Raw genomic sequence first — 144,179 nt, forward strand, 5'->3', positions numbered from 1 at the left:
TCCAGTGGCAAGTTTTATCTCACTCTAGTTCTCTTTAGAAGTTGAGAAGGAATAAAAAGTCTTGAATTTTACTTTCGATTTAAGGGATGTTTCCTAATTGTATTGCAGACTGGCCAATGAACTGCAGTGTTGAAATCCTGAGAATGTTCCTCTCTTGAAAACAATGTTTACATCTGTGCATCTGTAGGGAGGCTCATTAAGGGCTCACAGCTGGGTAGTTCCTTATGTTGAGTTCTACCCTGATAGGAATGTGAATTCAGGGGCCCAAACACTTACACGTAGATAGGCAAATGTATAAAATGTCATGATTGTCCCACATTTTAACAAATGGGCATAGAATGCAAGCTCATCCTTTACTTTTATTTTATGTGTATGAGTAATTTGCCTGCATGTATTTCTATGCGTGACACACATATGCAGTGCCCACTAAGGCCAAAAGAGGGTGTTGAGCCTCCTGGAACTGGAATTACATATGGTTGTGAGCTGCCTTGTGGAGGCTGGGAATCATTGAACTTGGGTCCTCTGGAAGAGCAGCTAGTGCTCTTAAGAATGAGACATCTCCCCAACCCTAAGAGTGTCATTTTCAGAACATAATACTGAGCAAACTCTTACAAACTTGAGTAATATAAACTTCTTTGATTTTAAATATAAAAGGAGATTCTGGTAATATCAACTATAAAGTTTCTTTTAAAGTTCATATGAGGTTACACAAACATAAAGGCATATTCCTACACATACAGAACTGCAAAGAACCATGCATATGTAAATACAATGTAGGCTTCAACCCAACAACATACATATGAACCTATTTAAAGTATACAGTGAGCTCTGCTTCAGCCAGATATGCCTTTTCTGATTACCCAAATGTTGTATTTTCATTCCTTAAAGAGAAGCATAGAGAAGGATAATCACCCAAAGGCTCACAACAAAAAATGAGCTCTCCAGACGTCTGCACAGTTTTGTCTTTTTTTTCTTTTTTTTTTCGGAGCTAGGGACCGAACCCAGGTCCTTGCACTTGCTAGGCAAGTGCTCTACCACTGAGCTAAATCCCCAACCCCTTTATTTGTCTTTTATTCAGTGATATAAAAAAGGGACGTAAAAGAACATCAATCCCACTGCAAAAAGGTTTTGAGGCACTAGAGATTTTTCTATGGCACTATAATATAAAAATCTTCATGATATTGATTATAAATAAGATTAAACTTTAAGGACCCTTGAATATTTCCTTGTACACATGTTACATGTAGCTCTGTTCATTGCTTTGATTCTTAGAATTAATTTCTAAAAATAGCAATACCTACTATTCTGCAGCTTGCAAAGCTCCTAACTGCTGGCCAGACTTTGTGTCGCCATACTTGGATCTGTCTGCCCTTTATTTTCATCTTTCCCTTGAACTGTCATAAGGGAAATGCAAATCAAAACAACCCTGAGATTTCACCTCACACCAGTGAGAATGACTAAGATAAAAAACTCAGGTGACAGCAAATGCTGGCGAGGATGTGGAGAAAGAGGAACACTCCTCCATTGTTGGTGGGATTGCAGACTGGTACAACCATTATGGAAATCAGCCTGGAGGTTCCTCAGAAAATTGGACATTGAACTGCCTGAGGATCCAGCTATACCTATCTTGGGCATATACCCAAAAGATGCCCCAACAAATAAAAAAGACACGTGCTCCACTATGTTCATAGCAGCCTTATTTATAATAGCCAGAAGCTGGAAAGAACCCAGATGCCCTTCAACAGAGGAATGGATACAGAAAATGTGGTACATCTACACAATGGAATATTACTCAGCTATCAAAAACAATGACTTTATGAAATTCGTAGGCAAATGGTTGGAACTGGAAAATATCATCCTGAGTGAGGTAACCCAATCACAGCAAAACACACATGGTATGCACTCATTGATAAGTGGCTATTAGCCCAAATGCTTGAATTACCCTAGATGCCTAGAACAAATGAAACTCAAGACGGATGATCAAAATGTGAATGCTTCTTCACTTCTTCTTTAAAAGGGGAACAAGAATACCCTTGCAGGGAATAGAGAGGCAAAGATTAAAACAGACACAGAAGGAACACCCATTCAGAGCCTGCCCCACATGTGACCCATACATATACAGCCATCCAATTAGACAAGATGGATGAAGCGAAGAAGTGCAGGCCGACAGGAACCGGATGTAAATCGCTCCTGAGAGACACAGCCAGAATACAGCAAATACAGAGGCGAATGCCAGCAGCAAACCACTGAACTGAGAATAGGACCCCCGTTGAAGGAATCAGAGAAAGAACTCAAAGAGCTTGAAGGAGCTCGAGACCCCTTATGAACAACAATGCCAAGCAACCAGAGCTTCCAGGGACTAAGCCACTACCTAAAGACTATACATGGACTAACCCTGGACTCTGGACTCTGACCTCATAGGTAGCAATGAATATTCTAGTAAGATCACCAGTGGAAGGGGAAGCTGTTTGTCCTGCTAAGACTGAACCCCCAGTGAACGTGATTGTTGGGGGGAGGGCAGCAATAGGGGGAGGGTGGGGAGGGGAACACCCAGAAAGAAGGGGATGGGGAGGGATTAGGGGGACTATTGCCCGGAAACCGGGAAAGGTAATAACACTCGAAATGTAAATAAGAAATACTCAAGTTAATAAAAAAAAAGAATTAAGAGCTATAAAAAAAAATTCCACGTTTCTGTTACTGGTCCAGATTATAGGTACCATGCTTTTAGCCTTTTCCACTTGTCATTAAAGTAGTGATGATGTACAATAATTTATCTCTTAGCAGAAAATACTAAAAACTTCCTGGAATGTCATAAGACTTATCAATTTCCTATTTTGCATGCCATTTTCAACTGTTTTAATATCAATGAACCTGAGAGAGCAGACAAGGTGGTTCGTGGGAGGGATTGGATGAAGGAAAGAGAGAGGAGAAATGATGTAAATATATTTTAATTTCCAATAGTAATAAGGATGCATCAAAAAAAGAAAAAAAGTAAGTCTGAGAAACATTTAGTTTTTAGAGACTTGTAGACTGGTTGGTTGAAGTCAGAAGACAAAGGTCTGGAGCAGGTTCCAGTGTTCATTCTTGAGGACTGCATGGATTTTATAGTTGATAATTTCCCGGGCAGTTGATTGATAAAAGTTGCAATCTGTCAGCCCACCAAGGACAGAAGGAGCGTCTCTTGGCATGACCCTGAGAAGCACATAATTAGGCACATATGTTTGAAGGTAAAGGGTTGACAACGTTCAGTGAGCAGATATTGCAGATACAGATGTTGACAACAACTCTTAGGGACTGTGCAGATGTTTAACTAAATAGCCGAATATTGGTCTATAAATTAAAGCTGTGGCAATAACAATGAAGAAATTGTTTACTAAATGCATCTGGAGGGGGGATGAGAAATGGCATGTGTAAAGATTTCCTGTCAGATATAATTTTCAAGAATCAACTAAACACAGACCTTAACTTATGACCATAGAATTAAGGAATTTTAAACAATATCCCAATTACAGAGAATTTTGACTCCATAAAGCTTGCAACATTTTCAGATATTTCATAATAATTTTTGGGTGGTTTGGGGTTGCTGTCTAAATACTGTCTAACTAGAAATAGATTCAGAATTTGTACATTCACAAAATTGACAATGATTCTCTAGTAAATTTAAAGAGTTTCACATATTTTTATTTTTTTTTCATTATAACCATGGCTATGGAGTGTAAGTTCAAAGATCATCATTCCCATTGTACATATTACTGAGTTTTACTCCTATTTTATGGACTGTTAAATATATGTCTCTTAAGTCAGTAAGGTGGAGAAAAGGGTGCTTGCAATCAAAATCAAAAGATAGCAAAGATTTGATGGTAGGCCATTTTCATAATGGCTTCTTCAATTTGTCTTTATGATGTAGCTCATGCCAAGACTATTTGAGAGTACAGGAGATAGTAGAGTGGCTAAGTTTAAGGTGGGAAGCGATGTCCTTTCTCTGAAGCAACTGCCCAGTAATTTATTTGCTCTTGAGTGATGTTAGGATAAAGACAGACTCATTGCCTTGTTTGATACATCAGGACATTGGAGTTACCCAGTGAATATTTCCAAGCTGAACTTAGCCAGCTTGGGAATCCATAAGGATTCAAGTTGTATGTGTGGTGATAGTAGTAAGCTACTCTACAGGCGTTATCTTAGCCGTTCCAATACTGCTGTAACAAGCATGAACATGCATGTGTATATTAAGAGTGTTGATCTCCTTTCCTTTTGGATGTACAGTCAGAAGTGGGACAGGTACAGTAGACCTAATTTTAGGTTTACTGGGAGCCTCAATAATTTTCTATCTCAGTGAAGAATGAGCATACTGTTGTTCATAAAGGCTTACTAAATCTCTAATAGCCAGCATAAAGTGCCCATTCCCACATTCTTTTTGTTATTTTAATAATAATGATTCTGAATGGTGTAGTATAATCTCAGTATACTAGTGTTGGTTTTCATTTCCCTGTGGCCAACTAAACTGGACATTGTTATTTATCTGTGAACCATTTGCCTGATTTCTTTTGAGAAGAATCTATTTGGATCATTTGTTCATTTTTAATAGGTTGAGGGTTTTGTTTGTTTGTTTGTTTAGTTTTGTTTTTATTTTTGGTTAAGTTTGAGCTCTCTGTATTAAGTTAATATCATGCCTTTGACAGGTAGGTAGAAAACAAGTGTTGCCATTGAAGTCATGTATTTAAAAAAGAAATTATTGCTTATTCCAGTGTCTTAAGCTTTTACCTATATTTCTTTTGAGTAGTTTAAGCGTTCTGGGTGTTACATTTAGGTCTTTTACCCATTAGAGTTTATTAGAATATAGGGTGACAGGTTGGGGTCCAGTGCTAATATTCTGACCCTGAATAACTAATTTTCCCAGTAGCATTCACTGCAGATGTCATCTTCCCTGTGCTTTAGTCTTATTTTACTTCTCAGGAGTCAGTTGGCTATGGATGTTTGGGTTTATTTTGGGGGTCTCTACGCTGTTCCAGTGATCTGAGTATTCTGAAACCTGTATCACAGTGCTTTGATGATATGGTTCTGTGACATGTTTTGAAATCACTTACGGTATTGTGGTCTCCAGTTTTATTTGTTCATTTACTTTGGCTTATTTGGGTCTCTTTGTGCTCCTATTATATTTTAGATTTTTTCCCTCTCTATTCATTGAAGAATGTCACTGCTTCTTTGATGGAAAGCACACTTAATTTGTAAATATTTTAGGTACTACAGACATTTAAATAAAATTTTACTATTGAACATACAAATGTGAGCCTTAGGGATGCTGTTAACATTTTTTGTTCCAATGCATTTCATTTTTTAAAAGATTAAGTTTTTATGTGTATTATGAATGTTTGACTGGAAGTAAGTGCATCATGTGAGTATAGTGCTCATGATGCCCAGAAAGGGGCAGGAGGTCTCCTGGAACTGGAGTTAAGCCTCGTTGTTGTTGGCCACTATGTGGGTACTGGGAATTGAAACCCAAAGAGCAGCAAGTGCTCCCAACTGCTGAATTATCTCTCCAGACCCATCATATGAAAATATACTCTCCATTTCTTCTCCTTTCCTAATTTCTCTGACAAAGATTTTTTTTCTACTATTTGACTAAGAGTGCTAAAAGTTGACATCTTTGTCTTATCCTGAACAATAGAAGAAATGGTGTTCCCCATACAGTATGATGGTGGTGGTGGGTGGGTCATGCATTTTTATTATATATATATATATATATATATATATATATATATATATATATATCATATATTTTAGTATATTGAGGAACAATCCTTTTATGTCTAATTCACTCAGAGTTTTAATCATAAAGGGAATTTCATCTTAAGCTTTTTCTATTCCTACTTAAATAGCACAGATTTTTACATTCATTTCTGCTTATATGGAATGCTACATTTATTTCATGAATGTGCATTTTTGCTATAAATTTCACTTGATCATAACGAATAATCCTTTACATGTGCTGTGAGGTTCAGCTTGTAAGTATTTGGGGATTTTGCATCGGTATCATTGGAGAAGTTTATCTGTAATTTGTTGTGTCATTTCTGGTTAGGCAAGAGTAGAGAAGTAGTTTAGGAGTTTTATGGAGTGGTTGCTCTCCCTTCCTCTCCTAATCCTTTGGCTGGATTGGTTGGACTTTTAGTGGGGTCTATATTTCTTTTTTTTTTTTTTCGGAGCTGGGGACCGAACCCAGGGCCTCGCGCTTCCTAGGTGAGCGCTCTACCACTGAGCTAAATCCCCAGCCCCGGGGTCTATATTTCTTAAATCACATGCTTTCTATGTCCAACACAGTACTGTAGTCATTAGTAACTTACCTTAGTTGCCAAGGTGACAGCCCTATTCAAATGTTCTATAAATGTAATGTTCATATTCTTCTGGACCAGTCTTTTAATTTGTTAGAGACAGTCATTAAATTGACTACAATTATTAGAAATTTAATGATTTTCCCTTCACTTGGTTATATTATATTTTGACCTTAATTACTAAACATATAATTTTGAGATTATGATGCATTCAAGATGAATTAATTTATAAGAAATATATGTATTTTAGCTGTACCGTGCTAAAACCACATATACTAATAGCTATGAAAACATCTCATATAGCATGTTTGCATAGTAAGACTTTTTATCTTGGGGTTTATACTAGTCATTTTCCAACTCTTTGCAAAATTTGTGTGCCATCAATTTAATCTGACCATTTACAGCTTGTTAAATTATTAATGTGGTAAAGAAATATGCTATTTGTGTGTGTGTGTGTGTGTGTGTGTGTGTGTGTGTGTGCACTTGATTCCTTTAGGGTATCTAAATATTAGTCAATATGACATTTTGATTCTTTTATTGGATATCTAGTCATTCCTCTTTGTAAACATTGTATAGATTTTTGTTGTTATTAGGTAGAATTCCATGTAAAAATCAATAGGTCTAGCATGATAGGTATATTGTTCAAATTACTTGAAAAATTTTGTCAAACTCATAATCATAAGGATGAATACATTTACCAAAATAAGAAAGAAAATACAAATTTATAATTTTTCTATAAACTTGTAGGAGAAATATATAAAACCTTTTATTCCTTTGTGAAAAGGAGAGTGCTCTTTGAAGTTGACATTGCACAATAACTTTCCTCTCTGTCCCTTGCCCTCCAGCTTTAATAGTATTTTCATCCACAGAGTAAGTCAATTTTATAATTGAATGCCTAAACTCTATTTTTTATTCTTAGGCTTGGTATAGATTATAGTTTATATATGTTATTTGTAAACAATACAGAAATATTTAGTTTTTCCCACCATCTCAATTTTGTCATTTACTTGTGTATTTAAATTTACTGTTAACATTACTGTCTAGGTTTGCTTATTTTAATTGTTTTGTCTTTTTAAAAAATATTTAGGTATTTATTCTCTCTCCCTTTGTGTGTGTGTGTGTGTGTGTTCTTACATGTGCGTGCATGCACCTGCCATAACACATGTATGGAAGTCAGAGAACAACTTGGACAAACTAAATTCTCTTCTTTTATCATGTGGGGTTGGGAATCACTCTCTGGTCATTATGCTTGACAGCAAGCCCATTACCCACTGAGCAATCTCAGTTGTTTCATACTTCTTAATATATGCATGTATGTATGTATGTATGTATATATATATATCGCATATAATACAAGATTTCACCCTTCATTCATACCTTTGTTCTCCCTGAAGTCCTTCCTTCTATTAATAAACTGTAAACGTGTACTGTCCTTAGTAGTCAACAGCCACATAGACCTATTAAGCAAAGGGCTTAAAATGAAACACAAATTAAACATTCCATTCAGCAGTTATAAAAGCCATAATTTAGTACTCAGTAGTCATTGGTGAGTGCAGCACAGTGGACATGGAGAATATGCAGGTCTCTGGCATCATGAGAACTCCTGATACATACAATGAACCAAGGCTTTTGAATCACTGTAATTAGAAATAGTTTCCTCTTTTATTTAGTCTTTGATCACAGAAATTCATTTTAGGTTATATAAAGTTTACCACAGCATTTGATTATCCTGCTTCTTCTGCCTTTTACAGCACAATAAGGGCTTATTATTCTTGTTAATTTATTTAGAATACTTCCTGTTGTTGTTTTATATAATTTTATTTAGAAGATCTAATGCAATGTGCATATTATGTAAATACAGCATTGAAGGAATATGGCAAAGACAATACATCTTCAGCATTGATGCAATCCACCTGCTGTTGTGCCCTCCACCTATTCCTCTTTCCCTGTTGTATCTTCCTCGGTGCTTCTGTTCAGTGTTTCCTCGGTCCTACTGCCTGCCCACACACTTACTTATCCTTTCTAAGTTTGCTGGGTTCTTCTTACATGTGCTTCCACTCAGATATTTTTAACTCTTTGGAGCAAGGATCTGTGTATGAGAAAGAAGATTCAGTATTTGTCTTTCTGAGACCAGACTCCTTCACTTAAGAAGGTTTAAGCTTTGATGAAGTTAAATTTCCACAGCCTTATATGCCCCCCAAAGTTTTTGCAAGGTAGCCTCATATTCTCAAGAGTTTGATTAGATACAAAATCCTAACCTTTACATTATTTTCTCCAAGGTTTAATAAACTTTCTGCTTTGTGGACTAATATTCACTTCTTCCTTAATATTGCGACTCCTACAAGCCATATATTTCCTTAAACATTCTTTTTAATATTTTTCTTTATTTTATTTCACTCTTATACTAATAGAATTTAAATTGACTTGGCAACAATATCTATATCTTTTAAAACTTATTAGTATTCTATGTTAAAACACTTAAATGTCTTTCTGACTAATTAGTAGTAGTTAAGGAGCCCTCATACCAAATACAAAATGCATTCAGCATTATGACAAGGATTCTTCTTTTGGAAAAACCTATGTCATGCTTCTGAGTATCTCCCTGACCCATCTCTGACTCTTTTAATTTATATAAAATACCTCCTTACAAGATCCCTCATTATTGATTCTTAGCAATCAAACATTCTATTATCAATAAGCATAGCCCTCTCGGTTCGGTAAGATCTCCCGACCCTGTAGCATAATCAGACATTCTTCCTGTCAATAAGCATACCCACCTTGGTTTGATAAGAGCTCTTGACATTGTAGCATTCTCTGAATGCTTGCAACAAGAATCCCATGAGGCTGATTCAGAGTGGAAACCTCCATAAAAAGATTGCTCAGAGGACCTTGCCCTTCAGCCATACAGACTTCATCCTTTCCACCCAGTTCATTGGCTAAATTTTCCAACTCACCCACACTATACTCAGATTAAAGGCTGATTTCTTTCTCAAACGATATAGTTACATTGTAATATTTCCTATATGAATCATAGTAGCTCTGAATAAGGTCTAGTAACCATATATTGAGTAAGTTCATCAAATAAATTTTATTTTAATAGTTTTGCATGTGTGCGTGTGTGTGTATGTATACGATGTATATGTATATGTATATATTACAAGTTTTACATATGTGTGTATGAATATGCAAAGACTAAATGTGGATGTATGGCTACAGAAATATTCTATGTCTGTTTTTCCCTCTTGAATTGTCAGCTTTTGAAGACTTTAAGGTCCTGGATTTTTCTCTGTGCAGTATGCTTCATCTCTTAGACTCCCAGAGAGATTTTTCCCTTCTACTTGATTTTTTCGTAAATTTGTCTTGATGTTTCTTAGAGAGGGAAATGTTTTGTTTCGTGTCTTATTTTCCCTGTGCTTTAGTTTTCCACGATATTTTCTCTTTTCCTTTATATTTATTTTTCTTAAGTGTACATAATCCATTTCTTGTGTTTCCTTATACTCACTTTTGAAACTTCTCTTTTTCTGGGGTTACTATTACTTTAATTTTAGCATTTTCATCCTCTATAGTCTTTGCTTTGCCAAATTTTCTTTGAATTTTCTGTATTTGCTAACTTTTTCCTTAATTTTGTCTACCATCCTGTGCATCTCGCACAGTTTATTGTGCATTTTTTATCATGCAAATGTCAAAACTTAACATTTCTCCCTTTGCAGTTTGTATTATTATTTCATACTTTGCACACACTCCCCTGTTACTGTGATGCTCTGTTGCTACTGCTATTGCTGCCATTTCTGGTGTGGACAGTAGAGACTCTCGTTCAGTGTCTTGTCTTTCCTTTCAGTATTTGTTTTTGTTATTTGATGCTGTCACAGCAATATATCTCACTTTCCTACGAAATTATTTTCATTCTCCTTAGCAGTGCATGTAGACAAGGTCAGGCCTTAGATCTCAGGTAGAAAATTCTAGTCAGCAGGAAAGGCATGGATAAATTCTCCCCATTGTCAATGGACACTGTAGATGTCAAGAACTCTATCACCACTTACCAACACAGAGCCCTCAAGTCAGCGCCTCAGTTCTTGGCCTCAGAGTATCACTTGTAATAGCTGGAAAGGGGCTGAGTGCCAAGATGTCTTGTATGGATCTGTTAGACATATTCCCCTAGCCCTCAAATTGTGGCTGTTTTTCTTTTACACTGAATTTACTCCTGAGTTCAGCAGGCAGAGTCCTTTCGCAGAGTTGAAATTCACAGTAGTGGGTGCATAAGGCAGAGTCAGAAAACTTCCAGAGAAACACCTGGGTGATATCCACTACTCCTGTGCCTCCCATCGAGGTGTCAAGCTGTTTGTGTTCTAAGTCAAAACCCAGAAAGGTCCCAAACAGCCCACTATACATTTTCCAAGGGTGTTTAGGCTTTAGGACAAGAAAAAACCTGAACTATGTCATACTAGCAATTGTGCTGGGCACCATCATGTGTTTTCACATGTTGCACATTCACAGATTCTCCAAATTTACCTTGATCTTTCTGTGGACTGGATCCTTAGAACAACTTTACGATAGAATCCTACTTAGACCATCCCAGCTAGAATTCTTTCTTTTTACTTCTCCATTTATGTTTTAAGAATAAAGTCTAGACAACATTTCTTCTGTGGCTTCTATGATGAAAACTTGTTGCATGCAATCACAAAGATTGTTGAGGTTGTGCCATTCTGAGATCATCTGAGTCAGTCCTCAGGGGAAGACGCATGGTCTGGAAAGAACCTGAAGAACTCAAATCTTCTATTTGTCTATTATCTCCAGTTGCAACAAAACAAAACAAGACAAAAATACCTGCATTAGTTCAAGAGGCCCTGTCTGTCAAATATACACATGAGAAATACTTTCCAGGCATATTCTTAGGGATTTCACATTGAAAGCACACAGCTTCTCAAAGTGGTGCAGACATTAATAGTGTGAAATTCTGGTATTGTACCATTACACAAAAAGTTAGTTTTGATGTCTACATTTGGTCAGAATTCATCATTACATCATGAATACTTTCAAAGTTGTTTTGTGTGCATGAAGAAGTTTTTATATTACTTCCTTATTTAATATCATTCCAAACAGAATTAATGATAAAGTCACTATAAAGATGGGATAAAGGTGTTCTTATATCCTCAGTAAGTATAAATTATCAAAAAGTATAGTCAGTCTAAGGATAAAGAAACAAAAAGTAATTAGTTGTAGGTCTTTCAAGTAACTCTTTATGCTTAGTTTTGATGGGGAGTTGGTACTGTCATGATTTTTTGTATTCATATTCTCTGAACTTCAGATTGCTACTTCTGCTGTTCATAATCTTTGGAGCCAAAATATCTATATGAATATTTAAGATGTTAAAAATAATAATTGTACAGTAATACAAAATGTAGCCACGATCACTAAAATTACTATAACTAAACTTTACATATGAGAGAAAGCATCTCTTTACATTTGCTGGGTGCTATGAATATCAAAGCTACTGTTTGGGTTCTCAATTCATGGAATTCAGTTCAACCGGATATATTTACTCATGTGTCTTTAATTCCAGCAATGAGGTTGAGGCAGTGTAAACATAAGATCTTGGACTATGTAACTCTGCAGTGAAACCCTAACTCAACAAAAAGAGAAGAGACAGGAAGGGGAAATGAACACAGGTGTCTTCATTTCCTCTCTTACTCTTAGTAATGCATTGTTAATGATGAAAGGGATGGATGGTGGATGCCCTAACGTATCTGTTAGGGTGCCTTTCCAAATGGGTGTGATCTGAGTGTGGATCATGAGAGGAGCCACTGACTGTACTTACAGAGTGTCGACAGACCACCAGGGTGAGAATCTACAAAAAAGATATAGATAGGTCTTCTAACTTTATAAAAGAATAAGGGTATCCTGGGAAGCTTCAGGTCTCAGAGCAGGAAGAGACAACTCCTTCCGATCCACTGCATGTTCCAGCTGCTGGTCATGCTTTGCATCTGTGGTTTTCCTGACTCTCATCATAGCTTCTTGCTATGGGCCCTGTGAATCTTTATTGGCTGTCTTGTCTTTCTGGTTTAATTAATATGTGTTTCTGGGTGGTGAGTGTTGCTCATAAACATGTAACACTGTGTGTCTTATACTTCAAGAATCTCATTTGACCTGGCTTTAAAATGTCTGAAGTTTCCCTAATTTTTAAAATGTTTACTTTTTCTTTGTGTTATAAAGGTTTTAAATACAATTTCATGTACATATAGTATGTGTGTGTATTTAAAGAAGAGGGCCAAATACAAATACAGAGGAGCTATTCTAAACAACACTCTTTGGTTCACTAATAGTCTTAATGATCTGTGTGCAGTGCCCTAAACATGCCATACTTTTGCTGGTAGTGTTACAGGATAACCCCACTGACAAGTTTTTCCTGAACTTTTCTGATAAACATTCCCCCATGCATCCTTGGAGCCATTTATTTCCATTTCAGCAATTATTTTACCCTTATATCTATTTACATAAAATGTTACAATCAGGCTGGACAGCATATAAAGAGGTTCATCATTTCCCTCCTAATATCAGCATGGTAAATGGAAGTTTTGCAAATATTTACCTTGGAGAAGGAAGGGACATAACCAACTAAACAAAACTGCACAACCCATTAAGTTTGAAGAAAGCTTTCTGTTAGTTGGCACAGTGAATATTAATTATCTCAATAATAAAGTAGAGGAATGAGAAGCAATTTTAGAAGTGGCTCTTAAATTGGAATGATGTTATTTCAGTAACACAAACTTCTTGAGTGGCTATAAACATTGTTGTTAGAGATAAAAATACTAGAATTTTCATAATTAACATCATAGTATTACATGTGTTTTCTGTGCAAAATGGCTTTGCAGCTGGTAACATAGCAGTGTAGATGGTAAATTTGGATTGAGGTGGGAAAGGTGTGTCTCAGTGGTAGACTTCTTGCCTAGCATGAGTGGCTTTCCAGGTTTGATTTGTGGTACTGAAAGAAAGAGTATGGATGTAGGTAGTTAAGTTCATGTGCTGTTCCAATGTTTATTAGCTGCATGATGTGGGTGAAAACCATCGATTTTTCATCTTTATCTCAACTTTCTCATTTGAAGTACATAACAATTTTTTCCATAAGATTCTTACAAAGTTGAGTGAACATAACACCCCCAAACCAAGGCATATGTGTATACTTGTGTTACTACATTATGTTATCCTGTTTAAATGAACAAATCAACTATTGGCTGCAATTTTTCCTCTAAAAGTTTCTCAAATTTATTGTTTGTTAGTTGACCATGATATAAATCCAAAGTCATTGCTCCACATAGCCTCAAAGCAAGGAGACAGTTCAATTTGATATAGAAATTCTAACTGAGATTTACACTTAATAAAAGAGAAGGAAATTAACTAGGGAGATGTAGAAAAATTCTATAAGCATACCAAAGTGGAAACAAAAGGACAATCAAAGAAGTGTTACCAATGTGAAATGTAAAAGTCTCTACATATTACAAGTCCACATCATTCTCAAATGTATGTTACATAATAACCTGTGCAGGGTAGCTTTGTGATTGACATTTAGCAGTAGTCCACCTCCTGATAATCCATTAATGTAAGTGTGTGCATGTGTATACAATATATATATATATATATGTATATATATGTGTGTGTGTATAATACATATATATAAAATCTTTCCAGATTATTAGAATTATTAGAATGTCTCTCCATATTTTGCTTTATATTTGCTTTGCATGCTTCTTAGAAACCATTCAGTGTTAATAAGAAGCAGCTTTAACAGACCACCATGATGATCAACTAACAAAGAAAAGTATCTGTATGTTTGTTGGAGGTTTCAGTCTGTGGTCAGTTGGACATATTGCTCTGAGCACATACTGACTCCATAATTTATGGTGGCAAAAACATAATCATTCACCTCATGGCTGAGATGCAAAGGAGAGAGCAAGTGGGGATCCAGGGTCTCCCAAGGCCATTTAACTTGATTTCACTGACCTTACTGCTTCCCCTTGGGCTCCACCTCTTAAAAGTTGCACCCCTTCCCAAAAGCATCAAAACCTTTACTCCATAGGCCTTTGAAGACACTCAACATTCAAATTATAGACCCCTCCTTGCCGGTGGAAAAGTTCTGAATCATATCTTATTTAATACATGAAGAAATCTGAGAATGTTTGCATGTTAGACATCAGGCTAAAAGTTGGCTGTTGGCAATAACAGGACTGCTGTCCCTTCCTGAGTGTGCTGGGCCCTCTGACATGAATGTTTTCTTTCTCTATGTCTCCCTAATTCTTCTCATTGTCTTTGTAGCATGTTTTCTTCTCATGTTCCATTTTGTGTCCATTTGACTCTTTAACTTTGTGGTGGATTGGTTCAGTCTTGCTAAAAGCATGAAAGATTAAGCACATCTTCCTGAAGGTCAATCCTGAAGGCTCCATGCCAATTATAGGCACAGAGAGCACAGGTATCCTAGCAAGTTAATATGACAGCCAAAGAGTTTAGAAGGTCAGTTTAGTGGCAGGCACCAAGTTACATGGGGTGGGGGTTCTTTGCTGAGTCCTCACTCTTGGGGTTGAATAGAAGCTTTCTCTGAGAGAAATGTTATGAAAACTTTTGCACTTCCTTTCTTAAAAGTAATTTGGACATCAAGGGGAGACTGATAACCAGTCATATTTTTTTTCTATTTCCTTTTTCACTAATTGAATTTGTGAACTTCCTTAAACCCTCTTTCCCATGACAGTTAGAGAACTAAGATGTCACCATTGATCTGAAGTCAGATGCTTGATCATTGCTCCTCAAACAACCTTGGAAATGGTGTTTGTTAAGAAACAAATGTCAAAAATTCACACTGAAAAAATTCTATCCCCAGTATTGGAAATATGAGGGCTAGATAGTAAAAAAGAATCAACTTAGGTTTGTCTCCAAAAAAGCACAAATCAAAAGGAAAAGTATAAAGCATTGTTTCAACTGGGAACTGAACAAGAAGGAAAGTGGTGTTGATGTGTGCTGGCTCCTGGAGGCATACACATAATCTGTAGTATTATGATGCAGGTGATAAATATGGCTGGAAGCATTAGGTTGATTAAGCTTTAAAATAGAATGTGATATAGATAATTGCTGCAACAATGAATGATGCTGAAAAGCATTGTACTAAAAAAATGATCAGGCACAGGTATACACACAATATACACACATATATATATATAGATATATATGCATACATATATATACACACTCTGGCAAGGACCAGGAACTGATAGAGGTCAAAGTTGCATGGTGCTTTCAATGTAAAGCTACCAAATTATATATCATATATTTTCTGTCATGTGTATTTTATAACATTAACAACCTAATTAACTTGGATTGCTGAAGCAAGGGTATAGAGAAGGAAGCTCATCAGTTATGTAATTCAAACTTCCAGTTCCCCCTATATAACATAGTCAGAAAAGCCCCGTCTCATCTCTGCTTCTGTCAGGAAGCTTTCACTGCAGTCACCATTTGCACTAGGCAAAGTTTGAGCTACCATCCAGTCCCACTGCTAGGGCTTCCTGAGGCATTCAAACTGAACATCTTGTTCTCCACCACCATAGATGGCTCTATTTGATGCTCTATCTCTGAAAGGGTGCATCTGGAGAGCAAATCCCTAGACACAAATATAATCAATACAGCAAGGCAGGGAAAGAACATGTGGAATGCATTTTAAGTGCTGTAATAGCAGAGATAAACTATCTCAACCAAGACACTCAATGTGGGTCTCTATCAAGCATGGAAAGGTATAAGAGATAGACATTAAGAAGGGAAGTACCTGATCCTATGATGTTGTTGTTTTGTTCTTTGTACTGTTCTGACTCTTGTGAATCCTGGTGATTATAGTGAACTATGCTTATGTAATTGTGCACTAACTCCATTTGGGGCTTGTTCTTGTGGCATAAGCCATGTTTGAACCAAGTGACTGCCTGATAGTCATCCCTGGGGATGTTCTGACAATGAAAAGTCTTAATTGAAGTGAAAATGAAATGATCTCCATGAAGTTGACTTGTACACCTGGCCGCTGGAGCTGAGATAGTGCATCTCTCAGGACTCAAAATCCCAAGCCCCTCAGTCTGGGCATTTGACACCAACATTTCTGTGATCCTACTTTTTACTAATCCTAAGTTTTAAATATCTCAGTTCTGGGAGCCCTATTCAAGTAAACAGTTCTTTGACTTATTGCTGACACCCCTGGTGGCATCCTGGATCAGGGTGAAAACCACCATGTTCCAAGCCATTCAAGGAATTTCTCTTACAGAGAACTGCTTCATCTGTCACTAGCATTTTGTAACTAACCAGTTTTCATTGACTTGTGTCTTCATATATTCCTTTTTCTGTCTTTACTTTTTCTTCTTCTGTGTGAGTTATGATAAACTGGACTGTTTGGGCACCATCTTTGTTTTATTAGTCATTATCTTCTAGGTGAGGCAGACATTTAGATGCAAACTTAGATATTAACTCACCTTATAAGTATCTTTGAATATTTCCCAGCTGAAACAGGAGATAAGAGTATACAGAAACATCCCTGCCTGTCATTTTTTATGAGATTAGCTGAGCATGCTTCGAGCCACTTTGTATGCCATCAGTATAATTTAAATTGAACATGTTCAAAGAGTTCATATCTGCCATTTGACCTTTTGGAATATATGTTCTATTACCTTGAGCTAAGCATGACCAAATATGTGTCTGTCATCTTGATTTAATGATGACATTAAGTTGAACACGCTTAGGGAGAAAGTCACCCACAACTTTCTATATCATTATGTATAGAAATTATAAATAAAATTCCCATATGTATTTTGTTGGAATGTAGAGTTATTGCTTTAGATACAATTTCAGGTTCTCCTCCCCGCTGTAGGAATAAATATTTATTGTTCTATTTCTTGGCTGTACTTGTCTTGGACTTTATTCTCCAAGATGCAAGCTCCTTGAATTAGATTATATTTTTTTAAAGAACAGAATGACTTATCCCTCATGGAGAAAGCACAATTCTTGAGGTTAAACTTTCCCTCACATAATAGTGGACCTTTTGATCTAGTGTGATACTTGTTCAGGGAGACTGTAATAACTATTCAATATATGCCAAAGCCTTCAGATTTCAAGAAAACTCTACAATAGGTAAGTAACACACAAAGAAAAAGTGTAAGAATAATAAACTAACCTAGGGTCTATGCCAAGATATCCACCTAGCATTAAAAAGAATCCCCATGTGGTTGCCTGCAAAGAGCCTTCAGTGTTTTTTCTTTGAAATTATGACCATTTAAAAAAGCAATCCTGCCCAAGGTCTCATCTCTCTTGGAAGAACCATATTTATGGTTGGTTGCCATTAGAGAATAAAGGCTTTTTCTTTTTTATTATGACTTTCCTCCATTTTAATACTCCTGCCATGGTCAAATCTGGAGTGTGGCTAGTTGAAGCCTTCACTGAGGCATACTAAGCCCCCCTCTCAAGGTGCCCAATCCTGATTCCTCACTTCCCATTACACCCATGGTAGCATGAACACACTTCAAAATCAGTTTGCTCACAGTCCTTCTCAGGATCTGCTCCTCCAGTAGCACAGAGCTCAACACAAGGAACTTCAGGAAGATGATGTCTGTATGATTGTTCATCACTGCATGAACTTTGTCCTTAACCTTAGCTAACAAGTTATACTGCATTAATTTTGGTACAAAAGAGGATTTGAAAAGGACTCTCGCTGCCAACCAAGCAAATGGGAGCAACACTGACAACACATACTAGAATTAAGGAAGAAGATTGACAACATAAAATCAGTAACTGTGAAAACAAACTGAAGTTCTCTAAACTGACCAAGGACTCAGACAAACACCAGGAGAGACAGAGTGTGTGAGATAAATGAGGGAATGGGATGTTGTCAAGCTCAAGTGGATTGTGCTACATTTTTTTAAAAAAGAGAAATAATAAAGAACACACAGAGACAGAAAGACAGACAGACACAGAGAGAGAGAGAGAGACAGAGACAGAGAGATGACGATGATGTGATTAGTGCCCATTAAATATATTAAGAACTTTTGAACTATTTGGTTAATTAAGAACAAAGTAACATCATTTATTAAATCACAGTATGTTCAAACACCATTCATATGTATGTATGTTATGTATGTATGTACGTATCTATGTATATAATATATAATATATATAATTAAATGACTAATTTTTCATGCTCTAGGCATGAAATAAATGGCTACTTGAGAGTTCTAGTCTCAAGATACTTTATTATTCAACATTAAAAAAGATAAAGTGAGGGCTGGTAAGGTGGTTTAGAAGAATGATGCTCCAACATATAACAAGGACACATGCTCCAGTATGTTCATAGCAACATTGTTTATAATAGCTAGAAGCTGGAAAAAACACAGATGCCAGAGTAATGGATACAGAAAATGTGGTTCATCTACACAATGGGGTATTACTCAGCTATCAAAAACAATGACATCAAGAAATTTATAGTCAAATGGATGGAACTAGAAAATATCCTGAGTGAGGTAACCAAATCACAAAAAAACCCTACATGGTATGTACTCACTTATTAGTAGATATTAGCCCCAAAGCTCAGATTACACAAGATGCAATCCACAGACCACATGAAGCTCAAGAAGAAGGATGACCAAAGTGGAGATGCTTCAGTCCTTCTTAAAAGGGGAACAAAATATTCATAGGACAGGATATGGAGACAAAGTTTGGAGCATTGATTGAAGGAATGGCCATTCAGAGACTGTCCCATCTGGGGATCCAGCCCATATAAATACAGACACCAAACTCAGACAATATTGCTGGTGCCAAGAAGTACATGCTGAGAGGAGCCAGATATAACTGTCTCCTGAAAGGTTCTGCCAGAGCCTGACAAATACAGTGGTGAATGCTAGCAGCAAACCATTGAACTGAGAACAGAGTCCCCATTGGAAGAGTTAGAGAAAGGGTTGAAAGGGCTGAAAGAGCTTGCAACCCTTAAGAACAACAATACCAACCAACCAGAGCTCCCTGGGATTAAATCACTATCCAAAGAGTATACATGGACAGACCCATAGGTCCAACTGCATATGTAGCAGAGGATGGCCTTGTTGGGCACCAATGGGAGAAGAACCCCTTGATCCTGCCAAGGCTGGGGCCCTCCCAATGTAGGGGAATGTCAGGTCAGGGAGTCTGCATGGATTGGGTGGGTGGGGAAACGCCCTCATTGAAGAAGGGGGTGGTGCCATGGGATCAGGGGTTTTTGGACAGGAAACAGGGAAAGAAGATAATATTTGAAATGTAAATAGAAAAATATCTAAGAAAAAAAAGATGGTTTGGAAGGTAAGGTGCTTTAAGAGCAAGCCTAGTGACTTGAGTTTAATCCTTGGAACCCACATAAAGATGGATGGAAAGAACGACACTACTAACATTTTTTCTGAGCTCCACATGCATGTATGCATGGGTGTGTGAACACAAACACACACACACACACACACACACACACACACACACACACACACACCTCATGCATACCGTATATGATGTGAGGGCCAGTGAAGTGTCTCAGTGTGTAAAGGACCCACATCCTGAATGGAGACAACTAACTCCTGCTGCTTGTCCTCTGACCAGCACACACATTCATAGCAAGTAAGTGTAGTTGTTTCAAAAGCAAAACAAAACAAAAAGACAATGTAAATTGTGTCTCAGAGAGTTATTAACACAAGGAAATAGACAAGCAAGCAAACAAAAATGGCAGAAACTTAAAGGTTACTCAAGAGCCAATTAAGTCTTCATGTGAAATTGGAATGTATTTCCAGGTCAGGAGAAAGTGTTCTAAGTTTATCATCTTAACCTCAAGATGCAATCATATATAAGTAGCTCTGTACTTAAGAAACCCAATCACAAAAGCTCCCACATGGAAAGCAAGCGTCTGACATTGAGAGTTGGTAGGTGAACTCTAGAATTACTGAGTCTGGAAGTCTGCCCTTGAGATACAGAATTAAAAGATTGTCAGAGGCAAGGGGTGTTGGCAATAGATGCAATGCCTAAACATAACAAAGGGGAATGCCACCAAGATAATAGGGGAGCATGCACCTTGGCAGTGCTAAAGCTATTTCACTCATTAGAGTAAACACAGCTTCATGTGAGAGAAAACCCAGCTCGACATGCTTTGGACAACAAGGAAAATTTATTGATTGTACAAGAAGTCCTAGCAAAAAGTGCACCCACTTCAACAATTGTTAATCTACCAGTTCAATAACATCTTAGGAAGTGCAGTTAATTTTGTTTATCTCCCGGCTCTATCTTGTTCACATCATCTTTTCCTTCAGATCACAGCACAGCTGCAGAAGTATCACATGTCAACAACCAGAAGAAAGGATGAATGGAGAAATATCCCTCAGAAATTTCCCAACATGTCTCCTCCCTCATCCACAGGAACAAAATGGGGAGTTACCCATCTATTTACAAATCTCTGGCAAAACCAATATTGTGATTGTTATGAGTGGGCTAGCATAACATGTATGGAGTTGTGCCCATCATTCTAAAACTGGACAGTGAGACTAAATTAGAGTTCCTAAAGCAAGGAAGGGGGTATTTGGTACCCAACCAACCATATTGGTTCTACCATCTGTCAATGAAGCCGAAGATGTTAAAGACAACATGGTTCTGTTGTTGACAGACCATCTGATTTTTTTCTTTTAATCCAGGAATTTAGATGTTTATGCAAGATCTCACAACTTAAAATTTATTTCTAAGAAACCAAAAACAGTTTAAAAAATAAACTTTGTGTGGTCAACATCTTTAATTTAGACTAAATAAAACACATCTGTAATCCAAACCCAGCCAGCAGGTCGCTAGTTTGTGACTTCTGGTTTATGTTCATTTCTTTAGCTAAAACATTATCTATCTATTTAGAAAGGGAGGTTTCCTCTAACCATGCCAGTAGTTGGCATACAAATATCTGTGACTAATTTTTTTTAATTAACACATTTTACTGGATTGTAGAATACTCCCAAATAACAAGGTTAATACAAACGTCAGGAGAAAGGGTAGCATGGACACATAAAACAGGGTGCTTACATACATTTTTTAAACTGGATGTTCTAATTTGACAAGTTAAAAGAATCAAGACGTTGCTACTTAGTTAGCAATGAATGCACCTCCCCAGTGTCTTATGATTTTGTTTTGTCCTTTCTGTCCTGTTTAATTTTCATTAGAGAGTACATCATTCCTATCCAAATGAGAAATTTAAGGCCTTCAAGATATTCGAGCTATCAGTCAATGTTATAGTAAAAATAAAGGGGGAGGGGGATCAACTAGAGTTTTACAGTTTATATATTCCTTTAGCCATCTCCCTAGGAGTATGGAAAGGAGATCATTTAAATTAGCATGGATATTTTCAAAAGTGTGTTTCTTAAATGTTTTAATCTCTTCAAAATATAGCACAAACCAGAACATGTTAACCTCTGAGGGTCAAGAGCACTAGTAAGAATGAAGTAAGCACATCTTCTTTCCATCCAAAACATCGACATTTCCACTCTTACCATCTGATCATCGACCCTGGTTTAGTTGTTGCTTCAGACTTTTGCATTCGGTCCCTTAAAGATAGAAAAACCTCTCAGATGATCAAAGCATGCTAAAAAATTACCTAAGTAAATATAAGGTGACACTAATAAAAATGTAAAAGAATTCCATGAAAACTTACTCTGTAGTGTATAAACTATGTAATGACTTAGCAATGAAGAATTAGAAACATCAGAACGTCAGAATGGAAGGTGAGAATCTCACTCTGCATTTCTACTGCTCTTGCAGGTAATTTGCGGAATAAGAGCAGAGGAGGGGAGGGGGAGTTATGAGCATAGAGAAATAGTCCAGGACAAGTAGCCTGACCAAAGAATGAGGTGCAAAGAGAGGTATGGATGTTGGGAGGTTGACAATGGGATGTTGCATTTATTTCCATCATCCTTGTGCACTATTATGAAAAATGAGGAACTGGGGTCACCATGATTTTGTAGCTGAGAATTTGTTTCAGTATCCCTTACTTAGGTTATGAAGAAAACTCAGAGTTAAGGCACTTATGCCAGTCCCTGCCTCACAGTAAACACCTTATGTGACATGGTTGAGACTTTTTTCCTTGGCCCTAGTGGTGAAAAAGAAAAGACAATAAAAATTTCATTGTAGATATCTTATGTGGGTGCAGAAGTGGGCTTGCTCTAAAAGTAGTAGAGGAGGTGCTTTTGTGTTGCTACGATAAAACAAAAGTAAGTCAGTCAGTATAAATGGCACATTTTGCCTACTTTAGCCAAGGTTACTTCCTTTGTTGGATTACTGCCCACCTTGTCACTTAAGTATAATCTACTTTCCAGGGGCTAGTTCGCACTCCAAATACCCTGTCAGTGGTTTTCAGCTTCACCAGCTTCACATGTTGACATCAAGTGTTTTCTCATTAGCTTCTCACACTTTGGCACTAATAGCATTTGAGGAGCTAGGTACACCAGGCATGTGTGACCAATTTGCTCACTAAATCTATGAGACATCTTGACAAAAGGAGCTTTGGCCCTTCCTCTTCTATATACAACAAAGAGCTAGGCATAAAGGAACTACACATGAGTAAATGGATTTTGACATTTACTTAAGATTAAAAAGGACTTGACTTTTATTCAAGCTTCCTTTCATATGTCAGCTTTTCACATTCTACTTCTTACAAATTAATAATAACTTCATAAATATCTAATTTTATATCCTCTGGAATGAGCATCCAGATAGAAGTCTTTGGAAGATATTTGCCTTATACAATAGATACATTAATTATTTTTAACATTTGTAAAAGAACTATTGTTTTTACAGTAAAGATTCATTAGCCATAGGAAGTCAGTATAGAAGAAGGCCTTGCCTTCCAATGTTGCCCAGAACAAATGTGCTATGATGGGGTTAAATTAGCCTAGGGAGAATTGACAAAAGCACTGTGAATTAGAGCCAGTTGACAGAAAATCCACCAGTGAGTATTGAATACTTACAAGGAAATAGGAATTGGTGGTGGTAGGAAATTTGGCTCTGTGATTAGCTAGTAAGAAGATAAAAAGGGAAAATCAGCTTGGAGTAATTTCTTCAAAAATGTTATATGCATGCTGAAAATGGTTAACAGTTTTCAGGGACAGAGACTTTATAAACTCACCCACAAGAATATTTCTATACCCATGAGTTTGACACTTTCAGTTAGTTCTGAGCCTCTAATCCAGATATAACCACAGTGTCAACACCTACGTGATGATAAGGGTTACTGTGGACTTATTTTGTGTATCCACAAAACATCCCATGTTAAAGACCTAAGCCCTGGTGTAATTATTAAGTTTGGGGCATTCACAGCTTGAGATGGAATTCGCAGAATTGGATCCATGTCTTTATATGGAAAGATACAAAAAGATGATTTTATCTCCTCTTTCTCTAATATTTCTCTCCTCTCCTATTTTTTTCTTCTCCTGTCCCCTCAATTTAAAGCCAGGAAGCAGCCCTCACCAGACACCAGGAACATCCAGCTTCTCAATTTTAGAATTTGCAGTCTCAAGAATGGGCAGAAATAAATGTTGTCTAATCTGTATAACCTATGCTAAACTTACTAATAATGGAAAATATAGAGGGTGAATTGTACTAGTTGCCAACTTAACACAAACCTAGTTGTATCTGAGAAGAGAAAATATCAATTAATAAGATGTCTTTACAGGATTGAAATGAAGGCAGGTCTCAGTAATATCATCTTGATCTATGATTGATGTGGTACAGACTAGCCCACTATGGGTGGGGCCAGCCTTGACAGGTAGTCCTGAGTTGTGTAAGAAATCAGGCTAAGCAAGCCAAGAAAAGCAATTCAATTAGCATTATTCCTCCTTGGTTTCTGCTCCAATGTTTACCCTGGCTTCCATCAATGATGGATTTATAAGATAGAAGCTGGAATAAAACTTTTCCTCTTCTAGTTGATGCTAGTCACAATGTTTTAATTCAACAATTGAAACACCAACTAAGACATGAACATTCTGTTATTATCAACTTCCAAATCTAGGTTCTTAATTTGGGAGATAAGTTCAGAGGTAAAATTGTAGAAGGATATTGTCACATTTAGCAATTTAAAAAAGATTAGTGGAAGAGATTGTGTTTTAAGTTAATATGAACATAAATCTCAATACTCTTCTGAATCAGTAATGTGGTCTCTGTCTTTTGGGAGCAGTTCATTGAGGTTGGACTGGATGGGAGAGAAGGGAAGTTGTTAACTCACAACATCAGGTGGAGGCTCCTGCTCTTCAGTGGGCAGATCAGACACATGGAGCTTTTTCATTTGACTCATCTAAAAGGAAAACGTTACAATGAAACCATCAAGTGCCTAAATAAAGCTTGCAGGTAAGTGACCCTTTCCCAGCTTAACATCCTGAAGTAAGACAGGTAAGATCTCAGTAGCAAAGCTCAACCATTTACAGCAGGATATCCCCAGGGATACCAGGAATAACTTCCATCACAAACATCACCATTGATGCTGTCCTATTAATTTACTTGAGCTGAACGCCCTAAACATGTAAGACATGGCAAGGGCTATGTCCTAATGTTACATATTACATGTGTAAACATACAAATATATGCATCACTTTATAGAGAGAAAAACTTACCAGAAGTAAGAATAAACTTAGAGTTAAAGTGTTCAGAATGAGAGTGGGTAGAGAGGGGAAAGAGAGGATGGGGTGCGGGGGGAGGAGGGAGAAGGAGAGAGAGAGAACCTGTAACATTTCCTCCTTTATTCTGTTTGTATTTTATGAGCTCTTTTTACAAGGGCTTTTTTATACGAGAATTCTCTTTTGTGTTAAAAAAAACACTAGGGAAGATTGACAATGTGGGGTGTGCAGAGTTCACAAATTTTACTATTTGTTGTTGTGTGGTTGATTTCTAGGTACTACTATACACAAATGACAGACTCAGGCCAAACTAGAATTAACCTCCTAGGGTTGAACATCCTTACCTTTTGGGGTCTACACTTCTGCCTGTGTAGCTTGGCATCCTTGATGGGTGGTAGCCTGTAACAGAGAACAAATCCTGTGAACAAAACACCACTTTTACCATGCCAGAGAGTTCCAACAGAGGATGAACAACTTCCTTTTTCCACCATGCCCTATTCTGCTACCAGGGTTCCTTCTGTTCCCTCACAGATGATCCCTCAGCTTTTAGTTGCAAGTTAGGCACCACTACTATCCTGTGAGTCATAACCACGACTAGACATTTTCTTTTATTTCTTGGCAGAACCCTGATCCCTAATAATAATGGTGTTGAGTCAACCTTTTTCTAAATCATGATATTTAATTATTCTTAGTTCATCAAGTATTTACCTAAGAGTTATTTTGTATGAATAAGTTCCACCAAAATAAGTCAGACTTGGAAAGAGATGAAAAAAAGATCTTGCTATGCTAAAACGGTGTTTGCAAGAGAAAGGATCTCCATACACCAAAGCTGCTGATTCTCACTTTGGAAGAAAACAGCAGGCTTTATGAACATTTCCCTTTCCCCATACTCATTGAAAGTGATTTCTATACCCTTAGGAGACAGAAATCATATTCATGCAGAAAGTGGGAATATTGCAGCTTACTTATAGAAAATCCTCTGCAAGATGTCTGTTAGACAATAAATGTGTTCTCTTCTTAATAAAATGCAAAAGTATTTAGTAATGAGAGCTAATGTCAACTCTTGTCATTAAAAAAAATAGCCACAGGGAGAAAAGGATGCAAATCTTGCTATAAAAGATTGCCTGGGGAAAGGAATGCCTAGTTTCTGCTCTGCAAACAAAACAAAACAACAACAATAAAACAAAAAAAAAAACCCAACCGAACAAACAAAAAACCCCAAACCAAACCAAACCAACCAACCAGCCAAACAAACAAACAAAAACCAAAAGAAGACAAAAATGAATACAAACCACCCAAAAGCATATGTATGGATTTATTAATATTTGAAATAAAATAAAATCTGAAGAATTAAGTCATAGACTCTAATGTCAAATGAAGCAGATGACAGAGGGTCCCCAAAGCACATAAAGGCATACCTCTGAACTCTCCTTTGTTTTCTTCTGGCACTTTGGTGATAGATCACTATAGCAATCACCACAAATATGACTGCCATGGGGAAGAACACACCAACCACGGTTGAGAAGTCTACAACAGAGAGCACAAGAATTCTGTTGAGGACCCAGAATCTTACCTCTCACTAGTCTGTCTCTTTTCTTCCATTCTTTCTTCCTCAATTCCTTCCCTCCCTTCCTCTATCCTTCCCAATCTGCTTTACTTTCTTCCCTATCTTCCATTCTCTTTCTTTCCTTCCCACCCTTTCTTCTTTCCTTTTTTCCCCCAGTAATCATACAGTCCATGTAACCCAGGCTAGCATTATACAGATTATGTAGCTAAGGCTATTCTCAAACTTGCTGTCATCCTTGTACCTCCAGCTCCCATGTAACAAAATGGAATGCTTTGAACCTGTCCTGACATTTCTATTTTTCACAAAATTTACATAGCTTTTGCCAAGTGAATCTGTCTCCATGGAAAGTTTCTCACAACTAATATAATGGTTAACCTTCACTGTCACAATATCTGTGAAATGGGAAGAGGGAAGACCTCTTGAACATGGGTTGGTTTTCCAGGCTGAGCTGAAGAGGGGATGAGCAGAGAAACCTATGGACACTGTATTTCTTCCTGCTTTCTGACTGTAAGTATCATGTGACCTGCTACCTCATTCTCCCACTACTATGTATTACCCACCATGATGGACATTATCTCAAAACTGGAAACTAAAGCAAGCCCTCCTTTCCTAAAGACACTTAACCAATTATTTTGTCAAAAAAACAAGAAACTAGCAGAATTGGAAGAATGAAATTAGTGTTGGTGATGATTACAGTTTATAAAGAACAAGTAAAACAGAAATCCACAGGACACCTTCCAGAAAAGTTGGGCTAAATGTCTTCTTACTGAGAAGTCTTAGCAGAGAAGAAGGGAGGCTGCAGTAGGAGGAGGGTGAAGCCTCGGAGTCTAAAAGAGAGTATAGACTAAGAGGATGGCAAAGCAGGAAGCAAACACATTTTAAATCCAGCCTTGGAATGAGAAGAGAAAGAAATTAAAGCCTTGAGATAGCATTGCTCTCACTGACAAATAAGGAGCTAAGCCATGAGCAAAAAGCTGATGGAGATGTAGTTCCTGTTTCATCTTTGTTCCTAACCTACCAGCCTAAGCAATTAATTCAACCTGGATGCACTGACATCTCATCTGTTCATTTGTTTTACACTTATCTGAAACCATCAGAGACCAGAAAGTTCACACATCTGAAGAACAGATTAGCCACTCCTCCTAGTACATAGATTAGCAATCTAGTCACAAGAGAAAAATGCAAAAAAAGTTACACATGTGAAGACATATTACACAGGTGGAGGTAGACACTACAGAAAGCAGAATTCAATAGAAGAGAATAGTGTGCATTTGAATATGTAATTCTCTTCAACTTCCATAAAATTATTATTCACTGAAGTCAAAGGAAAATAAAACTGGCATTTCTGCTAGGTACAACTTAGCTTCAGAATGGGGGTATAAATGGGTGCATTTGGACTAGCATTAGAACAATCAGTATTTTAAGAATACAAAGGACCTAAATGGAGTGTTTACAAACACTCCAAATCAGAGAGAACAAAGTTGTGGCTTGTGGAAAAAAGCCAGATAGTAAATGTGTATTTTAGGATAAAACTAATTAAAGAGAAATGCTAGCTTTTTCTATTGCTAATAATGGTGGTCTTGATCAGCATACAGCATGAAACATTTACAAAACAAAAAACACGCTCAATCCAGTAAATCACAAAACATAGGAAATTTTCTTTGTGGACATTAATGAGGGAGTAAGCATTTAGACAAACACAAAGGAAACAGAGTCAGTTTCCTTTAACGTGTGACACCTCAAAGGTCAGCACATTCCAGGGCAGGCCCTACCTACAGGCTCAAGATGGACTGGATGGGAGAAGAAGAGAAGACAGTGCCTGGAAATTGAGTTGGGAAGGAAGGAAGGGCAGGGAAGATGTAACTGCGAGAAGTTGGGAGAGTTGGATACAGATGATCAAAATACATTGTATGAGACTCTCACCACATTAATACAAACATTATTTAAAGAGCAGACAAAGAGGAAGATGATTGGGGATAGCAGGTTCAGTTGTATCTTGGTTGGAAAATGCTTGCCTAGCATGCACAAGGTCCCAGGTGCAATCTCCAAGACTGACAACAAAAAATGAGAAGGAAGAAAGGAGGGATAGTTTAGAATCACAGAAAAGCAGAGAGCACAAATGAACAAGGAAAACCTAAAGGAGCTATGCTTTGGATGAAAATGTGCTGTCAATAAAGGTTTATTGACTCTGAAATGTACTGCTTTACAGTAGGGATGCAGGGGCATAAGAGAACCCTTGGACGTTGGACTCAATGTTGCTGTGGATCCACAACTACTCTAAAAACAAAATCTAGTTAAGCAAATAAAGATAAGTGGAAAATTTTGGGACAACTAGTAAAGGAATTAAAAACTGCACATCCTCCAAATTAATAAAATAATGGTTACTAAAATGGCCAACTGGTTTATAATATAGCACAAAATGAAATAAAAAAGAGTAAAAAGAAGCTTAGGTGAGGCAAAACACATAGAAACTGCACAATATAAATGAGGATTTGCGTTCCAGAATATTAGTAATATGTTCTCCAGTTAAACTTTGAAAGTAAAGCTAAACCTAATGGTTTATGAGAGACCAAGGATTTTAATACTGCATGCTTTTCTTAAAATATGCAAGTTTCAAGATGACTCAGGAAGGATGGATGTAAATATGAAGATGTTATAGCAACACAAACACAAAAGATTATGGACCAGCCATCTTGGTCTCTTGGAACTGTAGACTTTGAAAGACAAAAAGCCATAAAGATGGACAGTAAGTTTACAGTGATGACCGTGTGAATTTACTGAGACTACATAGCCATTCTAAATGTGTATACGAACAAAATCTTGGTTTCTAATTAGATTGTCACTGACAGTACCATCTTATAATATAAAAAACAGTCAAAGGTTTATTTATTTTATATTATTTTATTATATTTTATTTATGTTTGAGAGTTTGAATGCATGTATGGGCATCATGGGAATATAGTGCTGAAGAGTCCGGGAGAGCTTGACAGATCCCCTAGAGATGGAATTACTGATGACTGTGAGCTGTCAGGTGAGTTCTGGGAATCCAGCCAGCATCCTTCACAAAAGCAGCATGTGCTCTTAACTGCTAACCCATATAACGAACCCCCAAATAGAGTGGTAATTTTTAAGAGTTCTACACAGCAACTGGTATAACAACAACAACAAAAAAAACCTATTAGTTGGGATTATACGCAGGCAATGGTACTGACCAACCTGAACATCGGTAGCCACAGGTCACAGTGCAAAGCTCATGTTAATACTTTTTCCTGCTCATACCCAGAACACCTGCACATGTGATTACATGCTAGGCCATAAGGTAATTGTCAATGAATTTTACCATATGTTTTAAATAATATGTTCTCTGATTACCATGTAATCATTCTTGGTATTAACTAAGTAACTAGAAAAATCCACATTTTCTTTCATGGTAGGAAGCAGGTGGTAGTAGGATGCTGGTGGGGAGAGTCAGGGAAATAATGGGATATGTTGTAGTCAGCTACAAATGTGCTCAGTTATATTACACACTAGGGCTAATATTGAAAGAATTTCACTGTCCATCTGAAAATCTAGCAAAGGGATTTATTGACCCCTGTTACCATAGAGAAATGATGAATGTTCTTCAAGGTACTTTTTGATAATGTATATATGCACCATGATGACTTTTTGCACATAAAATATGGCTCACTTGGCATGTATTAAAAGGTTTACTTTGGCTTTCAGAGTCTGTTATCAAGTCACTGGGTAGTGAAGTTGAAACATGGTAACCATTGTTTATAGAAACAAGTCTGTTCAGAGACTTCTACAAGATGAGAGTCAGATTAAAAGTGGTGATTTGCATATCATATATCGATTTAAAAGCTGTAAGTAACTGGAAAAATAATTATATATTTATGTTTTCAATTAGTGGACACAAAATAATTCATTAGAAAAAAATCATGCACCATGACTTTACAAACTTCACTGAATAAATTTCAAATATTTCAACAGAAACCAGGGAATATAACAGCAAAAGGAATGTTAAATGTTTGAAGAAGAAAATGTGTTTAAACTGACTCCAAAGTAATATAATGTAAAATATACCAAAATATCACATGGTATCTCATACCTACATAGAAATATTTAGTGACATAAATAAATGCTTTTAAATGCATTTTAGAGAGTTGGGTGAAGACAATCTTTCTAAAAGATTACTCATTACTTAGCAAAATTTACTGTCCTAAATTGTTTATTAGGTATGAATTTTACCACAAACATCATGTATGTTAAGGGTGGTATTTCTTCTTGAGACTTAAGAGTAACCACCACCCACTGAAGGGTAGAGCTTGGGGCTTTTTTTTCCAAGGTCATAAGTCTTGATGCCTATATATGCCAGCCCACCATTTCTCTGTGCTTGTGGCGTGTTTTTGGTGATCCACTGGGTGTCAATATTTCTTCTGAACTTTATGGAATGGATCAATGAGGATAGTATCAAATCAGTATGTGGAATCTTTACCACCTCAGTAAGGATAAAGAACTCCTATAGATTAATAAATACACATAAATAAATGTTTCAGGGAGATCAAAGTCAAGATGCAAGGTTATTTTAGTAAAAGACAGAATCATCTAAGAGTTTTCTAATTAAATTGTTGAGTCTGTTCTGAATGCACCCTGCAGCCCCACCCCAATCATGATAAACTGAAGATAATAATATATTGTATAATATATTATATAACTTTAAAAACTAATGAAGTTTAGAATCTCCATGAGGATAGTAAAGGAATTTGGATAAAAAGAAAGAGTAAATTGAAGTGTAAACATTAAAATTAAATGTTATTCTTTTGTTTGAAAATCCTACAAAAACAATTGAACTTGGGACAAACAGTTCATTTGGGTCTATTTCTATGACCTTCATTTCTATCCCCTGTGAACACAGAACAATATTTGTTCATAAACCACAGGGACAATCTTCCAGGAGTCTCTCCCTATACACACTGGGGCTTGATACACAAGTAACCAAAGCTGGTCTTATCTGGCTCCAGACTATCACCTGGAACCATGCAGAGAGAGGAGTTAAGGGAGGACACTCGGTTAAAGGAGGAAGAGGAGGAGGATGAGGAGGAGGAGGAGGAAAGAGAAAGAAGAGGAAGGGGAAGAGGAGAAGGAGGAAGAGGATGAAGAGGAGGAAGAGGAGGAGGAGCAAGATTCATAGAACTCTCTCCTCTATGTGGAATATTATTCATGATGGCAAGTGGGAGCCAAAGTTCCCAGTCTGGCAAATCCCCTCATTTATGACCTAGAGGGAAGCCTGCCTTCTACCCAAAGATGTGTCAGTAGGAGCATCAGGCATTTCAAAATGCAAGGAAAAACCATGTTAGCCAGTTTGAATCAGCTTATCTCTTGTCCCAAAGAAAGTGAGTCCAATGAAATGCAGGCAGCATGTGAATGAACAGAACAGCCAACCTGTAGGAACCATGTGAGTGAACAGGACAACTAACCTGTAGGCAGCTTCTGAATGAGCAGAACAGCATAATACAAAATACAAGAAAATAACTCAGAGAACAGAACCCAGGGTGACCATCATAATCAAAGTCATGTTCTCAAGGAGTCCCATGAGTTAATATTGGCTAGTATATTGTCTACCGTGGAAGTGGAAAAAAGCCAAAAGCATAAATATGTGGTATATTAAAGTCATATTACACATGAAGAGTTGAAGATAGCTTTCTGTATGAAGATTGACAATGCAAGAATCTTTAAAATATGATTATAATGCTGCAAAAAGAGATCTTGGGGATGGGTATCAAATGTTCTGTAGCCATAGTGGATGACTCCAGGGAGACACCATGATCCAGACACAAATGAACTCAACAAGAGGGTGACAGCATGCACAACACCTGAATAAATTCATAAGAGACAAAAATCCCAGCAGGAAGAAAAGAAAGTAGATACAATATCCCATTCCTGCACAAGAAGCTGTTTGTAATTGACATCTACTTGGAAAGGGAAGTCAGTTTTCATAAATGCAGTCTCACTGGGTATGCTAATTACACTCCAGGACTGACTCCACTTGTCCATCTTGGTGAACACATGATGAAGTCCATGTGTTTCTGTGAAGTTTTGTATTCTTTAGTTTTGTTCTATTCTTTAGTTTTTTGACACACACACACACACACACACACACACACACACTGAGAGAGAGAGAGAGAGAGAGAGAGAGAGAGAGAGAGAGAGAATATGAAATGGTCAGTAAGGAGGTAAAAAGAACTTGGAAGGAGTTTTGGAAGGTTAAAGAGTATAATCAAAATACATTCTATGCAAGGAATTGTAATAAAATAATATTTATAACAACAGCAAAGAAGTGAGCACTAGAATGCATCTGTTTTCTGATTGTGGAGTCAATATGACCAGCAGTCTCATGTTTCCCCTGCCACCGTGACTTTACCCCATAATAGATGCTACCCATACTGTGACCCAAAATAAGCCTGTCATGTCTTGAGTTACTTTTGTTGGGTATTTTTAATCACAACAACAGGAAAATAACTAATATAAACAGATAGGAAGAGCATGGCAGAGACAGTTTTCTCAGACAGGATATGCAGTGTTAACTACAGAAGACTGTGGCAGAATCCTCACAGTCAGGAGGGGCCCATCCTTCCTTGCACTGACACTGAAGCTCATGGTCACACACCTAGTGGAAGATAAATACTGTGAGGTCACCATGAGACTTAGTGCACCCTTCAAGGCCCCATTCTCCCACATGAAGTTGATTTTGACATGAAAGAGACCCCTGCTCTGCTGGCTTTCGTCTGCCAAGGTGAAGTATGAATGACACACAAGGATGCCAATAATAAGTGCTCAGAGGTAGTCTCCCATGCTCTGGAGTGTCAGATAAGCATAACAACTGTGATCACTAAGTGCTGAGGGTATTGTTTCTGCTTCATCACAACAGATCTAAGACTACATAAGGCTCAGCAAACTGGAGATGCTGGCTTTCCAAACTTACTGCGTGGCCTTTGCACTTGGAGGAGCAGTTGGCTGACTTGTATGTCTTCTCCATGTCCACACACTCTGCATTAATGCACACCTGAAATGATGTGGAAATGTGAGCTTTATGAAACATTCCCAAAGCTTCTAAATCAGACTAAATGGAATTGAGTCTTAATTTTTCATCAACTCTGTCTTCAAACACTTTTTTTAAAAGGACTTTTTATTAGTTCCTTGTTCCTTGAGAATTTTCTACAATATGTTTTGATCATGTTTATTCCCCTAACTCTTCCTGTGTTCAGTCTTTTTTCCTATCCACTCAACTTTGTCTCTTTAAAACAAAACAAAACAAAACAAAAATTAGGACCAATTTGTGTTGTCTGTATATTCTTGGATGTGTAGCTTTCCATTGGAATATGGTCTACTTTCTGGTGGTTGGGGTATGCTTTTAGAGAAAACTGATACTCTTTCATCCAGCAGCAACTAAATTCCAATGGGACCTCAACTAGGCATTGGGCATTGTTCCTACCTTCTCTCCATCTTTTGGGATTTTCAATGGTTTGAGCTTACTTGTGCTGTCACAATATCTTTGAGTACCCATGTGCAGATGTCTTGATGTGTTTGTTTAAGATTTGTTATTATTTATCCAGGTGTCTTTGAGTGAATGTCATGTATATGTTGGTGCCTGTAAAGGCCAGAAGGAAGTGTGAGGTCCCATGGGAATGGAGTTACATGATGTTGTGAGCTATATGTGCACTGGGACCCAAATGTTAGTTCTATGAAAGAGCAGCATGTGGTCTTAATCATTGAGTCATCTCTCGGTGACTAAACTCAAACATTTTATTAGGAAAACACTATCATGTTTTGAAAGAGACAAATCAAACTCTAATTTCTACTATATAATAAAATATTTAAAAATCCCTCCTTAAAATAGCTTTGCTTCTTTCCTGATAGGTACCTCATTTACTCTAACAGCTTCTTACATATAGAGCTAAATGCTGAACATAGAACCAAGCATAGCTGTAACTGACATCTGGAAGTAAGTGCTGGAATTACACCACACGTGATGCTACAGTAACTACCATGAGAGGATGTAAATGGCATTCTCCTTTGCTCTTTACTATTATCAGAGGAGCTGTCATCCATTGAGCACCCACCAGGTTTGAAGCACTGAAATCAACACACTTTGCCTTTCTGAGCCTGAATCACCTCCCTCAGGATAATTTGTTTTAGTTCTTTCCTGTGACCTATAAATGTTGTGCTTCCATTTTTCTTTACAGCTAATAATCCATTTTGTATACATACTGTATTTTTTAGCCATCCATCTCTTGATGGATATCTAGGTTAGTTCCATTTCCTAGCTGTTGTGCATAGAGTGACCATTAACACTGGTGTCTCTATAATAACATATAAATTTCTTTTGTTTATGTCTAGAAGTAGGATGGTAGGTTCAAGTGCCTGAACAAGACCTTCAGAAGATCAAGCCAGCCACAGATTCTGCACACAGGCAATAGATGATCTCCAGGCCCTGCCCTTTATTAAGGAGCTATTTTGACAATGTATATCTGCTGGAGATGAGAGCATTGATCTTCTTTGAGTGTGTGACAACTGGTAGGTTTCATGTTCCTGTGAATGTTCCTATATCCTGGCAATTATGAGCAGGAGGAGGATGATGGTGAAGGTTGGAGGGAATAATAACGAAATATATAAGGAAAAAGAGGTGGAGAGGATGCTGGGAGAGTTGAAGGGAGAAATAAGATATATCTGAGCATATTTCACTACATACACATGTTGAAATCGCAAAGAATAATAAAAAGAAAAGATGCCCTACCCAGATATTTATGAAATTTTATAGCATGATCCTAAAGACACGATGGGGCCTTACTAAATGTTATTGAAGGGATGGGTGCAGGCTTGCATAAAACAAACCAAAAAAATATTATGAGCGTGGTGTTCTGAGGGAGACAGGAGATGGTCACAGGTATGGAGTGTGGCACTACTCTCATTCTTTTTTTTACATTTGAGCTTCCTTTGCATGATTGCATTAGAATAAAATGCTCTGTTAAAAACACGTGGGAAATATTCAACAGTAAAGATCTAATGTATTGAAGTAGAGTTCAATGGTGGTTGTTAATTTGAATTGTTTGACAGGCATGGAAGATGACACCTGGCTTTATTAGTAGGGTAAGAATCTATGTGCTTTCTGGCCTTCTTTAGTCCTATGAATGAGTTTAAACAAACATAGGTCAACTTTGGTACTTCCCTGTCCTTTGTCAGGGCAGCTGACTACTGTACTACAAGTTGATGCTACAAGCAATTGGGTGATAAAACTCTGACAATGAAAACTCATGTCACATTGGTGGCCATATTATGCTTCAAGGAAAAACACCCTCTTGTTAAGAAAAGATACACCGGCTGGAGAGATGGCTCAACAGTTAAGAGCACTGACTGCTCTTACAGAGGTCCTACTTTCAATTTCCAGCATCCACATGGGGGTTTATAACCATCTGTAATGGGATCCAATTACAAATTCCCTCTTCTGGTGTGTCTGAAGACAGTGAGAGTGTACTCACATACATAAAATAAATAAATCTGAAAAAAAACAAGAAAAAAGGTGCACAGGGGACGGACTTTTGTTTCCTGCTTCTGCATTGCTGGGTAGTGAGCATGGGGGGGTATGAATGGATACAAAAGCTTGCTAGAAATAGCAGGAAGCAAGGAGAGACAGCATTGGTCCTTGGTGGTAGCACTGTGTCGGCGACTTTAGCATGAAGGTTCTTACATCTCTGAACTTACTGCTGTGTGAGTTAACAATTGTCTGTATTGTTTCAGTCTCATTTAGTTCCTCTTTTGTTCATCTGCATGTGGACTGAGATCCCAGGTTCGTAATAAGCAGCATTGAGTTAAAAATCAAGGTACAAATGTGGAATAATGTACTGTCAAGGCACAATTTTGACTTGCGTTGTTATTTCCACATTTGGTTCCATTGGCCACCATGTCTACTCCTTGACTGATGTCTTCAGGATCAAATAATTTGCAGTCAGGAAAGCTATTGTAAGTCCTTTCCAGGGCAGATCACCTGACCCACCCTCACAGAACAACTTCCCACACATGGCATCTCTATAAACAACAACAACAACACATTACAAACTTTATCCCAGGATTCAAATTTTAGTTTTATAGAAATGTAAACCAAACTTTACTATTTAATGAATAATATTTCCCTTATAGTTTCTAGTTGTACCCATGCACAGTGTATTAATAGGACCCTTAGATGTTAGGAAAATATGTTGTTTCTCAAATATAGATCCCTTTACAAGTAATTTTTGCCAGTTGGCTAAGTTATTGCTAATGGGGGAAGGGCAGGATTGTAAACCTAAATTCTAGAAGGTGGCTTTGAATAAGGGAGCATGCCCCATTTCTGAGCATTTTTCCTACCAGATTTGATGATGAAATGTATGCTGGTTTATTTTTATCAACTTGACTCACACTGGAGTCACCTAGGAAGAGAAAACCTTAGTTGAGGATCTATCTTCATCAGATTGGTTTGTGGACATATCTGTTTGGCAGTTTCTGTCTTAATTATTGATGTAGGAGGGCCTAGCTTCACTATGGACAGTACCATCCCGAGGCAGACAGTACTGGGTGGGCTGTGTAAGAAACAAGCTGAGTAAACCATGGGGACTGAGGCAGTAATCAAAACCCCCCCAGAGCCTTGGCATCAGTTCCTGCCTTCAGTTCCTGCTCTGCCTTCCCTCAATGACGGACTGTAATTTGGAAGTTAAAATCATTCAAATTCTTTCCTCCAAAAGTTGCTTTTGGTGAGAGTGCTTCATCACAGATACAGAAAGCAAATTAGGACTGAATGCCATGGGTGAAGCTGGAGAAGCCATCACTGACAGAGAAGTGCCTGGGGATGGAGCTAGAAGATGCTCCAAGGAAAGATCCTTGACCTTACAAAGGTGCCTAGACAGTCATGTATTTTTTCATTATTTTATTTCCTTTAGATAAGCTCTAAAAGTTGAGTGCCTCAATTTTCCACAAGAAAGCAGTCTGCATAAAGCCAAAGGTCTCTTGACATTTCAAAGAATTAAGCATGGCACTCAGAGTTCTCCCTCCAAACATGCAGATTCAACTGCTCAACACATAGAGAAGCCTTCAGACAACCAACACAAAATGTAAGAAAAGTCAAGCCAATCAAACCATAGTCAACTGCTTCATGTGAAATTAGAGAAAGACTGTGAACAAGTATTATAAAAGGGAGAGAATGAGACTGTGCTATTTCTTATGGTTAGAGACGATATGAGTGCTGAATCAGGAAGACACAGCTCTTCCACACTCTCCTGGGTGCTTTTCAGGACACAGACAATGATTCATAGCAAAACTGCAAGGATGGTGCTGGGCAAAGAAAATGTGGAATAAATGCCCACCACAGACAATGACTACTAGATGACCAGGTGATGTCTGAAGGGGGACAAAATATCTGGGCATCATGTTACACTCATTATCTGCTGTTAACACAGTTAGAAAGGCTAATCCAATACTCACAGGCTACAGAGGAGGGATGGACCAGCCCTACTACCTTCCCACATATACCCCATGTATTGCTTTGCTAAAGCCTGTGTATTTCCTTTTCCATAACTGTTTCACTCATCACCCTAATATATGTAAATAAAATGAAAAAATAATGTAACGTATTTAAGTTGAATTTTAAAGATTGTCTTAGAGTTGCAGAATAAAAAAATTCATAACAAAAATCTCAAGTATATCTGATGTGGGTTTTATCCTTATTTTCAAGATATCAATACTGAAATTAAAGTGAGTTCTTTGGGTGAATTGTACTTCACTTTCTTGCTATAATCTTTCTCATGCAAATGTCATGATAAATTTAAATGCAATTATATATGTCATGTAGTGGTTATTTTCTGTGTCAATAAATATTTCTACCCAGAAATTCATAATGAAAAGCACTAGCTTGTAAAAGTGCCAAAAGAACACTAATTTCTTTTCAGTGTTTCCCTAAATGTATTTATTGTGTGTGTATGACTGTTTTGTCTGCATGTATGTATATGTACCACCTGCATGCCAGGTGCCTAAGAAAAGTCAGAAAAGGGCTTCAGTACCCCTGGAACTTTAGCGACAGGTGGTTAGAAGCCTCCATGTTGGTGCTGGGGTTGAACTCAGGTCCTCTGTGATAGTAGCCAGTGCTCTTACCTCTGAACTATCTATCTAGCCTATCACCTTCTCTTGAACTAGAATAAAACAACATATGTGGGAGAAAATGTGTCATTGTCCCAGTGAGGACTGTGGAGAGAAGATTTAAACAATACATCTGCTTACTTGGCTTTGCAGGGCATGTGGGTACCATTCTCCACGTGACAGTATCCGTACTTTGACCCACCTTCATTCTGCTTGTAACATGACTTATTTGCAACCTTGGTTTCTTGGATCAGAAACAGATGAAAGTGACATATTGGAAGAGAAAATAGGTAAGAAATATAACAGTATAAAGTATTAACACATAAACTTAGAATTAAAAGTACAGATTGAATATCCCTGTCCAAAATCATTGATAATAGAAAGGTTTTCGGTTGCAAATAATTTATGCTTTGAGGTATTTTCATATAAACCTTGTGATAGCTGCAGACATAACCACTGGTCATTACGGACAGTCATATATATATATATATATATATATATATATATATATATATATATATATATATATATATATATATGACTGAGAACCAGGCTTATTCAGTAGTAATTAAATATTAGCCATTCCTACTGCTGTCTCAGATTATCATAAGGAAGTAGAGATTCACTCCAAGTCACACAGAAAGATAGAGAGGTCAATTTCACCTACCTCTCCCCAACTTGAACCCTCAAACCCTGACTCTAAGCTGCCCCACTCAATGATGAATAACTCTTATACAATGGCAATTGTTAGACAAATCTGTAGTGGATAATTAACGAAAGTAAAACAAGAAAAATTTATAAAGAGCTTGTTTTGTTTTCAAGAAAAATATATCGATTTATAAACTTGCAACATTTTAATGAATTTCATATTTTGATATTCAAGATGATAAAATACTTGTAACTATATTTCCTGGATTATTTGGATCTTAGGAACATATTAATTCCTTATTATAACTAAAAATATATACACTGAAAGCAAATAACTTCATATAAAAGCAAAGGAAGCATTATAATCAAAATCGCTAACTTCTGGGTTACTGATTCTAATATATTTGAAAGTATCATTCGTATGCCCACTGTCTAGCACCTTCATTGTGATCTTTCCTCAACATCCCTGTCAATTGTCTGATACATCTTTATTCTTGGAATTTTAAAATTCCTCTTCAATTATTTATTGCCATAAAAACCAGCATTGGAAGAAAAATTCTCATTGATAAATATTTCTGAACTCAATGGCTAGGGTAAAGAAGGGCAAAGCTATGTCTTTGGCTGTGTGTCTAGTTTTCCAAATCTTTGTCTCTGTAAACATTTCCATATTTTGCAATCAACGTACAGTGTTAAGTGAACATCTTGTCCCATCTTTCTTGTTTATTAGTAAGTACTTTTTATTTATATCTCAAATGTTGTCTCTCTTTTCTCATCTCTCCTTGCATAGTTCTATCCTAATGCCTGCTACAACTCTTTACTGGGTCATGAATGTAGAAGGTTAAAGGTTAATTAATACTTCTTGTAGAGTTTTGTAAAGACAGTTTTAGTCTTTATTAATTGAGCACTTACATTTCTTTACTATTATGAAATATCTTCTTATATCATAATAACAATTTTGGTACCATGACTTTTGATCTGCAGGATTATCTTGGGGGATAAAACTGTGACTCTCATTATGAAATCATGTTATGAACTTTTTCAGATTATTTAAAATAAATACAATCATTTATGAATCACAAAATTTGGAATTTGAAGACAAATCTGCTTTTCACATATTTTATGGTGGCTACTTTTGAATGAACAATTTAATGGTCTTCTTTATCCAATACCTGTCAAATACATTCAACATTAATTCAATAAATAATTTTGATATCAACTAAAGTCAGGCACTGAAAAAGAACTATGTATAAAATGCACTAGGTCCCTGGATAAGGAGGTGGCAAGACTTGAAATAGAGTCAGAAAGAAGAAATTAATACCAAACACAACCATCCTTGTGTGTTACTAGGTAATACAAAGGGTATATTGGACTTCTCTTGTGCATGTAGGATTTCCTTGCCTTGGATTGCTGTCATCTAAGGAAGCTAAGTTGGGATGATCTCATGTGGACTGGGTAAAGGTTGACTTTGTATGAAGCATCACCAGTCTCAATGTTTTGTAAATTTCTTCTCCATCACCTCCTTATTAGTTTAATAAAAATATGACTGGTGCATAGAAAAGCAAAAGACAGGCAGAACCTCCGGACAGAGATAGGAGTTCAGGGAAAGAGTCAGAGGGGAGAGGTTAGTCAGATAGCCATAGAGAAAGGAACAGGTGACTGGACTTAGATCTGCCTTTCTATGCTACTTGACCTTTTTCCCTTACCGCTATTAATACTTTCTTTGTTTTGTGCATTTGGTGTTTTGAGTGTTATGTGATGGGAGGAATTTCTTTTCTGATCCAATCTACTTGGGAGTTCTGTAGGCTTCTTGTATGTTTATGGGCATCTCTTGCTTTAGGTCAGGGAAGTTTTCTTTTATAATTTTTTTGAAGATATTCACTGGTTCTTTTAGTTGGGAGTCTTCACTCTCTTCTGTACCTATTATCCTTGTTTGATCTTCTCGTTGTGTCTTGAATTTCCTGGATGTTTTGGGTCAGGAGCTTTTTTGCATTTTATAACTATCTTTGATGGTTATGTCAATGTTTTCTATGGTATCTTCTGTCCCTTAGATTCTCTCTTCTTTCTCTAGTATTCTGTTGGTGATGCTTGTGTCCATGACTCTTGATCTCTTTTCTAGGTTTTTATCTCTAGGTTTGTTTCCATTTGTGTTTTCTTTATTGTTTCTATTTCCATTTTTAGATCCTGGATGGTTTTGTTCAATTCCTTCACCTGTTTAGTTGTGTTTTCCTGTAATTCTTTAAGGGATTTTTGTGCTTCCTCTTTAAGGGCTTCTACTTGTTTACCTGTGTTGTCCTGTATTTATTTAAGGGAGTTATTTATGTCCTTCTTAAAATCCTCTACCATCATCATGAAATGTGACTTAAAATCCAAATCTTGCTTTTCCAGTGTGTTGGGATATCCAGTATTTGCTTTGGTGAGAGAGAGAACTGGGCTCTGATGATGCCAAGTAGTCTTGGTTTCCATTGCTTAGGTTCCTGCATTTGCCTCTAGCCATCAGACTGTCTCTGGTGTTAGCTTGTCTTGGAGTCTCTGACAGTGGTTTGACCCTTCTGTAAGCCTGTGTGTCAACACTCTTGTAGGCCTGTTTTCTTTCAGCAGGACCTGGGTAAAGAGAGCTGTTGGACCAGTTCAGCTCTGGGCATAGGCAGAAAGCAGAAGTGTCCTGTCCCAGACTGCTCCAGTGTTTGTGTGTCCTGAGGCTGCCAGGTGGGTTGCTTATAGCAGAGGAGTTGATCATACCTCTGCTATCAGGTGTGTCAGTGCTCCTGGTAACTGGCTTTCAGCTCCGGGAGCAGGCAGAAACTGGGAAGTTCCTGCCCCTGACTGCTCCTAGGTTCTTGTGCCCAGAGGGCACAGAGGGCACTAGGCAGGTTCCTCTTGGGCCAGGAATGTGAGCAGAAGTAGTTGTCTCCTCTGAGCTCTCAGGATTGTCTATACTTCTGAATGCCCAGCTCTCCCCCAAAGGATTTGGATACAGAGATCTGTGGGACCAGTTCAGCTTGGGGCACAAACAGAAACCAGAAGCTGTTTTCTTTTTAAATGTTGTGTTTTTTTTCATTGTGTAGAATTCTGTAACCTTGGACCAATGGCTCCCTATTTCCTATCTATACCTTGATAAGCAGTTTGCTACTATGTCCTTCCAGGAGTTCAAGATCTTTACAGATTTCACCTAGAAGTGAGCACACTTGTACATCTAAAGTTAGTTTTCTGAGGAAGCTTTTGAGTTCAGTTTAGATTTGGGTTTAATCATTTCAGCTATCTTTATAAAATACTTTATTCTAAAGCCTGCATTACCATTCCCTTAGTGTGGCCACTAAACTTCCAGTGACCAGAAGTGATCATTGAAATGTCTCCAGTTTCCTCACTGCTATTCTGCATTCTACAGCATCTTTTCATTTGTCTTCCATCTGGGATTATGGCCCATCCAGCAACACCACTGTCCCTTCTGGGTGCACAGAAGAATTTGAATTTGAGGTTAAATAATGATTTTTGAAAAGTATGTCTCAAACATTGAGTGCATGGCAGACAGATATTAAAATAAAAAAGTTATCAGTCTTAAAGTAAAATTTTGTCTTTATCTGCTACATTCAATATTTTTTAGTCTTAAAAAGATGCCCTCATCCAGCTAGATTCCTCCAATTCCTGTGTCTGAAGTGTATGGCATTGTAAGCAAATAGGTCTTACCTTCAAGGTCTCAGAGGCAATAGCTTGTAATAATGAAGGGATTCTATGGGATATATCCTGAGCTACAACTCCAAGAGAATTTCTGTTGCTGCTCACTAGGGTATTTCATAAATAATTTATGGCTCCTGGGGGTAAATGTTATCACTTAATGTTACACAATTTCTTACACACACACACACACACACACACACACACACACACACACATTCTGTTTTTCACATCTTTATTAACTTGAGTATTTCTTATTTACATTTCAATTGTTATTCCCCTTCCCAGTTTTTGGGCCAACATCCCTCTAACCCCTCCCTCTCCCCTTCTGTATGGGTGTTCCCCTCCCCATCCTCCCCCCATTACCACCCTCCCCGCAACAATCACATTCACTGGGGGTTCAGTCTTAGCAGGATCAAGGGCTTCCCCTTCCACTGGTGATCTTACTAGGATATTCATTGCTACCTATGAGGTCAGAGTCCAGGGTCAGTCCATGTATAGTCTTGGGGTAGTGGCTTAGTCCCTGGAAGCTCTGGTTGGTTGGCATTGTTGTTCGTATTAGGTCTCAAGCCCCTTCAACTTGAGTTCTTTCAGTCCTTTCTAAGATTCCTTCAACAGGGGTCCCTTTCTCAGATCAGTGGTTTGCTGCTGGCATTTGCCTATGTATTTGCTGTATTCTGGCTATGTCTCTCAGGAGAGCTCTACATCTGGTTCCTGTCGGCCTGCACTTCTTTGCTTCATCCATCTTATCTAATTGGGTGGCTGTATATGTATGGGCCACATGTGGGGCATGCTCTGAATGGGTGTTCCTTCTGCCTCTGTTCTAAACTTTGCCTCCCTAGTCTCTCCCAAGGGTATTCTTGTTCCCCATTTAAAGGAGGAGTGAAGCATTCGCATTATGGTCATCCTTCTTGAGTTTCATATGTTCTGTGCATCTAGGGTAATTCAAGCATTTGGGCTAATAGCCACTTATCAATGAGTGCATACCAACACACATTCTTAAGCAATGCTATACATTATGTGTCCCTGTGATCTAGAATCCTTCCCTCAGAAGTATCAGAAGATGCTTTAAAAGCTACAAATGGAGCTGTTGTTCCTTTGACCACAACAATGATCAGCCCAATTGGATTTTTCCAATGGTGCAGTAATGGCATTTATATTTTGGAGATAATCAGCAATATCTAATTAGACTTAATAGCTAGTTCAATACAAGGGAATTTATGCCTGGTACTATCAATAATTTGTATCTAGAAAGGTTATACACACTAGAGGAGACATTACTATTATCATTCATTCTAAATCAATACAGCATCTAACTTTATTCTAAACACTTATTCTTATACTCATTAATAACTGTAGCTCTCATCAAAGAAGCTTTAAACAATTTTTTGCAGTGGACAGAGGCTACTACAGAGATCCAAATATGGTCAAAATGCAGGGAATGCATGACTTACTGGGATCAACTTGACACAGCTGGAGTTATAACAGAAAAAGGAGTCTCCCTTGAGGAAATGCCTCCATAAGATCCAGCTGTAAGGCATTTTCTCAATTAGTGATCAAGTGGGGAGGGCCTAGCCCATGGTGTGTGGTGCCATCCCTGTGTTGGTAGTCCTGGGTTCTATAAGAAAGCAAACTGAGCAAGCCAGGGGTAACAAGCTAGTAAGCAGCAACCTCCATGGCCTCTGCATCAGCTCCTGCCTCCAAGTTCCTTCCCTGCATGAGTTTCTGTCCTGACTTCCTTTGGCGATGAACAGCAATGTGGAAGTGTAAGCTGAATAAACCCTTTCCTCCCCAACTTGTTTCTTGGTCATGATGTTTTGTTCAAGAATACAAACCCTGACTAAGACAATGGCCATGGGCTCTCTATCCTTAGCACACTTACAACATAATCCCTACACTTTAGGTTCTAGGAACATTGTTAAAAAGAGGGCAGAAAAATACAAGAGCCAGAGGACTGAGATGTCTGCTGCAAGATAGTGTCTTCTAGATAAGACCCCATAAAATCTCAACAATGTCATTGCCTTCAAAAGGCCTGCATAATGACCACACCATGCAACACACAATGGAAATAAGACTATTTACAATACACCATTCCTAGATGAAAGAATTATAGGCTGTGGAGGGAGGGAGAATCAGTTTTCATTACTGATAAGTTATGCAATATCAAGTGTATGCATGAGCAGCACTAAATGGACTCAGTAAATTGTGGGAGGGGGAATGGGAATAATACAAGTTGAGAGTGAGAGATGAGCTAGATAAAAGAAGAGGTGGAATTGAGGTAAATACAGTGTACTTGTATATAAAAACCTCTAATTAAATATTTTAAAGGTATTTATTTGTAATTTTGAGAAGTGACACAGTTTCTAGGAGGAATGGGATAATTCCTTGGCCAAAGTCAAACCCGGTTACTAGACTGATAGAGAAGAATTTGTCCCTGTGACACTCATCCTTATTAACCTGATGAGTGTTGGGATTGCCATGGAAACTCACTTCTGGGTATATGGATGAGGATGATTCCAGAAATATTTGACTAAAGAGGGAAAGCCCACCTTGAGTCTGGATAGCATCATCCATGAGCTGTAGCCCCAGACTGCATAAAAAGGAAAAAGCTGGACTCATCCTGGGTTTCATCTTCTTCTGCTTCCTGATTTGGGATACAATATAACCAACTGCCTCCTTGACTTCCCCTTCCTGAAGGACTTCCCCTGGAACAAAGAGTCAAAATTAACCCTCATTTTGTTAAGTTTCTTTCTTTAAGCTTTTTATCACTGTAGTAAAAGATGTAACAAATATAGATCCTTATCTGGGCCCCACATGGCGATGCGATGCTGCTGCAGGGTGGAACAGCTGCCCTTCAAGCAGTAGCCATGCCCATTTTGGCAAAGGAAGCCATTGACTCTGAATCTGTCAACTGGGCAGTGGCTGGATTTACCATCACACATTTCAGGCAGATCACACTCATCTTTTTCTGCTCTGCACACAACCCCAGGCTTTTTAGGCTGCAAGGAAACAGAAGTAGAGAGTATGTGTCATCCAGCCTTTTGTCCTAACACCTTAGATTAATACAAGCAAATATTTAGTCTTCAGGGCCATGGCATAATTTTACTGTGATTCATTTTGCACTACATTCATGTTATGTCCCTTGTGCTGGTGTTGGCCATACTCTGAGTCTTCAAACAATTAATTTTTGAATTAGTTTTTGCAGTCTTATTCCGATATGGACACTAGGCAAACTTACAGTAATATAAGAGGTACACTGGACAATGTTTTAGATGGCATGCGGGGAGTTGTATATCTCCCTTGTTGAATGCTTCTTTGTCATGATTTACAAGATTTAAGTCTGAAACTTCAGGATTCCTAGTGAAGTGAAAGGGAGACAGATCTGCCAACAGCAGATCCACATACCTCAAAACTTTCCAAAGGCATCGAGTTTCCTCCAGTCTTTTCATCCCAGAGTAGGGCATTTCGTGTCAGCTCTTGTTATGGAGTGTTGTATTGTAAAAAAAAAAAAGCCAAGTACCCTTTAACTATATGAATTCTGTTGCAACATTACCATCAATTCTGCTCTTACTTCCGTAGAAAAACTTGATAAAACAAAGTCCTCTTCCATGTCAGTAAATCAAAGGAGGACAATTCTTTGCTAGCTGTGTGAGTAGGCTCGGATCACATACTCCAAACACCTTCCACTGTTTTAATATTGGATATAGAATCAGACCAAAACTGCAGACAAGGTTTACCAACCCTCCAAATATAGTTCCCATAGCTCCAGCCAGCTTGGTTCTCTTACAACAAACCACACAGCCTTTCCCACACTCTCTTATTATTTAGACATGCTTTCTTTTGGTGTTGAAAACTAAATCTAGACACCGCCCAGACCTGAAGGGACCCGGTCAACAATTCTCTGCACCCAAATCCCGTGGGAGGGAGAGCTAAACCTTCATAGGGGCAGACACCCCTGGGAAGCCAGAAGAGACTACACTCTGCCCACATTTCTGACTCTAGAGGAAAACACCTAATGCCATCTGGGACCCCAGTGCATGGGGGCCCTGGGAAAAGGCGACACAGGCCCTCATGGATGCCGCCCTCACAGAGAGCTCAAAAGCAGGCCCCCATGAGCAACTTGAGCCGTGGGACCACAGGTAAGACCAACTTTTCTGCTCCAAGCCACCTGTCTGTGGACTCAGGACACACAGAGGCAAAATTCCTCTGGGACCAGACACTCTCGGTTTTTAGCTGGAGCCCTAACCTCTCTGATCCTGGCCCACAGATCACTGCTCCCAAACACCTTGGGAGAGAGAGCTCACCACCCAGACAGGTGGGCACTCCTGAGACTGCAGAGCTGGAGAGACCACCAATACTGCCCACCCCTGACCACATCTCTGGCCTAAGAGGAAACTGTATAGAGCCTCTGGGAACTTGAAGGTAGTGGCAGGTCCTCTGAGCTCCAGATACCACCCAGAACTGAAGGGGCCTGGTCAACAGTTCTCTGCACCCAAATCCTGTGGGAGGGAGAGCTAACCTTCAGAGGGGCAGACATGCCTGGGAAGCCAGAAGAGATTACACTCTGCCCACATTTCTGACTCCAGAGGAAAACACCTAAAACCATCTGGGACAAAGGTGCATGGGGGCCCTGGGAAAAGGTGGCCCAGGCCATCCTGATTGTCTCCCTCACAGAGAGCTCAAAAGCAGCACCCCCCCCCGAGCAACTTCATCAGCGGGAACACAGGTAAGACCAACTTTTCTGCTCCATGCGACCTGCCTGGTGGCAGGACACAGGCCCACAGAAAGAGCTGAAGACCAGTGGACAAGAAAGACTACACGCCCAAAAGCAGAACACTCTGTTCCCATAACTGGCTGAAAGAAAACAGGAAAACAGGTCTACAGCACTCCTGACACACAGGCCTATAGGACTATATAGCCACTGTCAGAAATAGCAGAACAAGGTAACACCAGAGATAACCTGATGGCGAGAGGCAAGCACAGGGACCTAAGCAACAGAAAGCAAGACTACAGGGCATCATTGGATCCCAATTCTCCCACCAAAACAAACACTGAATATCCAAACACACCAGAAAGGCAAGATCTAGATTTAAAATCACATTTGATCATGATGATGGAGGACTTCAAGAAAGACATAAAGAACTCCCTTAGAGAAATGGAGGAAAACATAAATAAACAAGTAGAAGCCTATAGAGAGGAATCACAAAAATCCCTGAAAGAATTACAGGAAAACACAATCAAACAAGTGAAATAATTAAAAATGGAAATAGAAGAAATAAAGAAAGCACAAAGGGAAACAACCCTGGATATAGAAAACCAAGGGAAGAGACAAGGAGCCGTAGATACAAGCATCACCAACAGAATACAAGAGATAGAAGAGAGAATCTCAGGAGTAGAAGATTCCATAGAAATCATCGACACAATGGTCAAAGTTAATGTAAAACAGAAAAAGCTACTGGGCCAAAACATACAGGAAATCCGGACTCAATGAAAAGATCAAACCTAAGGATAATAGGTATAGAAGAGAGTGAAGACTCCCAGCTCAAAGGACCAGTAAATATCTTCTGCAAAATCATAGAAGAAAACTTCCCTAACCTAAAGAAGGAGCTGCCCATAAATATACAAGAAGCCTACAGAACTCCAAATAGATTGGACGAGAAAAGAAACTTCTCCTGTCACATAAGAGTCAAAACAGCAAAAGCACAAAACAAGGAAGAATATTGAAAGCAGTAAGGGAAAAAGATCAAGTAACATATAAAGGCAGACCTATCAGAATCACACCAGACCTCTCACCAGAGACTATGAAAGCCAGAAGAACCGGGACTGATGTCATACAGACCCTAAGCGAACAGAAATGCTAGCCCAGGTTACTGTATCCAGCAAAATTCTCAATTAAAATAGATGGAGATACCAAGATATTCCATGACAAAACCATATTTACACAATATCTTTCTACAAATGCATCGCTGCGAAGGATAATAAATGGTAAAGCCCAACATAAGGAGGCAAGCTACACCCTAGAAAAAGCAAGAAACTAATCGTCTTGCAACAAAACAAAGAGAAGAAAAGCACACAAACATAATCTCACATCCAAATATGAATAAAACAGGAAGCAATAATCACTATACATTATATCTGTCAACATCAATGGTCTCAACTCCCCAATAAAAAGACATAGATTAACAAACTGGATACACAGTGAGGACCCTTCATTCTGCTGCCTACAGGAAACACACCTCAGAGACAAAGACAGACACTACCTCAGAGTGAAAGGGTGGAAAACAACTTTCTAAGCAAATGGTCTGAGGAAGCAAGCTGGAGTAGCCATTATAATATCAAATAAAATCCATTTTCAACTAAAAGCCATCAAAAAAGATAAGGAAGGACACTTCATATTCATCAAAGGAAAAATCCCCCAAGATGAACTCTCAATCCTAAATATCTATGCTCCAAATACAAGAGCACCTACATACATAAAAGAAACCTTACTAAAGCTCAAAGCACACATTGCACCTCACACAATAATAGTAGGAGATTTCAACACCCCACTCTCATCAATGGACAGATCATGGAAACAGAAATTAAACAGAGACGTAGACAGACTAAGAGAAGTCATGAACCAAATGGACTTAACAGAAATCTTAGAACATTATATCCTAAAACAAAAGGATATACCTTCTCACCAGATCATGGTACTTTCTCGAAAATTGACATATAATTGGTCATAAAACAAGACTCAGCAGATACAGAAAGATAGAAATAATCCCATGCAGAACATCAGACCACCACGGCCTAAAGCTGGTCTTCAATAACAATAAGGGAAGAACACCCACATATACATGGAAGTTGAACAATGCTCTACTCAATGATAACCTGGTCAAGGAAGAAATAAAGAAAGAAATTAAAGACTTCTTAGAATTTAATGAAAATGAAGGTACAACATACCAAAACTTATGGGACACCAGGAAAGTTGTGATAAGAGGAAAACTCATAGCTCTGAGTGCCTGCAGACAGAAACAGGAGAGAGCATATATCAACAGCTTGACAGCACACCTAAAAGCTCTAGAACAAAAAGCAGTAAATACACCCAGGAGGAGTAGATGGCAGGAAATAATCAAACTCAAAGCTGAAATCAACCAAGTAGGAACAAAAAGGACCATAGAAAGAATCAACAGAACCAAAAATTGGTCCTTTGAGAAAATCAACACGATAGATAAACCCTTAGCCAGACTAACGAGAGGACACAGAGAGTGTGTCCCAATTAACAAAATCAGAAATGAAAAGGGAGACATAACTACAGATTCAGAGGAAATTAAAAAAATCATCAGATCATACTATAAAAGCCTATATTGAACAAAACTAGAAAATCTGCAGGAAATGGACAACTTCTAGACAGATACCAGGTACCGAAGTTAAATCAGGAACAGATAAGCGATTTAAACAACCCCATGACTCCTAAAGAAATAGAAGCAGTCATTAAAGGTCTCCCAACAAAAAGAGCCCAGGTCCAGATGGGTTCAGTGCAGAATTCTATCAGACCTTCATAGAAGACCTCATACCAATACTATCCAAACTATTCCACAAAATTGAAACGGATGGAGCGCTACCGAATTCATTCTATGAAGCCACAATTACTCTTATATCTAAACCACACAAAGACTCAACAAAGAAAGAGAACTTCAGACCAATTTCCCTTATGAATATCGACGCAAAGATACTCAATAAAATTCTTGCAAACCGAATCCAAGAGCACATCAAAACATTCATCCACCATGATCAAGTAGGCTTCATCCCAGGCTTGCAGGGATGGTTTAATATATGGAAAACCAACAATGTAATCCATTATATAAACAAACTGAAAGAACAAAACCACGTGATCATTTCATTAGATGCTGAGAAACATTTGACAATATTCAACACCCCTTCATGATAAAAGTCCTGGAAAGAATAGGAAATCAAGGCCCATACTTAAACATATTAGAAGCCATATACAGCAAACCAGTTGCTAACATTAGACTAAATGGAGAGAAACTTGAAGCAATCCCACTAAAATCAGGGACTAGACAAGGCTGCCCACTCTCTCCCTACTTATTCAATATAGTTCTTCAAGTTCTAGCCAGAGCAATCAGACAACAAAAGGAGATCAAGGTGATACAGATTGGAAAAGAAGAAGTCAAAATATCACTATTTGCAGATGATATGATAGTATATTTAAGTGATCCCAAAAGTTCCACCAGAGAACTACTAAACCTGATAAACATTTTCAGCAAAATGGCTGGGTATAAAATTAACTCAAATAAATAAGTAGCCTTCCTCTACACAAAAGAAAAACAAGCCAAGAAAGAAATTAGGGAAACGACACCCTTCATAATAGTCCAAAATAATATAAAATACCTCGGTGTGACTTTAACCAAGCAAGTAAAAGATGTGTATGATATGAACTTCAAGCCTCTAAAGAAAGAAATTGAAGAAGACCTCAGAAGACGGAAAGATCTCCCATCCTCATGGATTGGCAGGATTAATATAGTAAAAATGGCCATTTTACCAAAAGGGATCTACAGATTCAATGCAATCCCCATCAAAATACCAATCGAATTCTTCAGAGAATTAGACAGAATAATTTGCAAATTAATCTGGTATAAAAAAAAAACCAGGATAGCTAAAACTATCCTCAACAATAAAAGGATATCCGGGAAAATCACTATCCCTGAACTCAAGCAGTATTACAGAACAATAGTGATAAAAACTGCATGGTATTGGTACAGAGACAGACAGATAGACCAGTGCTATAGAATTGAAGATCCAGAAATGAACCCACATACCTATGGGCACTTTATTTTTGACAAAGGAGCCAAAATCATCCAATGGAAAAAAAGATTGCATTTTCAGCAAATGGTGCTGGTTCCACTGGAGGTCAGCATGTAGAAGAATGCAGATTGATCCATGCTTATCACCCGTTACAAAGCTTAAGTCCAAGTGGATGAAGGACCTCCACATGAAACCAGATACACTCAAACTAATAGAAGAAAAAGTGGGGCAGCACTTCGAACACATGGACACTGGAGAAAATTTCGTGAACAACACCAATGGCTGATGCTCTAAGATCAAGAATCAACACATGGGATCTCATAAAACTGCAAAGCTTCTGTAAGGTAAAGACACTGTTGTTAGGACAAAACGGCAACCAACAGATTGGGAAAAGATCTTTACCAATCCTACAACTGATAGAGGGCTTGTATTCAAAATATATAAAGAACTCAAGAAGTTAGACTGCAGGGAGACAAATAACCCTATTAAAAATGGGGTTCAGAGCTAAACAAAGAATTCACAGCTGAGGAATGCCTAATGTCTGAGAAACACCTAAAAAATGTTCAAAATCTTTAGTCATAAGGGAAATGCAAATCAAAACAACCCTGAGATTTCACCTCACACCAGTGAGAATGGCTAAGATCAAAAACAGGTGACAGCAAATGCTGGCGAGGATGTGGAGAAAGAGGAACACTCCTCCATTGTTGGTGGGATTGCAGACTGGTACAACCATTGTGGAAATCAGTCTGGAGGTTCCTCAGAAAATAGGATGTTGAACTACCTGAGGACCCAGCTATACCTCTCTTGATCATATACCCAAAAGATGGCCCAACATATAGCAAAGACACGTGTTCCACTATGTTCAGAGTAGTCTTCTTTATAATAGCTAGACACTGGAAAGAACCCAGATGCCCTTCAACAGAGGAATGGATTCAGAAAATGTGGTACATCTACACAATGGAATATTACTCAGCTATCAAAAACAATGGCTCTATGAAATTCATAGGCAAATGTATGGAACTGGAAAATATCATCCTGAGTGAGGTAACCCAATCACAGAAAAACACACATGGTATGCACTCATTGATAAGTGGCTATTAGCCCAAATTCTTGCATTACCCTAGATGCACAGAACATATAAACTCAAGAAAGTTGACCAAAATACGAATGCTTCACTCCTTCTTTAAAAGGGAACAAGAATACCCTTGGGAGGGAATAGGGAGGCAAATTTAGAACATAGGCAGAATAAACACCCATTCAGATTCTGCCCCACATGTGGCCCATACATATACAGCCACCCAATTAGATAAGATGGATGAAGCAAAGAAGTGCAGGGCACCAGGAACCGGATGTAGATCTCTCCTGAGAGACACAGCCAGAATACAGCAAACACTTAGGCAAGCCACTGAACTGAGAACAGGACCCCTGATGAAGGAATCAGAGAAAGAACTGGAAGAGCTTGTAGGGGCTCGAGACCCCATATGAACAACAATGCCAACCAACCAGAGCTTCCAGGGACTAAGCCATGATCCTGGGCTCCAACCTCATAGATAGCAATGTATAGTCTAGCAAGAGCACCAGTGGAAGGGGAAGCCCTTGGTCCTTTAAGGCTGTACCCCCAGTAAATGTGAGTGTTGGGGGGAGGGCGGCAATTGGGGGGAGAATGGGGAGATGAATGCCCATATTGAAGGGGAGGGGGAGAGGTTAGTGGAATGTTGGCCGGGAAACTGGGAAGGGGAATAACAATCGAAATGTAAATAAGAAGTACTCAGGTTAATAAAGATAAAAAAATTAAAAAAAGAAAAAGCATTTTTAAAGCCTTGGTCTATATATTATACCCATAAAATTGTGAAAACAATTGGAATATAATCCATAAAAGAAAAGAACCAAAACACCAAGATCTTGGTTAATTGACAGTGACATGTTTAAAAAAAAACAGGGGAAGTTTTTTGTCAGAATAAATGGAATGTAAAGTTTGTAGGCCAGGGGACATACAATGTAGTGGATGCTTGGCAGAATTAAACAGACATTTGTTAATTCTTAATGATGCTTTGGCTATTTTGTCACATGTGATGATTGGAAAGACATCCATAGGTTTTTAACATGATGCATTTTATAATGAAATATCACTTAATGTAGAACAAGGAGAGTAGATTATGTTAAGGTGAGAACAGATATAAAAAGGACAGATACAAGTTGTCATGATGATCTTGGAATACCACTTGAGAGCTCAGCGAAGAACTGAAATATGTGAAGAGATCGATACCATGTGAGGAAAGAAAACAATAATTCCCGTGCATGGGAAGAATTACAAAGCAAAAAGCAGAAAACAGTTTATCAAGTGACTGACCAGAAGAGGGTGACCAGAAAAATGCTTCAGAAAGCCAACACAAAAGCTTGTTGGGACAGTATGGTCATTTCTACATGGCTCCCAAAGACTCAAGATGGAAACAGAGGCTGGTGCCAACCATAACCAGAGTGATATTGAGAGAAACATGTAGCCAGAACAATTTCATATGGGTTCCTAGATAAGGCTGGTGAAATTTAATTCCATGGCAAAGAGAAACAACCTTTTTGTTTTGTTTTGTTTTGTCTTGGCTTTTCGTTTTTTTTAAAACTTAGATGGTTAGATGTTTTTACTTAGAATCAGTCTGCCTGGTGCTTACAGATTCTGAGAACACTTGGAAGAAATAATCACGCAATGAAAGTGAAATGACAGAAACATTTTAGTGCACACCACACAGCTGAAAACAGCTGGGTTTATTTTTCCTTCTGTGGTCATAACAGGATTCCATGTAAGAAAGAATATTCTATGTTCCAACAGATAGATCCTATGTTTATAAATGCTGCTTGATACTGCATTCCCAGTAAACTGAACATCTCTGAGGACAAATTTCTCCTATTTCTACATCAAAAAAGTCCCTACAAGTGTGCCTTTTTGTGAGATTTAGAGGGTACTGTTGTCTACTCCCTGCAGTCCAATATTACATTTCAGTATTCTTCTTAGCCCTTATACTTTGTTGATAATAGCTCATGCAGATTCTTAATGAGAAAGTACTTAATGTAAGATTTCATCATGAGTATAAACTAAAGCTATTAGTTTTAGTAGTGACTATAAAATGTGATTCAAGCTTACTAGTGGTATTAGAATCAAGGGCTTCAAAGGTGGCTGAGCAAAAATTTGAGCTCTGAAATTCAAATGCTCAAACCCAATGTGAAAGGTGGATGAGTGTAGTGGTCTACCTCCAATCCAAGTACAGAAAGGACAGAGACTGGGATTCCTAGAAAAAGATGGCTAGTCAGATTATCCAAAATTTAGGCCCATTGAGAGCCAATATTTTAATTGTGCCTCAATATATCAGGATCATTTAAGAAAAGCACTTGACAGCAACCTGCAGTCTCCACAGACACAGACACAGAGACACGGTCATATATACACATATGCATGAAATATATATATATATATATATATATATATATATATATATATATGAAAAAAGGTAAATGATTAGAACCCAGGTTAGGACACAAAACAAGCCCTACGCACAATCAACCTGGTGGCAGGAAGGACCACATCCTGATGCAGTCCTTGGAGCCATAGCGCATCATCCACTCCACAGTTACTGTTCTCCTGGTCTTCTTTGGGATCATCCTTGAAGAGTGCATGTGCCTGCTCATCCAAGATCTCCGAGCTCAAAGGTTCAATAAAATACCTTTCATCAGTTTGACTGAAGTAACCCCTGAGGAACATGAGCATTCACATTTCTTAGCACAATCGTCTTGCTTCCGAGTTGTACAGCCAGAGTTCTCAAAGTCCTCATGATCAAAAGATAACCCAGCTTACCTGTTGCTGGCACTAGAAACGTTTCCTCACTCAGTCCCGGATTTTATACTGTCCCTGCACTACAGTGGCCTTGGAAGTGAAGGATGTTTCGGAGTCTTAAAATTCTAAGCCTATTTCCGAATAGCTGTGAATCTAAAGTAAGGCTGTTTAACTAAGTAGCTTCACCTTTTAATCTGTAAGATGGAAGAACATAATGAGTGATAGGAGGGTGTTATGGGGTGGAGAGCAGGGGAAGCATGTAGTCAGCAAAGATTACCAACTTCTTCACAAACCCTGGTACTAACGTCTAAGCTGACTTGTTGACCACTCTATGCTGTTATTCCCTGTAAATGGCTGATTGCACATTAGATTGCTTTTAAGATTTACTAGCTTTGGTAAAAATGATGAGTAATTTCAGTTGCGTTTTCATTCCTTAATTAATCTAGAGTTCTAATGAGTTAAAATTAGTCTGAATCATATTTAATGAGACTCACTCTAAAGTAAGCACTGCACTAAAAGCAGAGGGTAAAGAGATCTGCAATCTCTTCCTTCATAAACCTTTTTATTCAAAAATGAGGAAAACGTGCATGTAGAAATACTTTTTAAAATGTATATGTAATTATTTACCAAATGAACATATATCCAATTATATCTAATTAGTATGAAGTAGAAATGCATGAGCATACAGTTTCTAGTACTGGAAGACAGTGAGTGTGGGTCATTGTTTCAGTTGATTTAGTTAAAGTACATGGTGGTTGAAGTAAGATGTCTCAATAGAGGCAGATGTAGTGACAAGCAGGAAATAATAAAAGATAAATAATACAATCCCTGGGGCTTGGTAAGGAAATGGAGGCTGGAGGAATGAGACAGGGACTCTTCAAAGACTTCCTGATGCCTGACTGAGGAAATTACTACTTGATTATTCTGTCACTAAGGTCAAAGATACAGGAAAAATAATGGATTGATAAGACAGTTTGCTTGGCTTAGAACACATAGAGATTTGAATTCTTTAAGGTATCCACCTAGAAGTATAGAAAAGGAAATTAATCAATTCTTGGTATTGATGAAATATCAGACTGTAGAAAGACACATACAGAAAGTCAAAAACAGGCAGAAGGATATAATATTCTTAAGAATAAAAACTAAAAAGAATTAAAAGTGAGGAGAGAAAGAAGAGGAGCTGCACTCCCTCACAGAGTCTGACTATAAAATTGTGTCTCAAAAATCTTCATTTAAATGAACAAAAAATGAAAATAAAACTGAAGGCAGTTAGTTCAGTTGTCTAAATTTCATGCTTCAAAAAGAAATGGCATTTTGATGCAAAATTTCAAAATTTTGAAGACTTATCAAACATGAACTGTGCACCACTGGGTACTCCTCAAGTCTCACCCACCATAGCCCTTGACACGTGCTGATGCTGGCTGCTGAAACTTTATCGTTTATGATGTGTCCTTGGTTGTAACAGCTATCCTAAGGGAAACAAAAAGGTATTTTGTAAAGGGAATTCTTGTGAGTTCTAAGACTCTACAAACAATTAGAATTTGGAATCTTGGAACAGGAACAATTTTCTGTTGCTCAATAGTTAAGTTAGAGACTTTAAGAAATTAACTATATTTTGTCTTAAATTTTAAAGGTAGTTAATAACCCCAAATGCTTATATTATTCAATCTGTATGTTATATATTACCTAAATATAGTTCAGTATATAATGTCATACACTATAAAATGTATTTTATATTTTATTATAATGTATTATTTTTGCCAACACAGTATACAGTAGCTGAGCATTATTTAGAAAAAAACATTTATTTAGTTATCTATGTTTAAAATTGAATTCTCTGAACATCTGACTTATATTTTTTAAAAATTATACTTTTCCAATTAGAACTAATCACCTTTGTCCCCTCCTTTAAACTTATGGGTTATTCAGGTGGTTTGTCCTAAGATTGAAACTTGATTTAAGTGAACTTGCACAGTGCACTAGAGTTATTTCTCCATGTGGCCCTTCTACTTTGGAAGAGATGTGGCATTAGCCTGTGTAACCCCTGAAAGTCTGAAGGCTTGCAACAAGAAGGGATCCCTGAGGAGGATGCCCGGGCACACAGTTATGGTCTCCATGGGAACAAGGGGGAATCTGAAGGACATTTCAAGAGTAAAGTTACTTAGGGCAATATGGAGTACTTCATTTGATGAAGAAATAGTCTTGAGTGTAACAGACCCCATAATTGGAAGGTGGAAAGTAAAGAGCTAAAAATAGCAGACATGCTCAGCTCTTCTCGTTAGAGTCCCTCTGCAGAAAACAATCCTAAAGGGATGGATGCTCCTTCTGCCTGCTTCTTGTGAAAGCTGGAAATGGTGACTAGGGCCATCCTTCATCAATCTTCGTAGAATGCAATGATGGGAAAAATTCGCTAAGTGATTACTGTCATTTGTGAAAATAAAATAAAATAAACAAACAATCAGCACCAAGTCTGTAAAAGCAGTTTAATTTTTTATTTGCCAGGAAAGGACATTGTATTTAGGTATGTAGGGTATACTGCATTACCAAGAGACCTAGCAGATGTTATACCATGATTTGTGGGTTCGTGGTGACCTTGTTTCCACTGGAATTATAGTATGTTTCTGAGAAGCCAGGGACTAGGAGCTTGCTGGAGAAAGAAAAGGGAAGAGCATGGTTACACACATCAAGTGAAATGCAAAGTCCAGCAAACGAAGAAGACTTCCCAGGCTGTCCAGACAAGTTTCAACTCCTAAGCTTCTCTTGTTCCCCTGACAAGTCCACACAGGAAAACTTTGGGCAGAGAGATGCTGTGTGTCTGTGTTTGTGTGTGTGTGTGTGTGTGTGTGTTTGTGTGTGTGTGTGTGTGTCTATGTGTGTCTGTATGTATCTGTGTGTGTCTTTCTATGTGTGGGTGAGTTTTTGTGTCTCTGTTTTTCTGTGCATCTGTCTGTCTGTGTTTCTGTATGTCTGTGCATCTACTGGGCATGTGTGTCTGTGTGTTTATGTTTGTGTGTTTGTGTTTATATGTGTGTGAATGTGTGTGTGTGTGTGTGTGTGAGAGAGAGAGAGAGAGAGAGAGAGAGAGAGAGAGAGAGAGAGAGAAGAGAGATTTTCCAGAGGATTGTGAAGCAAGCCCTGTTCACATGAGACCTGGTTGCTATTTCCAGAAGAAACTTAAGAAGAAGCATAGCTGATGTCAAAGGTGACAAGTAAGAACTTGCAACCAGACTCCTGAGGCTGCAGAGCGGAAGAGACCACCAACTCTGCTCACCCCTGCCCACATCCCTGGCCCAAGAGGAAACTGTATAAGGCCTCTGGGCTCCCGTGGGGGAGGGCCCAGGAGCGGCAGGACCCCTGTCCCTGAGACACCGCCGGAACCTGAAAGAAACAGACCGGATAAACAGTTCTCTGCATCCAAATCCCGTGGGAGGGAGAGCTAAACCTTCAGAGAGGCAGACAAGCCTGGAAAACCAGAAGTGACTGCTCCCTGCACACATATCTCGGACGCCAGAGGAAAAAGCCAAAGACCATCTGGAACCCTGGTGCACTGAAGCTCCCGGAAGGGGCAGCACAGGTCTTCCTGGTTGCTGCCGCTGCAGAGAGCCCGTGGGGAGCACCCCACGAGCGAACCTGAGCCTCGGGACCACAGGTAAGACCAAATTTTCTGCTGCAAGAAAGCTGCCTGGTGAGCTTGGGACACAGGAAAGCAGAATTTCTCTAGGACCGGGCACGTTCTGTGTTTACCGGAAGTCCCACACCCGCGGATCCCGGCCCGCAGCAGCTCTCTGCTCCCAGACCCGGTGAGAGAGAGACCCAACCGCCTGGTCAGGTGGGCACTCCTGAGGCTGCAGAGCGGAAGAGACCACCAACTCTGCTCACCCCTGCCCACATCCCTGGCCCAAGAGGAAACTGTATAAGGCCTCTGGGCTCCCGTGGGGGAGCGGCAGGACCCCTGCCAGAGACACCGCCGGACCCTGAAGGAAACAGACCGGATAAACAGTTCTCTGCACCCAAATCCCGTGGGAGGGAGAGCTAAACCTTCAGAGAGGCAGACAAGCCTGGGAAACCAGAAGTGACTGCTCCCTGCACACACATCTCGGACGCCAGAGGAAAAAGCCAAAGACCATCTGGAACCCTGGTGCACTGAAGTTCCCGGAAGGGGCGGCACAGGTCTTCCTGGTTGCTGCCGCTGCAGAGAGCCCGTGGGCAGCACCCCACGAGCGAACCTGAGCCTCGGGACCACAGGTAAGACCAAATTTTCTGCTGCAAGAAAGCTGCCTGGTGAACTCAAGACACAGGCCCACAGGAACAGCTGAAGACCTGTAGAGAGGAAAAACTACACGCCAGAAAGCAGAACACTCTGTCCCCATAACTGACTGAAAGAGAGGAAAACAGGTCTACAGCACTCCTGTCACACAGGCTTATAGGACAGTCTAGCCACTGTCAGAAATAGCAGAACAAAGTAACACTAGAGATAATCTGATGGCGAGAGGCAAGCGCAGGAACCCAAGCAACAGAAACCAAGACTACATGCCATCATCGGAGCCCAATTCTCCCACCAACACAAACATGGAATATCCAAACACACCAGAAAAGCAAGATCTAGTTACAAAATCATATTTGATCATGATGCTGGAGGACTTCAAGAAAGACATGAACACACTTAGGGAAGCACAGGAAAACATTAATAAACAAGTAAAAGCCTACAGAGAGGAATCGCAAAAATCCCTGAAAGAATTCCAGGAAAACACAATCAAACAGTTGAAGGAATTAAAAATGGAAATAGAAGCAATCAAGAAAGAACACATGGAAACAACCCTGGATATAGAAAACCAAAAGAAGAGACAAGGAGCTGTAGATACAAGCCTCACCAACAGAATTCAAGAGATGGAAGAGAGAATCTCAGGAGCAGAAGATTCCATAGAAATCATTGACTCAACTGTCAAAGATAATGTAAAGCGGAAAAAGCTACTGGTCCAAAACATACAGGAAATCCAGGACTCAATGAGAAGATCAAACCTAAGGATAATAGGTATAGAAGAGAGTGAAGACTCCCAGCTGAAAGGACCAGTAAATATCTTCAACAAAATCATAGAAGAAAACTTCCCTAACCTAAAAAAAGAGATACCCATAGACATACAAGAAGCCTACAGAACTCCAAATAGATTGGACCAGAAAAGAAACACCTCCCGTCACATAATTGTCAAAACACCAAACGCACAAAATAAAGAAAGAATATTAAAAGCAGTAAGGGAAAAAGGTCAAGTAACATATAAAGGGAGACCTATCAGAATCACACCAGACTTCTCGCCAGAAACTATGAAGGCCAGAAGATCCTGGACTGATGTCATACAGACCCTAAGAGAACACAAATGCCAGCCCAGGTTACTGTATCCAGCAAAACACTCAATTAACATTGATGGAGAAACCAAGATATTCCATGACAAAACCAAATTTACACAATATCTTTCTACAAATCCAGCACTACAAAGGATAATAAATGGTAAAGCCCAACATAAGGAGGCAAGCTATACCCTAGAAGAAGCAAGAAACTAATCGTCTTGGCAACAAAACAAAGAGAATGAAAGCACACAAACATAAACTCACATCCAAATATGAATATAAAGGGAAGCAATAATCACTATTCCTTAATATCTCTCAATATCAATGGCCTCAACTCTCCAATAAAAAGACATAGATTAACAAACTGGATACGCAATGAGGACCCTGCATTCTGCTGCCTACAGGAAACACACCTCAGAGACAAAGACAGACACTACCTCAGAGTGAAAGGCTGGAAAACAACTTTCCAAGCAAATGGTCAGAAGAAGCAAGCTGGAGTAGCCATTCTAATATCAAATAAAATCAATTTCCAACTAAAAGTCATCAAAAAAGATAAGGAAGGACACTTCATATTCATCAAAGGAAAAATCCACCAAGATGAACTCTCAATCCTAAATATCTATGCCCCAAATACAAGGGCACCTACATACGTAAAAGAAACCTTACTAAAGCTCAAAACACACATTGCACCTCACACAATAATAGTGGGAGACTTCAACACCCCACTCTCATCAATGGACAGATCATGGAAACAGAAATTAAACAGTGATGTCGACAGACTAAGAGAAGTCATGAGCCAAATGGACTTAACGGATATTTATAGAACATTCTATCCTAAAGCAAAAGGATATACCTTCTTCTCAGCTCTTCATGGTACTTTCTCCAAAATTGACCATATAATTGGTCAAAAAACGGGCCTCAACAGGTACAGAAAGATAGAGATAATCCCATGCATGCTATCGGACCACCACGGCCTAAAACTGGTCTTCAATAACAATAAGGGAAGAATGCCCACATATACGTGGAAATTGAACAATGCTCTACTCAATGGTAACCTGGTCAAGGAAGAAATAAAGAAAGAAATTAAAAACTTTTTAGAATTTAATGAAAATGAAGATACAACATACCCAAACTTATGGGACACAATGAAAGCTGTGCTAAGAGGAAAACTCATAGCGCTGAGTGCCTGCAGAAAGAAACAGGAAAGAGCATATGTCAGCAGCTTGACAGCACACCTAAAAGCTCTAGAACAAAAAGAAGCAAATACACCCAGGAGGAGTAGAAGGCAGGAAATAATCAAACTCAGAGCTGAAATCAACCAAGTAGAAACAAAAAGGACCATAGAAAGAATCAACAGAACCAAAAGTTGGTTCTTTGAGAAAATCAAAAAGATAGATAAACCCTTAGCCAGACTAACGAGAGGACACAGAGAGTGCGTCCAAATTAACAAAATTAGAAATGAAAAGGGAGACATAACTACAGATTCAGAGGAAATTCAAAAAATCATCAGATCTTACTATAAAAACCTATATTCAACAAAATTTGAAAATCTTCAGGAAATGGACTATTTCCTAGACAGATACCAGGTCTCGAAGTTAAATCAGGAACAGATAAACCAGTTAAACAACCCCATAACTCCTAAGGAAATAGAAGCAGTCATTAAAGGTCTTCCAACCAAAAAGAGCCCAGGTCCAGACGGGTTTAGTGCAGAATTCTATCAAACCTTCATAGAAGACCTCATACCAATATTATCCAAACTATTCCACAAAATTGAAACAGATGGAGCACTACCGAATTCCTTCTACGAAGCCACAATTACTCTTATACCTAAACCACACAAAGACACAACAAAGAAAGAGAACTTCAGACCAATTTCCCTTATGAATATCGACGCAAAAATACTCAATAAAATTCTGGCAAACCGAATTCAAGAGCACATCAAAACAATCATCCACCATGATCAAGTAGGCTTCATCCCAGGCATGCAGGGATGGTTTAATATACGGAAAACCATCAACGTGATCCATCATATAAACAAACTGAAAGAACAAAACCACATGATCATTTCATTAGATGCTGAGAAAGCATTTGACAAAATTCAACACCCCTTCATGATAAAAGTCCTGGAAAGAATAGGAATTCAAGGCCCATACCTAAACATAGTAAAAGCCATATACAGCAAACCAGTTGCTAACATTAAACTAAATGGAGAGAAACTCGAAGCAATCCCACTAAAATCAGGGACTAGACAAGGCTGCCCACTCTCTCCCTACTTATTCAATATAGTTCTTGAAGTTCTAGCCAGAGCAATCAGACAACAAAAGGAGATCAAGGGGATAGAGATCGGAAAAGAAGAAGTCAAAATATCACTATTTGCAGATGACATGATAGTATATTTAAGTGATCCCAAAAGTTCCACCAGAGAACTACTAAAGCTGATAAACAACTTCAGCAAAGTGGCTGGGTATAAAATTAACTCAAATAAATCAGTTGCCTTCCTCTATACAAAAGAGAAACAAGCCGAGAAAGAAATTAGGGAAACGACACCCTTCATAATAGACCCAAATAATATAAAGTACCTCGGTGTGACTTTAACCAAGCAAGTAAAAGATCTGTACAATAAGAACTTCAAGACACTGAGGAAAGAAATTGAAGAAGACCTCAGAAGATGGAAAGATCTCCCATGCTCATGGATTGGCAGGATTAATATAGTAAAAATGGCCATTTTACCAAAAGCAATCTACAGATTCAATGCAATCCCCATCAAAATACCAATCCAATTCTTCAAAGAGTTAGACAGAACAATTTGCAAATTCATCTGGAATAACAAAAAACCCAGGATAGCTAAAGCTATCCTCAACAATAAAAGGACTTCAGGGGGAATCACTATCCCTGAACTCAAGCAGTATTACAGAGCAATAGTGATAAAAACTGCATGGTATTGGTACAGAGACAGACAGATAGACCAATGGAATAGAATTGAAGACCCAGAAATGAACCCACACACCTATGGTCACTTGATTTTTGACAAAGGAGCCAAAACCATCCAATGGAAAAAAGATAGCATTTTCAGCAAATGGTGCTGGTTCAACTGGAGGGCAACATGTAGAAGAATGCAGATCGATCCATGCTTATCACCCTGTACAAAGCTTAAGTCCAAGTGGATCAAGGACCTCCACATCAAACCAGACACACTCAAACTAATAGAAGAAAAACTAGGGAAGCATCTGGAACACATGGGCACTGGAAAAAATTTCCTGAACAAAACACCAATGGCTTATGCTCTAAGATCAAGAATCGACAAATGGGATCTCATAAAACTGCAAAGCTTCTGTAAGGCAAAGGACACTGTGGTTAGGACAAAACGGCAACCAACAGATTGGGAAAAGATCTTTACCAATCCTACAACAGATAGAGGCCTTATATCCAAAATATACAAGGAACTCAAGAAGTTAGACCGCAGGGAAACAAATAACCCTATTAAAAATGGGGTTCAGAGCTAAACAAAGAATTCACAGCTGAAGAATGCCGAATGGCTGAGAAACACCTAAAGAAATGTTCAACATCTTTAGTCATAAGGAAAATGCAAATAAAAACAACCCTGAGATTTCACCTCACACCAGTGAGAATGGCTAAGATCAAAAACTCAGGTGACAGCAGATGCTGGCGAGGATGTGGTGAAAGAGGAACACTCCTCCATTGTTGGTGGGATTGCAGACTGGTAAAACCATTCTGGAAATCAGTCTGGAGGTTCCTCAGAAAATTGGACATTGAACTGCCTGAGGATCCAGCTATACCTCTCTTGGGCATATACCCAAAAGATGCCTCAACATATAAAAGAGACACGTGCTCCACTATGTTCATCGCAGCCTTATTTATAATAGCCAGAAAATGGAAAGAACCGAGATGCCCTTCAACAGAGGAATGGATACAGAAAATGTGGTACATCTACACAATGGAATATTACTCAGCTATCAAAAACAACGAGTCTATGAAATTCGTAGGCAAATGGTTGGAACTGGAAAATATCATCCTGAGTGAGCTAACCCAATCACAGAAAGACATACATGGTATGCACTCATTGATAAGTGGCTATTAGCCCAAATGCTTGAATTACCCTAGATCCCTAGAACAAACGAAACTCAAGACGTATGATCAAAATGTGAATGCTTCACTCCTTCTTTAAATGAGGAAAAAGAATACCCTTGGCTGGGAAGGGAGAGGCAAAGATTAAAACAGAGACTGAAGGAACACCCATTCAGAGCCTGCCCCACAGGTGGCCCATACATATACAGCCACCCAATTGGACAAGATGGATGAAGCAAAGAAGTGCAGACCGACAGGAGCCGGATGTAGATCGCTCCTGAGAGACACAGCCAGAATACAGCAAATACAGAGGCGAATGCCAGCAGCAAACCACTGAGCTGAGAATAGGTCCCCCGTTGAAGGAATCAGAGAAAGAACTGGAAGAGCTTGAAGGGGCTCGAGACCCCAAAAGTACAACAATGTCAAGCAACCAGAGCTTCCAGGGACTAAGCCACTACCTAAAGACTATATATGGACTGACCCTGGACTCTGACCCCATAGGTAGCAATGAATATCCTAGTAAGAGCACCAGTGGAAGGGGAAGCCCTGGGTCCTGCTAAGACTGAACCCCCAGTGAACTAGACTATGGGGGGAGGGCGGCAATGGGGGGAGGGTTGGGAGGGCAACACCCATAAGGAAGGGGAGGGGGGAGGGGGATTTTGCCCGGAAACCGGGAAAGGGAATAACACTTGAAATGTATATAAGAAATACTCAAGTTAATAAAAATAAATAAAAAAAAAAAAGAACTTGCAACCAGAACCCAATCTCAGAAAAACACACATGGTATGAACTCATTGGTAAGTGGCTATTAGCCCAAATTCTTGAATTACCCTAGATGCACAGAACACATGAAACTCAAGACGGATGATCAAAATGTGAATGCTTCACTCCTTTAAAAGGGGAACAATACCCTTGGCAGGGAATAGGGAGGCAAAGATTAAAACAGACACAGAAGGAACACCCATTCAGAGCCTGCCCCACATGTGGCCCATACATATACAGCCACCCAATTAGACAAGATGGATGAAGCAAAGAAGTGCAGGCCGAAAGGAACTGGATGTAGATCTCTCCTGAGAGACACAGCCAGAATACAGCAAATAAGTAGGCGAATGCCAGCAGCAAACCACTGAACTGAGAACGGGACCCCCGTTGAAGGAATCAGAAAAAGGACTGGAAGAGCTTGAAGGGGCTCGAGACCCCATATGAACAACAATGCCAACCAACCAGAGCTTCCAGGGACTAAGCCACTACCCAAAGACTATATACATGGACTGACCCTGGGCTCCAACCTCATAGGTAGCAATGAATAGCCTAGTAAGAGCACCAGTGGAAGGGGAAGCCCTTGGTCCTACTAAGACTGAACCCCCAGTGAACCTGATTATTGGGGGGAGGGTGGCAATGTGGGGAGGATGGGGAGGGGAACACCCATACAGAAGGGGAGGGGGAGGGGTTAGGGGATGTTGGCCTGGAAACTTAGAAAGGGAATAACACTCGAAATGTAAATAAGAAATACTAAAGTTAATAAAGAAAAAAAAAAGAAAAAAAAAGAACTTGCAACCAGTTTGGTGAGAAGGCACAACATTAGCCCCATCTAAGGCTTTTCCAGGGAGCAGTCCCAGGAGGCCCTCTATCAAGCCCCAAACAAACAAAACTTAAAGCAGATTTCATCAGACCCACTCCACTCAGTCATTTGGTAAAGTAATAAAATCTGCCTACTAGCACTTCATCATTTTTTATTTATAAAGTGTCAAAAGCCTAGTAAACTGTTATTTTGCCTAATATGTTTCTCTCATTTTAAGAGAAAAAAATTCACCGACTCCTTGGTTCCATTAGGAGTGAAGACTGTTGTGTCAGTTTTGGGAGCATTAATGCTGACAGCAGCCTTGCCAGCCACTTTCTACACTTTGACTTGTAGCAGAGGAAGACAATAGAGATGGACAAACACTCACTTGTTCTTCTTCAGGTATAGCACTGCAACCTTTCCATTTATTGTCATTTTGTATCTGAGCTCAGTTTCAAATGTTTCCTGCAAAAATACACAAAGACTTATAATCAAAGATGGCTATGTCTACTGACTTAATCCTTAGCAAGTAATGCCTGCTTTTCTCTAGCAGTGGACTGTGATACCAGCCATCTGTCTAGACCATAGGCAACAGATTGTTCTGTCAACTATATAGACAAAGTAGCTCTGTGTTTGTGTGTATGCATGTGCATGTGTGTGCATATATTTGCATGCCGATGTGCATACATATGTGCATGTGTATATGTGTGTCTATGTCTATGTGTTTGTGTGTGTGCATGTACATGTGTATCTGTATGTATATGAATATGTGTACATGTGTGTATATGAGTATGTGTATTTCTTTGAATATGTGTGTGTGAAATGTATGCGTGTGTCTGTATGTGTGTGAGTGTGTGTGTTGGTGCTGGGAATTGATCCCAGGATCTTGAAAATGCTGGCTAAGGATTCTACCACTAAGCCTCATTCTAGGCTCCATATCTGATTGCTGTTTATGAAAATAAATATTTATATTTCCAAATGTAGGTTAGGAGATGGAGTGTGGGCATGGATGGGAAAAAAGATATGTCAAAGACATAGAACCCTTAGGTGGGGCCAGCTGAGTGGGTAGCTTAGTGGGTGAAGGCACTTGCCTGGCAATTGAGTTCCATCCTTAGGATTTATGTGGTTGAAGTGAGAAGCAACCTTTGCTCATCCACATTCACTCTTTACATTAGGTCACCATATATCAGGCTAGTGTAAGTCTCCTGTAGTTGTTGAGAGGTAACCTAGGCAAGCAAGGTGACTCCAGTAAAACCAAACTCGTTTTTGTAATTATAAATTGGATATATTTTTATTCTTGTACATTTGAAATGTTATCCCCTTTCCCAGTTTCCCACCCAAAATCCATGCCCTCCCCCTTCTTCTATGAGGGTGTTTCCCCACCCACCCCTTTCAGTCTTCCCGCTGTGATATTCCCCTACACTGGGGTTGGGGGTTCACCCTTGGGCTTCTTCTCCCACTGGTGCCCAACAAGGCCATCCTCTGCTACATATGCAGCTGGAGCCATGGGCCAGTCCATGTGCACTCTTTGGATGGTGGTTTAGTCCCTGGGAGCTCTGGTTGTAGGTGTTGTTGTTCTTATGGGGTTGCAAGCCCCTTCAGTTCCTTCAATCCTTCAATCTCTAACTCCTCCAGTGGAGAACCTGTTTTCAGTTCAATGGTTGGCTGTAAGCATCCACCTCTATATTTGTTATGCTCTGGCAGAGCCTCTCCAGAGACAGCTATATCAGGTTCCTGTCAGCATGCACTTCTTGGCATCAGCAATATTATCTAGGTTTGGTGACTGTATGTATATTGACTGGATCCCCAGGTGGGGCAGTCCCTAAATGGCCTTTTCTTCAGTTTCTGCTCCAAACTTTGTCTCCATATCTTCTCCTATAAATTTTTTGTTTCCCCTTCTAAGAAGGACTGAAGCATCTGAACTTTGGTCATCCTTCTTGAGCTTCATGTGGTCTGTGGATTGTATCTTGGGTAATCTGAGCTTTTGGGCTAATATCCACTTATCAGTGAGTGCATACCATGTAAGATCAAGATTCAAATACAATAAAAAACAAAAACAAAAAAAAAAACCCAAACAACGAAAAAAAAACCCAAACTCTTAACGACAAACACAAGGCTCTGCAACTTACTCAAAAATCAGCATCGTGAAGCTGGAGAAATGGCTCATTCATTAAGAGCACATGCTCTTTTACAGAACCCTAGTTGGATCCCTAATACCCAAGAAAATGTGACTCACAAGCACCTGTCACTCAATCTCCAAGAGATATGATGACCTCCTTTAGCCTTTACAGGTATTTAACTGTACATGAACATACATACATACATATGTACCTATGTACATACACATGGCAATACACAGAAATAGTTTTTGCAGCTATCTACCTGCACATGCACATGTATATTGAGACACATGGCACATGCAATTAACTTTAGTCTAGTGACTAACTAAAAATTTAAGCTAGCATTGGCTAGCAATGTGTTGTTTCATTACAATAAAGAATTGTACAAATTTTAATGCTGTCTATATAGAAAAATATACAAATTTCAGATAAAAATGCCAATTTGCATTCATTTCCATTGTTTATTTTCTGGTTCTAATTTAAGGCAACAATTATGTGTGTGTGGATAGATGGTAGATAGGCAAATAATAGATAAGGTAAGTTATATGTAATTATTTGGAAGCATAGAGCATAAATTATTATAAAATACTACAGTCTGAAATCACTGGCCAGGCTAGTTGTGAATGAGTGTGTTCCAGTCCATTGTGAGACTCAGTCTGCACAATCAGAGTGGATATCATGGCATTGTAAGAATAACCTATGACCTCACATGTATACACATGTAAACAGGCATACACATAAAATTCATGTACATGAAATAAGACAATCATAGACATACTAACCTTTGGCTCTGGCACTTTGGTCTCTCTTTTACGCAATGGATGAAGTCTTATGGGATAAAACACTTCATAATTCTTGGCTTTAGGGAGTTCTTTTATTGCACTTGCTAGGGAAGAAAGAAGGAAGAGAAGACATAGCTTTTTATTAATGCCGGCCATGCTCATTCTGATGGTTGATGGTCCCCAGAGACCTTCAGTGATTTATGTCAGTAGTTTCAGACACGAGAAGTGGATAACAACAAGAAACCCACCTACTCGCCCCCAATCTTTAATCTCTGACTTTCGGTATTTTTCAGGGAGATATTTACAAGACCTTTCTGATGACAGTATTTGTTGTCAATTTTTCCATTTCTCTTTAACCTTTTGGATCCGCATAGTGACTGCCTAGTGGGAGAATGAAACAAGGTAAAAGCTAGGCACAATCAAGTTCTACTGGAAGCTGATCACTCCAGACCGCACTGCTATGAAACTAGAAGCAGACACCCACTATTTCTGGTTGAGGACATGTTTCTTGGAGTTTTCAATAGTAATATTTGAAACATAGTCCCAGTAAGAAAAGGCTCTAAAATTAGGTTCATAGAGAGGACTGGCATGAGCAATACTAACAAACCTTCATTTTGGGCAGAAAAATTATGAAAATGAGAATAGAAGGTTTGTACAGAGTCACTACCAAGGAAGGGATGTGTAGGGGCTGGAGTCATACCAGGAGGAAAGTGTAAATTCATCTTAAACAACCAATTCCCAAGTCTTTCCTGGGAATTAGACTAAAGAGAAATCCTGGGCTTTCCAATGTTTTATTTTTATTGGATTTTAAGTTTTATTTCTGTTATCCACAGAGACACAGCTTCCTGTGGGAAGCTCTGGAGGGAACTCTGGCTGCTACAGGATTAAAGATCCACTTGGGATGAAGACAGGGAAACTTAGAGAACTGAGGCAGGAGGCTGGCAGCAGGGTTTAGGAAAGCTTCTTCTCTATGTTGTGATTTGCAAATTCTCTGAATGAAATCCTAGCTCACCAAAATACTATACAATTTTGGTTCATTTAACAGCAGACATAACCAAGGGGGCTCACCAAGCATGGAAGTTGAGTACAGACATACATACAGGCAAAATATTCATATATATATATATATATGTGTGTATATATATATATATACATACACACATACATAGTGCAGATGCTATAATATCTTAATTTTAGATTTGAAATTTTAACTGCTTGAAAACTGATGGCCAATTAGGCTGGGTCTATGATGTGTTGTGTAGTCTGTAACATACAAATAAACACAAACTACTATTGTGTCTTCAAAAGGGCCACAGTCATTCAGATACATTCTTGTCAGCTGTGACAAATAAATCACTGTCATACTCTGTAGCAATTGTACAAAGGTTTTCTTTCTCTTTTCTTTGATCTTTCTTGTCTTTTCGTTTGTTTATTGTTTTGTCACGGGCTCTGTAGTCTAGCCTCAAATTCAAGAGCCTTCTGCTTCCCAACCCCAATCACTGAGCTTTAAGGTATGCATGGAAGCCCAGTACACCAAATTCTTAAGTTGCTTGTTTTTTGTAGTCCTGAGGTAATCCTTGTGCTCTCTGTGTTTATGGAAATTAATGTAATTTTTTAAAACATTTATGCAATCAATTGTAATGTTGATGAAGAAAAGTAATCGAATTATTTACAAAAAAAGTTCAAAGTTCTAAAATGTGAGATGATTGTCATTTCTCTCCTATTGAAATTTTATGATTACTTCATAGCAGTGAGATGCCAAAGCTCTTGCCAGAAATGTGCAAATGACATGGGCACAATTCCCTGCCACCTCCTTTTTCACTACCACAGGGCAAACACACCATAAGGTTCCAGCACCCTTCCTGGTGTACTATGGTGACTATTCAGCACAGTTAGCCTCATAGACATTGAGCCATGAAGCCATTTCTCACTGATGTTGCAGCCTCAACTAATATCTTCTTTACATGCTATTCTAAGGAGGAGAGGAGCTGCAGATATGCCTCAGTCATTAAAAGTACTTCCTGCTCTTCCAGAGGACCCAAAGTTCACTTTCTAGAGCACATCTTAGGTGGTTCACAACTGCCTAAATCTGCATTTCTGGGGCACCTGACACCCTCTTCTGGTCTGCACAGGCACCTGCTCTGTATTAGAACACACACCTAGTCTCATAGCAGTATTTTTAATGCCTTATTGGAGGGATGGAGAAAGGGCTTAGTGTTTAAGTTACTCTTCCAAAGGACCCAGGTTGGATTTCCAGCACCCACCTGGAGACTGTCTCTTTAAGATCTAAAACTTTCTCTTGGCCTCAGAAAGCAGATATCAGATACCCATACACATAAACTTTTTTTTTTAGTTTTACTAAAATTCCAAAGAAATCCTCATCTGTGGGTTTCATCCACACGTGTGACCCTAACAGGAAGTCAACTGACTTTTCACAGCCCACTCCTTATTGACAAGAAAAGTGAACAGAGAACTAGGTTGCCCTATCAAATAGTAAGCAGTTTTCTGTGTTGTACCCACATTTTCATTAGTCTAAAGCCTAATATTTCATGAAACTACAGGTTACCAACTGAGTTTTAAGTATTGAGTCGAAACATAAACGAAAAATTTATTCCCAGCTTACTCTTTGGTGGGGTAACACTTTCAAATAGAAACCAAAACAAACAAAAAAATATGTCTTCTTAAAGTCTTTAGCAAATTCACTGAACTAAATGAAATAAGTTTCCAGGTCATGCTGAACACTTACAACACAGTGAATTATGTAAAGAAACAGAATTTCTCTTAGAAAACTCTGGTTCTCCCAAAAGCTGTAAGGCCCTTGAATTAAGACATTTGAGATGTAGGGATTTCCACAGCACAGAAAGGAATGAAGTAGACAGATATTGTTTGCTTCACATGCACTCCCATTTGATGGAGATGGGGCAGCCTCCTCCCAGGTGAATAAAATCAAGTTAATTATTTAGAAGCCAGTAGCATAAACAGAGCTAACTGGCATCAAGGGATTACACAAATCCAAGATGTAACACAATATGTTTCTATTAATTTATTTTAATGCTTGTTTCCTCTATCCCACAGAACTCATGTGCTGGGTAAGTTTTGGCTGGCAAAACTGGATCAAGAGAAAAACAGTTATTTTGGTTTGAGTTAGAGGTGTGTGTGTGTGTGTGTGTGTGTGTGTGTGTGTGTGTGTGTGCATGAGTGTGTAACTGTGGATTAGATTCTTTTAACCACATATTAGTTTAAAATAAAGCAAAGTTCACTAATGAGATTGATATAGCTGACCTCAATCTAGAACTAGTACTAGTACTTCTAAATGTTATTCAATGTAAATGAGAATGGGGAAGACTAGAACCCATATTCTAATGAAGTTATTACTTGGCTATAACAGTTAAATTGTGCTTACTGGCTTACTTTTTCCAGTCACTAACAGTAACTGCTCTTTTTTTTTTCCTTTTTAAGCCAAAGTGCCTACCTAGACATACATCTGAAACAGGATGGAGACTTGCCTTTGTCAATGTGTCAATTTATTTTGTCTTCTCCCGAACACTTGCTATGTCCTTTTAAGTATTTGTTTTTACTTTCCCTATGATGAAATCCCATGTCATTTTTCTCAGGGGATGGTGAGGCTCATTACAAGCACCAGGCCCTATTTTTACATATCCATCATTTATTTAGAAATAAAGGTTGAAGCAGGTCCAAGTTATAGCCAGAGTGCACGGGCAAAGAGTTCTGATGATGGGGAGGGAGAACTACAGAGGAAGAGATAAGCAAAAAAACCTGTTACTTGCATTCTGGCTGTAAAACCAGTCCCCATGGGGAATCTAGCAAAGGTACTTCAGTAGGCAGGGGGATGACTTGGAAAGTGCCACATGGAAGATAAAAAGAAGTAGTGTGGCATCCTACTGAATGAATGCCCCCTTGCTGGAGAGAAATCAGAATGCCTATTATCACATCCTTGGAATGAATGATGTCACACTTTTAGCCGGGACTCTAAGGCTTGCATCTCTTGCTGCCATGTTGCTGATACAGAATTGTGGGGATCAGAAATAGTTTGGTGCCTGATTTCTTTGAAAAGACAGTAGGATACATAGGCCCCACTGTTACCCATAGGATTCTGTTAATGGAGCTGCCTGATCAGTTACTTCTCCTACTTGAACAGAACTGGACACCAAGTAGTTCTTCAGCCTCTAATGAAAGTGTAGTCCTCAAGCGTCCTGGATCAAAAGACTTCCTATTAAAAAAATTCTTGGGGCTGGAGATAATGGGTCAGTGTTTAAGAGCAGTGACTGTTCTTCCAGAGGTCCTGAGTTCAATTCCCAGCAACCACATGGTGGTTGACAGCCATCTGTAATGAGGTCAGATGCCCTATTATGGTGTATCTGAAGAAAGCTACAGTGTACTCAAATACATAAAATGAATAAATAACTTTTTTAAAAATTCCTAATAAAAAAGAATTCCTACCCTTTGATTTCTGTGAATCTAGAAATTTGAAGTCAAGGGGTAATGAATTTAAGGATATATTAGAATCCTAAATATTTAAGGATATTAACACAAGTTTTACAATCTGGAAAACAATGGAGAACCCGTGTTTGGTAAGAAAGTGCCAAGGGGATTAGGAAGGAGGAAGACCCTTCTGTGCTTGATGGCTTCACATTTGTTCACAATTTGTTTGTTCCTGGGTCCCAGCAAACATTCTATGGCCTAAGAAAATATTTGCCAGCTAGTGTGCAGATGGAAGCTCTGAACACAGAACAAGCCAGAGAAATATGACATCAGATCCCAGGCATGTGAAACCAAGCTGAGTATTTACAAAATGGAGAGAGCTGCATGCTATAACATGTTGTTAGGGAGTAGTAGTCACCCCATCTAAATTCTTAGATGATTGCTCTAACTAGTGAAACGGAACTGCGTTATCAAGCCACATGGAACTGAAACTTCTCCTCACCAATAACCTCATGAGACTTTGTGCTTATGGCCCCCTACCAGTTAACGATATCTATTCTCTCTAAACATGACAATGCACATTCCTAAGTTTGCAAGTTGCTGAACTGGCCCAAATTACGAGATACTTTCTGCAAGTTTTGGCGATCACAAACAGTCAAATCTGTTTTATTGAAATAAATATTGACACAATTAGTTCTGATTAGTTGCTTTTGGACTCAAAGATCATATCCATTGTTTAAATGTACGAGAGCTTCTCTTTTTTTTACAGATATCAGAGCTGATATGTAAATGTTTCAGAAAAACCTTTAATTGTTCTCCTTCACATCCATCACAGTTCCCGGACAGCATATTAAAACCATGCCAAATGGTTAGAAAAATTGGTTAAAGGGAAAAAACAAAACAACTAGCCAACATATTATAGACCATAAGACCAGAAGCAGATGACGTGCAGCCCTGTGACATGCTGAACAAATCTGAAAGGGCTAACGCCTACCTGGAACTGGAGAAAGAAGGAACGAGACTACCAGAAGTCGCCATTGCTGCATTCTGTGATCCTGGGAGCAGTGGGTGCCTCCGTTCACACCTGTGAGGTTGCTTCTGCCCCAGCCTCCTCTTAAGGGAGCCAGAATGAAACTCCCTGCTTCATTGTGTATGCTTGAGCAAGTGTTTACTGAAGGTGTTGCACAACTTGGGAGCTGTGGTTTTGCAACTATGGCATAGGAGGCGGAAGTCCTGTCTGCCTCTTGGCTGGCTCTAAAATTTCCACTATTAGGAGCTGTTGTTTCTTTCTCTCTCTTTTCTGTGTTACCCATTCAAAATTAAAAGAGTAAGGTTTCAATGTTCTATTGTAGCTCAGTAGGTCACAAGGAGGTAACTGCTGCGATGTTTCTTGATATATGCCAGGCAGTATATCATATACATAATAATATGGCATAAAATTCTTAGAATATGTATGTGTTATATAATATACACACATGCATTATTATGTGTACATGTGATATATATGTATATATGTATATGTTTAATCATATGGATTTATCATTTTCAGCTAAATCAATAAAAGCTGTGGATAATATTCTCTACATATGTAGATTTGTTTTATAAAGTGATTTCTAATCACATCTAATACGTGAAATTCTTATTTTCAATTACCTTACACTGTATTTTCACACAATGATGTTCACAAGAAGCTTATACTATCCTGAATTAAGATGTTTCTGAAGAATTTCACAAATTCTAGGCTAGCCTCCAATGTACTGTGCAGCTCACAATGAACTTGAACTCTTGATTCAGCTGCCTCTAACCTCTGCATGCTGGGATTTGTTGGGTTTACCTTCACACTTCAAGACTTTTATGCATTGTTGCAGATCAAATACAGAGTTGAATGTATGCCTGGCAAGGATTTTGTCAGCTGAGCTACACCCCTCTCCATGAAATACTAATTTTCAATAGCACAAGTACTAGGCTTTCCAGATCACCAAGGTGTTCGTACCCTAACTGAAGGCTTGAATAAGATGAGAGAAGATGAGTTAGGAATGAAGGAGGGGCAGTCTCTGAGTCTGTTGCTGCTATTACGAGGCTAAATTGGGTATGTGCACAAATCATATTCTGTAACCAAAAGATTGTATTTAGTTGCTTATTAAATTTTAGGTGCACTCCTAAACTAGTATTCTTGCTATATTAGTTCTACTGACATGTCTGTCTTTAAAATACCATTTCCATTTCTGTATGTGAAAAATGGAGTTTAAAAAACACTTAGACTCAAGATTAAGACTCCTCGTCTCCATTGTTAGGCTGGTTACTCACATTACTCATGCAGAAAATAGAAGGGTTGGAATTTGAACACCATGCTGTCTGAGGTCTTGGTCACACACCTTCACATTTCTTGCTTGATTACCTGATTCACATGCAGCCTTATTGCTAATGGTAAGATGCCTGTGGAGTAGAAATAGTCCGAGAACAAATTGTTACTACAAATCCCTAAGTAGCTAGGACTCGTGAGTTACACATCATTTTAATATGAGGTGCATTTTTGGCCTGGAGAGATGTCAGTATAAAGGAGGTCTGAACAATGACAGAAGCAAAGAGGATGGAAGGAACAGACACATTTAAGGAGCAAAAGCAGCAAGAGTGAGGAACTATGAGCCACAGAGCTGTAATTTAAAGATGCAGTTTTGTCACTGAATATTTATTTAGTGTCTCCTGTGAGTCAGCTGCTGCAGTCAGCCTTGGTGATCACATTTTGAACATTAGAGACAAAACCTCAGAAATCGTCAAAGTTTAGAATCTGGCTGTAACAAGAGAGCAGGTGAAAGAAACTCTCCAAAGAAGGCAAGATAAGGTGATGAACTCTGGAGGAGTACATAGGGACCACTTTGAATGTTCTTTTCACAGGCAGGATAGTCCCTATACATCATTCATTCTGGGCTTCTTCTGCCTCCAGTAGCAGGAACGTAAGTGGAGGCCAGGTTTTTCCACCCTGCTCTGTCTGTCATCTTTTTTTTTTTTTTTTTTTTAGTGTAGAAAGTACTGTATTGGTTGATATAAAAATAACGTAAAGGCCCCTTCACTTCCTCAGGCACTTTTGACTGTCCCTTCTCTCTTTCACGTTCCTTGGCCCTTCTCCTTGTTCCTCTCTTCCACCGAGTCCAGTCCAGTTATTGTTGTCTACTGGAATGTTGGTTGGTCTTTTTTGGCTCAACCTTGTTCAGATCTCATATAGCTGCAAGGAGCTCATGAGTGCAATGTCCAGAAAACAACATTTTCCCTGCAGCAACATTTTCTGTCATTCAACTTTTTTTTTATTAACTTGAGTATTTCTTATATACATTTCGAGTGTTATTCCCTTTCCCGTTTCCGGGCAAACATCTCCCTCCCCCCTCCCCTCCTTTATGGGTGTTCCCCTCCCCATCCTCCCCCCACTGCCGCCCTCCCCCCAACAATCTAGTTCACTGGGGGTTCAGTCTTAGCAGGACCCAGGGCTTCCCCTTCCACTGGTGATCTTACTAGGATATTCATTGCTACCGATGAGGTCAGAGTCCAGGGTCAGTCCATGTATAGTCTTTAGGTAGTGGCTTAGGCCCTGGAAGCTCTGGATGCTTGGCATTGTTGTACATATGGGGTCTCGAGCCCCTTCAAGCTCTTCCAGTTCTTTCTCTGATTCCTTCAACGGGGGTCCTATTCTCAGTTCAATGGTTTGCTGCTGGCATTCGCCTCTGTGTTTGCTCTATTCTGGCTGTGTCTCTCAGGAGCGATCTACATCTGGCTCCTGTCGGCCTGCACTTCTTTGCTTCATCCATCTTGTCTAATTGGATGGCTGTATATGTATGGGCCACATGTGGGGCAGGCTCTGAATGGGTGTTCCTTCTGTGACTGTTTTAATCTTTGCCTCCCTATTCCCTGCCAAGGGTATTCTTGTTCCCCTTTTAAAGAAGGAGTGAAGCATTCACATTTTGATCAGCCGTCTTGAGTTTCATTTGTCCTAGGCATCTACAGACACTTTTCCTTTTACATTCAGGTTTTATTTAATGGGTTGTCTTGAGCTATTATTTTATACATAAATAAGTGTTACTTTAGTAGATTACAAAATCACTAGTTGGGATCAATACCCATAATCTGTTGTGAACTGGGTAATGTCTTATTTTCTAAATGTTTCAAGATTTTCAATCTACCTATGACACCAGTACTTGGGAGCCTAAAGTACAAGATTGCTGTAAGTGTGAAGCCAATTTGGGTTCCATAATGAGTTCTTGACCAGCCTGAGCTATAGAATGCTCTTCCTCCTCCTCTTCCTCCTCCTCCTCCTCCTCTTTCTCCTCCTCCTCTTTCCCGTCATCCTGCTGCTGCTGCTGCGGATGATGATGATAATGATGATGATAAGGAAAAGAAGGAAGAAGAAAGGGGAGGAGAAAGAGAAACAAAAATATTAAGCATATTTTTATGAAATTTTCTAATATACAACTACTCTAGGGACCATGACTCTTACCTAGCATGTGACTTGGGAACCTGGTCACCAACTGTTTTGAATGGAATATGTAGGATGGAGTATTGGGTACCATTGCTTTCTTAGCTCAGTACACAGGCCTCTGATGTGAGATCGCAACCATGTTCTGAATGGTGCCATCATCCACAGAGATAACATTCCCTAGCATTTCTCTGACATAAGGCACACTAGTTTTACTTAGAACAATGATTAAGTGTTCCACAGTTGCAGTGGAAGATGTCTGAATTACAGAACAAGCTGAATTTAGAGTTTAATTAAAAACCCAGTGAAGAATAGAAGTGAGGGAAAAGAATAAAGACAGAAACTGTCAACGTGGATATTTGGGGAAGCTAAGAATTGCCAGAACCCTGCATAATGCTGCAAATGCCTGGTCTTCCTCATGCCTCTCCAGAAGCCAGAATATTACAGAAATAGAAGCTGTAGCAAGAGAAGGAGCACAGGGCTCTTGAATGGGAATGCACACACAGCTGCAATTCCTCCAGTTCCCCCTTGCTGTACCACTTCCCATGTCTCACTGAACGATTTCGTCTCAGATCTCATATGGATAATAGTGAGCTCTAATGTTGTACAACAAGCAAAAGCCAACAGTTGACTCAAAGATGGCTTCATGGGGAACAATGACAGTGTACATTGTACATGTGTTTGTAGAGTGCCTACATTGTTCCCTATAAACTCCAGCTTCTCTGAGCTAAAGGTCATCGGAAGAAAGATCCCTGTGAGATGATCACTTTTTAAGAATCACATTACCAACAGTGGGAATGAAACTGGACCTTGACGCAAAGTTCATCAACTTTTTTAACCTCAAATACAACTGTGCGGCTTTTGTGTGCTGTGATTTCTGGAAGGGATGCTGGGAAAACCACCTCCTCCAATATGTGTCTAATATCATTTTAAGTGCATTTTTGTAATTCCACTAATTATTTTTTTTAATTTTAACTTTATTTATATACGTGTGTATATACAAGGTGTGTACAATACCAACAGAGGCCAAAGGAGGGCATTAGATGCCCCAGGATTTGAGTTAAAGGAGGTTGTGAGTTCCCAGGTGAAGGTGTTGAGAACTAAACTCAGGTCCTCTTGCAAGAGCAATGATCAGCACTCTTACATGCTGAGCTAGCTCTCCATTCCCATGTTAGTGCTTATGAAAGCTTAATGATATTGCAAACCTCAGTGACACATGAAGAAACCAAGGCCCACTGGCATTGTTCGGGTTTGGGACACTTACAAGTAGGTCTGTCCAGCTCTTGATCCCTCACTGAGGAGACGCAATTCACTGGGAGTTCCATGTAAAGTTGTCATTCCAAAGTGTTAGCTGGGGTATTTTTCCTAGAGAGAACACTCTCTAACACCAAAGCAGAAGAGAAAAATTCTGCCACCTGCCTAACCTAAAAATCTGCATTTTAGGCATGGGGAAAATATCTGCAGCAGGATACAATGTCCCTTTCCCCAACCCGTTTCCATTTCTGGTGGCCATCTCAAGAAATTGACTGCTGGAGAAAGACCCAGAGAAGTGGGCAAAGGGATATACCAGGACTGTATTGCTGACTTTTCCTGTTGCAGTGATAAAACCCTCAACAGAAACAACCTAAGAGCGGGGCATTTGCTGTTCATAGTTTCGTGTCCAGTTCATACTAGTGGGAAAGGGGTAGTAACTGCAGTTGCCATGGTAACGAGAGATGGTGGTGAGGATTGTTCACATGTGGTAGAGTGATCCCAGGCTAGAAGTGAAACAGGGCTATACCCCTCTAATGTTTGTTTGGAGCCTTAACTTCTAGATATTCCCTAAACTTCTAAGGCAAAGGCAAAAGCTTGTGATCAAACACATGAGCCTGTAGGGAGAACCTCATATCAGACCAAACAAGAGTTAGATGTTTACCAGTATGTCTGTCCAGCTCTTGATCCCTCACTGAGGAGACGCAATTCACTGGGAGTTCCATGTAAAGCTGTATTTGTGATAGTGCCAAAAATCCAGACTGGGAAGACTGACCCAGTTTGGGTTGACTTCTTTAGATTTATAGATTAGCTGTGGTTAAATACACATAATGCTGTACTGTGTTTTCTGTGTTTACCTTATTCAAGAGCTTAAACAGACTTTTCAAAATTCATTACTTAAGATTTCAGATGAATGAAAGACCTTACTTGTCCTCTGACCAATTGTTTTATGTTCTGAACCAGACAAGCTGACAGAAGAAGGGTTGCACAGTGCAGGAAAACACCTCACATCTTATGTGTCCCATGTGTCCTGTTGGTGAGGAGGAGAATAAGGAGACAGTTGAGCACATGCCCTCCTACAGATGGGCAGATGAGAATGACACAGTACATGTCCCATATTCTTACCTTCTAGGGAAGATGACACCATATGCTATGTAGGGCCACCCAGCCTACATGGAAATGCTGAGCAACCAGGGCTGTAGGAAGAAGACTTTTGGCATCAGAAAGGGAAATGGAGCCTAGTTCCTGTGAATGACTCACCTGAGTGGTTCTGTTGATGACATGGAAATGAATCACAGCATTCCTAAATGCACAGGAACTGAGAAGGAGGGCTCTTTGACCAGAGAGCCACATCTGTGGGAACAGAATAGGGAGAGAATGCCACCACCATGCCTCCGGAACCAAAAGCACCCAGAAACTAAAAAAATTCACTTAATTGTGTCTTTCCACCACCCCGGAGTGAAGAGAGAAGGCACAAATGTATCACAGCTCTGTGGATGGGTATCACCTGCCCTCCCTCTAGGTAGGAGCATTTTGCTAGGCTGTAAGTGGAATGGCAGCTTGATCACAAACCAGACCATCTTTGCTGATCAACTATCACAGTTTAACCAACATAATACATAATGAAAGGTGTCATGTCTTCTTACAGGGAGCCCAACAGGACATGGCATAGTTAAGTACTTAGCCTTCCAAATCCAGGGTTGGAGGGCTTGTTGGCAGGTCATAAGCAAAAAAGTATCACCTTGTGAAAATGCAGGTAATTCAGCTGCTAACAAACAATCATGGCTTTTTAAAAAATGTATTTACCAAGCTAAAAATCAAATAGTTTCAGCTTACCACAGGTGGAACCTGTATTTGAACAAGAATTTAAGACTCTGAATTGTTTTTGTTAATGAAAGGCTCACAGCCCTTTCCTTGCATTTCTTTTGATACTCAGGAGCTTGGGATATGTGGCTTTATATTCTTTTCAGTTATCCTTCTTCCAATCATAAAGTCAGCACATAGCATTTGCCCCACAAGCACTGCATCCTATTCTTAGCTGTTTATGTGTCTCAGTAGGTACAGGGCTGTTAGTAAAGCTAAGAGTATTCAAATAGAAAAGAGTGTTAACCCTTCTACCCCTGGTACCTAGAGTTGTTGACATGCACTCCTGTCAGTGTGTAACTAACATTTATGCAAATATTGTGTATGAATGACAGACATTCACATATTCATAAATTCTATTCATTTTGAACTGAGCAATAGGAAAGTCATATTTGAAAGTGGTTCAGTAGCAGAGAAAATGAGTGCAACTGAATATTTAAAAATGAGAGAAGAGTTTGAAAAGACTTAAAGATTAGAATTTGACATGTGGTGTTTAGTTTCTTATGTCAACTCAATTAAGTCTTCATGTTCAGACATATGTTCAAATATTCTTCTGCATATTTCTATGAAGGTGTCTAAACACAAAGATAAGACTTAACTTAGTGGACCTTGAACAAACAGATTACTCTCCTTTTGTAAGTTAGCCTCATCTAATTACCTGAAGGGTTTAGCCAAACAAGACTGACTTGCCTGAGTCAGGACATCCAATGGACTGCCTTTCAACCTTTCTTGAGTCTTCCAAGTCTTCTGCTAACTGTATAAGATTTTTGCACCTAACCATCTGTAATTATTATGTATGGGGGATCCATGCCACCTCCTCCTGCCCCCGCCACACTTTTGATTGTGTTTCTTTGCTGTATTTATTGATATAGAGTATATCTTGAGTATAACACTCTCCTTACACATTGACGGGCTCCTTTTTCCACTTTTTTCACTTTAGGTGAAAAGTAGAACAGTTGTTCATAATAGTTTAACCAAGATTCTCCCACCAGCCACATTCAGCAATCTGTAGGGTATGAGAGTAAGAATACTACAACAACACTCATGAGAGCATCAGACAACTGCATTCACCCAAAGAATACAAGGAGGGGAAACCCAGCCTTGAAGAAACACTTAAGAATAAGTAAGTCAATGGGATGACTACTAGGGAGCATTTACAGAAGAGAATTTCTACATGAGTAGGTGTTCAACAACACCAAATAACCCCTCCGTCCCACCCCCCCAAACAAATTAACTATAGAACCAGGAACAAAGCATGAGACAGTAACAGATGTCTTTCTCATAGTTTCTATGGAGAGATAAAGACACCATTGAGCAGAAATTATTCATAAATATGTATTGTTTGTAAAGCTATGCTCTAAAGGTAGGGAAATAACAGGCTAATAGTCCCCTCTAATTAAAAATAATGTTGATAGGCTGGAAAAATCCTGGAAGAAAGAGAGCTAAGAACGTGGAAACATGGAGTGGAGAGGGCCAGAGGGAGAGAGGTAGAGGAAGGCAAATAGGGAGGGAGAAAGATAGGGAAAGAGGTAGGGAGGGTCTAGAATGTACAGCTTATATTACTGGGCTTAAGATGAATTCAGTAAAATTGTGTCATACATGGTGTATGTTTCTCTAGCCCTCTGAAGATCAAAATTCTTGTTTAATAGAAGGATTTTTAAATAATGTATACATGTGGTTTAAAACATGATATTTTGACTAGAGTCATCTCTGTTGGGTTCTGGGAGCCTCTCTTTTCCCTGGTGTCTGGGACCCTCCAGTGGCTATTCTCAGTTCCTCATGTCTCCCTGATACATATTTTTATTTGGTTTTCTGACCCTTTCTACCTCTCTTCCATCCCCTCCAGTACTTGATAATACCCCCTTAGGTCCTCCCCCTCCTGTATCCATCCCAGGTCCCCTTCTCCCTCTACCTCCCTCAATGATCATTTCCCCCCTCACAGCAGGACTGAAGCAACTACACCGTGGTCTTCCTTCCTCCTAAGCTCCATATGGTCTGTGGATTGAATCCTGGGCATTGTGAGCTTTTGGGCTAATATCCACTTATCAGTGATTGCATGCCAAGTGTGTTATTTTGTGACTGGGTTACCTCACTCAGGATATTTTCCAGTTCCATCCATTTGCCTACGAATTTCATGAAGTCGTTGTTCTGAATTGCTGAGTAGTACTCCATTGTGTAAATGTACCACATTTTCTGTATTCATTTTTTTCTGTTGAGAGACATCTGGGTTGTTTCCAGCTTCTGGCTATTATAAATAAGGCTGCTGTGAACAGTGGAGCATGTGTCCTTATTATGTGTTGGAACATTTTGGGGTATATGCCGAGGAATGGTATAGCTGGGTCTTTAGATAGAATTATTTACCAATTTTCTCAGAAGCAAGCAGACTGATTTTCAAAGTTGTTTTACCAGCTTGCAGTCCCACCAGCAATGGAGGAGTCTTCCTCTTTCTCCACATCCTCAACAACATCTGCTGTTACCTGCATATTTTATCTTAGCCATTCTTACTGGTGTGAGGTGGAATCTTAGATTTGCATTTCCCTGATAACTAAGGATGTTGAACATTTCTTTAAGTGCTTCTCGGCCGTTCGATATTCCTCAGTTGACAAATCTCTATTTAGCTCCACTTTTTTAATAGGGTTATTTGACTCTCTGGCGTCTAACTTCTTGAATTCTTCACATATTTTGGATATTAGCCTTCTATCGATGAGTAAAAATCTCTTCCCATTCTGTGGGTTGCTGTTTTGTCCTAGCCAAAATGTGCAGAGAAGGAGGAGACAGAACCTGCAGAGACCACCTCTAGCAGATAGGTACAGTCCTCAGTGGAGAGATTGGGACACCCACCCATCTCAAAGTTTTTAACCCAGAAATGTTCCTGTCCAAAGAAAGAAAAGGGGGGTGGTGGAGTAGAGACTGAAGGAAGGGCCATCCAGGGATTGCCCTACTTGGGGATTCATCCTGTTTACAGACACCAAACCTTACACTCTTGCTGTGGTCAAGAGGTGATTGCTGACAGGAACCTGGGGTAGCTGCTCCTTGGGAGGTACAGCCAGCAACTGATCAGTGCAGATGAAGATGCTTGGAGCCAACCATCAGACTGAACTCAGGGACCCAACAGGGAGCTGGTGGAAGGACTGGAGGAGCTGAGGGAGATGTCAGCCCCTCAGAAGAACAACATCAACTGGCTAGACCACCCAGCGCTCCCAGGGACTAGACCACCAACCAAAGAGTGTATAGGGAGGGATTCATGACTCCAGATACATCTGTAGCAGAGGATGGCTTTGCCTGACAGCAGCAGGAGGGCAGGCCCTTGGTCCTGTGGAGATTTGATTCCCCAGAGTAGGGGGATGCTGGAGCAGTGGGGGCGGGAGAGGGTGCGTGGGTGGGGGAGCACCCCCGTGGAGCAAAGGGAAGGGGTGAGAGGGTGGATGTAGGATGGGAAGTTTGTGGAGGGGTAACTGGGAAGTTCGATATCATTTGAGATGGAAACAAATGGAGTGATTAATAAAAGAATTAAACACGATATTTAAAAAGCACATCTCCCTCTGACCCTTGCCTGCTTGCTCAGTTACCCACTGAGAATGATTGTGTCCTACCTCCTTAAAGAACATTTCAGAGTCAAGTCATACAAACTAAGACAATTAAAATATATTTTGACTGAATTCTTTTTAAACAGTGGCACTCTTGCATTTCAAGACACTATTTAATGCATATTAAATTTATTATGTTCTTTTTTCTCTTACCATATTGTTTTTAACATCATAACTTAAATCCACCAAGATATTTGTTCAACTTTTCCAGCAGACTTTCAGTTGTGCAAATGGCTAGGCTAGAAGAATTTTACCTGCCTACTTCAAAGATTTGACTCTGAACAATTTCTCTTCAGATACCTGACAGATTGCACATAGCCCAAACTTTCCATCATTATAGCGATACTAAGGCCAAATTTACTTCCCTAATAGATCAAATTTCTCCAATCAAGTTTATATTATGCATAGTTTAGTGTATTATAAAGTTGCTGATAAAAGTTTTGCTAGGATAGACTTTCTGAACAATTTGGAAGAAATTGTTCTCCCATAGAGAAGAAACGTGAAAAGTTGCTGTTGACTTCAGAGAGGAGCTGACAGCTGGAGAATGGTGAGGTCTGCTGGTGTTACCCCAGTGAGTTTTGCCCACTGGGAGAACCCTGAATCACTGTTGCTTCTGTGTGACCGTTGGATTCTCTCTTCTCTATCACTGTGCCTACCTTTTTCTTGTCTGTAAACTTTCTCTGAGACTGTGGTCTACTCTCTGTGTTCTACTCCCACCTTCTGGGCTGAGATCCTGGTTCTGCTTGCTTTGAACCTGTTAATACTATATTTGCTAGCTCCTTCATTGTGTTTTTCTGCTCTTGAAGCCCCTGGTGACTCATTTCCAGTAACAGATTATTTCTATAATCAAAATGCCCCGGGACTGTAGATCTTGTTTGTTCCAATCCTCCGAATAACCTGCTCCAGTCTGCCTGTATTTTCTAAGCTGACCAGTGATGGGCTTTGTTCCTGGCTTGTATAGGGTTTACCAAGGGGACACAATTAGATGATAGGAAGATGTAAGAGTGTATGAGTATAGCCAGGGCATTTTCCATTGCACATTCCATTCAAGATCTCTATGAGCTGGCTGTCTTCCCTTCTGAAGACAATGCCTATATGAGTGTCTTTCCCAGACAACATCCTTTTCTGTGGATTCTTGCAGTGAACCCGTCCCATTTTATGCTGAACTTACTGCAGATAAAACTTCTCTACTTTCATCAAACTCGTGTGCAGACTTTTGTTCCCCTAAGCTCTGTGCACACTTTTGCCAACACTTCCCTTGTTTAACTCTTCAAATTACCAAGCATCATCCTTTGCTCTTTCCCTAGAAATGTAACAGACATACATGTTTTCTCTGGATTTTCTTTATTTGCATGTCTATTTTCATGTATGTAAAACAAATATCAGACTTCTTCTGTCTCCCAGTTAAATGCCTGAGCCCCAATGACAACCACTGCATCCTCCATCAGGTTACGCATGCATGCAGCACTCAAGAAAAGGGCAAACTTTTCTCTGTGCCTCAGTTTCTCGCATTATATATAGGGTTAATGCACACATACAAGAAGAGACCCCAATTACAATAGTTAAAGTTGTCCTCAAGATGAAGAGGCAAAGAGACAAGGCACACTGAGGACAGTTTATTACCAGCATGGAGAGCAGTTGCTCTGCCTTTGACCTTCAGCTTAACTCTGCAGGAACGAGTGGGCAGGCTGCTGCCCCAACATGCATCTGTATCTCTGCTGTCAATGAAGAGATTGTTTTGTCTTCCTGAGATAACTTTTGAAGGTAGGGGATAAGGACTATGACTAAACACTGGGAATCTGAAATTGAACAGGGTTAAGGAAGAAGTATTATTCACAAAGATAATATAGGGACACCAGGAAATCAAAATATGAAAGTATAAACTTCAGTTTTATCACACAACTCAGTTTCTCTCAATGTCAAATTAAATAAGTAACAGTGAAGTCTCCCTTGGTTTATAAAACACTTAAAAATTGAGAGGAATGCTGTGGACTTTAATGCAAAGCTAAAAAGAGAACAGGAGGCTTTGTAGACTTTCATGTGGTGAGTGCTGTGTCTCTGAAGTTCATCTGTGGACCCATCTCAAAATCAATGTTCTGGAACGCATATTGACTCTAAGTATCAAAGGCAAGCTGTAACAGGAAGACGCTTCAACTGGGTTGCTATTAAAACCCTCACCCCTGCAAACTAGTCAGGCAGGACAGAGTGAAGGCTGGCTTCTAGCAAGACTCCCATTTTCCCACTCTGCTTCCTCTGTCAGAAAGACCTGCTAGGCCAGGGAAGAGGTCTTGGATCATTTCACTCATTTCCTAGAACATCTTCTTCCTCAACTGCAGTTATTCAGCAATATTCAAAAACTGGGTGGCTGTCCATAGATAGAGAAAGTCAAGAATTCAGGGTAAATTTTGACTTGAAGATGTAGAGATTCAGGACAGTGACCATATAAATTTTTATATTTTACTTTACCTGTTCATCTTGAAAATCTCTCTGGACGTCAATACAGTCAGATAAAATTATTTTAAATCAGCATATTTTTTAGATGTATTTATTTTATGTGTATGATTGTCTTGTCTATGTGTAGGTCTGTGCCATATGTGTGCCTGGCAGCTACTAAAGTCAAATGAGATATAAGATCCTCTGAAACTGGAGTTACATGTGGGTGTTGGAATCGAACCTTGGTCTTCTGCAAGAACAAGTGGTCTTAAACGCTGAGCTGTCTCTAGCCTCAAGATGGGTTTACATTTTCATTTTTAAATTGTAAATGAGTCCCAAAGAGGGAAGTTCAAAGTCTGGAGTGACTGACAGGATTAACAAACAGAAGAGTTGGCTAACTGTCCATTTTTTGTTAGATTTTGGTTTGTTTTAAAAAAATGAGTTAGAAATCAGTAAAAACTAATTTCCAAAATAGAAATAGCAATAAACATACTTACCTGTCACTGTAAGGTGATAAACTTAATGGTAATCCTTCTTCTTGTAAGATATACACACATACATATTATATGTACATATACATGTATGTACCTAGCATATGTGTACACATATACATACATGCATAGACAAATACACACTTAAAATATGTCAACCCCACGTCTTAAAGCCAGTGACCCAAGGATATTACCTCATAAAGATGAATAGAAACATACCTCCTAGTGCTAAGAAGGGGCTAGTAGTCTGTATTAGAATTCACATATGCCCTGAGCAGGCCTATATCACCCAATACTTCTATAAATCATATATATTATTAGAACCCCCATATTTACATGGCCATACATAATATTACAAAGCATATTGCCAGCAATTCTTCATTTAATTGGACTTAAATTCGTAGAATACACTCTTTCTGTTCTCCCAGTGTAAGCTAAAAGATCATTAAAATTGAGAGAAGTCCTCATTCATGATCATTCCATTTTTTGATTGTTCCTTTCTTTTTACTTTTATTTCTTACCTGGTAGAGTATTTCATGTGTCACGTATAATTCTATGAAATAAAAATTCAAAGTATCAATTCAAAACCTCTATGAGATTTACATTAAAAGGATTACATTTAACATTTATTGAAATGTAGTGTGTGTGTGTTTGTGTGTGTGTGTGTGTGTGTGTGTGTGTGTGTGTGTGAGAGAGAGAGAGAGAGAGAGAGAGAGAGAGAGAGAGAGAGAGAGAGTCAGAGGACAACCTGTGGGAACTGGCTCTCTCTTCTCACATTGTGGGTCTCAGAAATCAAACTCGGGTGGTCAGTCTTGGTAATTAACCTTTACCTATTGAGACACTTCATCAACCACCAAAATTAAGATGAAAAACACTTCTTAAAAATCTGCAACTGATGTGTGCAACTGATGGGGGCATCTCCAGGAAAAACACCTGGGATAAAGGAGGTACCCAAGAATCAATGGGGGTGTCCTTAGCTGTAACTTACAGCATTGAGGATATGAAACATGGAGAGGCCACCTCCTGCAGTCATGCAGGAATTAATAGGGACACCAACCCACCCACAAAACTTTCAACCCAAAGTTTAAGCTGTCTACAAGAAATGCAGAAACAGGGCATGGAGCAGAGACTGGGGAAACAGTCAACCAATAACCAGCCCAACTTGAGACCTTTCCCATGTGCAAGCATCAATCCCTGACACTATTAATGATACTGTTATCCTTACAGACCAGGGTCTAGTATGACCATCCTCTGAGAGGCTCCACCCAGCAGCTGACTCAGACAGATGCAGAAACCCATAGTCAAACATTGGAAGGAGATCAGAAGAATAGGAGGATAAATTGCAACCTCTAAGGGGATAGAAACTTCACAGGAAGACCAACAGAGTTAACTAACCTAGACCCATGGGTCTCTTAGTGACTGAACCACCAACCAAAGAGCATACACAGGTTGAACCTAGGCCTCTCCAAACATGTTAAGCAGATGTGCAGCTTGGTCTTCATTTGGGTCTATAACAACTTGAACAGGGGCTATTACAAAAGCTGTTACCTGTATGCAGGATATGTTCTTCTAGATAGGCTGCCTTGTCTGGCCTCACTGGGAAAGGATGTGCGTAGTCTCACAGAGACTTGATGTGCCAGGGTAGGGGAACACCCACTAAGAAGAGAAGGGGGTGCAGATGGGAGGAAAGATTGTGGAAGGGGTGACTGGGAGTGAGGCAGTAAGCAGGATATAAAGTGAATAAGTAAGACGATGATGATGATGATGACGACGATGATGATGAAGATGACAACGATGATGATGATGTCTTCCTAAAAATTCTTACACTATGCTTAGAGTTTTGTCAGCAAATTTAAGCAATAACCACACCTGTACACTTGTGTTCAGAAAGTTGTAAAAGTCCATGTGAGCCTCATTCCCATAGTGAAAGTAAGAGGGAGGGAGATGGAGATCATATGCTTAAAATATTACTGACATTAAAGCAAGAGACTGAACTTTCTGGACACTTTCAAGCATGTACTAGAGTCAACATCAAGCAAACACATGAAAAGTTGTGGAAAGCCAGCCACAAACCCCACACATTCCACAGGAACCCATTTCCAATGTAAAACTGTAAGTGCCATATTTTCTCCTTAAAAAAGTCTTAATAGTTAATTATGGAATCTTAAGGAAATTTACAGTTCCAGATATTAGACTCCCTAGGCTTATCTTACTCTTGGCCTAAATAACTTTAAAGTGTCTAAGTCAGAGGTTTTTCAACCTGTAGGTTGCCCTTTTAGAGGGGTCACATGTCAGATATCCTACATATCAGATATTTACATTAGGGTTCATAACAAGAGCAAAATTACAGTTGTAAAGTAGCAGTGAAAATAATTTTATGGTTGGGGTCACCACCTGAGGAACTGTATTGAAGGATCACAGCAGTAGGAAAGTTGAGAAGAACCATTGCTTTAAACATTATACACAAGCTCTTTCAGTACCACCACCCATCTCATTCCCAACAACAAAAATGCTGTGAAGTGATTTGACATGTTTTGATGCTTCTCATTGTTATTGAGTTACTCTCAGAATTACTGATAGTTGTGAAGTAAGATTATTCAAAGTCCAAAGGAAATGTGTGATATTTCTGAAAGAAGCAATAATTAAATTAAAAGCATGATTTGCCAATAGTGAGGAAAATTAATAGACTATGAGACATGCGTGGTAGAAACTGATAGTAGAGCTTTGTGTCTTGCATTAAGTCATTCTCCTCTTGCTAAAGACATTGTGTTGTGGCAGATCCTGGGAATAGTGCATAAGGAAGCAAAATCATTTACTCTGTTTATAGTATTGCTTCTGGCCACTCAATTGACAGGAAGTTATTATTCTCATTCGTCCTCAGTCCATAAATGTCTCTGTAACATTAGTGGCTGCTTATTATATTATCTATGGGCCATGCAGTAGAGACTTTAGATAAACTAGAAATAGATGGTCCATAGTTTTCTATTGAGCCTTCACATTTTACTTCTCATGTTTTCACCTTCAAGAGGCAGTGAGTAACAGGACACTGACAGCCTATAAAGTAGTTGCCAGTTTTTACCTATAGCTAGCTCCCCAGTCAAGAATTTGAGCTACTGATTTTGGAAGAACATCCTTGCAGTTCTATACTTATCAAAGACCAGTGGTTACTGAAATAACTGTTCCCATGTGGAGAATTTGAGCAATAGTCATTAGAGACTGTATTAAGGACCAAATCTTCTGCATTTGTCTAGAGCCCAAAATCATCCTGGAGTTTTACTATGTTTGTATATTTAATTACATTGTTTACTGGAAATGAAGGAAGTCAAGGAGCAGTTAATCTGAACTTCCAGTAAAAATTCAAATGAAGGGTAGTGAGAGTACATCACATGCTTATTTCCCATGAACAACTGAGACATTGATCAAAGCCAGTAATCCTCACTCCTGACTGAACACTCTCTCTGGAGAGCCCTTAAAAATACCAATGCCCAGACATCATCATGTCAACTGAATTGGAATCCCCAAAAGTGAAGATCACATTTTCCTATGTATTTAAGATTCCCCTAATAAGTTCAACACTATGGGGGCTTAATCTCAGCCTGTTGGCCCATCAGGCTACTTGGCCAAAGTATTCAATTTAGGAAATGATAGGATGATGGCTTTGTTTCTCTACTTCTTCACCTCATTTTGGAAACACTCACTTCTTGTGGAATCCATTGCTCGTGCTTCCTTATTTCATACTGTCACTCTTTCCTGAAGTGCCTGGTCCCATTGTACAGCTATGTGACTCAACAGGGGTGAGATAGAATGAAAGGCTGTTCTTCAAACTTGCCTGGGAAAGTCACCCATGTGGAAACAGAAAACAGACTTGCAAGGACATCTACCCTCAACCAGACAAGGTCTGGGGTGTTTTCCAGGAAGCCATTATTTAACATTTTGAAGATTTAGAAAGCCTTAAGTGTTGTCCTCTGTCACTGATGACTGTCTAGGTCACCAGGCTTGAGGCTACAGCACCAAGAAAGAATAGCACAAACAAGCTAGCAAGATAAGAGTTTCCTGGTACCTGCAATGCAGAGCCCACCGTGGACTTTGTCACTTCAAGGAATGTCAAGCCTTCTTAAAGAACTGGAAACTGTTAGAGATGTGTACTTAATCTTACTGAAAGTGAAAGAAGCAAAACTGATTTGATTCTTAAACAGCATTCTCCCATGTATATACTACTACTACCTACTCAACCCTGTTTCCTGTTTAATGCTTTCTTTTCCTTTAAATCCACAAAACAGGTGGTTTTTCTAAGCATTATTTATTTATTTTGCATGTATACAGCATATTTTGACGATATCCATGGCTCACACTCCGGAATTCCCCCTGGACCCCTATAACATGTTTTCCTCCCAAATTCACAGTCTTTTTTTCTTTTGTAACCCAGAGACCAATTAATGCTTCCACTATGCATGTGAAGATTGGGTCATCTATTGGAGCATTGACAACCTGGAGCTATATCACCAAAGCAAAACAATTCTCTGTGCCTTCACAACATTGATCTATGACCAATAGGTTCTCAGCTCATGTTGAGACTGTATGAGCCCTTCCCCAGTAATGGAATTTTGACTGTATTGATCTTGAACAGATCATTTTCAGCTGACCACAAATACTGTGACTTCATAAATACAATGGCCATGCCATATTCAGAAGAGTGTTTTGTATCTCTCTTCCCTATCCTCTGTCTCTATTTTCATCCTTTCTTTTTCTATGTTCTAGGAGGCATTGAATAAAATAGATGTCCCATTTAGGGCTGAGCATGCAACAGTCACTTATTCTAAAAATTTTGAGCAGTTACAAGTCTCCACATTAATTAAAGTTCCTGCCCACAAAAGAGCTTTTCTGATCACAGTTGGGAGTAGCAAAGATTTATAGTATAAACGTAAGTACCAAGGTGCTAATCTGACAATGCAACCATTTAATAAAACAATAGTAAGTTTCCCCGTAAGACCAATAGTTTCCCAGCCAGCATCTTTTGACCAAGTTTATAGTAATAAGTATGAATTCTCTCCTAGGAAGAATGCCTCAAGTCTGCCAAAATGTGTTTCATTATCCCATAACATTGCACATTTTGCCCAAATCAGTATTATAATATGCAAAGTCCAGAGCGTGTAAGAACACTGATGAATTTTTGCTTATATAACACCCTCTGGCACTAAGAAAAATAGCCAGAAGGGAAGAAGATTTCAGGTAAGTTTCTACTTTGATTTCTTTCTGACCTATAACAGGAGTTTGTGGGCTTTTCTGCAGTAGTCGGAGTCATCCAGTATGGTTGGAAACTAAGAGCAATGTAGATAGTCTCAATAGTTTGGGAGAGTTCTAGGGGGTCTTCCTACAGAATAGATGAGAAGTACAGGTTCAGGTCAGAAGACACCTGGCTTTCTTTCTACCAAGACCCCCCCTCTATTCTGTGATAGTTGAAATCATTCTGCAGATAACTGGTTAGGAAAGGCTGCAGAGGCTCACATTGTTTCATTCAACTATGCTTCAGTAAGTTTATGTCAGGCTTGAAAACTATTATTCTGTCTTCCAAGACCCAGGACACGTTGTCTTACTATAAAGGCCCAGCCTGGTTCTTCAGTTTTGAGGGAGTCTGTGGTAGTCATAACCTCCTTAGTAACAGTTTGGCAGAAGCTTTTTACATGAGTGCTCTTTACATGGATGCATCTCCTTGCTGCTCTCACTGTAGACTGGCCAGAATGTGCAACTCCTCTCTGCCTCAGAGGCAACATGCTTCTTGTCTCTTTAGTTTCGTGAAAGGCTTCACTAAGTTAATTCAACCAGTGTATATATTTAGTGAATCATTTAAAAAACAAAAATTTGTATGCCACATTTGTGAAGTAATTGGTAAAACTGTGTTTTTCCGGTGAGTTCTAATGAAATTTTTTGTTGTTGCTGGAAAACCACAGGCTATCATGAGTGTCCAGTGCCTCAGCACAATAAGACTCTTTAGGAGCATCCATCCTGCCTCCTCCAGAGGGTTACCCACCAATGGCACCCCCTGATGCATTGCTCTTCACAAGTGTAGTCACAGAATTTCTTCACCTCACTTTAAACACCACAATTGTTCAAGATGTGAGGATAAAGGATATCTATCATTTATTTCTCTCATTTCTCTTGACACCTTCCCCTGTTTTATCCCTACCAATGTCTTCCAGAAGTATGAGAGAATACATACTCATGCAAGCCCATCCTAGCCTTTTCTCCCCCCAAAAACAAAAAGGGGTCAATGAAAGAGCCCTCTAGAAATTTGCATTCACAATTACTCATTAGCATGACTTAAGAATTTACATACAATTATGAGTTTTTCTATGGATGTCTTGGTGATAATCAAAATAAGATCTAACCTGTGGGTTGAGACTTGCCTAGCAGATATTTACATTATGATTCATAGAAGTATCACAATTACAGTTATGAAGAAACAAGATAATTTTATGATTGGGGGTCACCAAAACATGAGAAACTCTATCAAAGAGTCAAAGTGTTGGGAATGTTGGGAACTGCTACACTAACTAAAACTGAATAGGAAAAGCTTCTACCAGTGTGGAGTCAAATCCTTCTTTTCTCCTCTAAGAAGCTTCTATCAAAAGTGCGTACATAAGTATGCACATGTTTGTGACGGTTAGAAGACAGCCTTGGCTGTCAGGACCTCTCATTGGAACCTAAAGCCTGACAGTTCAGTTAAGATGGCTGGCCAGTCAGAGATCTTTCTGATTCTGCCTCCTAGTGCTGGAAGTATAAGCATATGTCCACATCTGGATTTTAATGTACATGCTGAAGACCTCCTGTCTGCACAGCAGGTGTTTAAATGGCTGAACCCATTGGCCCAGTATTCATAAAAATATGTTTAAATAGAGATTTGTGAACAGTGAACTCAGGACTTCACATCAGTCAGACAAGTGTCCCCTACACTAAGCAAGACCTCAGCTCAAGCCCTTACTTCAGAGTTTATTCTTCCTCTTCTTTCAAATGATTGTTTATGACTCTGTGTATTTTTCAGTAAAATATTTATCTTCTTCCTTTCTGTATTGAAGAATAGAGTTCTGGGTTGGTAAACATTTTAAATAAATGCCCAGCTGCTCACTGATAAGTTTGGGCAGAAAAGTCACCTTCATGATATTTAGAAAAATGACAAGGAGTTGGAAAGTTCCACTTCTGGAATTGTCCTGATATGGAGAGGAGTAAGTAATGATTAATGGATATTAACTCAGGAAGCAGAATGTCTAAAGTTATAGGCTTTGACACCTTATATTGTAATGATTCTGCAATTATATGCCAGATTTCTTACCAACTTGGAAATGCAATGTTACAGAATAGATATCTGTATATGATTAGGGTGAGAAACAAGAACACAGTTATGAGTATAAAGAAATGTGGGAGAAGCCACCACAGTGACAGACTCTAATCTCTCTTCCCTGACCCCTTTGGAATACTCAGCACATGTCCCCATAGCCACCTCAACCTCTCATCTGACTTGACAAGCATGTTTCTTTGACTTTCTGTGGCTGCTGGGAAAACAAGCATAACTATGCCATGCCTCATCACAATTCTGAAAGTGCTCACTAATCTTTAGTCAAGAAACTCCAGGAAATATGCTGATTTTTTCTTTGAAAACTTGAGTTCATAAATTGGCACAGACATTGAGAGCTATTTTTAGCCTGGATTACCACCATGTAATACCTTGAAGAAAGTAACTGAATAAAACCCCTTTGTGTATTTTTTTACTACATTTTTCCTTTTATTTTTGATATTATAATAACATCATTTCCCTCTTCTCATCATTCAGCCCAAAGCCTACCATGTGCTCCTCTTTGCTTTCTTTCCAATTCATCAATAGTTTTTTCATTACTTGTTATGACATGTGCTCTTCTCTGGACAAGACTGTTTCTCCTATTCTCCATATTTCTTAATTGCCTGAGTAGGGCTCAGGTCTTGTGGGTTTTCCCAGTCCACTTTGGCACGTCTATTGTTGTTGTCTTTTTTCATCTCATCTTTAAGTAACTATGTTGGTAAGACTTTATGGGCATAACTTCTGATATCACTAGGAGACACAATCACACAGCAAACTCCTTGATCTTCTGAGTTTTCAATCTTTCTTCCCCATCCTCTGCTATATTCCTTGAGTACAGGAAATGTTTTGTATTCATTGGGATGAAGTCCCACGAGTCTCCATTTTGATTGGTTGTGAATTTCTGTAATCATTTCATATGACAAAGATTCATTTCCTCGATGAGGAGTTCACATTTTCTTTAACAATACATCTGTTGGTGGACATTGTGGCTGATTCCATGTCTTGGATATTATGAATAGGCAGGAGTAAAGGGAGATGTGCAACTATCTTTGTAGTCCTTCAGGTATGTACCCTGGAGTAGGATCGCTATACTGCTCGAAAGTTCAAATTTTAGATTTGCTGAGGAACCTCCATACTGACTCCACAGTAGTTAGACTAAATTGTGGTCCCACTAGAAGTGTATGAGGGTTCCTTTTCCCAACCTCTCCACCATCATGCTCTAATACAGGTTTGCTTTGTGAAACCCATTCGGACTATTACTGGAATAGCAATGCAGGTTTAGTTTTATATAGATATATAAAAGCTCTCTCTCTCTCTCTCTCTCTCTCTCTCACACACACACACACACACACACACACACACACACAGAGAGAGAGAGAGAGAGAGAGAGAGAGAGAGAGAGAGAAACTGTCTTTTAAAAAGCAATCATAGCAGCCATATTTATAATAGCCAGAAGCTGGAAAGAACCCAGATACCCTTCAACAGAAGGAATGGAAACAGAAAATGTGGTACATCTACAGAATGGAATATTACTCAGCTAACAAAAGCAATGACTTTATGAAATTCATAGGCAAATGAATGGAACTGGAAAATATCATCTTGAGTAAGGTAACCTAATCACAGAAAAACACACATGGTATGCACTCATTGATAAATGGATATTAGCCCAAATGCTTGAATTACCCTAGATGCACAGAACACAGGAAACTCAAGAAGGATGACCAAAATGTGAATGCTTCACTCCTTCTTTAAAAGGGGGAACAAGAATACTCTTGTGAGGGAATAGGGAGGCAAAGATTAAAACAGAGGCAGAAGGAACACCCATTCAGGACCTGTCCCACATGTGGCCCATACATATACAGCCACCCAATTAGACAAGATGGATGAAACAAAGAAGTGCAGGCCAACAGGAACCAGATGTAGATCTCTCCTGACAGACACAGCAAGAATACAGCAAATACATAGGCAAATGCCAGCAGCAAATCACTGAACTGAGAAAGGGACCCCTGTTGAAGGAACCAGAGAAAGGACTGAAAGAGCTTGAAGGGGTTCAAGACCCCATATGAACAACAATGCCAACCAACCAGAGCTTCCAGGGACTGAGCCACTACCCAAAGACTATACATGGACTCACCCTGGGCTCTAACCTCATAGGAAGCAATGAATGGCCTAGTAAGAGCACCAGTGGAAGGGGAAGCCCTTGGTCCTGCCAAGACTGCACCCTGAGTGAACGTAATTGTTGGGGGGAGGGCAGTAATGGGGGGAGGATGGGGAGGGGAACACCCATATAGAGGGGGGAGGGGTAAGGAGGATGTTTGCCCGGAAACCAGGAAAGGGAATAACATTTGAAATGTAAAGAAGAAATGCTCAAGTTAATAAAAAAAATGAAAAAACAAAACAAAACAAAACAAGTAACCTTACTAAAGCTCAAAGCACACATTGCACCTCACATAATAATAGCAGGAGATTTCAACACCCCACTCTCATCAATGTACAGATCATGGAAACAGAAATTAAACAGAGACATAGACAGACTAAGAGAAGTCATGAACCAAATGGATTTAACAGAAATCTTAGAACATTCTATCCTAAAACAAAAGGATATGCCTTCTTCTCACCACCTCATGGTACTTTCTCCAAAATGGACCATATAATTGGTCAGAAAACAGGCCTCAACAGATAGAGAAAGATAGAAATAATCCCATGCATCCTATCAGACCACCATGGTTGAAAGCTGGTCTTCAATAAAAATAAGGGAAGAATGCCCACATATACATGGAAGGTGAACAATGCTCTACTCAATGATAACCTGGTCAAGGAAGAAATAAAAGAAAGAAATTAAAGTCTTCTTAGAATTTAATGAAAATGAAGGTACAACATACCCAAACTTATGGGACACCATGAAAGATGTGCTAAGAGGAAAACTCATATCTCTGAGTGGCTGCAGAAAGAAACATGAGAGAGCATATCAGCAGCTTGACAGCACACATAAAAGCTCTAGAACAAAAAGAAACAAATACACCCAGGAGGAGTAGAAGTCAGGAAATAAACTCAGAGCTGAAATCAACCAAGTAGAAACAAAAAGGACTATACAAAGAATCAACAGAACCAAAAATTGGTTCTTTGAGAAAATAAAAAAGATAGATAAACCCTTAGCCAGACTAATGAGAGAACACAGAGAGTGTGTCCAAATTAACAAAATCAGAAATGAAAAGGGAGACATAACTACAAAACCAGAGGAAATTCAAAGAATCATCAGATCCTTCTACAAAAGCCTATATTCAACAAAACATAAAAATCTGCAGGAAATGGACAATTTCCTAGACAGATACCAGGTACCGAAGTTAAATCAGGAACAAATAAACCATTTAAACAACCCCAAACTCCTAAAGAAGTAGAAGCAGTTATTAAAGGTTTCCCGTTGGGGATTTAGCTCAGTGGTAGAGCGCTTGCCTAGGAAGTGCAAGGCCCTGCGTTCGGTCCCCAGCTCCAAAAAAAAAAAAAAAAAAAAAAAAAAAAAAAAAAAAAAAAAAAAAAAACCCAAAAAAAAAAGTTTCCCAAACAAAAAGAGCCCAGGTCCAGATGGGTTCAGTGCAGAATTCTATCAGATCTTCTAGAAGACCTCATACCAATACTATCCAAACTATTCCACAAAATTGAAACAGATGGAGTGCTACCGAATTACTTCTATGAAGCCACAATTACTCTTATACCTAAACCACACAAAGGCCCAACAAAGAAAGAAAACTTCAGATCAATTTCCCTTATGAATATTGATTCCAAAATACTCAATAAAATTCTTGCAAACCGAATCCAAAAGCACATCAAAACTATCCTCCTTCATGATCAAGTAGGCTTCATCCCAGGCATGCAGGGATGGTTTAATATACGGAAAACCATCAATGTAATCTACTGTATAAACAAACTGAATGTTGTTGTAAAAATATAAAAATGTAAAAATAAAAAAATAAAAAAGTAAGGTTGTCTTTTTCCTTGCTATGTCCTGCACCGTGGTGTCCCAAGATATCTGCTAGATATCTTGGTGGAAACACATCCAAAATCTGCAGTGGACCAGACCAGTTGCCCCACACTCCATTACATTACTTAAATCTATACATTAAAGAACACACAACACAATAACCTTTGATCAAATTGGTAAGATATAATTGCCCACTTAAACATACAAAGCCTAGTACCGTGCATCCTTTAGGAACATTAATAACAACCTGTAAATACACAGAGTGAGATCTTAACATCGCCTGCCATATTTTCCTGCCATGGCTTCTCTCCCTCTCCTCTTCCTGTCTCCTTTCTGTTCTAGTCTCCTTCTCTTCCTTCAAACTTCTCTCCCGCCCATACTTCCTTCTCATCCAGTGACAGACCTCCTCCTATCTTGTACCTGCCTCACCTATAACATCATCCCACATTTCACCCTTTTTGTCTAATTTAAAAAAACTTTTCTCTCAAGTATAAGCTGAGCACAACTATTATCATTTTGTAGTTAAGAGCATAAAATATATCTAACACCCAGTCCAACACTATATCAGTTAAACAGAACATTTAGTTATCCATTCCAGCTTAAGAAAGGCTTAAAATCTGTATTATATCTTGGCTAGCTTGTATACTATCTCATAACTATCCAATAAAATATGTATATTTAGAGTTAAACAGCCTGATCAGCTATGAGACTGTAATGTCTTCAACCACATCAGAAATCTGGGAATGACCAAATATCTATACACAAAGGAAGCCTAACATGACTTCCAGAAATGAGTGGTTGTCGAGACAAATCTACACTAGCACAGTCCCCTGTTAGCCACATGTGAGCCCAAGTCTTCAGCCTTAGGCCCTAAATAACTGACAGACTCTTGAAATTCAGATTTTGAAGGGCTGATCACCCTGTCTTGGCAGGGTTTATCAGTCAACTATTCTGCATAATTTGTCCTTTTCTGGACAGTATTAGTCTGCAGATGAAACAGGCAGTTTTGTACAGTGGCTGCCTAGCCACAAAGTATTGCCTCACCTGGAGGTAGAGGTGTTCAAATTCTTCGTTAAATCCGCCAAAGGGGAACTGTTAGGAGCAGATATGTCTCAACAAAAAATAAATAACTTTAAATTTCAAATTTTGTGGATTTCTGACATTTTTGAAAACCATCTACCTATATAAGACAATCTGTATTGTTGTCTTTATATCTCAATAATATCTTGAAAGTTCTCTCACTAAGTCAGTAATGTTTGTTATTTGGCCCTTAACTCACATGTGTAATCAACTCAGAAGTTTGTAATGACATCAATAGAAGGACTGTCTCTAAACCTTGTACTTTTAAACCTTTAACAAATTAATTCTATATCAAAACAAAGATATAATTTTAGCTTAGTTAACAAATGAGACTACGACTGTATAACTCAATCTAGCTAATTCCTCCCTGTTAAATTACAAACATTTCTAAATTCATAAAAAAACAACGTTAGAATAACCCCTTTCAGCCCCCCAAAGTCCAGGGAATTGGGGTGACGACTCCTCTATAACTTATTCAAGCTCTACATGAGCTTTGAAATTGCTTGGTGATAAGTGGTAGGAAGAATGAAGCAAATTCTGTAGCCAATGTGTCCTGACTGGACCCAGCTGAAAGTCCTTGAGACCAGGAATCCAAGTAGGCACACTCTGTAAAATACAACTCTCAAGACAAAAGTTTAGAATTGAAATCTCTTTTTTTTTTATTAACTTGAGTATTTCTTATATACATTTCGAGTGTTATTCCCTTTCCCGGTTTCTGAGCAAACATCCCCCTAATCCCCCCCTCTCCACTTCTTTATGGGTGTTCCCCTCCCCATCCTCCCCCATCGCCGCCTTCCCCGCAACAATCTAGTTCACTGGGGGTTCAGTCTTAGCAGGACCCAGGGCTTCCCCTTCCACTGGTGATCTTACTAGGATATTCATTGCTACCTATGAGGTCAGAGTCCAGGGTCAGTCCATGTATAGTCTTTTAGGTAGTGGCTTAGTCCCTGGAAGTTCTGGTTGCCCTTCAAGCTCTTCCAGTTCTTTCTCTGATTCCTTCAACGGGGGTCCTATTCTCAGTTCAGTGGTTTGCTGCTGGCATTCGCCTCTGTATTTGCTGTATTCTGGCTGTGTCTCTCAGGAGAGATCTACATCCAGTTCCTGTCAGCCTGCACTTCTTTGCTTCATCCATCTTGTCTAATTGGATATATATATATGGGCCACATGTGGGGCAGGCTCTGAATGGGTGAAATCTCTTTTTCTTTGATTCTCCTGCATTAATTTTTTCAGGCGGTCTACCTCTATCAAATCTGATCATTATGACTCTGTGAGGTTTCCAGAGCCTAATCATCCTTTTTGAAAACAAAAAGTCAAATTCTTTCTCCCAAAATACTGTGCTCCTTAGTCTGTAACCAGAAAAGCTTGTATCTTGCAATCTTTTCCAGAGTAATAATATAACCATAAAACTCAAAGTCACACCCATTAGGTAGATTAAACAATTTTTTAAAAAGGAAGTAAGCTAAACAATGAGCCTGATAGGCTTTTGCTATGACATCAGGAAATGAACTCAAAGTTCCCGTGGAGCCCACATTAGGAGAATTTAAGCTTCCTATTGTGGAATATCAAAAGTAATTACAAACCCTCGCTAGCCAGCATCAATGAGCCCTATGTCTTTAGTGGGGTAATTCATAAAACAAACCAAATACCTTCTATCAATTCCAATATCAATAAGCAACATATCAAACCAGAACTTTTGCCCAAAATATCTCAATCTGTTAAGCTCTCTACCCAGAGCCACAGATTTTTATTTAACCTTAATAACTTATATAATATATGTCTGCATTCACTCTCCCTGGTGTTACAGACATTCATCACAACTCTCTACTTGGAGTTAGTGACTAATTTTTCCCTATCTAAGTTCTGAACCATGGATGAAAATCCCCACCTGTTTCAGGTAATCTCTTTACTCTCTTCTTTCTAAAATCAAACTTAATCACTTTTTAATAATACCTGTAATTAAGAAGTAGCTTGTCTAACTAGGATTTCAACCCAAAATTCCCGTGGAATCCACGTTAAAAAGAATATGAGTATCCTGAAAGACTTTCTAAACAACTTTCTTTAAAAAGCAACTTTTAATCTCTAACTCTATGAGCTACCATTACTTATCACACAATAGGGGACCTACAGCCTGCCAGCCCAGGCTGCTTCCCCTTTTCTTTGTTTGAATTCCCGCCCTTGAGATATCACGTGACTTAAGATGGCTCCCACCCCCTCTTACTTGGAAAATAAAATTTTCTCTCAACTCTTAAGATTACTAGTGAATTCTTGCCCATCATCTTGGTCTGCCATCTGATGTTGTAAAAATATAAAGATAAAAAAAAGTAAGGTTGTCTTTTTCCCTGCTAGGTCCTGCACCATGGTGCCCCAAGGTATCTGCTAGATATCTTGGTGGAAACACATCCCAACTCTGCCGTGGCCCAGACGATTTGCCCATACTCCATTATATTACTTAAATCTATACATTAAAGAACATACAACACAATAACCTTTGACCCACTTGGTAAGATATAATTGCCCATTTAAACATACAAAGCCTGGTACCATCCATCCCTTAGGAACATTAATAACAACCTGTAAATACACAGAGCGAGATCTTAACATCACCTGACATATTATCCTGCCCCAGCTTCTCTCCCTCTCATCCTACTGTCTCCTTTCTGTTCTAGTCTCCTCCTCTTCCTTCAAACTTCTCTCCCACCCATCCTTCCTTCTCATCCAATGACAGGCCTTCTCCTATCTTGTAACTGCGTCACCTATGACATCATCCTACAACTGAAAGATAAAGACCACATGATCATTTCATTAGATGCTGAGAAAGCATTTGACAAAATACAACACTCCTTCATGATAAAAGTCCTAGAAAGAACAGGAATTCCTAGCACATACCTAAACATAGTAAAAGCCATATACAAAAAACCAATAGCTAATATTAAACTAAACGAAGAGAAACTTGAAGAGAATAACACTAAAATAAGGGACTAGACGACTCTGCCCACTCTCGCCCTACTTATTCAAGTTCTTGAAGTGGTAGCCAGAGCAATCAGACAACAAAAGGAGATCAAAGGGATAGAGATTGGAAAAGAAGATGTCAAAATATCACTATTTGCAGAAGATATGATAGCATATTTAAGTGATCACAAAAGTTCCACCAGAAAACTACTAAAACTGATAAACACCTTCAGCAAAGTGGCTGTGTATAAAATTCACGCAAATAAATCAGTAGCCTTTCTCTACACAAAAGAGAAACAAGCCAAGAAAGAAATTAAGGAACCGACACCCTTCATAATAGTCAGAAATAATATAAAATACCTCGGTGTGACTCTAACCAAACAAGTGAAAGGTCTGTATAATAAGAATTTCAAGCCTCTGAAGAAAGAAATTGAAGAAGATCTCAGAAGATGGAAAGATCTCCCATGCTCATGGATTGGCAGGATTAATATAGTAAAAATGACCATTTTACCAAAAGCGATCTACAGATTCAATGAAATCCCCATCAAAATACCAATCCAATTCTTCACAGAGTTAGACAGAACAATTTGCAAATTCATCTGGAATAACAAAAAACCCAGGATAGCTAAAACTGTCCTCAACAATAAAAGGATTTCCTGGGTAATCACTATCCCTGAACTCAAGCAGTATTACAGAGCAATAGTGATAAAAACTACATGATATTGGTTCAGAGACAGACAGAGCAGTGGAATAGAATTAAAGACCCAGAAATGAACCCACACACTTAAGGTCACTTGATTTTTGAGAAACGTGCCAAAATCATCGAACCGAAAAAAAGATAGCATTTTTAGCAAACGGTGCTGGTTGAATTGGAGGTAGCATGTAGAAGAATGCAGATCGATAAATGCTTATCAACCTGTACAAAGCCTAAGCCCAAGTAGATCAAGGACCTCCATATCAAACCAGATACACTCAAATTAATAAAAGAAAATGTGGGGAAGAATCTCGAAAACATGAGCACTGGAGAACATTTCCTTGAACAAAACACCAATGCTTATGGTCTAAGATCAAGAATTGACAAATGGGATCTCATATTACTGCAAAGATTCTGTAAGGCAAAGGACACTCTTGTTAGGTCAAAATGGAAACCAACAGATTGGGAAAAGATGTTTACCAATCCTACAACTGATAGAGGGCTTATATCCAAACTATACAAAAAACTCAAGAAGTTAGACTGCAGGGAGTCAAATAACCCTATTAAAAATGTGGTTCAGCAGTTAACCCCATAATTTCTAAGGAAATAGAAGCAGTCATTAAAGGTCTCCAAACCAAAAAGAGCCCAGGTTCAGACGGGTTTAGTGCAGAATTCTATCAGACCTTCATAGAAGACCTCATACCAATACTATCCAAACTATTCCATAAAATTGAAAGAGATGGAGTACTACCGAATTCCTTCTATGAAGCCACAATTACTCTTATATCTAAACCACACAAAGACCCAACAAAGAAAGAGAACTTCAGACCAATTTCCCTTATGAATATCGACGCAAAAATACTCAATAAAATTCTGGCAAACTGAATCCAAGAGCACATCAAAACAATCATCCACCATGATCAAGTAAGCTTCATCCCAGGCATGCAGGGATGGTTTAATATATGCAAAACCATCAATGCAATCCATTATATAAACAAACTGAAAGAACAAAACAACATGATCATTTCATTAGATGATGAGAAAGCATTTGACAAAATTCAACACCTCTTCATGATAAAAGTCCTGGAAAGAATAGGAATTCAAGGCTCATACCTAAGCATAGTAAAAGCCATATACAGAAAACCAGTTGCTAACATTAAACTAAATGGAGAGAAACTTGACTCTTGAATCAGGGACTAGACAAGGCTGCCCACTCACTCCCTACTTATTCAATATAGTTCTTGGAGTTCTAGCCAGATCAATCAGACAACAAAAGGAGATCAAGGGCAAAAAGACTGGAAAAGAAGTAAAACTATGACTATTTGCAGATGATATGATAGTATGTTTAAGTGATCCCAAAAGTTCCACCAGAGAACTACTAAAGCTGATAAACAACTTCAGCACAGTGGCTGTGTATAAAATTAACTCAAATAAATCAGTAGTCTTCCTCTAGACAAAAGAGAAACAAGCCGTTAGGGAAACGACACCCTTCATAATAGACCCAAATAATATAAAGTACCTCAGTGTGACTTTAATCAAGCAAGATCTGTACAATAAGAACTTCAAGACTCTGAAGAAAGATATTTAAGAAGACCTCAGAAGATGGAAAGATCTCCCATTCTCATGGACTGGCAGGACTAATATAGTAAAAATTGCCATTTTACCAAAAGCGATCTACAGATTCAATGAAATCCCCATCAAAATACCAATCCAATCCTTCAAAGACTTAGAGAGAACAATTTGCAAATTCATCTGGAATAACAAAAAACCCAGGATAGCTAAAACTATCCTCAACAATAAAAGGATATCCGGGGGAATCACTATCCCTGAACTCAAGCAGTATTACAGAGCAATCGTGATAACAACTGCATGGTATTGGTACAGAGACAAACAGTAGACCAGTGGAGTAGAGTTGAAGACCCAGAAATGAACCCACACACTTATGGTCACTTGATTTTTGACAAAGGAGCCAAAACCATTCAATGGAAAAAAGATAGCATTTTCAGCAAATGGTGCTGGTTCAACTGGAGGTCAACATGTAAAAGAATGCAGATCGAACCATGCTTATCATCCTGTACAAAGCTAAAGTCCAAGTGGATCAAGGACATCCACATCACACCAGATACACTCAAACGAATAGAAGAAAAACTAGGGCAGTATCTTGAACACATGGGCACTGGAAAAAATTTCCTGAACAAAACACCAATGGCTTATGCTCTAAGATCAAGAATCGACAAATGGGATCTCATAAAACTGCAAAGTTTCTGTAAGGCAAAGGACACTGTGGTTAGGACAAAACAGCAACCAGCAGATTGGAAAAAGATCTTTACCACTTCTACAACAGATAGAGGGCTTATATCCAAAATATACAAAGAACTGAAGAAGTTAGACCGCAGGGAGACAAATACGCCTATTAAAAAATTGTGTTCTGAGCTAAACAAAGAATTCACAGCTGAGGAATGCCGAATGGCTGAGAAACACCTAAAGAAATGTTCAACCTTTTTAGTCATAAGGGAAATGCCAATCAAAACAACCCTGAGATTTCACCTGAGCCATTTCAGTGAGAATGGCTAAGATAAAAAACTCAGGTGACAGCAAATGCTGGCAAGGATGTGGAGAAAGAGGAACACTCCTCCATTGTTGGTGGGATTGCAGAATGGTACAACCATTCTGGAAATCAGTCTGGAGGTTCCTCAGAAAATTGGACATTGAACTACCTGAGGACCCAGGTATATCTCTCTTGGTCACATACCCAAAAGATGCCCCAACATATAAAAAAGACACGTGCTCCACTATGTTCATAGCAGCCTTATTTATAATAGCCAGAAGCTGAAAAGAACCCAGAAGCCCTTCAACAGAGGAATGGATATAGAAAATGTGGTACATCTACACAATGGAATATTACTCAGCTATCAAAAACAATGACATTATGAAATTCATAGGCAAATGGATGGAAATGGAAAATATCATCCTGAGTTAGGTAACACATTCACAGAAAAACACACATGGTATGCATTCATTGATAAGTGGCTATTAGCCCAAATGCTTGAATTGCCCTAGATGTACAGAACACATGAAACTCAAGACAGATGATCAAAATGTGAATGGTTCACTCCTTCTTTAAAAGGGGAACAAGAATACCTTTGGCAGGGAACAAGGAGGCAAAGATTAAAACAGAGGCAGAAGGAACACCTATTCAGGGCCTACCCCACATGTGGCCCATACATATACAGCCACTAGACAAGATGGATGAAGCAAAGAAGTGCAGGCCGACAGGAGCATGGATGTAGAGACACAGTCAGAATACAGCATATACATAGGCGAATGCCAGCAGCAATCCACTGAACATAGATCGGGACGCCCATTGAAGGAATCAGAGAAAGGACTGGAAGAGCTTGAAGGGGCTTGAGACCCCATGTGAACAACAGTGCCAAATAACCAGAGCTTACAGGGACTAAGCCACTAACCAAAGTCTATGCAAGGACTGACCCTGGACTCTGACCTCATAGGTAGCAATGAATAGCCTAGTAAGAGCACCAGTGGAAGGGGAAGCCCTTGTTCCTACTAAGACTGAACCCCCAGTGAATGTGACGGTTGGGGGGAGGGCGGTAATGGGGGAAGAATGGGAATGGGAACACCCATAAAGAAGGGAAGGGGGAGGGGTTAGGGGGATGTTGACCCGGAAACCAGGAAAGGGAATAACATTCGATATGTAAATAAGAAATACTCAAGTTAATAAAAAAATATATATTGTAAAAAGTTATAAACAAACATAAATAAGAAAAAATGGGGTTCAGAGCTATACAAAAAGTTCACAGCTGAGGAATGCCGAATGGCTGAGAAACACCTAAAGAATTGTTCAACATCTTTAGTCACAAGGGAAATGCAAATCAAAACAACCCTGCGATTTCACCTTACACCAGTGAGAATGGCTAAGATCAAAAACTCAGGTGACAGCAGATACTGGCAAGGATGTGGAGAAAGAGGAACACTCTTCCATTGTTGGTTGGATTGCAGACTGTTACAACCATTCTGGGAATCAGTCTGGATGTTCCTCAGAAAATTGGAAATTGAACTACCTGAGGCCCCAGCTATACATCTCTTGGGCATATACCCAAAAGATGCCCCAACATATAACAAAGACACATGCTCCACTATGTTCATAACAGCTTTATTTATAAAAACCAGAAGCTGGAAAGAACCCAGATGCCCTTCAACAGAGGAATGAATATAGAAAATGTGGTACATCTACACAATGGAATATTACTCAGCTATCAAAAATAATGACCTTATGAAATTCATAGGTAAATGGGTGGAATTGGAAAATATCATCTTGAGTGAGCTAACCCAATCACAGTAAAAACACACATGGTATGCACTCATTGATACATGGATATTAGCCCAAATGCTTGAATTGCCCTCGATGCACAGAACACATGAAACTTGTGAAGGATGACCAAAATGCGAATGCTTCACTCCTTCTTTAAAAGGGGAACAAGAATACCCTTGGGAGGGTATAGGGAGGCAAAGTTTAGAACAGAGACAGAAGAAACACTCATTCAGAGCCTGCCCCACATGTGGCAGATATATATACAGCCACCAAACAGATAAGATGGATGTAGCAAAGAAGTACAGGCCGACTGGAACCGCATGTAGATATCTCCTGAGAGACACAGCCAGAATATGGCAAATACAGAGGCGAGTGCCAGCAGCAAACCACTGAACTGAGAACGGGACCCCCATTGAAGGAATCAGAGAAAGAACTGGAAGAGCTGAAGGGGCTTGAGACCCCATATGAACAACAATGCCAAACAACCAGAGCCTCCAGGGACTTAGCCACTACCCAAAGACTATACATGGACTGACCCTGGGCTCCAACCTCATAGGTAGCAATGAATAGCCTAGTAAGAGCACCAGTAGGAGGAAAAGCCCTTGGTCCTGCCAAGACTGAACCCCCAGTGAATGTGATTGTTGCGGAGAGGGCGGTAAAGTGGGGAGGATGGGGAGGAGAACACCCTTATAGAAGGGGAGTGGGAAGGGTTGGGGGATGTTGGCCTGGAAACCGTAAAAGTGAATAACAATCAAAGTGTAAATAAGAAATACTCAAGATAATAAAGATGGAAAAAATAAAAATGGAAATAGAAACAATAAAGAAAGCAAAAAGGGAGAAAACCCTGGAGACAGAAAACCTAAGGAAGAGATCAGATGTCATAGATACAAGCATCACAATCTGAATGCAAGAGAATGAAGAGAGAGTCTCTGGGGCAAAGATACGTAGAATACATTGACACAACTGTCAAAGATAATGTAAAATGCCAAAAGCTGTAGCCCCAAACATCCAGGAAATCCAGGACACGAGGAGAAGATCAAACCTAAAGATAATAGGTATAGAAGAGAGTGAAGATTTCCAACTTAAAGGGCCAATAAATATACATTCAGGAAAATTTAGAAAACTTTCCTGACCTAAGGAAAGAGATACCCTTAAACATAAAGGAACCTACAGTACTCCAAATAGATTGGCCTAGAAGAGAAATACCTACCGTCACATAATAGTTAAAATACCAAATGCACAAAACAAATAAAGAATATTAAAAGCAGTAAGGGAAAAAGGTTAAGCGACATAAAAAGGCAGATCTATAAGAAGTACACCAGACATCTCACTAAGGCTGTGAAAGCCAGAACATCCAAAACAGATGTCATATAGACCCTAAGATAATACATATGCCAGCCGAAGTTACTGTATCCAGCAAAAGTCTCTAATAACATAGATGGAGGAACCAAGATATTTCATGAAAAAAAAACAAATTTACATAATATATTTCTACAAATCCAGCCCTACAAAGGATAATAGATTGAAAACTACAACACAAGGAGAGAAACTACACTGTGCAAAAGAAATAATGTAATTTCCTTGCAATGAAACAAAAAGAGAGACACACAAACATAATTATACCTCAAACAATGAAAATAGGAAGTGACAATCACTATTCCTTAATATCTCTCAACATCAATGAACTCAAGTCCCCAATGAAAAGGCATAGACTAATAGACTGGATATGTAAAGAGGACCCAGCATTTTGCTGCATACAGAAAATACACCTCAGAGACAAAGACAGTCACTACCTCAGAGTTAACAGCTGGAAAAAACTTTCCAAGCAAATGGTCCAAAGATAAAAGGTGAAGTTGCCTTTCTAATATCGAATAAACTTGACTTTCAGCAAAAAGTCATCAAAAAAGATAAGAAAGGACACTTCATATTCATCAACAGAAAAATCCACCAAGATGAAATCTCAATCTGAAATATCCATGCTCCAAATGCAAGGGCACCTACATTCATAAAAGAAACCTTACTAAAGCTCAAATCAAACATTGCACATCACACTATAATAGTAAGAGATTTCAGCAGTCCAATCACATCAATGGACAGATCGTGGAAACAGAAATTAAACAGAGACATAGAGAAACTAACAGAAGTTATGAACCAAATGGATTTAGCAAATCTTTATAGAACATTCAATCCTAAAACTAAAGGATATACCTTCTTCTCAGCACCTCATGGTACCTTCTCCAAAACTGACCATACAATCAGTCAACAACAGGCCTCAACAGATATAGGAAGATAGAAATAATTGTATGCATCCTATCAGATCACCACAGACTAAGGCTGGTCTTCAATAATGAGAACAAGCCCACATATACGTGGAAGTTGAACAATGCTCTACGCAGTGACAACCTGATCACAGGAGAAATAATGAAAAAAATTAAGGACTTCTTCGAATTTAATTAAAAAGAAGAAACAATATACCCAAACTTATGGGACACAATGAAAGCAGTGCTAAGAGGAAAACTCATACCTCTGAGTGCCTACAAAAAGAAATAGGAGAGAGCATATGTCAGCAGCTTGACAGCACACCCAAAACTCTAGAATAAAAAGAAAGAAATACACCCAGGAGGAGTAGAAGGCAGGAAATAATCAAATTCAGGGATGAAATCAACAAAGAAGAAACAAAAGAATTATACAAAGAATCAACCAAACCAGGAACTGGTTCTTTGAGAAAATCAACAAGGTAGATAAATCATCAGCCAGTCTAACCAGAAGGCACAGAGTATATCCAAATTAAAAAAAATCAAAAATGAAAAGAGAGACATAACAACAGAATCAGGAAATTTAAAAAGTCATCAGTTCCTACTACCAAAGCCTATATTCAACAAAACTGGAAAATCTGGAGAAAATGGACAATTTTATAGACAGATACCAGGTATCAAAGGTAAATCAGGAGCAAATAAACCATGTCAACAGCACCACAACTCCTAAAGAAATAGAAGCAGCTATTAAAATTCTCCCAACCACTGGAAATAAGTCTGGAGGTTCCTCAGAAAATTGGAAATTGAACTACCTGAGGACCCAGGTATACCTGTCTTAGGCATATACCCAAAAGATGCCCCAACATATAACAAAGTCACATGCTCAACTATGTTCATAACAGCTTTATTTATAATAGGCAGAAGCTGGAAAGAACCCAGATGCCTTTCAACAGAGGAACGAATACAGAAAATGTGGTACATCTACACAATGGAATATTACTCAGCTATCAAAAACAATGACATTATGAAATTTATAGGCAAGTGGATGGAAATGGAAAATATCATCCTGAGTTAGGTAACACAATCACAGAAAAACACACATGGTATGCATTCATTGATAAGTGGCTATTAGCCCAAATGCTTGAATTGCCCTAGATGCACAGAACACATGAAACTCAAGAGGGATGACCAAAATGCGAATGCTTCATTCGTTCTTTAAAAGGGAAACATGAATACCCTTGGCAGGGAATAGGGAGGCAAAGTTTAAAACAGAGGCAGAAGGAACGCCCATTCAGAGCCTGCCCCACATGTGCCTCATACTTATACAGCCATCCAATTAGATAAGATGGATAAAGCAAAGAAGTGCAGGCCGACAGGAGCCGGATGTAGATCTCTCCTGAGAGACACAGCCAGAATACAGCAAATACATAGGCGAATGACAGCAGCAAACCACTGAACTGAGAACGGGATCCCCGTTGAAGGAATCAGAAAAAGGACTGGAAGAACTTGAAGGGGTTCGAGACCAAATATGAACAACAATATCAACCAACCAGAGCTTCCAGGGACTAAGTCACTACCCAACGACTATACATGGACTGACCCTGGGCTCCAACCTCATAGGTAGCAATGAATAGCCTAGTAAGCACACCAGTGGAAGGGGGAGTCCTTGGTCCTGCCAAGACTGAACCCCCAGTGAGCGTGATTGTTGGGGGGAGGGTAGTAATGGGGGGAGGATGGGGAGGGGAACACCAATAAGGGGAGGGGGAGGGGCTAGGGGAATGTTGGCCTGGAAACCGGGAATGGGAAAAACAATCGAAATGAAATAAGAAATACTCAAGTTAATAAAGATAAAAAAAAATTCTCCCAACCAAAAGGAGCCCAGGACTAGATGGGTTTAGTGCAGAATTCTGTCAGACCTTCATAGAAGACTTCATACCAATACTGTCAAAACTATTCCACAAAACAGAAACAGAGTGCTATCAAATTCCTTCTAAGAAGTCACAATTACTCTTATACCTAAACACCCAAAGACCCAACAAAGAAAGAGAACTTCATACCAATTTCCCTTATATACTCAATAAAATTCTTGCAAACTGAATCCAAAAATACATGAAAATGATCATCCATCATGGTCAAGTAGGCTTTATCCCAGGGATGCCAGGATTGTTTAATATATGGAAATCCATCAACATAATCCATCATACAAACAAACTCAAAGATAAAAAACACTTGATCCTTTCATTAGACTCTAAGAAAGCATTTAATAAAATTCAACACCCCTTCTTGCTAAAAGTTCTGGAAATATCAGGAACTCAAGTCCATACGTAAACATTGCAAAAACAATATCTGGCAACCCAGTAGCTAACATCAAACTAGATGGAAAGAAACTTGAAGCAATCCCACTAAAATCAGGGACTAGACAAGGTATTTTTTTTTTTTTACTTATTCAATATACTGCTCAATGTCCTAGCCAGTTCAATCAGACAATGAAAGGAGGTCAAACGGATACAAATTGGAAGGGAAGAAGTCAAAATATCACTATTTGTAGATGATATCATGGGATAATTAAGTGATCCCAAAAGTTACAACAGAGAACTATTAAACTTGATAAACAACTTCAGCAAAGTGGCTGGGTCTAAAGTTCACTCAAACAAATCAATAGCTTTCCTCTACTGAAAGAATAAACAGGGTAAGAATGAAATTAGGGAAAAGACACCCTTCACAATAGTCCCAAATAATGTAAAATATCTTGTTTTGACTTTAAGCAAGCAAGTGGAAGATCTATATGAAAAGAAATTTAAGTCTCTGAAGAAAGAAATCAAAGAAGATCTCAGAAGATAGAAAGATCACCAATAATCATGGATTGGCAGGATTAATATAGTAAAAATGGGTGTAGGGCCTATGAGACCCGGAAGATAGGGGCACTCAACTGGCAGGTCCTCTGCAGTCCAGACACTGCCTGGACCTGAAGGGAACCAATCAACAGCTCCCTGCACCCAAATCCAATGGAAGGGAGAGCTAAACGTTCAGAGGGGCAGACACGCCTGGGAAGCCAGAAGAGATTACACTTTGCCCACACTTCTGACTCCAGAGGAAAACACCTAACACCATCTGGGACCACAGTGCATGGGGAAACCAGGAAAAGGCAGCACAGGCCCCCTGGTTGCCACCTTCACAGAGAGCTCAAAAGCAGCCCATCAGGAGCAACTTCAGCAATGGGACCACAGGTAAGACCAACTTTTCTGCTCCAAGTGACCTGCCTGGTGGACTCAGAACACACGCCCACAGGAACAGCTAAAGACCAGTAGACAGGAAAGACTACATGCCTGAAAGCAGAAAACTCTCTTCCCATACTTGGCTGAAAGCAAACAGGAAAACAGGTCTACAGATTTCCTCACACACAGGCCTGTATAGCCACTGTCAGAAATAGCAGAACAAGGTAACACCAGAGAAAATCTGATGGCGAGAGGCAAGTGCAGGAACCCAAGCAACAGAAAGCAAGACTACAGGGCATCATTGGATCCCAATTCTCCCATCAAAGCAAACACTGAATATCCAAACACACCAGAAAAGCAAGATCTAGATTTAAAATCACATTTGATCATGATGATGGAGGACTTCAAGAAGACATAAAGAACTCCCTTAGAGAAATGGAGGAAAACATAAATAAACAAGTAGAAGTCTACAAAGAGGAATCACAAAAATCCCTGAAAGAATTCCAGGAAAACACAACCAAACAGGTGAAGGAATTGAAAATGGAAATAGAAGAAATAAAGAAAGCACAAAGGGAAACAACCATGGATATAGAAAACCAAAGGAAAAGACAAGGAAATGTATATACAAAAATCACCAACAAAATACTAGAGAGAGAAGAGAGACTCTCAGGAGCAGAAGATTCCATAGAAATCATCGACAAAACTGTCAAACATAATGTAAAACGCAAAAATGTACTGGTTCAAAACATACAGGATATCCAGGACTCAATGAGAAGATCAAACCAAAGGATAATAGACATAGAAGAGAGTGAAGACTCCCAGCCCAAAGGACCAATAAATATCTTCAACAAAATCATAGAAGAAAACCTCCCTAACCTAAAGAAAGAGATACCAATAAACATACAAGAAGCTTGCAGAACCCCAAATAGATTGGATCAACAAAAAAAGCTCACCAAGTCACATAATAGTCAAAACACCAAATGCACAAAACAAGGAATGAATATTAAAAGCAGTAAGGCAAAAAGGTCAAGTAACATATAAAGGCAGACTTATCAGATTCACACCAGACTTCTCACCAGAGATTATGAAAGCCAGAAGATGCTGGACAGAAGTCATACAGAGCCTAAGAGAACAGAAATGCCGGCCCAGGTTACTGTATCCAGCAAAACTCTCAATTAACATAGACGGAGATACCAAGATATTCCATGACACAACCAAATTTACACAATATCTTTTTACAAATCCAGCCCTACAAACGATAATAAATGATAAAGCTCAAAAGAAGGAGGCAAGCTACACCCTAGAAAAAGCAAGAAACTAATCGTTTTGGCAACAAAAGAAAGAGAAGAAAAGCACACAAACATAGTCTCACATCCAAATATGAATATAACAGAAAGCAACAATCACTATGCCTTAATATCTCTCGACATCAATGGACTCAGCTCCCCAACTGGATATGCAATGAGGACCATGCATTCTGCTGCCTACAGGAAACACACCTCAGAGACAAAGACAGACACTACCTCAGAGTGAAAGGTTGGAAAAAAACTTTCCAAACAAATAGTCTGAAGAAGCAAGCTGGAGTAGCCATTCTAGAATGGAATAAAATCAGTTTTCAACAAAAAGTCATCAGAAAAGATAAGGAAGGACACTTGATATTCATCAAAGGAAAAATTGACCAAGACGAACTCTCAATCCTAAATAAGTATGCTCCAAATACAAGGGCAACTACAAACATAAAAGAAAATGTACTAAAGCCTAAAGCACACATTTCGCCTCACACAATAATAGTTGGAGATTTCAACACCCCACTCTCATCAATGGACATGTCATGGAAACAGAAATTAAACAGAGACATAGACAGACTAAGAGAAGTCATGAACCAAATGGACTTAACACATATTTATAGAACATTCTATCCTAAAACAAAAGGATATACCTTCTTCTCACCACCTCATGGTGCTTTCTCCAAAATGGACCATATAATTGGTCAGAAAACAGGCCTCAATAGATACAGAAAGATAGAAATAATCCCACATGTCCTATCAGACCACCAAGGCCTGAAGCTGGTCTTCAGCAACAAAAAGGAAAGAATGCCAACATATATATCGAAATTGAACAATGCTTACTCAATGATAACCTGGTCAAGGAAGAAATAAAGAAAGGAATTAAAGACTTCTTAGAATTTAATGGAAATGAAGGTACAACATACCCAAACTTATAGGATACAATAAAAGCTGTGCTAAGAGGAAAACTCATATCTCTGAGTGCCTTCAGAAAAAAACATGAGAGAGCATATATCAGCAGCTTGACAGCACACATAAAAGCTCTAGAACAAAAAGAAGAGTACACCCAGAAGGAGTAGAAGGCAGGAAATAATCAAACTCAGAGCTGAAACCAACCAAGTAGAAACAAAAAGGACTACATAAAGAAGCAACAGAACCAAAAGTTGGTTCTTTGAGAAAAACAAAAAGATAGATTAAACCCTTAGTCACACTAATGAGAGAACACAGAGAGTGTGTCCAAATTAACAAAATCAGAAATGAAAAGGGAGACATAACTACAGCTCGAGTGGAAATTCAAAAAATCATCAGATCCTAGTACAAAACTCTATATTCAACAAAACATAAAAATCTGCAGGAAATGAACAATTTCCTAGACAGATACTAGGTACCGAAGTTAAATCAGGGAAAGATAAACCATTTAAACAACCCCAAACTCCTAAAGAAATAGAATCAGTCATTAAAGGTCTCCCAACCAAAAACAGCCCAGATCCAGGTGGGTTCAGTGTAGAATTCTATCTGATCTTCATAGAAGACCTCATACCAATACTATCTAAACTATTCCACAAAATTGAAACAGATGGAGCGCTACTGAATTCCTTCTATGAAGAAACAATTACTCTTATACCTAAACCACACAAAGACCCAACAAAGAAAGAAAACTTCAGACCAATTTCCCTTATGAATATCGATTCAAAAATACTCAATATAAATCTCGCAACCAAATCCAAGAGCACATCAAAACAATCATCCATCATGATCAAGTAGGCTTCATCCCAGGCTTGCAGGGATGGTTTAATATACAGAAAGCCATCAACATAAATCACTATATAAACAAAATGAAAGAGAAAAACCACATGATCATTTCCCTGGATGCTGAGCAAACATTTGACAAAATTCAACACTCCTTCATGATAAAAGTCCTGGAAAGAATAGGAATTCAAGGCCCATACTTAAAGATAGTAAAAGCCATATACAGCAAACCAATAGCTAACATTAAACTAAATGGAGAGAAACTTGAAGCAATCCCACTAAAATCAGTGACTAAACAAGGCTGCCCCCTCTCTCCCTACTTACTGAATATAGTTCTTGAAGTTCTAGCCAGAGCAGTCAGACAACAAAAGGAGATCCAGGGGATACAGTTTGGAAAAGAAGAAGTCAAAATATCACTATTTGCAGATGATATGATAGTATATTTAAGTGATCCCAAAAGTTCCACCAGAGTACTACTAAACCTGATAAACACCTTCAGCAAAATGGCTGGGTATAAAATTAACTCAAATAAATCAGTAGCCTTCCTCTACACAAAAAGCAAGCCAAGAAAGAAATTAGGGAAACGACACCCTTCATAATAGTCCCAAATAATATAAAATACCTCGGTGTGACTTTAACCAAGCAAGTAAAAGATCTGTATGATAAGAACTACAAGCCTCTAAAGGAAGAAATTGAAGATCTCAGAAGATGGAAAGATCTCCCATCCTCATGAATTGGCAGGATTAATATAGTAAAAATGACCATATTACCAAAAGCGATCTACAGATTCAATGAAATCCCCATCAAAATACCAATCCAGTTCTTCAGAGAGCTAGGTAGAACAATTTGCAAATTCATCTGGAATAAGAAAAAAACCAGGATAGCTAAAACTATCCTCAACAATAAAAGGATTTCCTGGGGAATCACTATCCCTGAACTCAAGCAGTATTACAGAGCAATAGTGATAAAATCTGTATGGTATTGGTACAGAGACAGACAGATAGTCCAGTGGAATAGAATTGAAGACCCAGAAATGAACCTATGGTCACTCAAAACCATCCAATGGAAAAACTATAGCATTTTCAGCAAATGGTGCTGGTTCAACTGGAGGTCAACATGTAAAAGAATGCAGATTGATGCATGCTTATCACCCTGTACAAAACTTAAGTCCAAGTGGATCAAGGACCTCCACATCACACCAGATACTGAAACTAATAGAAGAAAAAGTGGGGAAGCATCTGGAACACATGGGCACTGGAGAAAATTTCCTGAACAAAACTCCATTGGCCTATGCTCTAAGATCAAGAATCTACAATTGGGATCTCATAAAACTGCAAAGCTTCTGTAAGGTAAAGGACACTGTTGTTAGGAGAAAAGGGCAACCAACAGATTGGGAAAAGATCTTTACCAATCCTACAGCTGATAGAGGGCTTGTATCCAAAATATACAAAGAACTCAAGAAGTATACCGCAGGGAGACAAATAACCTTATTAAAAAATTGTGTTCCGAGCTAAACAAAGAATTCACAGCTGAGGAATGCCGAATGGCGGAGAAACACCTAAAGAAATGTTCAACATTTTTAGTCATAAGGAAATGCTAATCAAAACAACCCTGAGATTTCACCTCACACCAGTGAGGATGGCTAAGATCAAAAACTCAGGTGACAGCAAATGCTGGCGAGGATGTGTAGAAAGATGAACACTCCTCCATTGTTGGTGGGATTGCAGACTGGTACAACCATTCTGGTAATCAATCTGGAGGTTCCTCATAAAATTGGACATTGAACTACCTGAAGACCCAGGTATTCCTCTCTTGGTCACATACCCAAAAGATGCCCCAACATATTACAAAGACAGATGCTCCACTATGTTCATAGCAGCCTCATTTATAATAGCCAGAAGCTGAAAAGAACCCAGATGCCCTTCAACAGAGGAATGGATACAGAAAATATGGTACATCTACACAATGGAATATTACTCAGCTATCAAAAACAATGACATTATGAAATTCATAGGCAAATGGATGGAAATGGAAAATATCATCCTGAGTGAGGTAATCCAATCACAGAAAAACACACATGGTATGCAATCATTGATAAGTGGCTATTAGCCCAAATGCTTGAACTACCCTAGATGCACAGAACACATGAAACTCAAGAAGGATGACCAAAATGCGAATGCTTCACTCCTTATCATTCTGAGTGAGGTAACCCAATCACAGAAAAACGCACATGGTATGCACTCATTGATAAGTGGCTATTAGCCCAAATGCTTGAATTACCCTAGATGCCTAGAACAAATGAAACTCAAGATGGATGATCAAAATGTGAATGCTTCACTCCTTCTTTAAAAGGGGAACAAGATTACCCTTGGCAGGGAAGAGAGAGGCAAAGATTAAAACAGACACAGAAGGAACATCCATTCAGAGCCTGCCCCACATGTTGCCCATACATATACAGCCATCCAATTAGACAAGATGGATGAAGCAAAGAAGTGCAGGCCCATAGGAGCCGGATGTAGATCGCTCCTGAGAGACACAGCCAGAATACAGCAAATACGGAGGCGAATGCCAGCAGCAAGCCACTGAACTGAGAATAGGACCCCCGTTGAAGGAATCAGAGAAAGAACTGGAAGAGCTTGAAGGGGCTCGAGACCCCATATGTACAACAATGCCAAGCAACCAGAGCTTCCAGGGACTAACCCTCTACCTAAAGACTATACATGGACTGACCCTGGACTCTGACCTCATAGGTAGCAGTGAATATCCTAGGAAGAGCACCAGTGGAAGGGGAAGCCCTGGGTCCTGCTAAGACTGAACCCCCAGTGATCTAGATTGTTGGGGGGAGGGCGGCAATGGAGGGAGGATGGGGAAGGGAATCCATAAAGAAGGGCAGGGGTAGGGATTAGGGGGATGTTTGCCCGGAAACCGGGAAAGGGAATAACACTCGAAATGTAAATAAGAAATATTCAAGTTAATAAAAAAAAAGAAAGAAAATGGGAAAACAAACAAACAAACAAGCAAACAAACATAAGGGTAACAAGAAAACCCTTGGCAGTGAATTTGGAGGCAAAGTTTAGAACAGAGGCAGAAGGAACACCCATTCAGAGCCTGCCCCACTTGTTGCCCCTACATATACAGCGACCCAATTAGATAAGATGGATGAAGCAAAGAAGTGCAGGCTGACAGAAACTGGATGTAGATCTCTCCTGAGAAGCGGGCCAGAATACAGCAAATACATAGGCGAATGCCAGCAGCAATCCAGTGAACATAGATCAGGACCCCCATTGAAGGAATCAGAGAAAGGTCTGAAAGAGCTTCAAGGGATTGAGTCCCCATATGAAAAACAATGCCAACCAACCAGGGACTAAGCTACTACCCAAAGACTATACATGGACTGTCCCTGGACTCCAACCTCATAGGTAGCAATGAATAGCCTAGTAAGAGCACCAGTGGAAGGGGAAGCCCTTGGTCCTGCTAAGACTGAATCCCCAGTGAACGTGATTTTTGGGGGAAGGTGGTAATGGGGGGGAAGCGGAGGGGAAGCCCATGTAGAAGGGGATGGAGAGGGGTTATGGGGATGTTGGCCCAGAAACTGGGAAGGGGAATAATAATCGAAATGTAAATAATACATTCTCAAGTTAATAAAGATTAAAGAAAAAGAAACTTTTAAACTATCTGTAATCTGTTTCGATCTATGGAGCCTGGCCTGTGCCTCTTTCCATATCAGAGTGTTGATGTTCAGGTCCCCTTCCTATATTTTATTAATGTGCTTTCTTATATCTGGGAGGTTATTTCATCATTGTGCCTAAATACAGAGTAAAACAGAAGCTTACATGTGTAAAGAATGGACTAAATCACATTTCCCAGAACTAAAATGTTCTTTATCTTTTTTTCTAGACAAATTTTAAGGAAAACTTTAGTGATGTTCATATAACTGGGAGTGTGATCTACATAAAATTTGGTAAAGAGAGAAAATGGAAAAACACAGAGTATCAAAAGGACAGGTCTTCTACACAGAAGCTTGTGGAACACTGCATAGACAATAAAGTAAATGCAAGAAAGGAGAAAGCATTGTATACCAGGATTGTGTGTGGAGATGATGTAGGGAAAGGAGGAAAAAAATGAGCCACAATAATCTAGGCATCAAAGAGTGAGGTAATGGGTGTGTCAACAATCCTAATCCTGATGAGAACACTGTATATGGAATTAGACAAACGGGTACCTGTTCCAACTCTTCTTCGGTCAAGGGGAGTCATAAGCCATTAATCATGAGCTGTATTTCTTTCATCTTGTTCATTCATGGTGTAGAGAATCCATGCACAACTTGATGGAACAGACCAGATTCTAGTTTATAAATACTTTACTCTTTTTTCCTGTATGTTTTTGGTTTGATTTGATAAGTCTCCCTATATTCCCTTCAAAGGTCTCAGTGTCATCAACTCACACAATTCTGATATATGCATGCCACCACAGAAGAGGAAAGCATAGTCAAATGGAGTAATGATAAAGCTGAATCCTTTTTTATGATACTTTTTAAATTTAATTCTTAATAGCTTCCTTGCTGGCCACCAACTCACAGATCCATTAAAACCCTCCATAAAAGATTAATTTTTGCAACAATGGAAGCTTTCACATCAAAAACATGTGAAGGGTTTGACTTGGCTGAGACTGTGAATCAGAGAGTTCAAATGTGTAGAGAATGTCTTGAAGGAGATAACAGTGGCTGGTGTTTAAAATGAAATCTCTATTATCTCCAGTCATTTGAGAAACCCATTCATAGAGACTGTCTCTTGCTTCCTTCTTGGAAAAGTAAGTGTTAGAAGGGAAGTATGAGTTTCATTTGTGGGAGAATACCCAAAGGAAGTCTCCCATGAACCTTAGACACCAATAAAGACCTGAATTCATTTCAATAGTCTGGGCTAGGCTATGGGTTATAAACTCAGTGGAACTGCTGCTCAGGCCAATACTTTAGCATGTTTAGGCACAAGAGCCTCATCATTGGTATTAGTAATAAATCATATGTACATACTCATTATTATTTGAAGAAATCAATTGTGATTCCTTTTTTGGCTCCAAAAGCCAAATTGTATTAGTTCATTAAAATAATATTAGAAAAGAGAGTGATTTAGATCACTGTCCATGGTACTGGATACTGAAGCCAGAACTTTGGTTACAACTAGGCAAGTATTCTACAACCAGGGAATGCCTGCAAGTAATGTGAAAACTGAAGATGTTTCCTTATCAGAATCATTATCATACTATAGATGCTACATCAAGTATTGTGAAGAAGAGAGAAGCATGTCTGTTGAAGTTTTCCTAATGGTAGAATGCTTGCCTGTCAGGTGTCAAGCTCTCTGATTCATTCTGTGTGCCACAAAGTAGAAATGAAGAAAGAAAGACATAGCAAAAGAAGAAAATAATAAGGAGAAAGAATAGAAATTAAAACAGCTACAGAGAAAAGAGAAGAAAACAAAGATCTGAACAGAGGAAAGGTGTGGGAGTTGGGCATCTCACATCTTCCATCGTCCACCATGTGAATATACTGAGGGACCAATGTGATCAAGTCCTAGAGAAACAGGAGATACTTACCTTCAGGCCCTTAGTATGCTCCATGCCAAATATCTGTTTATAGTGTTCACCTATAGGAGGATGACAAGTTAGAAGGTGTTGCTTGTTATCCAATATCTCTAACAATCAGGCCCCTGAAACTTCTGTGAATGCTGGAATTGATCATTACAGCCATCTCATGGAGGAGAAGTGAATAATAGCTTTTCCTTCTCTTTATTCATGCCTTGTCAATTGAAATTTCAGCTTAGAAAGCTCCTACTATTGTTACTTTATAAAATGTAGGCTATGCCTCATCACAGCTTTATCCTATTCTAGCACATTGTTTTCATTTTACCTACAGCATTAAGCTGGTTACATAAACATTTGTGTCATTTGCAATTTTCAATATAGAATAATGAAGATCATTTCACTTGAAATGAGTGAATCTTCAGGTGTTAAGTGTATGAGAAAGGCACTGAGCAAAACCAGGTGGCTTAAATTAATGACCATGCTGTTTTAAAACATGAGTGGTGGACAAGCTTGAAAGAGGTTTCCTACTTGAAGTTGAAAAGGACAGTGAACAATAAAAGTAAAAAGTATTAGTGATCAGATTTTGTAAACACTGCATGTATGAAATTCAAAATAAAATGTCTCTGACTCTTTAAAATGTGTGAGAAAGGGTGGGTGTTTTAGCCCAGTGCTACTGGTTTCTACACAGTGGAATAATTCTCCATTAGTATCAGAAGCTGTGTATATATACCAGACCTGGACCTTGAAGTAACTTAGAGTGTTATACAAAATTGTACATCTGGTCTCCTTTCTGAGGAGTATAGTTCTCTGTGACATATCATCCTGACTCTCTTTGGAAGTTTTATGTCAGAGCATAAGAGCAAATGAATACTCTTGTCTTCTGTCTCGTTATAATACATATTTTTCATATGTTCAAGAATATGGACTCTTGAACCATTCAAATTTTTTTCTGTGCAGTGACTATTCCATGACATACAGATGAACTATATCTCTCCCCTCCTCTCCTCTCTTCCCCTCTTCTCACCTTTCCCACTCCTTTCCCCATTATTTGCCCTTCATCTTTTTCTTTGTGCATAGTGTTTCTGTCCTTGTGTAGGATAGGATATAAGACAATGTTATTCCAACTGAATATGTCACATATTTGCTGTCCATATGTAACTATCCATAATAATACAAATTCTTTTTAACTATCTTAGAATTTGAAACATCAATATCATCTATGTGACTTTCTGAACAAACTTTTTCCAATCAGCCCTGACCTGGGGAAGGGAAGCAGTGTCTGTGACCTTTCCGAACATCAAAATGAAAAGACAATTCTCCACAGCCTCTTCCTGCCCACTTGCCTTCATTTTCATGGCCATTACCTTCATCAGATTCCTTCATTAAGGATTCTGTGATCTGATCCTTTCTACGCATGAAAACTGGTTGGTTGACCATGACACCTAGAAGAAATGAAAATGCTTTTTAAATTTAACAGAGCAAAGAAGGGAGAAATGCAGGGAATTCAACACAGACAGTAAGGCCCAGCAAGCCAAAGGCCTGAAGAGCAGGAAAATGTAGGTTGCAGTCCTGAGTCCTATGGTAGCTGGTCTCTGTTTTCACCTCTGAACATATTGGAAAAGAGCAGGACACTCAGTGAGTGCCTTTACCTTTCTTCCATAGAGCTCCCAGAGACTAAACCACCAACCAGAGTACACATGGAGGGACCCATGGCTCCAGCCTCATATGTAGCAGAGGATAGTCTTGTTGGACATCATTAGGAGGAGAAGCCCTTGGTCCTGTGAAGAATTGATATCCCAGTGTAGGGAAATGCCAAGGTGCAGGGCCAAGAGTGGGTGAGTGGGTGGTGGAGGACCCTCATAGAAGCAGGGTGATGGGTATTGTGAAAGGGAGTTTCTGGCGGGAAACCTGGAAAGGGGATAACATTTAAAATATAATAAATTAAAATGTCCAATTACAAAAATGAAAATGAACATTTGGAGAGGAACATGAGGGATGGGGGACACCCAGGCTTGTACAAACAGACAAACATCAAACAAGCAAACAAATACTTCCTTTTACCTAGGTCTGTCATTCTGATGTAGTTTCTTTTCATAAACATGTAGGCACTTTTCTGCCATTTGGTCAGCTTTGCCCATTCTTCCTCAGAGAAGTATTTGGAAATATCCTTGAAGGACTAGAAAAGAAAATAAATAGAAGCTTTGATGGCTACTTTGCTGGACATGTGTACTATTTAGCTCAGACTTCCTTCTTTGTAATAGAAACTTTGTCACCTACAATGTCAATATAGGTTTTTCTGGAAAAAAAGGGGGGGAATGCCCCATGAGAAACATCTCTTACCAATGGCTTTTTCCCAAGAATACCAGAGGTGATCAAAATCGACTACTTGTTCTCCTGCACTTCTAAATGTCTGAGAGTCACCAAAGTCACCAAATGAGCAAGGTTACAGATCACAATATTCATAGACTTTGAATTCGTAGGACTTCCTGAAAATGTGTGTGTGTGTGTGTGTGTGTGTGTGTGTGTGTGTGTGTGTGTCAGAGAGAGAGAGAGAGAGAGAGAGAGAGAGAGAGAGAGAGAGAGAGAGAGAGAGAGAGATCTTGAATTTTTTGCTTGTCCTATGGAGATAGTTTCTTGTACCTTGTGACTCTGTTCCCATTTCACATATTGGCCCATGGTTGTTAAGGTGCCCCTACCCATTCCCCACCATGACACCTTACCTTGGACATCATCTCTTGTTTAAAAACATCACCAGGGCTCTTTGTACAGGAACTGTCTGTGTTCATGACTTTGGGGAAAGTGTCATGTTGAAGACCATGAACTGACTGTCTCCAAGCACAAACCAAATGTCCTGTAGAAGAGGATAGTGTGGAGGGATAGTTATACTCACAACTTGGAAGGATTGTGTTCCTCATATCTCTTGGATAATTTATACCAGATAGCTCTTGGAGAAGTTGTTAGGAATAAGAAGGATTGTACCAGCATGTACAATGTGATCCTTAGTATCTGAGAATGGGTGAGCTACTGTTCTGACTAGTTACCCTGAAGTATATCTTAAACAAATAGAAAAAAGAAAACTATTGGATTTGGCATGTACAGACACAATATATTCTCATCCATTTTTGGAATGTGAAAAGTGATTTCATAGAAGAAAAAGAGAAAGAGTTGTCACTGGATGTGGGTGATAGGAAGTTCAGTAGAGGAAGGTAGAATAAGAAATACCAATACAATTACAATGATCTGCTGTTTACTATTAATCAATGTGCATAGTAGATATGTATGTTTTGGGGGTTGGGGGTTGTGTGCTATAGTGTATGTGTATTTGAGAGGACAACTTTGAGGAGCCCATTTTTCATTCCACTTACAAAAAATGATATTTTCATTTCCCAGGATATTTTGAGATATTTTAGGCTTTAACTAAACAGAATAAACAGAAAATAGTAAATCCTTTAAATGTCTTTCTATGTAGACTTTCTCCTTTGTCCAACTATGCTAAGTTTTGACACATCCAAACTGCAAGGTTAACATGAAAGATTGGTAACTACCAAGTTTGGCTTGAAGGCCATGTGTCTGATAAGCTTTAAAAGAACAAGGTACATAGAGATAAAACCACAGAGAATAGTTTGTTTCTTTCTTTGGTTGGTTTAGTTTTGTTTCATTTTGAGAAAAAATGTAAGTGAAAGAGAGAAAGATAAGACATAGATTGTATTTAAGACTTTTGGACATATTCTCTGGTTTAAAAATATGCCCAGGGATCTTTGTACAGGAACTGTTTGTGTTCATGACTTTGGGGAAAATGTCATGTTGAAGATCATGAACTGACTGTCTCCAAGCACAAGCCAAATGTCCTGTACAAGATAATGTGGAGGGATAATTGTACTCACATAAGATGAATGGGAGTAAACCTCATGCATAGGTTTTGTAACTCTTCTCTGTACTGAGTGGGCCTGCCTACCTTTCTAGTCTAATGTCCAACTTTTCAAAATAATGAAGTAAGGATTCTCCTTTTGAGGGAGGGAGGGAGAAAGAGAGAGAGAGAGATAGGAGAGAGAGAGAGAGAAAGAGAGAGAGAATTCATGTGTGTGTCTGCAGATATATTTTCAAGTAAAGTAGATCTACATGTTAAATGGGAGGATGGTGGCTATTAATTGACCAGGAAACAAATACATGGTTCTACTCTTCAGAGTAGAGGATGGTATGATAATTTGAGTGGTATAGTGGTGTCATTGCTGTGCTAATTTTGAAAGTACTGTGGTGAAGAGAGCTATGGTCTCTGATTCTACAGGACCAGGTATCATTCAAGTTAAAGGAATGTGGTGTTTTTCAAGATAGACCAATATGGTGGTCCTCCAAATTGAAGTCATTAGAAAAAATGGTACTACACATTGAGCAGTCTCTGAGAACATGAAAATTGCAGCTTTATCCCAGAGGAGGTGGTGAAATAGTCCCTCAGACAGGCTATTTGGCAGTACCTCTCTGATTGAGGGAGACTCCAGAAATTTGATTGATATTGAATTTGTGGAGCTAAGCATACTGTTTCCCTCAGAAATGGTGTTATAGGAGTCTGGTACGTAAGATGGCTGTTGTTTCTGTCATCCGTGGGGGAAACGCACAGTCAGAATTTACCTCAGAGCTCATTTGTAAGGATTTAGGATCGCTGAAGTAACAAAAGAGACCTAAGTCTTCTACATAGGATTATAGATGGTGTTCGCCTGTTCATTTCACAGGATGACTCTCAGAAAGAACCTACCTCACACACAAAGAAGAGGGGTTTCTTCAGAAAGAGATCAAGTTTCTTGATTCAGCTGCCACTCAAGAATCAGCAAACCAAAATAGTCAGTACCCTTGAATGTCTCAGAAAAATGGGTGGAGCAAATGAGGTAAGAATGGGGTGCATTAGCACAGACTTCACAGACAGAAAGTACTTCATAATGAGGGTGTGGTCCTTGGATGTTTCCACCTAAATTATCCTATTTCCTCCCTCTGGCACTGGCTCTACCATTGTCTGTCTACTAAGCTATTGAAATAGATGTAACTAAGCTTGCTCACATTTTCACCTTTGTCTACATGCCCATCATTCCTCCCTTTCATGTACAGTACTGAATCTAAAGATATGATCTACATGTTGAAGGTCCAAATCTCAAATCCTTCACTTTTCTTCCATAGGTGGTTTAGCTTGACATCTCTCTGTAATAATCTTACAAGGTTTCAATAATTTATAAAGGAAGTAGTAATCTCTTTACACACTCATGTATATATATTTTTCTAAGAACATGAATTATATGGCAATTTCCAATAATCTTCTGATAAATAGTAAAGAACATGCATGCGATTATGTGCTCCTTGGTTGGTTTCTAAGTAAATGTGGCAAGAAAGTCTCCCATACCATATTCATATATGAAAACGTGATCCTATTTCCTCTAAGATTTCTTAACATAAATCTGGGCTACTAGTGTTGCCCTTCTCAGAATGACATTCCCCTATTCTAGCAGGAAGAGGGTCAATGACCCTTGAGCCTTATTATAAACCTCATTCTTTTTTGATTTTTAAAGTCCATTCCTTTTAGGACCCCCTTGTGGGGAATTAGAGGAAGGATTGAAAGAGTGGAAGGAGCTTGCAACCCCATAAGAAAAACAATACCAACCAACCAGAGCTTCCAAAGACTAAACCACTACTGAAAGACTATACATGGGCTGACCTATGGTTCAAACTGCATATGTAGCAGAGAATAGCTGTGTTGGGGCACTAGTGAAAGGGAAAGCCCTTGGTCTTGCCAAGGTTGGACCCCCAGTGGAGGGGAATATGGGGGGGCAGTAAGGGGGATGAATAGGGGGAGTACTAGTATGGGGGAGGGGGATTGGATGGGGGTTTATGAACAGGAAACCAGGAATGGGAATAATATTTGAAATGTAAGTAAGGAAATATATCTAATAAAAATATTATTTATGTATTCATTTTACATCCTCATCCAAGACTCCTCCTGCCACTCCTTCCAGTCCTACTCTTATATCCCTCTTCCATTTCTTTCTTCCTTTTCCTCTCCACCTCACTCTAGCTCATTATATCTCATCAGGACCAAGAATATACTCTTCTACTGAGGCCAGACAAGGCTCCTCAGCTAGGGGAAAGAGATCCAAACGAAGGCATCAGAGTCAGGTACAGATCCTGCTCTCCAATTGTTAGGGGACTCATGTGAAGACCATGCTGCAAACCAGTTGCAAATGCATACAGGGCCTATGTCCAGTCCGTGCCCTTTGGATGGTGGTTCAATCTCTGTAAGCACCCATGGTCCCAGGTTCGTTGACTCTGTATGTCTTCATGTGGTGTCCTTGACAACTTTAGCTCCCTTAATCCTTCCCTTGATTCTTCCATGAAACTCCCTGAGCTCTGCCTGTTGTTTGGCTATTGATCTCTACATCTGTTTTCATCACTTGCTGGATGAAGCCTCTTAAAAATAATTATTCTAGGCCTCTGTCTGCAGGCATAGCAGAGTATCATTAATAGTGTCAGGGGTTGGCTTTTGTTATGGCATGGGTCTCAAAATAGGCCAATCATTGGATGTTCATGCCCTCAATCTCTGCTCCATCTTTATCCGTGCATAGCTTGTAGGCAGGAAAAATTTGGGGTCACAGGTTTTCTGAGTGGGTTGGTGTCTCCTTGCTTCCATTGCAAGTCCTGCCTGGTTACAGGAGGTAGCCATTTCAGGCTCCATATTCCCCAAAGCTAGGAGTCTCAGCTAGGGCCATGCTCATATTCTCACAGGAGCCTCCTCCATCACAGGTTGTGATGGTTTGCATATGCTTGACCCAGAGAGTGGCATGATTAGAAGGTATGGCCTTGTTGGAGTAAGTGTGTCACTGTGGGGATGGGCTTGGAGATCCTCCTCCTATCTGCCTGGGATGCTAGTCTGTACCTGGCTTCCTTCGTGTGAAGATGTAGAACTCAGCTCCTCCTGCACCATGCCTGCCTGGATGCTGTGATGCTGCCATGCTCCTGCCTTGATGATAATGGATTGAACCTCTGAACCTGTAAGCCAGCCCCAATTGAATGTTGTCCTTTATAAAACTTGCATTGATCATGGTGTCTGTACACAGTGATAAAACCCTAAGACACATGCCTTTTGCTTGTCCCTAGATACCTCCACAACTGATTTATTTTCTTACCCTAGCCCCTTACCCTTACCCTGATCTCCCAGTATCTGACCCCTACCCCTCTTCCCCTCCCATCCGTTCTCCCTCCCATTTCCTTTCTTCCATCAATTTCTGTTATCTATTTTAACTCCTCTTCTGACCAAGATTCTAACATCTGCTATTGGCCCCTCCTCATTACTTAATTTCTTTATTTTAGGTCTGGACTGTACCATGGTTATTCTGTACTTTAGGATTAATGTTTACTAATAAAAGTGAGTACATACCATGCAGGTCTTTCTGGGTCGATATTACCTCACTCAGGATGATCTTTTCTAGTTTCATTCATTTGCCTGAGTATTTCTTGATGGTTTTTTGATAGCTGAATAGTATGTTCTTATATAAATGTATCACATTTTCTTTATCCATTCTTCAGTTGAGAGACATCTAGATTGTTTCCGGTTTTTGGCTATTACAAAAAAAAAGGCTGATATGAACATATTTGAGCAAATGATTTTGTATAGTGGGGCATCTTTTGGATGTACTTCCAGGAGAGTTGTAGCTGGGTCTTGGGGTAGTACTAGTCCCAATTTTCTCAGAAACCACCAGATTGATTCCCACAATGGTAATACAGGTGTATACACCCAGTGTCAATGAAGGAGTGCTCTCCTTGCTCCAAATTCTCACCAGCATGTGGTATTATTGGAATATTTGATAGCACCCATTCTGACAGATGTAAGATGGAATCACAGAATCATTTTGATTTGCGTTTCTTGATGCCAAAGGCATTGAACATTTAAGTATTTCTCAGCCATTTTAGATTCCTCTGTTGAGAGTTCTCTTTTTAGGTCTTGATTATTTGGTTTATTGGTATCTAAATTTTTGAGTTCTTTATATATTCTTTATATTTGATTCTCTATATTTGTTCTCTGTCAGATGTAGGGTTAGTGAAGATCTTTTCTCACTTTGTAGCCTGCTGTTTTGTTGTATTGATGAAGTCCTTAGCCTTGCAAAACCTTTTTAGTTTCATGAGGTGCCACTTTATAATTGTTGATCTTAGTGCCTTAGTTACTGGTGTTTTGTTCAGAAGTTTGTCTTCCTACTTTTTCTTCTATTAGATTTAGTGTGCCTTGTTTGATTTTGAGGTCTTGTATTCACTTGGACCTGAGTTTTGTGAGGGATGATAAATATGGACTTATTTGCATACTTCTGCATGGAGAAATTCAGTTAGAACAGCACTATTTGTTGAAGATGGTTTATTTTTCCACTGTAGGGTTTTGGCTTCACTGTGAAAAATCATATGTCTATAGATATATGATTTATTTCTGGGCTTTCACTTCTCAATGATAAACCTGTCTGTCTTTATGCCTATGTGTTTTTTATTACTATTGCTTTGTAGCAATGGTTATTCCCCCTAAAATTATTTTAATGCATAGGATTGATTTAGCTATTCTGGCTTTTTTTGCTTTTTTTATGAAGTTGAGAATTGTTTTCTCAAGATCTGTAAAGAATTGTGCTGAAGTTTTTGGAATTGCATTGAATCTGTAGATTCATTTGGGTAAGACAGGCTTTTTTTTTTTATTCTATGTTAATCCTACTGGTTCTCGAGCATGGGAAATCATTCCTTCTTCTGCTATCTTATAAAATTTCTTTCTTCAGAGAATTGAAGTTCTTGTGATACAGGTCTTTCACTTGCTTGGCCAGAGTTGCACCAACGTATTTTATGTTATTTGTGGCTATTGTGAAGGGTAGCATTTTGCTGATTTCTATCTCAGTCAATTTATCATTTATATAAAGGGCTCTATCAAATTTTTGAGTTAATTTTGTATCCAGACAATTCACTGAAGATTTTTTTCAGCTGTAGAATTTTTGGGGTCACTTATGTATACTATCATATCATCTGTGAATAGCAATATGTTGACTCCTTCCTTTCCATTTTGTATCCATTTAATCTCCTTTAGTTGTGTTATTACTCTAGCTAGAACTTTAAGCACAATATTGAATAGATACAGAGAGTGTGGGCAGTCCTGTCTTGGCCTTGATTTTAGTGGAATTGCTTTATGTTTTCCTCCATTTAAATTGATATTGGCTATTGGATTGCTGTATATTGCCTTTATTACTTTTAGGTATATACCTTGTATTCTTTATCTCTCTAAGACTTTTAACATGAAGATGTGTTGTACTATGTTAATACTTTTTCAGCATCTAATGCAATGATGTGATTTTTTTTTCTCATAGATTTTTATACGGTGGATTAGTGTTGGATTTTCATATATTGAACCAATCTTGCATCCCTGGGATACAGTCTACTTGATGACATTCTGATGTGTTCTTGGCTTCGGTTTGAAAATATTTAACTGAGTTTTTTTAATACTTAATATTCATAAAGGAAATTAGTGTGAAATTCTCTTTTTGAATCTGTATGTGGAATAGGTGTCAGGATGACTGTGGCCTCATAAAATGAGTTTGGCTATGTTATTTTTTTTTTTTGATCTTGTAGAATAGTTTGAGGGGGTACTGAACGCTCTTCTTACAAAATTTTGTAGAATTCTGCACTAAAACCATCTGGTCCTTGGCTCTTTTTTATGGTTGGGAGCCTTTTAATTACTGCTTCTATATCTTTAGGGCTTATAGGACTATTTAAACTGTTTACCCAAACATGATTTAACTTTAGCAAGTGATATCTATCTAAATATCATCAGTTTCATTTAGATTTTCCAATTTTGTAGAGTACAGGCTTTTGAATAATGCATAATGATTCTTTGGATATCCTACGTGTCTGTTGTTGTGTCTCCCTCTTCATTTCTGTTTTTGTTGATTTTGATAATCTCTCTGCCTTTTTCTTAATTTGGTTAAGGGTTTGTCTCTCTGGCGATTTTCTCAAAGAACCAGTTTTTGGCTTCATTGATCCCTTGCATTAATTCTCTTGTTTTCTAATTTATTGATTTCACCCCTGTGATTGATTATTTTCTGCTGTCCACTCCTCTTTAATATGTCTTCCTCCTCCTCTTCCCCCCCTCCTCCTCCTCCTCCTTCTTCTTTTTGTAAAGCATTCAGGTGTCCTTTTAAGTTGCTTGTGTAAGATCTATCCAAATACTTTATGAAGGCCCTGATTTCTATATCCTCTCCTCATAGGACTGCTTTAGTTTTGTTCCCTAAATTGGTTATGTTGTGCCTTCATTGTTTTTTTGAATACTAAAAAGTCTTTAATTCATTTCTTCCCTGTCCCAGTCATCACTGAGTTGAGAGTTGTTCAGGTTCTTTGAGCTTGTAGGCTTTCAGTTGTTTCTGTTGTGGTTGAAGATCAGTTTCATTTTACAATGTTCTAATAAGTTACAAGACACTAATTTAATTTTTTTGTATCTGTTGAGTCTCGCTTTGTGATTGGTCAGTTTTGGAGAAGGGTGCATGATGTAATGAGAAGAAAATGTATATTCTTTTGTGTTTAGATGACATGTCCTGTAGATATCATTTAGATCAATTTGATTCATAACATCTGTTAGCTGCATTCATTCTCTGTTTAGTTTCTGTGTCAATGACATATTCATTAGTTAGAGTAGCTTGTTGAAGTCTCCCAATTTTAATATTTTGAGTTTAATGTATAATTTAAGCTTTAATGTTTAAATTTAAATTTAAAGTTTAATGTTTCTTTTACAAATGTGGTTGCATTTGCATATGTGGTTTAGATGTTTAGAATTGAGACATCTTGGTGGTTTTTTTCTTTAATGAGTATTAAGTGTCCAATCAACCTCCTTATATTAATTTTGGTTAAAAGTTTATTTTCTTAGACATTAGAATGACCACACCAGCTTGGTTTTTTTGGCACATTTCTTTGAAACAACTTTTCCAAGTCCTTTATTATGAGATAGCAAGTATCTTTGTTGTTAAGGCATATTTTTGTGTGCAATGGAGTGGTGATTTTTTAAAATAATTTTAATTTCCTGGATATTTTATGTATTTACATTTCAAATGTTTTCCACTTTCCCTCCTCTCCTATTCCCCTCCCCCCTGCTCCTACGAGAATGTTCCCTTTCCAAACACTATTCCAACTTCAACACTTTGCATTGGGAAAACAATCAATCACAGGATCAAGGGCTTTTCTTTCCATTCATGCTGGACAATGCTATACTCTGCCACTTATGAAGCTGGAGTCATGGATCTCTCCATGTGTACTCATTGGTTGGTTGTTTAGTCCGTGGGAGCTCTGGTGGGGTTTGGTTGGTTGATAGTGTTGTTCTTCCTACAAGATTGCAACCCACTCCTGATCCTTCAGTCTTTTTTCTAACTCCTCCATTGGGGTTCCCTTGTTCAGTCGAATGGTTAGCTGGAGCCATCCTCATTTGTATCAGTACGGCTATGGCAGAGCTTCTCAGGGGACACCCATATATGGTTCCTGTTAACAAGCACTTCTTGGCAATAGCAATAGTGACTGCATTTGGTGGCTACATGTAGGATGGATTCCCAGGAGTGGCAGTCTCTGGATGACCTTTCCTTCAGTCCCTGCCAAACTGATTGTCCCTCTATTTCCTCCTGTGAGGTTATTGTTCTTGCTTCTAAGAAGGAATGAAGCATCCACACTTTGATTTTCCTTCTTCTTGGGCTTCATGTGATCTGTGATTTTTTTCTTAGGTATTCCAAGCCTTTGGGCTAATATCCACTTATCAGTGAGTGCATGCAATTTTTGTTCTTTTATGACAGGGTTACCATACTCAGGATGATATTTTCTAGTTCCATGTATTTGCCTAAGAATTTCATGAAGTTATTGTTTTAAATATCTGATTAGTACTCCATTGTGTAGATGTACTACATTTTTTGTATCCATTCCTCTGTTGAAGGACAGCTGGTTCTTTCCAGCTTCTGGCTATTATAAATAAGGCTACTTTATACATAGCGGAGCATGTGTCTTTGTTATATGTTGGAGCATCCTTTGAGTGTATGTCCAGGAGTGGTATAGCTGGGTCTTCAGTTAGTACTATGTCCAATTTTTGGAGGAACCGCCAGTGTGATTTACAGAGTGGTTGTACCAGTTTGCAGTCCCACCAACAATGAAGGAGTGCTCCTCTTTTCCCACATCCTCTCCATCATCTGATGTCACCTGAGTTTTGATCTTAGCTGTTCTGATTGGCGTGAGGTGGAATCTCAGGGCTGTTTTGATTTGTATTTCCCTGCTGACTGAGGATGTTGAATATTTCTTTTTGTGCTTCTGGGCCAATCAATATTCCTCACTCAAGAATTCTTTGTTTAGCTCTGTACCCATTTTTAAATAGAATTATTTGATTCTCTGAAGTCTAACTTCTGGAGATCTTTTCATATGTTAGATATTAACACTCTATCAGACGTAGAATTGGGAAAGATCTTTTCACAATCTGTTGGTTGTTGTTTTTTTCATATTGACACTGTCATTTGCCTTGCAGAAGCTTTGCAATTTTATGAAGTCACATTTATCCATTCTTGATCTTAAAGCATAAGCCAGTGGTGTTCTGTTTAGGAAATTTTCCCCTGTGAATATATGTTTGAGGTTCTTCCCCACTTTTTCTGCTAGTAGCTTGTGTGTATTTGGTTTTTTGTGGAGGTCCTTGATCCACTTGGACTTGAGCTTTGTACAAGTATATAAGAATAGGTAAATTTACAATCTTCTACATGATGACCTCCAGTTCAACCAGCACCATCTGTTAAAAATTCTGTCTTTTTTTCTATTGGGTGGTTTTAGCTCCTTTGTCAAAGATCAAATGACCATAGGTGTGTGGGTTTATTTCTAGGTCTTCAATTCTATTTCATCGATATGCCATTCTATGTACCAATACCATACAGTTTTTAATCACTATTGCTCTGTAAAAGAAGTTGAGGTCAGGGATGATGATAATCTAGAAATTCTTTTATTGTTGAGGATAGTTTTTGCTACTGGGATTTTTGCTATGCCAAATGAATTTGCAAATTGCACTTTTTAAATATATGAAGAATCGAATTAAAATTTTGATGGGGATAGCATTGATTTCTTTTGGCAAAATGACCATTTTTTTTTACAATATTAACCCTGCCAATCCATGAGCATGGGAGATCTTTCCATCTTCTGAGATCTTCTTTCATTTATTTCTTCAGAGATTTGAAGTTCTTGTCATACAAATCTTACACTTGGTTGGTTGGTGTCACACCTAGGTATTTTATGTTATTCATGACTATTGTGAAGGGTGTCATTTCTCTATTTTCTTTCTCAGCCTGTTTATCCTTTGAGTAGAGGAAAGCCACTGATTTGAATTGCAAATAGTGTTATTTTGACTTCTTTCCAATTTGTATCCCTTTGACCTACTTTTGTTCACTAATTGCTCTGGCTAGGATTTTGAGTACTATATTGAATAAGTAGGAGGAGAGTGTTCAGACTTGTCTAGTCCCTCATTTTAGTGGAATTGCTTCAAGTTTCTCTCCACTAATTCGATGTTGGCTACTGATTTGCTGTATATTGCTTTTACTATGTTTAGGAATGGGCCTTGAATTCCTGATCATTCCAAAAATATTAATATGAAGGGGTTTTGAACTGTCAAATGCTTTCTCAGCATCTAATGAGGTGATCATGTGGGGTATTTTTTAGTGTGTTTACATAGCAGATTACATTGACAGTTTTCTGTATTTTGATACATTCCTGAATCCCTCGGATGAATCCTAATTGATCGTGTTGGAATGTCTTTATTGATGTGTTCTTGGATTCGGTTTGCGAAAATTTTGAGTATTTTTGCACTGACATTCATACGGGAAAGATCTTAAGTTCTCTTTCTTTGTGTGTTTTTGGTATGTGATGGTTTGCATATGCTTGGCCTAGGGACAGGCATGAGTAGAAAGTGCACCCTTGTTGATGATAGTGTGTCACTGTGGGACTGGGCTTGGAGACGATCCTCCTAGCTGCCTGGGGATGCTCAGTCTGTTCCTGGCTTCCTTTGGGGGAAGACGTAGGACTCAGCTCCTCCTGAAACATGCCTGTCTTGTTGCTGCCATGTTCCTGTCTTGATGATAATGAATGAAACTTCTGAACCTATAAGCCAGCCTCAATTAAATGTTGTCCCATATAAAATCTACATTAGTCATGGTATTTGTTCACAGCAATTAGACTGTCACTAAGACAGAAGTTGGTACTAGGCATTGGGGTATTGCTGTGATAGGCCTGACAAATGCTTTTGTTTATAAGAATATGGACTTTGAGACATTGGATTTGGAAAGCAGTTGAATGTGGCTTAATAGGCTATCTCAGTAGGAATATGGAAGTCTTTGTTTCTGAGAGTGAGTTGAATTGTGCAAGCCTGGCCCAAGAGGTTTCAGAGATTTCTGTATGTGCTTTATAGACTGCGTTTGTGGTATTTTGGTGAGGAATGTGGCTGCTTTTTGCCCTTGTCTGAAGAGTGGGCCTGAGGCTAAGGTGAAAAGACTCAGATTAATTAAATTGACAAAGGAAGTCTAAGAAATGCCCATCTTAGATTTTGTTCTCTGGTTAAGTCTCTTGAAGAGCATTTTAATGAAAAAGGGGAAGTTGAGGAAGGAAAAATACAAAATATATGGTTTGAGTATTAAAGGAATACCTGGAAGTGAAATGGAGCTGAATCCTGTGTTCAAGGATATTAAATTGAATTAAGGAAGTAATGACCTGGGGACATGTGGAAAGCCGTAATAGCTTCCGCCGTTACAAGATGGCACTGGCTTCTGTTGTGGCAGCCCGGCTCCTCCCTGTAAACAAACTGTGTGTGCATGTGCAAGGGTGTGTTTGTGCCAAGTCTTTGCCCACTCCGGGGCATGCCAATGAGATCACGGCTATGTGGCCAATCAGGAAGGAACACGTTGCTTTGGGGGATATAAAGCTAATGCTCTCTGGGGCCGCGGCGTTTTCCTCTTCAAGAAAATAAACGCTTTGATGCAGAAGGATCCGGGTGTCCGAGTGCGTTCTTGCTGGCGAGACGATAGCGCGGGATATTTGGTGCCAAAACCCGGGAAAAAGCGCCTTACCATCGCCGGCGCTGAGGAGACCCTCCACTTGCGGAGAGGATTCAAAAGTGGAGGACGAAGGTAAGCTCTGAGAGGCATGTTTGGTCTTGATCTCTCTCATCTCTCTCCACCATTAGAAGATGCGGTGGAAGCTTTTGTTATTGTTTTGGCAGCGCTCATTCTTTTTCTTTTGGTTTTTGATTTTGCGGCTGCCGCTAGGCACAGTCAGAAGTCATGCCTAGAAGATGAGAAATGCCACGCAATAGTAATAGCAGGACAAGGGTGTTAGAGGAGTTACAGGACAGCATGTCAGAAACAGAGTGAGGTGAAAGATTAGAAGCTTTAAGAAGGAAAGGTGCACCTAAGAAAAGAGGCCCTTCCAAGGACCTTGGATCCGAGGAAGTGAGAGATAGGGGAAAGGACACCCTGCTAGAGAGACAGGGGGAAAAGCCTTTATCCGGTAGAGGAGTTAGAGGCTTTGGGGCGTGATAGTTCAGAAACAGACGAGCTTAGCCCCTCTGAGGAAGAGGATTTAGAAGATGAGGCAGCTTGCTATGAAGAAGAAAGATATCACCCAGATGAACGATGAGCTAACAGCTTGGGTAAAAAACAGAAGAAAGTGGGAGGCGGAAACCATGCAGTTTCCTAGCCTATAAGCCCCAGCGCCCCTCCACCTTACATGGAAAGATTTTACTCAGATTCCTTCCTCACTAAAGGTGAACAAAAAAAGATACGGCAGGTATTTCCGGTGTTTGAGGCTGTTGATGGAGGCCGTGTTCATGCACCAGTAGAATATATCAAAATTAAAGAACTTGCCGAGTCTGTCCGTAACTATGGAGTTAGTGCCAATTTCACTATCTCTCAAGTCGAGAGGCTTGCCACTCTGGCCATGACTCCAGGAGACTGGCAGACAACAGTGAAGGCTGCGCTCCCTAATATGGGGCAATATATGGAATGGAAGGCCTTGTGGTATGACGCCTCTCAAGCACAGGCCAAAGTCAATGCCACCGCTGAAGGTGATCAAAGAAATTGGACACTCGATCTGCTAACAGGACAAGGGCAGTATGCCAATAATCAAACAAATTACAATTGGGGAGCATACGCTCAAATCTCCGCTGCCGCCATTAAGGCGTGGAAGGCACTTTCCAGGAAGGGAGAGTCTGGGGGACACCTAACAAAAATTATACAAGGCCCCCAGGAGCCATTCTCAGACTTCATGGCTAGGATGACAGAGGCAGCAGGCAGGATCTTTGGAGACCCTGAACAAGCAATGCCTTTAGTGGAACAGTTGGTCTATGAGCAAGTCACACAGGAATGCAGAGCAGCTATTACACCTAGAAAGAGCAAAGGGTTACAGGACTGGCTGAGAGTTTGCCGGGAACTTGGAGGCCCGCTTACTAATGCCGGCCTCGCGGCTGCTATCCTACAGGGCCAAAAGCACTCAGGTACAGGTGATCGCAAGGTCTGCTATAACTGTGGCAAACCAGGACATTTAAAAAGGGAGTGCCAGGCCCTCACAAAGAGGAGAGCACCAGGACTGTGTACTAAGTGTGGGAAAGGCTATCATTGGGCCAGTGACTGTCGCTCAGTTAGAGATATCAGAGGCAGGCTTATTCAGCCCGGACCTCCCGAGGCAGAAGGAGGCAAAAATACTCCAAAAAACGGGTATCCGGGCCCCAGGTCTCAGAGCCCCAAAACATATGGGATCCCAGCTCACAACAAGCAGACACCACGGTCCACAGAACTACAGAAGGCTCAGCAGGAGTGGACCTCCGTTCCACCACCCAATTCATGCTAATGCCACAAATGGATGTGCAACCTGTCCCCACCGACTACAAAGGCCCCCTACCCGTGGGAAGTATTGGCCTTATTTTGGGTCGATCCTCCTTAACCTTAAAGGGACTTATTGTTCACCCTGGAATAATAGATCAAGATTACTCGGGAGAACTTCAAGTTCTCTGTTCTTGCCCTCAAGGCGTTTTTTCCATCTCCTCAGGTGACAGGATTGCTCAGTTGATTATCCTTCCAAGTTCACATGATCATTTTCTTTCTTCCAGGGTCCCTAGAGACACCGTGAGGCTTGGCTCCTCCAGGAATGATTCTGCCTATTTAATAATGGACCTTAGTTCCAGACCCTCTTTAGAGTTGAATATAGAAGGAAAGACTTTTACAGGAATTTTAGATACAGGGGCTGATAAGAGTATTATCTCCTCCAACTGGTGGCCTAAGACATGGCCTGTCATTCAATCATCCCATTCCTTACAAGGACTAGGGTATGAGGACAGCCCCACTATCAGTTCACGTTCCTTGATCTGGCATACTCTAGAGGGCCAATCAGCAAGGGTCATTCCTTATGTCCTCCCTCTTCCTGTTAACCTTTGGGGGAGGGATATCTTACAGGGTCTAGGACTAACATTGACCAATGAGTATTCTCAACAAGCTGTTGGGATTATGAAAAGAATGGGTTACAAGGAAGGGAGGGGACTAGGAAGAAAAGAACAAGGAAGATTAGAACCGGTCCCACAAGAAGGTAATATAGGAAGACAGGGCCTGGGTTTTTCCTATGGGACATTGAGGGTTCTATGCCCATACCCTGGCTTACGGAGGAGCCATATGGGTTCCTCAATGGCCTCTATCCTCTGAAAAGTTGGAAGCTGCCAATAAGCTGGTTAATGAACAATTACAGCTTGGTCATTTAGAACTCTCTATTTCACCATGGAATACTCCTATTTTTGTAATTAAGAAAAAATCAGGAAAGTGGCGACTTCTCCATGATTTGAGGGCCATTAATGCACAGATGCGTTTATTTGGCTCGATCCAACGGGGCCTACCCTTGCTCTCCGCCTTACCTAAACAATGAAAGATAATAATTATAGATATCAAGGATTGCTTCTTTTCCATCCCCTTATGCCCACAAGACAGACAGAGGTTTGCATTTACTATACCAGCTATTAATCATCTTGAGCCTGATAGAAGATTTCAGTGGAAGGTTCTGCCTCAAGGCATGACCAATAGCCCCACTATTTGCCAACTATATGTACAACTAGCCCTTGAACCTATAAGGAAGCAGTTTCCATCTTTGCTTTTGATCCATTACATGGATGACATTCTTATGTGCCATAGAGATTTAATAACCTTACAGACCTCATATCCAATCCTAATCGAAACATTGGGGCAATGGGGACTACAAGTCGCTACAGAAAAGGTTCAAATTACAGAAATTGTCTTATTTCTGGGATCGGCCATCTATCCTGAAAAAAATAGTTCCTCAGAAATTAGAGATTCGTAGAGATCATTTACATACCTTAAATGATTTCAAAAAATTATTGGGAGATATAAATTGGCTGAGACTGTTCTTGAAGATTCCCTCTGCTGAGTTACAACCTTTATTTGACATTTTGGAAGGGGACCCTCATATCTCCTCTCCGAGAATATTGACACCAGCAGCAAACCAGGCCTTACAAGTTGTAGAAAGTGCCTTACAGGATGCTCAATTACAACCAACGCATTGATGAAACCAAGCCCTTTGATTTATGTGTTTTCAAAACTATGCAATTACCAACAGCTGTCTTGTGGCAAAATGGGCCTTCATTGTGGATCCATCCCAATGCATCCCCTGCTAAGATTATTGACTGGTATCCCGATGCAGTTGCTCAGCTTGCACTCCGTGGGTTAAAGGCAGCTATTACTCATTTTGGAAAAGAACCCAAAACTTTGATAGTGCCATACACAGCTATTCAGGTTCAAGCATTAGCTGCTACCTCAAATGCTTGGGCAGTGTTATTCACTTCCTCTGCTGGACAGATTGATAATCATTATCCAAAACACCTGATCCTACAATTTGCCTTAAGCCAAGTCATTGTGTTCCCACACATAATGTCTCAGGAACCACTCATTGATGCGGCTGTAGTGTATACAGACGGGTCAAAAACTGGTGTAGGTGCTTATGTGGTCAATAATAAGGTAGTATCTAAACAATATAATGAAACCTTACCCCAAATTGTAGAGTGTTTAGTGGTGCTAGAGGTCCTCGAGGCCTTCCCGGGCCCGCTTAACATTGTATCAGATTCCTCCTATGTGGTTAATTCGGTTAAGGTTCTTGAGGTGGCTGGAGTAATTAGGCCTTCCAGCAAAGTTGCTCAAATTTTTCAACTGATTCAATCTACCCTTCTTGGCAGGAGATCCCCTGTATTTATAACACATATTAGAGCTCACTCGGGCCTTCCTGGTCCAATGTCCCGCGGAAATGACCTAGCAGACCAAGCTACAAGAGTGATTGCAGTCGCCTTGTCCCCCCGATTAGAGGTAGCAAGAGAATTTCACAGACAATTTCATGTGACAGCTGAAACTTTACGCCGCTGATTTGGTTTGACTAGAAAAGAAGCTAGGGAGATAGTTACCCAATGTCAAAATTGTTGTCAATTCCTGCCTGTACCCCATGTGGGAGTTAATCCACGAGGAATCCGACTGCTACAGGTCTGGCAAATGGATGTTACTTATATCCCTTCTTTTGGAAGACTTCAGTATCTGCATGTTTCTATTGATACATGCTCTGGCATCATGTTTGCTACACCTCTAACAGGGGAAAAGGCCTCGCATGTAATTCAGCATTGCCTCAAGGCATGGAGTGCTTGGGGTAAACCCAAACTCCTTAAGACAGACAATGGACCAGCCTATACTTCTCAAAAATTTCAACAATTCTGCCACCAGATGGATGTGACTCATCTGACTGGTCTCCCATATAATCCTCAAGGACAGGGCATTGTAGAACGTGCCCATCACACTCTCAAATCCTATTTAATTAAACAAAAAGGGGGAGTCGAGGAGGCTCTACCCTCAGTACCAAGAGTAGCTGTTTCCATGGCACTCTTCACCCTTAATTTTTTAAATCTTGATGCCCAAGGCCATACTGCGGCCGAACGTCACTGTTCAGAGCCTGATAGACCAAAAGAGATGGTAAAATGGAAAGATGTTTTGACTGGTCTATGGAAAGGCCCGGATCCTATATTAATAAGATCCAGGGGAGCTGTTTGTGTTTTCCCGAAGGAAGAAGACAACCCATTTTGGCTACCGGAACGACTGACATGAAGAATTCTGATGCCTAGAAATGACTCCCGGATGGATCCCTCGGAAACTACCTCTAGCCTTCGCACTGCCTCTTTGGATCTGGGTTCCTAGTATATTGGGAGGATACAGATGGGCAATTTTGTCTGCCTTTCCGAAGCCCATGCCTATTTGTAATGATGCAGTCGTTTTCCCTAAGTTCTTTACAACCAACAAAACTCTAGAACTACCTTACTTACCATTTGATCCCACCCGGGCACCACTAGGGGAGAATCGTTCTTTATCAGAACAAGGTTCTCTTTGTTTTCAAATTGACGGAACAGGAAGATGCATGAAGCTCACAGGCCGGGCCTTAGGAATGTTTGATGTTCAGATGGGAGGCCGAGTGAGATTGACCCAGGACACTAGTAATCCAAGTATAACAATTACAAACATGACCTTTTGGCAGGAGGCAATTTGGGTCAATGGCACATTTCTATCACCCAATGTGACAGACAGGGAACATCCTCGTCAACCCAGAATAGCCCCCCATTGCAGTCCGGAGGATGAGGGACGAATCCCACCCTGGACTGACTGCCAATCTTCCAGTTCCCCCTGGGCAGATAGGACGGAACCTTCTCCTTTTCCCCCAATATGATGTCGGATCCTGGAGAATACCTGGCAAAGTTTAGACCTGGGGCCATGAGACAGGGACTTTTTCTACAAGACCTTAGAATGCACCCCTTTCATAAGTGTGTACTTTGTGTAGTTAATGGTACAGAACTTAATCCCGTGGTCTTTATAGAAGGAGGAGCTGTTGGAAAGGCCTCCTTTACTGGCGTCTCAAGATTTTTTCAGTACTGGGGGTCGGAGTCTGTTTCCATGGGAACTGATGGAACTACAACTATTTAATAAGACTTTGGTGAACCAAACTGATTATCCATCTAATCCAGTCTGTGTTTACCCCCCTTTCTTGTTTATCCTTCCCAATGATTCATTTGAAGCCTGTTCTAATGATTCTTGTTGGATGTCACAATGCTGGAATTCAAAGTGGGCTAATCGTGCCATGGTTGCAAAAGTCCCGTGGTGGGTTCCTGTCCCTGTAGAAACCCCTTCCACCTTGTCCTTATTTAAGCAGAAAAGAGATTTGGGAATAACGGCAGCTGTGGTAGTGGCGATGTCTGCTGTGGCAGCTGCAGCAAATGCCGCTGGGATTTCCATGGCAACCACAGTCCGAACAGACACAGCCCTGAATCAATTGTCAGCCACAGTGGCAGACGCTGTTGATCTTCATACCTCCGCCAGTGCCCAGTTGAAGGGGGGATTAATGGTTGTTAACCAACGCCTCGACCTGGTAGAGGAAAGATTGGATATTCTCTTTCAGTTGGCCCAATTGGGATGTGAGAGAAAATTGGGGACGCTTTGCATTTCCAGCATACAATATGAAAATTTTACCTGAGCAGCTAATCTGTCTAGACGATTGTCATTGTACCTTGCAGGAAATTGCTCAACCGGA

General features: G+C 39.3%; 4 protein-coding genes across 7 annotated transcripts in view; all 4 read right to left on the reverse strand.

Moving 5' to 3' along the window:
* The window catches only part of Adamdec1 (ADAM-like, decysin 1), a 21,055-nt gene extending 21,029 nt beyond the window's left edge, over positions 1 to 26 (reverse strand). The window contains exon 1 of the mRNA NM_001401660.1: positions 1 to 26. This exon is cut by the window's left edge and continues 102 nt beyond it. The gene's annotated coding sequence lies outside the window, so the exon portion shown is untranslated.
* Positions 27 to 20,489: 20,463 nt separating this feature from the next.
* On the reverse strand, positions 20,490 to 57,254 carry LOC102550654 (disintegrin and metalloproteinase domain-containing protein 28-like). Its single transcript, XM_063274812.1, has 11 exons — positions 57,053 to 57,254; positions 46,434 to 46,504; positions 45,961 to 46,027; positions 45,578 to 45,733; positions 38,850 to 38,952; positions 33,529 to 33,609; positions 26,398 to 26,506; positions 25,324 to 25,378; positions 24,592 to 24,660; positions 23,339 to 23,385; positions 20,490 to 21,919 (listed from the first exon to the last, which is right to left on the reverse strand). Exons 2-8 carry the CDS (start codon positions 46,452 to 46,454, stop codon positions 25,334 to 25,336), a joined length of 582 nt encoding a protein of 193 aa, XP_063130882.1. The 5' UTR covers positions 46,455 to 46,504; positions 57,053 to 57,254; the 3' UTR covers positions 20,490 to 21,919; positions 23,339 to 23,385; positions 24,592 to 24,660; positions 25,324 to 25,333.
* An 874-nt stretch (positions 57,255 to 58,128) lies between these two features.
* LOC134478822 (disintegrin and metalloproteinase domain-containing protein 28-like) lies at positions 58,129 to 75,150 on the reverse strand. 2 transcript variants are annotated; one of them, XM_039093933.2, is made up of 4 exons: positions 74,989 to 75,150; positions 69,552 to 69,655; positions 67,038 to 67,114; positions 58,129 to 58,306 (listed from the first exon to the last, which is right to left on the reverse strand). In XM_039093933.2, the coding sequence occupies exons 1-4, from the start codon at positions 75,038 to 75,040 to the stop codon at positions 58,222 to 58,224; spliced, it is 318 nt and encodes a 105-aa protein (XP_038949861.1). In that variant the 5' UTR covers positions 75,041 to 75,150; the 3' UTR covers positions 58,129 to 58,221. The 2 variants fall into 2 exon arrangements, 1 of the variants encoding a protein (XP_038949861.1); XR_010057936.1 differs by lacking the exons at positions 58,129 to 58,306; positions 67,038 to 67,114 and adding an exon at positions 67,743 to 67,875 and having other exon boundaries at positions 74,989 to 75,148.
* An 11,613-nt stretch (positions 75,151 to 86,763) lies between these two features.
* Ssxbl1 (SSX family member B like 1) lies at positions 86,764 to 127,384 on the reverse strand. Of its 3 annotated transcripts, XM_006252233.4 has the most exons (7): positions 127,279 to 127,384; positions 125,249 to 125,379; positions 124,590 to 124,704; positions 123,893 to 123,970; positions 122,541 to 122,590; positions 88,606 to 88,637; positions 86,764 to 86,959 (listed from the first exon to the last, which is right to left on the reverse strand). In XM_006252233.4, the coding sequence occupies exons 2-6, from the start codon at positions 125,312 to 125,314 to the stop codon at positions 88,626 to 88,628; spliced, it is 321 nt and encodes a 106-aa protein (XP_006252295.1). In that variant the 5' UTR covers positions 125,315 to 125,379; positions 127,279 to 127,384; the 3' UTR covers positions 86,764 to 86,959; positions 88,606 to 88,625. The 3 variants fall into 3 exon arrangements, 2 of the variants coding, with proteins under 2 accessions (XP_006252295.1, XP_063130884.1); XM_063274814.1 differs by lacking the exons at positions 86,764 to 86,959; positions 88,606 to 88,637 and adding an exon at positions 88,644 to 92,239; XR_010057937.1 differs by lacking the exons at positions 86,764 to 86,959; positions 88,606 to 88,637 and adding an exon at positions 112,408 to 121,274.
* Positions 127,385 to 144,179: the final 16,795 nt, after the last annotated feature.

The sequence above is a fragment of the Rattus norvegicus genome, chromosome 15 (assembly GCF_036323735.1).
Source record: "Rattus norvegicus strain BN/NHsdMcwi chromosome 15, GRCr8, whole genome shotgun sequence".
NCBI lineage: Eukaryota > Metazoa > Chordata > Mammalia > Rodentia > Muridae > Rattus > Rattus norvegicus.

Excerpts from the sequence above, each read along its gene's own strand:
- LOC134478822 (XM_039093933.2), bottom strand. The coding sequence starts at position 75,040 with ATGCAGCAATGGCGACTTCTGGTAGTCTCGTTCCTTCTTTCTCCAGTT. Across the intron at positions 69,656-74,988 it reads CCTTCTTTCTCCAGTTCCAG|CAAGTGCAATAAAAGAACTC; the intron begins GTAGGCGTTAGC and ends TTTCTTCCCTAG. Across the intron at positions 58,307-67,037 it reads CTATACCTGAAGAAGAACAA|CAAGCTCCTAGTCCCTGGCT; the intron begins GTGAGTGTTTGT and ends TTCTTTCTCCAG.
- LOC102550654 (XM_063274812.1), bottom strand. The coding sequence starts at position 46,454 with ATGCCTTTGGAAAGTTTTGAG. Across the intron at positions 38,953-45,577 it reads TGATGCTATCCAGACTCAAG|AAACCAAGGTTGCAAATAAG; the intron begins GTGGGCTTTCCC and ends TTCTGATCCAAG. Across the intron at positions 26,507-33,528 it reads CCAAGTGCAAAGGCCACGCA|ACTTCTCAACCGTGGTTGGT; the intron begins GTAAGTTTGGAA and ends TCTCTGTTGTAG.
- Ssxbl1 (XM_006252233.4), bottom strand. The coding sequence starts at position 125,314 with ATGAACACAGACAGTTCCTGTACAAAGAGCCCTGGTGATGTTTTTAAA. Across the intron at positions 124,705-125,248 it reads AACAAGAGATGATGTCCAAG|TCCTTCAAGGATATTTCCAA; the intron begins GTAAGGTGTCAT and ends TTTCTTTTCTAG. Across the intron at positions 122,591-123,892 it reads AATGAAGGAATCTGATGAAG|GTGAACACTATAAACAGATA; the intron begins GTAATGGCCATG and ends ATCCTCCTATAG.